The sequence below is a fragment of the Peromyscus maniculatus genome, chromosome 4 (assembly GCF_049852395.1).
Source record: "Peromyscus maniculatus bairdii isolate BWxNUB_F1_BW_parent chromosome 4, HU_Pman_BW_mat_3.1, whole genome shotgun sequence".
Taxonomy (NCBI): Eukaryota; Metazoa; Chordata; class Mammalia; order Rodentia; family Cricetidae; genus Peromyscus; species Peromyscus maniculatus.
The window spans coordinates 95284418-95428596 of NC_134855.1; positions in this window are offsets into that span (position 1 = coordinate 95284418).

Consider the following 144179-nt stretch of genomic DNA (forward strand, 5'->3'; position numbering starts at 1 on the left):
AATGTAACTTCTTGTCTTCACAGGGGGAACCCTTCAAATAGTGCTAATAAAATGAGTCCTAATGAGGCCTCTCAGACATCAAATGGGCAGAGTGAAAACACGCTTTGATGAGGTAAGTGTATGAGGATCAGAAACATCTCCCCTAACAAAAAAAGTGTTTCCTTCCAAAGCTGTGAAGACCGACAGTTAAATGCAAACCACACTTTACCAAAGTCAAGCTATCTGGAGCAAGACTTTGGCTCTAGGACAAGATTACTGAGTGCCTCACTTAGCATTCAGCCTGTGTGCCTTCTCTCACTACTTTGCAAATGGGTTCCAGCATGCCAAACTATGGACTCCACTTCTTCAATAGCTCAAGTTTAGGAAAGGTTATTCTAAAATCCCTGTTTTACTAAGAGAATGATGAGGATAACTTTTAATTCTTAAAATGTGGGAGAACACATGCCCATAAATGCTTCCATGGTAGTGAATATTACACACAGATAATTATACCTTTGAAACCCTTGATTTCAAGTGGGGAGATGTGAGTTTAACAAGGGTGAAGAAGATGTCATTCCAGTGTCAGAAGCAAATTCTAGCAATCAACCTTGCTGTTTGCAGCCATGGAAGGCAGATACAGAAGGTAGCAAATGTTGCAGCTCAGAAACTCAAGCTAAGCAACCATTTGACAGGATGGCTTGGCCCCTGAATCAGCAGGTATAGTCAACAGCCTTGGCAGTTCATTTTCCAAACTCAGAATCCATCACAAACGAAGATGAAGCAGACACTTTAGTGGCTAACGTCAAAAATCCCATTCTCCAGGAAGGCATTTAGTTATTATTAGCGTCTTTGATTAACAGCCGTATGGGAGCAGTAATCAGTTTCTACCTACTGGAGTCCATTCTGTTAAGTCCATTCCTTGGGAAGATCTGAAATTCCATTTTACTGTCTCAATGTGCTTATAGCCTGAGGTCTTTGAAGTATTTTTCAAGTGAAAAGGGACATTTCCCCTAGTCCACCCTAGGAAAGGCAGAAGCTGGAGACAAAGACACATTTGTACAGTAAGGTCTCTCAGCTTCTGCCTCGTGGCATTTGCTGTGGGGCCATGCCCTGCACTGCAGGGTCCCCCAGCTTCTGCACCATGACAGTTGCTGTGGGGCTGTCCTACACTGTATCTAACTTCATCTTTGGACTCTGTACCCATCTCTTGGAAAGCACAAGTGGCCAGTAGAGAAGCAGTGCTACTGTCCGTGGTTGGAGGGTAAGGTGTGGTGGGGGAAAGGCAGAGAACAACCTGTCAGGTGAGGTAGCAAAGGTGCCATAATCTACTGCAGCTCACTCATAGAATAGACCCGGTTTCCAGAGAGTATATTTTCATCTCTCACACAACCTACTTCTTACATTCTCTGTGTCTGTAATAACAAACATCCTTTGAGGCAGAGAAGTTGCTTTGCATTTCTATCAGCTAAAGTTTCATAGAGAAATAGAGTGACTAGGATATACTACATAGATACAGGCCAATGAATTGTCTCCCACATCCTTATAACTGGCTGGCAAAGCAAGTCTGGAAATCCATGAGGCTGGCTATAGAAAAGTCAGGCTGAGACTCTGGGGCCAGAATTGAAGCTATAGCCCAAACCCATACTTTCCCAAGGAGGAAACTGGGTTCTGCTTGTAAGATTCCAGCTGGATCAGGCTACCACACTTGCTAGGATGCTCTCACACTCCTCTGAATGATAACAGGAAGCTAATCACACCCAGAAACACCTACACAGTCACAGCTGGTTTGGTAGGGTAGTATCTTAGCCATTGAGGCTACTGTAGCAGAACACCATAGACTGTGTGGCTTATAGACACTGTAGACATAGTTCTCTAAATTTTTGATTCTGGAAAGTTCAAGATGAAGGCGCCAATAGATTAGGTGTCTGGTGAGGATTAACTTCCTCTAGCATCTGCAACAATAATCTTGTAGCTAGAAGTTTCTCTGGTCCTGCCTGGTCCTGCCTGCCCTGTAGTCAGGATGAATATTCCCCATCCACGACCATCAGCTACTTGGTCCCAAGTAAACACACAGAAGCTTATATTACTTACAAACTATATGGCCTATGGGTCAGGCTTCTTGCTAGCTAGCTCTTATAACTTTATCCATTTCTATTAATCTATATGTTGCCACGTGGCTATGGCATTACTGGTCTGTGGCATCTTGTTGCTCCTTGGGTGGCAGACTGGCATCTCCCCGGACTACACCTTCATTTGTCTTCAGTCCTAATGTACCATCCAACCTTATCCTGCCCTGCCATAGGCCAACACAGTTTCATTTATCAACCAATCATAGCAATACATATTCACAGAATATAGAAAGACATCTCACAGCATAATCTCATATGGTAGAAGGGCTGGGAGTCTCCTTAGAATCTCTTTTATAAAGATACAACTCCTGTTCATGAACTGAGCCGCAATGACCACTCACTCTCAAAGGCCCCACATCCTAAGATCATCACATTAAAGATTTTACCATGTATGAAGAAAGAGGGTCTTTTGTATGGGGATTATAGATTAGTCATGTTGGCACATAGAACTGACAACGACAGTTCTAGAAACTGTTCCTAAGGCTATGGTGTCTATCTAGCACATTCTTAGAGTCCTGCCATTTTGGTCTTATCTTAGGTCCTGATCAACTCATGAATATTTCTCTGGGCACCTACTGCATGAAGCTCTTGCCATGGACAGGCAGAAGACTGAATTCTATCATGAGTCGGTCCATGAACTTAATAGCATCTTTCAAGAGATTTGAGTGGACAGTTTCCACCAGATATACAAATAACTGACAATAACAAAAGAAAACGTGACTAACATCAGTTGCCGCTAGGGAAATGCAAATGAAAATCATGATTATTCATTTTCTCCTAGCAACGATCACCTATGGGGACGAAGTTATTGTCCCCGCGTTGTCCACTGCTGAGGTGCCCATGTTCCAATGGATAACCCAGGTGGCAGCCAGGTTTCAATAGCTAATTCAGGCAGACAAGGTTAAACTCAGCATGTCACAACTCAAAACCAAAATAAAAAGACATTATAGTTAGTGGGGCATGGAACTTGTTGGGAGCAGAGGCATGTTGATTGAGGGGGAATAGTGAGCATAGCCAAACTGTGTTATCCACAGGTATGAAATTGTCAAAGAACATATTAATAAAGATAACATTAACTAGCACACTCTACCAGGAGTATGATTACAGAAGAAACGACACTGGCTAACTAGTGAAAGTAGTGATGTGAAGAAATTATAACTGTTATTCAATTGATGTTCAAAATGTAAAATGGTGCTGCTGCTTTGAAATACAGTCAAGGTCTCCAAAAGATGAAGCACTAGAAGACCTTATCATCTAGCAATTCCACTCCTAGGTGTATAGCCAAGTAAGGTGAGAACACACATCTGGGAAATCTTATACAGATGTATTGTCTCCAATATCCAAAAGGCAGGAACAGCCCAAGCATCTATCATTCCCGAATATTTTAGAAAAATACAGTAAGCTCATACAATGGAATTTTCAGCCATCAAACTTAGGAAGTATTACTCCATTCTTCAGCATAAATACACCTTAAATGTATCACACATGCTAGTCAAAAGAGCAAGTCACAAAAGGCAAGTTGCTGGGTGATTCCATTGCATCAATAACAAGACAGGTAACTCCATAAGAGCACAAAGTAAATTATGGTTTCCAGGGACTGAAAGGGTTCTAAAAAATGGGGTGTGCCTGTTAGAAGGGATCGGGTTTCTAAGGTGATGAAAATGTTCAAAAACTGACTGTGGTAATGGTTGATAGGCTCCACAAATGTACTTAAACACAAGTGAGTCAAATGTATGATGTATGAACTGTACTTCAAAAAAAGCTGTTGTCAATTTTAAAAGAGTGTTTTGAGAAATCTGGAAGCAGAGATTTAAAAAGACTGTTGCTGTAACACTGTCAAACCTATGATTAACCCGTGACATCAACTGGCTTAGCCCCCATACTGGGAAGCAGGCATCAGAGGGAGAGATGAGGTAAGAGGCTCTTCATAGCCTGGTGTTCACCAGTCCCACCAGGGATGCCAGGAGGAAGAAACCCTCACCAGAGCAGACAGACCCATTCCAGGACCTCCTCTGTCCCGTGCTCCACTCTGGCGTCACTTGTGTAGTCTGCCACCTAAGGCAAACGGATGTGAGTGGGTTCATCCAAGAAAACACTCAAAAGCTTGCCTAGACAGAGTATGAGCTCAGAAACTGCTCTTTTACCTCAGTGGCTTAAGAATTTTGATTCATTTGGTAACAGTTTATCTTTGATGACGGACAATGAATGACTCAGTTTTGTGGCGTTTAGCACCTCCATTCTGGGAACTTACTCAAACACATTTTACTTATTCCACAGACAGCTATGGACTTCGGCCCAAGCTTCCTCCTTCCTTCTGGCTCCCATAATAGGGAATTTATTGTATGTTGATCCCTCAGGAGAAGTAAGGGGAGGTTGTCATGTTACCGGTATGTAAAGCTCCAGTCCTTTGAGTTTCTTCTGCCTTTTCTCATCTGAAGTACAGATATTTAACAGTCGGCTTTGGCTAGGGTTTTCAAGAATGGAAAACAGGCAGATGAAAATGAATGATCTGACTTGTATTCAAACTTGACTTTAGTAAAACCAAATGAGAAACCTAGTGAAGAGCAATAGGTATTTTTAAACAGGGGCTCGCCAGGCATGGGGCAGGCACTGCTTAGCATCTGGTTGTCAGTGGAGGTCCAGAACCTCACTCAGTGTTTGTCTCACTTCCAGGACATTATGGGCACACTCATTTTGGCATCAGTTAAATTGTTCAGACTGACTGTATTTATTTGTTCACCTCTAGGCCATTTATTCACCAGCACTTGGTGAAGACATCCTAGTCCTAACTATCCCAGCAAATGCCTTCCTCTTCACAAGGAATCTCTGACCTTCCACAGGTATGGATTCTATGCACTTTATACCAGGCCCCTTACATATATGACTCCTCCTAAGTTTGACCCATGATCTCCCACCTGATCTGATTAAGACCTGAGCCAAGCACCAACCAAGCCCTGCACTGCCCTGAGCCCTGGGTTCTGTAGGTGTTTAAAAAACAGCGACAGCACTTGGTGAAGACTGGAGTGCAGCTATGGGATCACTGTTCCCTCTCACTACCCTCCCAGGCATCTGCATGCAAATTGCCTTGTAAGCACTGCAGCCTAAATCATCTAAAACCTAATTCCAACTAACAAATCCTCTATCAAAAGATAGCAGAACCCTTTGGGTTTGCTCTGTAGGCTAAGCCAGAGTCAACTCATCTCCTATTCAAATTAGTGCAGTATTGATCAAACCAAAGGAAGCTTGAGCATAAAGTCACATATTCTAGTTACCCATTCATAAAGAAAAAATGCCACCAAGTTCTCCCTTTTTCTTTTCTTCAAGGCATGACTAGCTGTGAGGGCTCAAGAGAAGTAACAGTATTGCCTTTGCTCCTTCTTGACCCCATGTAGGCATGGTTCTTCCACATTCCTGTCTTCCTGTGCCATTCTCTCCCCTCTTTACTCTTAACTTCCCCTGTTCATCTCTGGCTTGCCCTCCATCCCAGTCCTAACTATCCCAGCAAATGCCTTGTATTTCTCCTACTTTGGTATCTACTTTAGTTCAAAAATACCATTAGTTACTTAATGTTTTATTGTTTTAATATGAGGTAAGAAATGGAGAATAAGCATAACTATACACATCATACTATGTGCATGTGTGGCTTGTGTGATATACAATATTTCAAGTTCTTAAAAACACAAGGGAAATAAAAAAAACCAAACTTATAATAAAGAATCAGAGAGAATCTTGAATTTGATCAGGAACTGGTTAAGACTGCTTATCTTATGTATTAAACAGATTCTGATGCCTGAGCTGCCAACTTTGGTGCTCACCAGGGTCAATTAGATTTTCTTGTATCTAGAGTAGCCAGACTATACTACAGCATCTACCCTAAGAGATTCCAAAAATTGTAAGAACCAACTCACCAAATATCATGAAGAAATACAAAGGTGCGGCCATCTTTATTTATTTTATTTTATTTTATTTCTAACCAAAAGAGCTTATGCACTAGGTGTGTTACAATATGATGACCTTGTCCAATATGATGGTGATTTAAAACCATGGAATTATGTCCAGGCTACTCCATGGGAAATCTTGCCCATAAAGAGTCTTATTCCTTAGGTCATTTGTTTAGCCTACTGTCAGTAAAACCTGAGCCAATGTGGAAAAAAAAATGTCTGAATGATCTGTGCCAGATTGATCTAAGTTTTTGGAGAACATTGAACTCTCTTTGAATTGTGAAGTCGAGTAACACTGATGGCATTTTCTAAGTATGGACTTGGCCTTAGAAGACCTAAGGGTGTCAAAGTGGGAAAACTTCAATAAAATTGTCTCTCTGCTGCTATTTCATGAGCAACTCTCATTTTACTTTAGAAAAATCATTCCCCAGACTGCCAAAAGCTGCTGGCAGATGGAGGTTCTATTAACTAGACGGTTGGTCTGCAGTTAAAGCTTGACCATGGCTGAGCCCGTGCTCTGTGGCTTCTGGGGGAGGATAGGCAGGTGGCTCACAAGTGTGGCACACTACTGGGGATGGGTCAAGAATAAGAAACCCTTGCATTTCACATAGGATGCTCAAAGACAGAAAGAGACTCCAAGCTAAGGATTATTAACAAAGTCTACAGAAAGAAAGCAAGTGATGAATGACTGGAATGTCTGCTGATGGTAAGTCAGGGAAACTCTTTGCACAGGTAACCAGGAGAGATGAGCTCTGGTGTTCTGAAGCTGAATTCACACAATATGTAATAAACCTGTGTCTACATATACTTGCTAGTAGACCTAGCTAATATTTTAGGGTACATTAGAAGAGCAAGAATTAAGCTTCTTTTCATTTATGTGCATACATGGAGAAGTTAGTTGTAAATATTTTTTTACTGTTTCCTTATTTGTAAAATACTCAGAATAGAGGCACACATTGCAAACAGCCCTCTGCAATTAACAAAAGGATTGCATAGCCATTAGAACCATATTTTAACACTTCAGGTTCACAAATTTCATCTTTCTATGTTTTTTGCTCTTGATTTTGATGTTTTTCTCTGGGAAACCATGTTCTTAAAGGCATTATGAAGATTCTTGTTCAGCTGTATATTATAAATGCTTAGATGCATAAGTGACAATATTTTTACATAGGCAAAGATCATCTGAACAGATAGACATTTGATACTTACTCAACCAAGTGGTGATGGGTATGTATTTTTTTATAAATATTTATGTTATTTTATACAACTCTTATTTGACTTTATCATGGCCTAATGGCCATTCTGAAAAGAGTAGATATCTTTGCATTGCAAAGATTCTTGTAGAGAATTATGCTATAACTAGTTTCAAAAGTATCCACTTAAAAATTCATCACATCCTCCACATGGACATATTTGTATACAATAACTAATAACTTGTGAGCTTTGTTGAAGAACAATAATGCATATCTGCAGATGGTGAAAAAATGAACGTTAAGACTATAAAAACTGAATGGACAAAATATCAATTCATGGTAAAGCAGATTGGGACAAATAGTGAGCCCAGGCATGGTAGCCTCCATGCATTATGCATTTGGGCAATTGAAAGTTTCAGAATTGTGAACTTCCTTTTTCACCAACTGATTTATAACAAAGTCATCCACCTGCCATTGGTCAATCAATTTATAACAGTGTTCTTTTCAATCATTGTATTTCTAGTCTCCCATATATCCTTTAGGTACCTTTCTGGGTTAGTGTATGTGTGAAAGAGATGAAGTATTGAGGAAAAAAAGCATCTAGTATTTCTTCTGGGACAACACAGAATTGAGACGGAAAACTCAAAGAGAATATTCTTCTAAATATAGACTATAGCACTCCTTGCTACATTACAGTTTAACACAATTTAATGTTATTTCTGGTGGCTAAATATAATTCCGTCTTTTTTTTTTTAAAGTCCAATATTGAAATACTGAGGTTTGTAGGCAAGAGAGATGGCTCGGTGGTGAAGAGCATGTGTTGCTCTTGCAAAGGAGTTTCAGTCTTCAGTACCCATGAAGTGGCTCACGATCATCTGTAACTCCAGTTCTGGAGGATCCAAAGCCCTCTTCTGGCTTCTATGGCATCAGGCATTCCTGTGGTGCGCAGGCATACATGCAAGCCAAACACTCATAAATATAAACTAAATTATTCTTTTTTAGAACGTTAAAAATACTACTATTTAAGATATTGGTTGTCCCTTAGTGCAAAAATAGTTGATGATAAATCCCATTTTATAAACCAACAAGACGATGGATTTGGTCATGGTGAGTGACAACAGGGGGTGAGGGAGAAATTATATCGATACTGATAAGAGTTGTTGGCTGCAGAAGCTCAAAACTTAATTGTTGATAACTCTGCATTCTTTAGTTAACACCATGCCACCAAGACAAGGAGTTAAGACAGCACTCTGATTTAAAAAAAAAATCACATGTAAATTCTTAAGGGGGTCATGGAGATACTTTGTAGGATTAGAAGGCTGCTGAAGAAAACTGTTTTTCTCTTCTAGTTGTCTCGAAAAATAAAGCAGTGATAAAAGGAAGCATGTGTGGCTCTTTGTGGAAGAAATGTAAAATTAGGTGCTGTTCTTTGCAACAACAACAAAAATGGTTCTACAAGATGCTGTGGAGGCAATGAATCAAGATTATCAATAGTAAAGAACTGATGTATCTACTTCAAATTAAAAAAAAAAAATTCCAGTATCCCATTGGATAGGAGTATAATATCAACATTTTCAAGATTTAAAAAGCTAAGAAAAGTCTTGTCTATCTTGAAAGATGGATGCCAAGATTTCTGCAGCATATTCATGTCTATTTGTTTAATACATGTCACATGGACAACCTTAAGACCCTTTAAGAGCCTCTTCCAGTGGCTCTACTCCCACAGCCCACACAGCACAGATATGAAAAGAACATACAGACAGAAACCCCCTAAGGAATCCCAAATGCGCGAAAGCGCTCTGCCTACCAGCACTCTACCTAGGACAGTCCAGATCCAGAGATACTTAAAAAGCAGTGACAACAATAATAACAACTTTACAATGCAATTTTGTATATAAAACGTGTTGTGCATCTATGATGTGCTAGGCAGGATGATGACTGATTTACACATATTAATTACATAAGATTCACTCTGAATTTAAATATTGGTGTTTTGTGATGTCATTTTGCATTTTGAGAGAATAGAGATTAAACAGGACTAAGATGTGTTTTCCTTTAGTAATAAGAAAAGCAGCCAGCTGAACCTGGAATGGGGCGGTTCCTAAATCAGGGACATGACCATCTGTGTCCATATATATATATATATATATATATATATATATATATATATATATATATATATACAGCAGCATGTCTGAGAGCTTTCAGGGCATTTAAATGGGTCGTATAATGAAAATATGACAGAAGAACAAAGCATAGCCTATCAGAAATATCTCCTCTAGGCTTTCTTTTCTTGTGTGTTACTTTATGCTCCATAAAGATGGTTATGAATTTGCTCTGATTATGAAAAGAAAAACATTCACAGGGAAGAACCAATAATGCCAATTTCAAATGGTTTTACTAATCTTTGTATTCCTTGCTTTCTAACTTTCATTTCTAACAATGGACCAACATTTAGTTCAGGTACATTCTCATCTAAGGGTCACACTCATGCCTGTTAAACAAAATGTATGGCTACAAATATGTGATAAATAGTGTTTTTTGTTGTAATTATCTTTGGCATGAGAACACTTTCATGAGAGTGTGTTCAGTAATAGCAGCACATAAATAAAATAATTTATTATAGATATAGTAGATTGAAGATGTTGGAAACAAGGCTCTAGTCTGGGTCTTTTTATATCTACCATCTGCTGATTGGTAGGAAGTCATAGTTCCTCTTTTAGTAGAAATAAACAGCTAACTTAGGTGCACTGCTCACATTGTAAGTGAAGTAATAGCGCTGAGGTGATCCAAAACCCAAGTTAAATGTTGGGCACCACCTATCATGTTCCTTTAAGGATATGAACCTAGGAATTTTTCTGACAGGATCAGCTGCTTTTAATTCACTGTTTGTGATGACTTCAGCAGAATTGTAAATTAGTCAGTTATTTTAGAAGAAGAAATGTGTTGATTTCATCTCTATTATCTTGAATTTATGAAACCACTTGTGATTTCATAGACAAATAATGACAGGGGATGCCTAAATGAGCAGGAAGTGAGTTCTCTCCTCTCATTGCTTGTAAGGAGTTATTGGGCATAATTTCTACTCTTCTCTCTCTCTCTCTCTCTCTCTCTCTCTCTCTCTCTCTCTCTCTCTCTCTCTCTCTGTGTGTGTGTGTGTGTGTGTGTGTGTGTGTGTGTGTGTGTGTGTGTGTGTGTAGGTAGGTAGGTCTAAGACTGCGGAAATTTGACATCTCCTTATGTTTCTCAATTATAGGCAGGTAGAAAATAACTGATAACCCAGAAACAGGAAAAAAGCCTGCTACCAGTAATTAAAATATCATTTTTAATTTATTCATCTACTTTATATCTACATACAGATATAATTAATTATTCATATATATACATATATAGTATAAATTTATTCTTTAAAATGGGGAGGAGAATGTGGCATCCTACCAGATTAGATAGGAAAGTAAGAGACAAGGAAAAATGTCTGAGCTAGAACCAATGTGGAAAGGCTTTGGGATATAAAGGAGAAACGATGGATCAGGTGAGCCTCAGTGCTCACTTAGAGGCTTGGCATTGCCTTCTGCAGTGATTCAGGGGAAGGCGAGTCTTTTCCCCCTGCTCATGGTGGGTTGGCTCCATGATCTTTTTCCTTGCTTGTGTCTTCATAGCCAGACATCCTCCTGCAAAAGAGAAAACATTTTTCTTTCTGTTAATTATTTTAGAAAGTCCTCCTTGGCCTAGCTCATCCACCTCAATATGATGACTTTAAAAAGTTAAAGGCTGGAACTATCATCTAAGCATTAACCTGGCAATGTTTCAAGTGACAAAAAATGGTTTCAATTGCTTGGAGAAGCTAATCAGATACTTAAGTGCATTCTGCTAATAGCCTCAGAGGAAACTGTGTTTACCTGGGCACCCTGAGGAGCCAGGAAGAAAGGATGGAGTGCTGTATGAATAAACGGGAATGGGGAAGGCTGTGAGAAGCAGAGAACATAGATCACAGAACACAGAACAAAGCTTTTCACAGTCTGAACATTCAAACCCAAATAATCAAATTATGGGTCATTGGTTCAGCTTTTGTTCAGGACTTAGAGGCAGGCCAACCTGAATTTATGAAACAGGACACTCATGGCTCTCTCCATGACAGATTTCCTTTTATTCTTCCCACTCAGTTGCCCTGAAGGTGTTAGACAACTACTATTTCCAAGCACACCAATGATCCACTGCTGACTTTGATAGTGGGAAGTGGAAAGTGAGAAATCTCTCTGGCCTCTTATCCATTTAAACTAGTTGGACCGCTAAAGGCAAGAGAAGGTTTTTAGTTTCATTACCAACCCCACTATATCCCTGTAGTTGAGGAGCAGAACAGAAAGGAAACCACACTGCTTCACAAATACACAAAGCTTGAGATAGACCAGAACTCTTACCACTTTCATAGGATCCTATTGAAGTAGAAACAAAAATGATTATTTGCTAAGCATGGAATCCAGGGCCCAGTTGTTCATACCAAGGTGGTAAAAGGTAGATTCACACTGGTCTCTTTTTCCTTTAAGACCTCCAGACCCTGGAAATTCTGAAAATATCTCTGTGAAAGTTCATTCAAGAAACACTTTAGAAGAACTTTATTCTCAAGAAGAAAGGAAAAACATGATCTTTTTAAAAATATTGTCAAAAAAAAAACTAAAGAAAACATTGACTATGAAGAGATGCCAATAAACTTGAAAACCATGAAAATTGCAGTGTTTGGGTTAGATTTCAGAGGGATGCAGGGGTTTGTGCCTGTGACCTGGGAGGCAGTATGGGGAACTGAGTAAGTATGAGACTTAAAATTCACATCTTGTCTCAGCTGTTTACTAGTCCTGATGATGGACATTTCATGACTACTCAGTGTCTTCTTTACCATGGGAGGAGCATTGTTGGGAGTATTCAATGTAAAAATGTAGTTTATCTCTCTCAGTGAATGTCTTATCTCTGAGTTGCATCACAGTTCAGCCTGAAATAGATGATGCTAGGTTGAAAGAAACCCTGATGTGCTCATTTGGATCACTTCCAGTGATGCTACAAGGCCCTAGCAGAAGCCCAGCCTATCCTTCTATCACTTCTAACATATTTCCAAACTCCAGCTCCTTCAGAAGAGGAATGGGAAAGGGTGCAACAACTGAGGTCACTTCCACTTAACAACATACCATTAAGTTTGACTAGACTGACTATGAGATGTGTCACCTTCTATATTGCAGCATGCTTCTGTTTTACATGACAAGCATCTTATGCCCCACCTCATCCAGCCCTTCTAGTCAGCAGAAGGGTTCCCCTGGGTCACCTGAGTGAGACAGTGCCTTCCTAGCATCATGATTAGGTAAGAAAACACGCCAGTGACAAAAAGGTCCGATGTCAAATACAGCTGAGTCTGCTGATGTAAATTTCTTGGCTTAACTTCTCTAAGACATTCATCTGTGAGCTGAAAATAACAATGAAACACATTGGACAGGGTGTGGTAAGGATTGAAGAGGGTAATACATTGCAGGTGTTTGGAATTTTGCCTGGCACATGGTGATTAGTCAAGGGACTCTGATGGTTATTAACATTATTCAGATCAAGGACTGTGGGACTGGAATTTCTGTGAAGTGAGAAGATATACATAAAAAAAAAATGCGACAGACCTTTTGTTTTCTAAAATTGGCTATGATGGTGTCAGCCAAAGAAAAATAAAACCAAACCTAACAAAACAAAACAAAAGCCCCCAAAAGCCAAAGGTTCATTATACATGATCTAAAAATGCAGCTGTATCATATAATAAGAACAGTAATATTCTCCAATTGTCAAGTTTTTAAGATTGCACAAGATGAGAAACAAAAAAGAAAACATGCCCAGATATTGCCACATTCTTGAATTTCGCTTTGGTTGAATTGGAACTCAATGGTATAAGATAATGAATATGACTTTTCTCCTAAAGAAAAATGAAGATGGAAAAAAAGTAAAGAAGCAAGTCAAGGGCTGGAGAGACAGCTCAGCGGTCGGTTAAGAACAACACAGGTTCCTCTTCCAGAGGACCCAGGGTCACATTCCCAGCACCCACACTGCAGCTCACAATTGTCTGGAACTCCAGTCCCAGGAGAACCAAAACCCTCTCCTGGCCTCCACAGACACAAATGTGGTACACAGACATACGTGCAGGCAAAACATCTATACACATAAAAAGTGAACAAGTGCCGGGCGTTGGTGGCGCACGCCTTTAATCCCAGCACTCGGGAGGCAGAGGCAGGCGGATCTCTGTGAGTTCGAGGTCAGCCTGGACTACCAAGTGAGTCCCAGGAAAGGCGCAAAGCTACACAGAGAAACCCTGTCTCGAAAAACCAAAAAAAAAAAAAAAAAAAAGTGAACAAGTAATAACTTTAAAAAGAAGTAAACCAGCATCACAAAGCAACTTAACTGCATTATAATAATCTATAGATGGTTTATCATAGGGTGTGACATTATATTTCAGTGCCTGATAAACTGTGTAATGTGAGGATGTCAGTGGAAGTCAAAGCAGTATTAACTGCTAGGTTAAGAATAGCTGGGCGGTGGTGGCGCAGCACCACCCAGCACCCAGGAAGCAGAGGCAGGCAGATCTCTGTGAGTTCGACACTAGCCTGGTCTACAGAATGAGTTCCAAGACAGGCACCAAAGCTACACATAGAAACCCTGTCTCTCAACAACACCGCCCCCCCCCAAAAAAAAAAGACAGAAAGGTCAACAGAACTTACCTGGCATACACATCTATATGATTATAGCAAACTAATCACCATGCTAAACTCATGGTGTTTTGAGGATGATTACTAACAAAAGGGCTCATTGCTCAAGAATCACAAAGCCGTCTGTGATCTTAGAAGAAACTGTGTAGTGATGGCATGGGTAACCGACAATGGCAAGCTTGGCAGTTACCAACATCTAATAATGAAGAGGTCCGGCTCTTAGTTCCCCTGTAAGAGTCAAGAAAGCCCACCATGCCATCTCCTGAGTGACACCCACAGAGTCAAGGCAGCCTCCCCAGCAAATGCCATAGATTGGTGAAGAGTCTGCAATGCATTCCTGAATAAGCTGCTGGGACTTTGAACAAAGCACCATGGTGTTCACTGAAGACTTTTCTGTTCCACGGGGCCTAAGAAATCCCTGTTAAAATATGTGTCCTTAAAGTCTGGAAAAGCCATGCCAGGAAGGTTTTAGACAATCTTCATCACAAGATAGAAGCTGGTAAACAAGTAATTCGAAAAATACTTCTGCTGAGTCTCTGCTTTTCATCTCTTAATACACATGGAAAGAACATATTGCTATGTTTAACGAAGTTGGTTGACAGATGTTCCACGCAGTAACCCTGGAATAGCTTGACAGCTAATGATAACAAAATGTTACACCATGTTATTCTCCTCTATCAAAAAGAAGGGTCCAAGAGAGAGACATACAATCTTCCCCTCTCTCATTTCCTCCCAAGGTTTCTATCCAGCAATGGTGAGTCACCACCCATCCCTGTCAGATCTTGGCATTGGCAGTGGCAGGCAGATGCAGTATATTTTTCCCTAGATGAAAAAGCCTCTGAGGACTAAATTTTACCAAAGCTATCTATCCAAATCCTGACATCAGTGGACAAGACTGGCAAGTATGTGCCCAAGTATCATCATACACTTTCATGAACATCTAACCCAGTGGTTCTCAACCTGTGGGTCATGATCCCTTTGGGGAGTCAAATGATCCTTTCACAGGAGTTGCCTAAGATCATCAGAAAACAGAGATATTTACATTGTGATTCATAACAATAGCAAAATTAAAGTTATGAAGTAGAAACAAAAATAATGTTATGGTTGGGGGTCACTACAGTATTAAAGAGTCACAGTGTTAGGAAGGTTGAGAACCACTGATCTAGTATTTAATGAAAATGCTGAGAAACGTATGCATAGAGAATACTCATTAGGTACATGTGCTCTTATTAATATAAGGTGTTGCCTCTCTTCCATGTGAGATGTTGTACCTGCAATAAACCAAGGAAAAATCAGATATTGTATTTCACAGTAAAAGAATATACAAACTCTAGCTTATTAGGTTGCATATTATACCTTCTTATATAGAGACACTCCACAGATTGCATAGACTCAGCCTTCATTTAAGGAAGGAACTTAGGTCCTGGCATAAACCATGAGTTATATATAGGAAGAATCAGTGAGATGAAAATCATAACAGATCTGGGCTATGGTGAAATCCCCGAAAGCAGGGGGCATAAAGAAGAAGCAGAAATTAAGACAGCAGGCAATGCTGAGCTCCCTGTCCCCCTGTCCCCCTGTCCCAGTTCTCAATAGATCAGATAGCTGATAGTAAAGATGAAATAAAATATAAAGATAATAAAACATGTGATAAAATTATGAAATAGAAAAATGTACCCACAGGACTTCTGGGGTAAGCTGAAAAGATCAGCACTAGGTTTCCATATGCTGCTAAGAAAAAAAAGTACATTTATATATAAAATGTGGTAGGAAGACTGAATTGTGTATCTTGGATTTTACTGCCTGATGTGCAGAAAACTTGTAAATAAGCAGAATTATTGATCATTTCTAAACTTAAAATGTGAACTGTCTCTGAAACCACTTTCAAAGAACATTTCTCCAGTGTTTATCCTTTGGGGCATTAGACCCAATATACAATGTATGTTCATCTGTGGGGCTTTGCATATTTTACAGAATTTAACTGATTTCCAGGCATCATAATACAACTTTTCATAAAGTGTTAACAAAGTAATTGATCCTAATAAACCTAAAGCCTTCCCCAACAGATTTTAGCCTGGAAGTAAGCTGGGAACATACTAAAATAATAAGCTATTAAGATTAAGATAAGCATATTCATATTCTGAGCTAATTCTGCCTTCTTTCAGTTCCACAGGCAGCAGATACAATACAATGGTACATTGTTGGAATAAGCGTAGCCAGCAAAGATGCTGTGGATGCACACATACTAATAACATGAATTGCTGGTATGGGGGAGAGTATAGTTCATTTAATTAAACAAAGAGACAACATTTAGAGTCTAATCGTTGCCAAAGCAAGATGAAAATGGAATACTCTTTATAGAGGAATGTCTTAACACTAAAAACAGAAATTTTTGCATTCTTGCCAGCCAATTTTAAAAATTGGTTTGGCATGATGTGCATGAAGTGAAAGATTGGTTAGCGTTAGTGGCACAAGACCATGTGGGCAATGAAGGCTCGCTATCATAAGAATTTAGGAAGACAGGCAGCTGCAAGCTACTGCCTCCACTAACAGCATCTCAACATGAGGAGATAGATCATTAGGTAGATGGACCAGCAGGAAAGTCACATCCAGTATACTCATTTAAAAATAATCATTTGAGACTGGTATAAATAGCTTCCCTTCTTCTCATGGTACAGTACATGCATTGTTCTTTCAATGAAATAAAGATGGGATGGTTATTGAAAACACGTGAATCTTTCACAATGTGGTTAGAGTAACATGTGGTTTCAATAACCAAGTAGTATTTGTTTAACATATAGTGACTTTATTATTAAATGTGGTATGATTATTCAATTTAAATGTCAAATATTGAAACCAACCTTGTTAAAGCTAATACCTACTTACTGTTAGATATTTAGCAAATGCTCTTTAATGTGGAATTATTACTTAACTACTTTAATCTTGGAAGTTTTCTTCTAATTTACCTTATTAGTCCACAATTACTGTGTGCTCACAACACTGGCCTTGTTTCAGTCTTTGCCTTCTTAGTTATCTATATATGAGTAACAAGAGGCCAAGAAATAGGAGATAACCAATTAGAAGTATCAGCACTTTTCTAATTCTTGCCCTAGTTTTTTGTACATCATTCTGCTTTTATCATGGGAGGATTACAAGGTTCCTGGATATCAGTGGCACTTTATTATCAAAACTAAAAAACATTTTATGTGCTTGTATTCAAGATTATGTAGGACCAATAAAGATAACTATTTCCTCCCTTATCTATAGGCTCTCCAATTGAAGTGCCTGAAAGGAAAGGCTGGAAGCCAGGACATGAATTCTCCTCTGTAGTTCGGATGGTGAAGAAGATGGTTCCTCCTCTTCTTCATGACATCTGTAAGGATAACAGAACTGAACCCAGATGTGTTGTAGAGAAAGTGTGACTGCCAAGTTCTGAACACTCAAGAGGAAGCTTGAGAGACCAAACGCCTGTTGTGTTCAACTAAAGGTTCCACAGACCTAGAAAGAGCCTCAGGTTCATGAGGGAATTTTTCACTGCAGATCCTTCAGGTCTGATTTCCTTAATGCTTGAAGAATCAGAACCTATTTCCCGAATTTTTTTCATGACCCTTGGAGAAAGTGTTAGACACTCCAGGAATGATCAAGTACCTCCATGCCCACCTTATTTCTAATACTATCACCTGATTTCATAAGCATCAACCTGTCAACTACTTAACCTTATCCATCTTACTTCACAGGTCATGCAAGGGGACAAAACTTTGAATGTGTGGTGAAGTAAGTTGTGAAATATTGTGAATAATAGTTGAGAAAGGGAAGAATAGTTTTCAGTAAGAGTAACACTTAATTCTTTTCTTATTATTGTTTATTTCTGAGATTGTATTTTAATTGCAATATTTCTCCATCTAAATCCTCTTACATATCAATCACTACTATCCTTCAAATCCATGGCCTCTTTTTCATCAACTGTTATCAGTTCATTCTTATTAAGGGCTTGCAGTGTCCCATTTGTTTTCATGAACATCACCACATTTAAGTCTTTAAGGGCCCTGAGAGTGGAGCATGGTAGACAGTTTAGATAACCCCTCACAGTCCCTTTACCAGAAAATGGGTGAGCCAGGACTTGAATACAAGTAACCTGGCTCCAATGTCAAACCTATACCCAATGAATGGACTGTGGAGTTTGATGGATAAGTTCAAGTAGTTGACAGGCTGATTCTTATGAAAGTCAGACTTTGTCTGATCCCTGATAGCCTTTTCTGGACTCATACTGTGAGCTCCAGGTGAAGTTTTGTCTCAACAGGAAGAGTTTTCTAATAGAGCAGTATGATAACTGAATAGATGGCCGGAGGGCCAATGGGCAGTATCCATGTGGGGCTAGGAATGTTGAAGGGACTGACAATTACTTTTCAAACTAAGGCACATTTCTACAGCATGGCAATGTTCTAGGAACACCAATAGGGATGGTGGAAAAGCCCTATCACTTATTCTGGCAAATTTAAGAGACAATTCTCAGAAGACAGTAAGAAAATATACTGGTTTTTTTTTTTTTCAGAATTTAAATCTTTTTCTGTCACATATTTGTGGGGAGGATGTCTTTTTTTTTTTCCTTTTTGCCAATTGCCAACCTTTGTTATGACTGTTAAAGACTTCATTCAAATGCAAAACACCAGGCTGACAGGTCTCACCAGTTAGGTAGTATATTGTCTTTACCCGGGTTACCAACGTAATTTTGTTTCTAATATGCTATGAAAGCAGAGGGCAGTTAAATAAAAACCAGACCTACTGACTGCTTGTCAAGAAAGCAGCTCATGCTGAGAGCAAAGACTCTGTTCCATGTGCTATGTTTATACACATCTTCTCCTGGGCTTCAGCTCAGAGATTGGTTTCTAAATGTGGCAAGTAGAGAAAAATTTTGCTGGCTGGCTGAGATCCAATCACTGAGTGTGAAACAGTGATTCCATGTTCATGGTGGTGGGTATTATTGTCCCCAACATCTTTCCCAACATGGGGAAGAATTACTCAAGATCTTCCTCTTTTTCCACACATAATGAACATTACTATTTTTGTTTTATTACAGAGGAAAGAATGTTTTTCTTACCATTAAGATTAACCTATAATAAGTTATTTATACAGCATGTAATTGATCTCATTTTCCCCAGCCTCATCTCAACTTTGTCCTCTGATTGTTAAGAACAGAGGTTCTTAACATTGAACTAGAGTGTTCACTATCCTTTAAGAGTCAAATTCACATATAATTCCCTTGTGTTGAGAACTTAAATTTCAGATTATAAGCACAATTAACTGTCTGAATAAAAAGCACAGCTCTAGAGCAGTGCATTGCTCACCAGCCCCCTGTACTCACCATCTATACCACCAATTAAAGAAAGCTAACCTCACAGAAAGAGAGGAGAGGAAAAGAGAAAAATCTCTGGCATAGATTTCTTTCTAAATCTCTCATTTGGTGCTACTGTTTTTGGTCAGCTTTTGAGTCACACAAATTTTGATGTCTTAGAAAATTTGGGGGATACAAAAGCTAAGAATAGAACTCTGAGGGTGCTTAAATTTTTTAATGATTAATCAAAATATGAGAATGATTATATTTAAGACCAGATATTTGGATGGGATGAGGATAATTGTTTTCACATTACTGCAGAGTGACTTGAATGAAAGGAGAAGGGAGAGTATTTGAGGGGGATAAAGGAATAGGAAAGATGATGATGAGAAGGGGAAGGCAATAGAGGAGAAAATATGAACAAAGCACAATATTTCCATTATGAAGTTGTCATAATGAAATTCATTATTTTATATGCTATCTGAAAATAAAAAGTAATTTAAAAGTTTAAGTCATTTGCTTTTATCCTGGAGGATACAATTAATCCAACTGGTAGAATCTACTGATAAATTGAAGATATAGTTTGGCTGGGTATAAAAATTTTTAAATAGCATTATAACAATTAGATAAATTCAAAGACACTCTCAACTACTTAAGAAGAAGGAACCTTTTATGCTACCCTGCCAGGAACAGTTTTCAGAGGGTATAATTTCATATTCAACATTTTGAAGATGGAATGTTCATGATAGATAAAGATTTGACTAAATGATAAGGGCTCCTCTTCCTTGTCAGTCTTTGAATGTATTTCTTCAGGAATATCACATGATAATTTAGTATTATTATCCAGAGAGGCTGTGAGTCATGAGCAGCCAGAAGCTAAGAATATCAGCAGTGAAAATGAGTTGAAAGAGGATCCCACAACTGCTCTCTGTAACTTCAGTCAGACAGTATTCTTTAGGGGTCCTACAGCTTCCAAATCATAGTCAATGAATCATTACAATGTACTGACAGCTTGCTATATGCCAAGCACTGTGTTAACAAAGAGATACACAACCAAGAGTTTTAACTTAAATGGTTCTTCAATCTCTATACTGAGTATCTATGCCAGTAAAGAGGATGTTTGGTGTGATGGTTAACATTCATTTCTTACTAACTGGACTGAGAATCGCTGTGGAAATAGCTTGTGCCTTTCCGAGAAATAGGGGTCTTAGACTGAAAAATAGAAAAAAAAAAAAAAGCTTAGCACGAACATTCTTCTTTCTCACTGATTTGGACACAACATAACCACCAGCACAAACTCACTGTGGCTATATGTTCCCCGCAGTGATGGACTGTGTTCCTTCTTCATTGGAGCCAAAATAAACAATTCCCTCCTTAAGCTGCTCTTCTCAGGCATTCTGCCTCAGCAATAAGAAAAGTAACCAAAGAAAGTAAGTATTTTACAAAATGTGCACAATGCTATGATCAACTGATTGGTTTTTGAAAGGAGTTAAGGGATACATCTTTGAGGAAATAACATTTCAGCTGGATGTGAAAGGATAATTAGTAGTATATCTGGCAAAAGACTACTGGAAACCTATTATAAAGAACAGGAAGAGTTAAGAGTTTATCTAAGGATACTGAGTCAAAATGGCTTAGAAATTCAGAACTGAGCAACAAGTGAGTATTACTATAGAATGGATTGGAATGGTATGGAGGAATGGTAGAGAAATGAGAAAGACCAGATTATACATAATCGTGTCTGGTTACAGGTTTTAAATTTCTATTCTAAATTCACTGGTCAGCTGCTAGAGATTTTGTTTGAGAAGGATATGGTGCATATGATATATTTATGCAAATGTATATGTATATATCTATATATGTACAAATGTCTGTATGTATATATTTGTATATATGTATGCCTGAGATCTCTGATGGTCACATGAAGACAGTACTGTAGAAAGTGCAAATAGATACAGGAAGTCCAACTAGATGAATATAGTATATATCGACATGAGACACGACCCAGGCTTGAAATAAAGTTGTCAGCAGAGAGTAGAGATTTGATATTTTAGAATAAAATAAGATTTGTTGATGGACTGTCTGAAGGTTGAACTTACAGTCTCTTCTGAGCTTCTCAAGAAGGCACTGATGAATAATGGTCTTTTACAGAAATGGCTGAAATGGGGGAAGACTAGAGCCCGAGCTATGTGAAGAAGAGTAAGTATTCGACTTCAGATGTGTTAGGTTTAAGACACAGAAGTAGAGACGGCAAGGCTGTGAGAGGGACTCATTGAGAAGCCCGAAGATTAAAGAGTCATCATTGGGACTGGAGAGATGGTTCACAGGTTAAGAGCACTGGCTGCTCTTCCAGAGGTCCTGAGTTCAGTTCCCACTAACCACAAGGTGGCTCACAACCATCTATAATAAGATCTGGTGCCCTCTTCTGGTGGGCAGGCAGACATGCAAACAGAACATTGTATACATAATAAATAAGTAAATCTTTAAAAGGAAAAAAAAAGTAGTCATCATTGTGGAGAGAATATTTATGACCAAACTTACAGATGGAGCCATCTAGGAAAAGGGGTGAAAGAACTGAGTTCCAGAACACCTGTCTTTTTGTTGAGCAATGGAGAGGAGACAGCTAAGAAACCTGGAATGAAGGCTGAGGGGATAAGAGAGAGCTAGGGAGCTACTTCCTTAGAAGCCAAAGCTGGGGTGGCTTTCAAATGGATCTAGAGGGCCACTGTCCAAGTCTCAACAGTTCATCTTGCTTTTTAAAAAGCAAAGAAAATTAAGATGGTTGTGTATCATGAGGATCACGGTAGTGCACTAGGAGTAGAAGTCGGACAGGGCTGAAATGAATGGGACTTAATTTTCTTTCAGTATGTGAACTTGTCTAATGGCCCTGGGTTTATGTTCTATCAAAACCCTAGCCACAGAATCTGAAGCCAAAGTGGGCATTTTGATCTGTTTTTATGGGTCATAAAAGAAGTAAGAGAATGGAACACGAAAGAAAAAACAAAGCTGAGGTGTTTTTAAGTGAGCTGGCCATTGCTTGCTGCTGAATACACTTGACTACTTGAATTTAATGAATTCTAGTAGAGAATGCATTATCCCATCTAAGAACAGAATGTCCAGGAGTCAGGAGAGAGGAAAGAAATTGCCCCGTTTCACTCTGTCAAAGTCGAAGTGAGCTTCAATGACAGCATCTCTGGAATCTGCAGTAAGTGATGAAGGAAAACAAAGCCCCTGCTTGGGGGCTATTTGGTCAGTATGCACAGAAGCAGTGTCTCCCTGCCATGCATGCCGCATGTGGGCGCGGCTCAAACATGTAGTAGAGCAGGGTAACCATGAGGACCTATCTGTTTTTGCATCTCTGGAAACAGCATGGCGATCACTCTTGCCAGACGCAAGAACTTATACAGACAAAGGAGGCAGGAGCCTACAAGCTATGGCCAGTAAGATCTGAATCCATGTCATCGTCTGTGGAACTGAATGTGGTCTCTCCTATATCAGCTCTGCCCTCTATGAACATTCACTGTGAAGAACTGCTCTTTCGCTAAAACACATATGTCCAGAAAAACATAACCAGGCAAGAGCTATGGATCACTCATGCCTGCCATGTGCCACTGGGACAGAAGGACTGCCTAGGGAATTATTCTCCTGTCTCCAGAACCTCAGAGATCTTAGAGACCTCTCCCCTGATCCCTGCCTCAGAAACTGTACTCCTTGATACTCTTTTGGAAGAAGTACCTTATCACAGTCCCAAACAAGGGATTTCCAGCCACAGCGGCCAGGATGGGAAGAATGGCAGTTAAAAGTTGATCACCCATGGTTTGCCACAATCTGCCTTTCAATTATATAAGAATCAACAGGAAATCTAAATTAGCATGCTTGGACCTAAATGAGCCACAAGCCTGCCTCTTACTGAATTAACCAGCTCAACAATTTCTTCTTGTAATAAATCATATTGAAATTTTGTTTTGTTGTTTGCTTGTTTGGAGGACAGGTTTTCATATAGGCTGGTGGAAAACACATTATGTAGCTGAAGATGGCCATAAACTCCTGATCCTCCTGTCCCTATCTCCCAAGTGTTGGGTCATAAACACAAACACTTTAAAAGCTCTCTCTATGATATCTAATACAAATCCATAAATTTCATATAGCACTTGCCTAGCAATGTAAAAGTATTAGAAGCAAATAGAAAATGGGCCTTAGCATTTAAATAATTTCCCCAGAATCACAGAATCAATAAGAGGCATTTTCATATATGTATATAATATACCTTGTTCAAATTCACCCCTCTATTGCTATTTTAACCCCTTCTGCCTTCCATTTTTTCTTTCACTTTCTACCCTGCTTGATTTCATGCCCTTTTTCTCCTCTAGATTCCACATCATAGAAACATATGATATTTTCTATTATTTTAAATAAAACAAAACAGTATTATTTCATTTAACACATGATCTGAAGTTTCATTCATTTTCCTGAAAATAACATAATCTCATTCTTCTTTATAGCTGAGTAAAAATGTCACAGCTGAGGTTTTATGATACCAAACAGGACTTATAAGAAAGGGAACATGCATTTGGGGAATAAAGTGTAAGACTGGAAATAAGAAAGATATCTAATAAAAGGTAGGGCCCTTCTTAGTAGACAGTGAACCAGATGACAATAGAAATGGGTAATAGTTATTGAATACTTACTGTCAACAAGATCTACTCTATAACCTTACATGTATTAACTAATTTAATTCTCATCTTAGTCATCAGATGAAGGATATAAGACACAAAAGGCTTAGGTAATCTGCTCAACATCACACAGCTCTTGAATAGCAAGTACAGTGTGACTTCAGGAACTCTGAAAAAGATATCCATGTGATAAGTAGCAAAGTGGAGGTTTATTAGGTTTCCAATCGTCCTTGTATTCCTAGGGTCAGGCACCTTAATAGTCAGTCGGCAAATGATGACTTGTCCTAAGGAAGTGAGCTGAATGAATGGAAAATGGGGATGAGAAATACTGAGATTATCGCATAAACTAAAATAGAAGGAGAAGCCAGAATAAGCAGAACTCTACCTTTAACTTTAGATAAGCCTCATGTTAAGTCCAAGAAGAAACCCAGGGGCATTGAATTGCTTTGTGGTACTATCAGGAGATAGGCAGAAGCTAAAGAATGGAGCATGGTCCCACAATTCCAACCTGAAGAGCACATTTGTGGTCCATGACTCCGTGGGCACCAGCCATCCATCATCTGGTGACTTGTTTTGGCTCTAAAAATACATACCCTTCCTAATAGATGGATATTTATTTCAGACTCATCACTCAAATGGATAACTACTGTGGCCACAACTTTCTCAAGAACTCTTGTCATGTTGAGACAAACCACAGGAATGACTGGACAACACCCTAAGAACTCAAACTCTGAGGTATACCAATAGCTGGGTGACCCTCAGCATGCCAGTCTGGCTACCTCTCCAAATCCCCTGCTTCTAATTCAACCACAAAGCAGCCAAGAACAGTGCTCCATCCATGCATCCATCCATCTATCCATCCATCCCCACAACCAAGGCCGTTCTGCTTCCCCTCATGACCCTCTTCTATTACAAATGTTTGGCTTTGGCCATTTCCTCTCCTTTTTTTGTCTCCTCCCACTCACTTCACAGAGGCTGTTGGATTTTCTATCTTGCATTTTCAGTAGAGAACATGTTCTCCAGTCAGAAGAGTGGAACTTGGGTAAAGGGTTTTGAATCCAATAAGTTCTCATCTGCTATATTACCATGTTAGTTCAGATGGCCACAGTCACTGGTGCCTCCAAGGCAACCTGCCATATTGATACAGTTAGCCTCCATACATCTCTGTTCCTGGGAGTGCCTTTTCTTTATTCTCCCTACACGTCAACAGCTCTCCAAAGACAAGGCATATAATCTAACTCCCAAATCCCACACAAGGGGAGGAAGTTTAGTACCCACCCACTCACATATTCCCAGTGAAGGTTTCCCAGACATGGTTTCCTTATAATTACTCTGGGACTGGACTTTCAAATCAATTATACACTTGGTTGGTGCCAACAACATTTGTTTTTTTGATATCATATTTTTAATAATTAGAAAGTATTTCTGTGGATCACAGAAAGCTTCAGGCTTGCCAAAAGTGAGCTCCATTGATGACTTAGTGCTCTGAATGATTCTACTGGGGCTTCCATTGTAAAAACAACCACTTCATTGACTAGAGTCAGTTTTCTCATAACTTAGCCTGCCATTTGCCCAGTATTCACTTAAATAAGTTTGCCTTTGAAAACTGGAATCTTCCATACTATTTATAGCTGAATCCAACATAACTAGAATAAAGCTTTTGTAGCCATTTTCACATCAAATGTTGGACAGAGTGGTACAGGATGAGCTCATTGCTGCTCAGCAGATGCTGTGATGGGCCATTGAAGAGGAGCAAGTGTGTGTTCCCCTTGACAGACAATGGTTATTCAGACTCAGGAAGTGAGCCTCGGTCTATTCCAGATGCTAAGGCTGAATCTGTGATGTCTATCAATGAACACATGTAATCAATGCATATGTAGCCAGGATGGGAGTCCCACAGGATTTATGCATAAGCTACATAGGCCATCATGTGTCTCCTTTCTGTATACATTCCCAGCTTTGACCTTAATCGTGGAATTCTATGCTGAGTATTCTCTATCCCTTTGCATAAATAAGTACCTTTAGAACACACTGGATAGTGTTCAGAACTGACACACTTCTACTAATGTTATTAAGAATAGTAATTGTAACCTAAAAAGGATTTTCAAAGGTCTGTGAATAGAATTCCAGGGAGTCACAACAGGGATAGGCATTGTAATTTTGTGATGTGAAAACTTCCTGTGTAGTCAGTCTCTGAGTTTCCTAAATGTAAAGTCAGTCTTGCTGAACCAAAATGATGAGCAAGTTCAAGAGTTACTTGAAAAAAGGGGTGGCGGGAATAGTTAGAAGTTGCTGTTTTGGGTTTTTAGTGGGACTGAGGAATAAATCTAAGGCCTGATACTTGCTACATAAGTATTCTACAATGGAACTACACCTATAGCCTTAGTTATTGGTCTTGAAAAGAACACACACACACACACACACACACACACACACACGCACACACGCACGCACGCACGCACGCACGCACGCGCGCGCACACACACACACACACACACACACACACACGCACGCGCACAAACTAGTTCTTTGAGAATTTTGTACACTGTGTTTTGATCATATTCATCTCCCAACAGCTTTTCCCAGATCTATCCATCTTCAATATCCACCCAACTATTCTTTTTTCAACTATCAAGACCAATTTGTGCTGCTCAAATATTCTTGGATGTGTGGTCTTCCACTGGAGTGTGGTCAGTGTAGCATGAACTAAATTTTGAGCAAAAACTGTCTCTCCCTCTCCTAGAAGCTAGTGATTGCAGATAGATTCACACCCCACTCTCATCTGCCTGCTGGCATTTGGTCTGGCTTGAGCTTGCATGGGTTGTGTCTGTATGGTTACAGCCACTCTAGCTATTGTTCTTTATTGGCAAAGAAGGGCATCTCATTATCCCTGTTCACTAAAAGATGCTTTTCCCTGAAGTGATTTCTGTTAGGCTCTGACAAAATTCTTTCTAGCCTGTAAAAATAAGGTACTAGCAACTAGATATTTGTCCTCTTGAGCAAATAGTAAATAAAGGATGGAGGTTAAGTTATTCTAGGAATGCATGCAAGTAATATTTAAGAAATTCTGAACTTATGCATTAGATTTGCTTAAAATATAATACTTTAATCAAGTATTATCTAATTTGCAATGAACTAAGAAATATATATCAGATGTTATTAAATCAGCTACTTAAGTTTCATGGTATTCCATAAAACAACTTTACAAGTGTGATTGCTTTTCTTGGTTGTCAACTTGACTGTATCTAGAATGAACTATAATCTAGAAATGGAAGGCACATTTGTGATCTATATCTTGAAGCAAGAGGACAACATGCCTTTGATGCAGATATTGAGACTGAATGGCACATGCCTTTACTCCAGACCTTGAGGCTGGCCACACCTTCTGCCGGAGACCTATATAGGACAGTGGAAGAAGGAAGGGTTCATTCTTCACGTGCTTGCTCTCGCCTTGTCAGCACATCCATTCTAGCTGAGACACCCAGACTTGTGGGACTGAGCAGCTACTAGATTCTTGGTCTTTCCATTCACAACTAGCCATTGTTGAACTGCAGCCTGTAAGTCATTCCAATAAATTCCCATATGTACGTACATATGTATGTATGTATGTATTATGTAGGTAGGTAGGTAGGTAGGTAGGTAGGTAGGTAGGTAGGTAGGTAGAGAGATTCATTCCATAAGTTCTGTGACTCTAGAGAACCCTGACTAAAACAACATGTATTAACTCGTTTAATGTCTGTGCCACAGAAATAATTACCTCAGATCAGTAAATGAAGGAACTGAAGTGCAGAGAAATTAAATCATTTGTTAAAGATCACAGGAAATACGTATTTGTTTTTATGTTTGTTTGTTTTTTGTTGTTGTTGTTGTTGTTCTTTTTTGCAGTGTTTAGACATGCCTGTGCCACGGTGCATGTGTAGAGGTAGAGGACAGATTGAAGGAGGGTCTTCTCCTCTTCCACATGAGGGTCCCAGACTCAGTTTACCAGGCTCAACAGCAGACACCTCTAACTGCTGAGCAAACTTGTCACCCCACAGAGAAGAACCTGAACCGTCTAAGTCTCACTCTAGAGCTGAGGTTTTAGTAGTTACAAAAGTAACACTATTTAAAAAAAGATGAAAGAACGAATTTATTTAAAAATATAATTAACCAAACTAGGAGACAAATTTAGATTTTCAATCAAGATTTATTTTCTTTCCCAAAACTAGAATACATAAACTATCTTACTTTACTGGAAGTCCTCAAAGAGTTCTCTGCAATAGAATTTTCTAAACTGTAGTGACAGTGCAGATTAACAGTGGATCTAAAATCACTTCACCACAGCAGGCAGTGACCAGAAAAGGGATTAGCTGCCCTGACTGAACCACTATAAAGGAGAATCACCCCCAGCTTACCCAGTCCTGGCTGTTAGATGAAGCCTTAAGACCCATCTCTTCTTTAGGTTTTCTGTTCTATCAGCCCTACACCTCAGACTGTGAACTCAGAATTTGAAAGCTGGTTAGCTCTGCTTCTGCAGATTGTGACCTTACCATGGCAATCTGATCTTGTTTGCCCTTCACTAATTCTAACCTACCCATCTATCCTTAACAGGCCATATCATCAGATCATAATCCTTAAGCCCCATCTCTTTGGATGCAGTGCTTTGGGGGAAATGTTCTTGATGATGAACCAAACTCTACTGCCTTTAACTTAGAACCAAGATACTCTGTTATTAACATTTTTAAAACTTGGGTGAGGTGTGCATTATCTTCAGTGTTAGGTGGGCAACCAAGAGGACTGGCAAATCTGGATTGTCTGAGGAACTTCTGGAGCCTCCCTGACCAATTCCCGTGGAAGACTCCTACATCTAGGACTGGAAATTCATTTAGTAGCCTATGGCAGCATAGCCAGCCATACAGGGTAACTCCTTTGGATGTCCTTTGGTATTTTTGTTTTCATTACAAGATAATAGATTTATATATAGCTAACTTACACCCTTCATTTTTCTTAATCCTTCCCTATTCCCACCCACCTGCCCAATCATTTATCCTCCTGCCTGCTTAACCCTTCCACTCCCACCCTCCTACCTACTTAACCCTTCTGCTGTGGGATGGTCTGTATGTCAAATTGCTCTGATTGGTCAATAAATAAAACATTGATTGGCCAGTGGCTAGGCAGGAAGTATAGGCAGGACTAACAGAGAGGAGAAAAGAAAGAACAGGAAGGTGGGAGGAGACACTGCCAGCCGCCGCCATGACAAGCAGCATGTGAAGATGCCAGTAAGCCATGAACCATATGGCAAGGTATAGATTTATGGAAATGGATTAATTTAAGCTATAAGAACAATTAGCAAGAAGCCTGCCACGGCCATACAGTTTGTAAGAAATATAAGTCTCTGTGTTTACTTGGTTGGGTTTGAGCAGCTGTGGGACTGGCGGGTGACAGAGATTTGTCCTGACTGTGGGCAAGGCAGGAAAACTCTAGCTACACCCTTCCACTCCCACCCTCCTGCCTGATTAACCCTTTCACTCTCAGTATTCTTCTCTCTACTTTCATTTTATCTGTCTTACTATCCCTCTCCCTTAAGGGAAGCTTCTTCCAATGTCTCTTTCCTAGCTGCCTGGTTTCCAAATGTAATTTAAATAAACAAAACTAAAAGCTTGATTCTAGGGTCTGTATATGAGACAGAATATACAGCATTTGCCTTTCTGGGCCTTGGTTACATCACTTAGTATAATTCTTCCTAGTGTTATCCATTTACTCATAAATTTAATACTTCTTTACAGATGAGTAATTCTGTCATGCATATGTACCATATTTTCACTATCCAGGCATCAGGTGAAGAATGCTCAGGCTGCTAGCTACTGGGAATAGAGCAACAGTCAGCATGGAGGTGCCAGTAAACCTCTCACAGGGTCTAGATTCCTTTACTTATATGCCCAGGAATAAAGCAGGGTCACATGGTAGTTTTAGTCCCCCCCCCTGCTTTTTTTTAGAAACATCTGGACTGTTTTCCAAGAGGACGCACTAGTTTGCACTCCCAATAGTGTCTATAAGATCTCCTTTCCCCACTCCCACGACAGCATTGTTATCATTTGTATTACTGATACAGCCATTCTGACTGGGGTGACATGGAACATAAAGTAGATTCTTAATCGGCATTTCCTGATGGCTAAACAAATGTCTAACTCTTAGAAGTGTTTTCTGGCCTTCTGTATGTCTTCTTTTAAAAACTGTTTACAGTTTCATTGCCCATTTGTAATTAAGTTGTTTTCTTGGTGTTTAGTTTTTAATTCTTTATATATTCTAGACACTAATCCCCTGTTGATCATATGCTGAAATAGTTTTCTACCATTCAATGGGCTGCCTATTGACTTAATTGACAGTTTCCTTTGCTGTACAGAAAAAAAAAGAGTCATGAGATCCCATTTGTATATTCTGTTCCTGGGGGGTTTTAATATCTTCTTTGATTGGGTGATCTAGTTCCTCTATCTTGTCTTCAAGTCCTTCTTCATGCTGAGCGTTTATCAGCTTTTATGAGTTTTTCACTGCCTGCTTCATTTAAGTTTAGTTTTTTTTTCTTCAGTATTTCCACCTGACTATTGAATCTAATTTTCATATCAAGGTGCCAGTCTCATTCTAGTTTGGAGATGAAGCATAAATATTCTATCAGTCATCATTATATCATATTGAATTACCAAAGTTAATGAAATAATTTGAAAACCATAAGCCTGAGGCATGTATGGTAGAAGAGTGCCTGCTTTTCTTGATTTCCAGTGACTCACTTGGAGAACTTTTGCTTTCTAGCATCACAGCTCTACTTCTTGTGGATTTTTCAGAGAAGAGATAAATATCCACGAACATAAGAGTTGTATTAAATCTTAAGATATCACTATCTCCCCTTCACAGTAGGCCTCTTAGCCAGGAGACTAGAAACCAAAAACAATGGCCAGATCCAGGGAGAGTAGGTGAGTATGAATTTTAGGGGGAGGTGAGGCTGCTGGACCATGGAGGATCAGGGAAGTTGATCTGATGGCTGTCATCTGCCCCGTGTTAACAGGAAACTGACAAACGCAACAAAAGGCCACAGTGATTGGGTCAAAGGATGCCCAAGCTGCCCTAACAACACACAAGCCACTGCAACAAGCAGGAGAGCTAGCCAAGTGTGAAGAAATCAAAATGAATGTCAAATAGATCAAGTTTTGGTTGTAACCATGAAGCTAGCCTTTGCACCAGAGAAAAGATTCTGCCAAGTGTCCTGGAAGAGCAGTTCCACATGAGCCGAAGAAGGGAGGAAACGGGAGCAGATAGCATGAGGGGTAACTTAATGATAGCCAAGTGATAACTTCTGTGTCGATCACTCACAGGTACTAGAAATGCTGTTTGTTGATGGCTCCTACTGAGTCCCAGCTCAGGAATTGACTTATAGCAAAGGGAACTACCTCTGTCATGGTCACACCCTTCCAGGGGTCCATAATGGTTCACCGATTGTTTGCCGAAGGGACACAAGGCCTGAACCCTGCTTTGCCTCCAGTTCAGAGATTCCTTAAAATTTCACAGAGTATTGCTCCCAGAGGCAGTGGCTAAGTCCCCTCTCTCCTGTTTGATAGACAGATTATTGCAATAAACTCTTACAGCCCTCCTTCCTTCATTCTTTCTCCATAAACATTTCATTCTACCCAGTGGCAAGTCTTATCCTCAAATGTAAGGCAGGTAATATCATTCTCATCTCTCTTTAAATACAAGGTCCTTACAAGGCTTATAGGCTCCACCCCATGGTCTCTTTGCCTACCTGCCTCCTTAGTCTCTCCCCTAGCTTAGGCCCTTGGACTTGCTCCTCTGCACAAAGATCTCTTCCCCCAATATGTTCACAGTCTTCAATCTCTCTCCATTCAGAGATGTGAACTACTGTCACTTTTCAGAGGGTCTGCTGTGCCCCCTTTTACAAAGATGTTTTCTGTTCTTACTTGTTCAATTTTCCTCCATAAACATTACCACACTTTAGGGGTCTGTTAGTGACTGATTATTAGAACAAGGGCTATATATAGGCGATGGGGGTAATTCAGATAGAGTATATGCTTTGTGTGTATAGTGCCCTGGGTTGGATCTCTGGTACATGTACACAAAAGATACAGTTATAGTAATAGGCATTCAACAAACAATGGCTGAATAAATGTGTGAAGCAATGGATAAAAAAAAAGAGTACATTGTGACTACAGATATGCAACGATTTTGTTTCTCCAAACAGAAGAGTAAGACAATTTGAAAACATTTTGGCAATGACCTGCCCTCAGACTTGGACTGAATCACACCTCCGAGTGACCTGTGGCAGTCTTGAATTTCTTGATGACTTCCATAGGGTGACAAACATTCCCAATGTCAGGCAAAGAAATTTGTGAAGGAAGGGATTCGATGTAGGGGTTTATTGATTGTGTTTGTTTGGGGCACTTGCTTTGTTTTATTTTTAACAGTAATATTCGTCATAGAGCTACACATGGCAGTCAAAAGTTCAAACACAAGCCATTTTTGCCAATGTATTCAGCAACCATAGCCATGAGGCAAATCACAGTGTAAGAAATGAGGCATAGGCCATCAGGCTGGTGTTGTACCACTCGGTCCTCAGACAAATTACCAGAAATGTATTAATTTCTGCATATCAATCAGAAGAAAATTGATGTAGGAAAACAAATACATAAAGACTCTTTGGAAGAGCTGGGGAGCAGGGGCTACTTTACCCTGAGACAACCTCAACTGACTACAATGCTGATCCCGGCAAAGAGCTGTTGGCTTTACAACCTCCATTGCTGCTTTCATAATCCCCACGGTTGCGTTGCTAGGCTTTGGTAGGCAAAGTCTGGTTCTAAAGATGCTCTTCACCTCTTTACTTGACATTTGAACTCCCAGTGTAGCAGGAGAAGACCTCCCTTGGGCTGTCTTAGTTTCACTGGTAGAATGCCAGTATTAGTCTGAGTTCTCAACAAGGTAGATAAACTCATGAACAGAGGAGATGAACTTGCCAACAAGATGCAAAGGCAAGCAGCCAAAGAGCAAAAGAATTTTCCAACAGCCCTCCCTATCACTCAGCCACCACTCAGAAAGTGCACATTTATGGTGGGCCTTTCACTCCAATTAACCTAATCTAGAAAATCCCCCATAAGTGTGCCCAGAGGCTTGCCTCTTATTTTATCATAGATCCAGCTAACTTGACAACCAAGATTAACCATGATGGTGTTCATTTCAATGGTACAAGCATGTCACATCCTGAGCCTACTTGAGCAATCATAATTTTTAAACTTTCATCGGCAAGCAGGTAAAATAATGAATAAAATGCATGTTGAATATAATAAACACTATCCATCCATTGTATAAACAGTGAAGAACCTAAAATGAACTATTTCTTTGATCTGCAAGAGTCTAGTTCCATGTAGGCATGGTTTTGGAGGGGAAATAAATGGGGTTCTATTAAAAATTAGTAGCATTCATTGTCCAATGCACTTAACATTTGTCATCCCTCTCGTTTATCTCAATAGCTCCATGAAGCCATGACCAAAGTCATTCCTATTTCCTAAATGAGGGAATAAATGCCTAGAAGATGTCAAGTGAATGTAGAGTTCATAGAGATACTGAAAAGAAAAGTTCTCTATTGAATCAAGCCTAAGTTATTAGTGGTGTCACTTGATCCCTGTTTATACTTCCTACTCTATCAACACAGGAAACTCTTCTCCATCTCTATATTCCCCTCCCCCATCTCATTTTCTCATTCTCACTTCCAATTTCACCTCCAACATATGGCCTCTGCTTACATATTTGGCATATCTACACATCACTCTACATGAGACCCAGTGTTAAAATTCATGCGTATCACATCTCATCATGCTAAAGAGGTTAGTTCATTTCCCAAAATAGCTGCATAGGAAGATCTGAACAACCCTCTGAGAAATGGCACAACTCTTCAGATGATGGGAGTGAGGTGGTGGGGAAATACCAATATCCCTAGTAGGAAAACTTAAAAGACATTTCAAAAGTCTCTTAGTCATGCATCAAGGAGTCTTGAGAAAGACCAGTCACTCTGGCTATTTTTGTTGCTGAGAAAATGTAAACACTTCTGTATTTGTTTTGTGGTTTCCTAGGTTATCTTTCCCAGAGGGCACTCAAGATTATGTGTGAGGGAGGAAGAAAGGGGAGCAGAGATGAGGCATAGGGACAAGGACAGCCTCTTCCTGCTGAGAACTCCTGGTCACATTGAGATGGTGGAATTCTTGTAGCGAATGTCATCCAATATAAGTTCTTTCAGGCAGCTCTACCTCAGACCTCAGATACCACCAAGTAGACAGTTCTGACTCTGTAGAAGAAGTGAATGATGCCTAGGTTTGATAATTCATCTCCTTTCACACTGACAATGGGTGACAAAATTAGAATCCCCACCCTAAAACCTAGATTCATCTTGGTGAATGGTGGATTCCTGTCTAGGAGTTCCAGGTTTCTTTTGTTGAAAATTATATCTCCTGTTATGAATTAGCCTTCAATTTAAAAGTAGTCTTGAATAAATTATCTTTATAGTCTTGAAACTTACTGAGAATAGAATTGGATATCAACCCTGAGATTCGATCAGTGTTAGAGTCCTGATTTCCTGGAGGAAGAACACTTCTCCTAGGGGATAAATGCAGCAGGAGGTTTAAATGGTAAGAAATGTCTGTCAGTCGACTCATCAGCAGGTAAGTAAAGGAATGAGCTCTGTACCATGACAAATGAACAGTGAAAGGGAAGGGACCTTCTACTGAGCATCTCTGGCCTCTCCTCTGCTCGTGTTGAAAGTGTTTGAACAAGCACAGCAGATGGGCATGGCACCAGGGTCTTAGTAATTCACTGGTGAAGGCAACCCACAAAGCATTATAGATAATGAGCAATAGTTAGGAAAATTGACTACACACAAGAAAGGACCATAGGAAAGAACGAGTGACGTTGGACTGTCATCAGCATAGAAATGATGCCTGAGTACAGAATTTAAGTGGTGCCTTTGAGAAACTGGCCACTGACATCAGAGTTTTTCTTTCTCCGTGAATTTTGGTCACAAAGGTTAAGAGGCGCTCTTGAATGAGAATTTCTAGAGCTGGATATTCGCGTCCTACGTTGTCTGTTTCAAATTCTAGACACAGTCTCTGCGCTTTCAGGTCACCTCAACGCCTTCACCCTAATGTGGTCCCCACTTAGCCCACATTTTAGATTCAAAGACCATTTTTAAGAACTTGAACAGTAGTCTTCTCTTGACTGTTAAGTCACAACCACGTGACAATGTGAAGCCAGACTTTCCCACACATATCTCTCCATGTGTATCCCAGAAGAAGAAAAAATGACTTACATTTTTTGAAACAAATAAATGAATGAATAGTGACCCGTTCTCTCATACCTCGCTAAGCATTCCATGCCTTGAGCCTCTGAGTTTGAAAACAAAGGGATGAACACATGGTGTAAAACTGAAGATGAGGAACAGTTAATTAGTCAATGCTGGGGAGAAAAGCCAGCAACAGTTAGAGCAGACGGCCATGAGCACAGAAGAGGGGCTGAATAAGCAGGGGAAACTAGGTGAAAGGTCACTGCGTACCGTTCTGATTTGTGTTTTGCAGGTAAAGGATTCAATATTTTAAGTGGGGCACGGCATGTCCTTGCTCTCTCTGAATCTAATCTTCCATGTTTACATCCGATCATGCTCTTCACTCACGATTCTCTTTTACCTCTCAGGTTCTTCCCCAAGACCCTAATTGTGGACCTGCACCAGTGTTCACTCTTCCTTCTTTCTCTCTCCTTTCCTCATGAGAAATTCCTTTTTCATAATCACCCTCTCACTTCCCTATGTATAACTCAAATGCTTATCACCTGCTTTCATCCTTCACCCAGTTTCCTCAGAACATGCCAGTAATCCCCTAGGAATGTGCGATCACTGTGATGAGTGGACTTGGGACTTGGCTAGGCTGGACCACATTCCTCCGACTTTCCTATTCAAGCAGCTTGCTGATGAGTGCAGGCTTGTCACTCTCTGGGGGAACTGAGGAAGGGCAGAATCATACACGCACACAGGCCTTCTCCCAGTTGCTCAATCAACAATAGGCTACATTATTCAACAAAAGGGATTTTCAGACATATTTGAAGGCCCAAATTAGTTGGCTGACTTTATTTGGACAGAGAGTACCTTGGTGTGTTTTCCTTTGTCGACAGGAAGCCATTTGTAGAGAATCAGAGATGTCAAGCAGACAGGTGAGCTTTCTCTTGTCTATGAAACTTCTCGGCCTCTGAGGGCTTCGCACCTCACCAGGAACCCCGGGGCTTCGGCCACATGATCTTCCTTTCCAGCCGCCTGTTTTGTGGGTTTGTGCCTCCACAGCTGTGGAAACTAATTCCAATTAGACCCCCGTATATGTACAATTCGTGTACATTCCTAACATTCATATGTGGGAATGAAAAAGTGTTGATATGGATAGAATTCCTAGGTGGATTGATAGAGGAGGGAGATGATAGCCTGAAGATCTTCAAACAGTTGCTGCTCTTCTGATTCTAATACAGAATGTTCCACAAACATATTCAATTTAATATCCAGAACAAAATTCTCTTACCCTTTTCCTCATTCTGAACCCAAACCCGGGTGGTAACAATAATTATAAATAATAATAATAGTAATTATACTCTCACAATACCCTGATCATAGCAGTTGTTTCTGTACCAGTGGACTTCCATAGTCTCCCAAACTGTGAGGTTTGTGGAGACATATCCCAATCAAAGCATTTGCTATTCAAATTCAAGTGACTCCTGTTGCTTGAATTTCTAAAGGTCTTATAATAAAAAAACAAAAAACAAAAACCCAGAGCCAGATATTGGGGTAAATGCTGAAAGATCAGAGAGACAAAGGAACAAGCCACTGCTACATTTCACCTCGCCAACTCCACAAATCCCGTTTGAATGCCTCTGAATCCGCAGCCCAAAGGCTTCAGTCAAAAAGCCTTTAGTTCCTCTCTTCTCACACCTTACATCCCTTTCTCCTCTCAGCCACATCACTTCCTTCTTAGTACTGGGATTACAGGTGTGTGTGCTTCCCAAGCAATGGCATGAGATCTCAAGTGCTGGGATTAAAGATGTGTGTCACCACTGCCTGGCTCTGTTTCTCTCCTACACCGAGTCAATCTCATGTAGTCCAGGGTGGCTTTGAACTCACAGAGATCCAAATGGATTTCTGCCTCCCGAGTGCTAGGATTAAAGGTGTGTGCCACCACTGCTTGGCATCTATGTTTAATCTAGTGGCTTGTTCTGTTCTCTGATCTTCAGGCAATTTTATTAGGGTACACAACATATCACCTCAGACTCCTTTTATTCAAATTCAAGTGACTTCTTTTCTGGTCAGTTTTCTCCATCAGCACAGAAATGTTGAGATGGCAGCTTGCCTTGAGAACAGCCAGCACAGGGTAAACTCCAGGACTGAGCCAGACTGACATGACCACTGCTCTGGTCTCTCAACAGTGATAAAGCAAATGCTTTGGGAATGCCAGTTCTACTGTGAGTCACCAAGTGCAGACAGGGTGATAGTGGAGTTCACATCAGAAAAATGTGCCCTCTGAGACATAGGAATTGGTCACCCCAGAACACTGGTTCTTTTTCACAGAAAAGGAAACCAAACAAGACACCCCTTTTCTCTGGTCTACTTAGTCTCCATCCACACACAGAGGCCTTTTCCTCTGATTCTCTGAGCTGGCTTGAAGAGGGACTGGATCCTAAGCAAAGCATTTGCTAGGACTCCAGAAAGATTCTCTTTCTTTTCCTGTAGAGGTCCATATATGGCTATGTCATCCAGCCTTAAAGAACTGTGGTTAAGGGCTTCCTGGAATGGTCAGAGGTCTGGTTACTCGTGAATGAAGCCTTCATCATCTCCTGGGGGCACTGCTCTTTTCTATATATAGGTTGTTTAACTTGGGCTACACTTATGCCCTTGGGAAGGAGAGCTACATACAGAGCATCAAGTTCTCCTGGATTGACCTCTAACATAGGAAACTTGGAAAGGAGAAACTTATTTTTATGATTCAATTTCACACATATATGTGCATACACTTTAGATTTATTTTTGTTCTCTAGCTTGTTTCATTCCTAACTTTTTCACTCAGTTTTTCCACATTGATTAAACAGCACATTGTACCAACCTCTATTTGTCTCCCCCTTCTGTATCACTCACACATGTAATATGGTCCATGTAAATGATGATATTTTAGATGCATTGAGTCAACTAGAATGTTATTTAAGTGGATTTTATGTCTTCTCTTTTTCTATGTTACTGCTGTGTCTTCATTTCTCATTATCCTTGGCTTATGTTTTTCTTCCCCCTGGGGTTCTTATTAAAAATGTTCTCAATATTTTCAATCATATTTCCTTTCATATATCTTCTCATTCAATGCCTCATCTCTCCTCTGTGAGACACACACACACACACACACACACACACACACACACACACACACACACTTTTAAGTCCTTTGGGGGCTGAATTTCTGATCCTACAGTTCAAATCATGAAAAATGAAAGAGCCATATATCACTGGGCATCCTGGATTCTGACATTGTGTGTTAACACCTGGAGAGAGCTGTGTGTCTTCTTGGGAGAACCAGTGTACTTAATATGTGGAAAGAGTGAACAATTTTGTAAATGACTTCTTTGTATCTGTCAAAATAGACCTTTTCCTTGAGGTCCCACAGGAAGAAAAGTATGATTAAATTTTAACTAATGGAATTGGCAAAAAGGTCTAACTTGGATGTCTCCCTCCATAATCTCCAAGGTCATGACCTTGGAGATTATGGAGGGAGACATCCAAGTTAGAAAAAGCCAAGACCCAAGATCTCTATTTATAATCTAAAAAAGAGCCTCTTACCCAAGGAAAGTTTTCTCATAGTAGAACCAGATACTTACAATGGGAGTAGTCCACCATGTTTTTTGAGGCAGAGTCTTTTACTGGCCTGGGACTTGATGAGCATACAAAGTTGACTACCCAGTGAGCCTCCAGGATATGCCTGTCATATACCTTTACAGAGCTGGGTGTTGGGAACCTGAATGTGAGTCCTCATGCTCTCATTATAAGCATTTTACCCACTGATCCATCTCTCTAGGCCTTCATCATTTTTTTACAATAAAAACTTTCAAAATGCCATACTTATGCATTGTTTACATGTGCAAAATGTCTAAGAATTAATTTAATGAATGAAAATATATAAACTTCCAAAAATTCTTCTGACTTTTTGAAACATAACAAATTATTGTTATCTATAGTTAGTCTGCTATATAATATAACTTCCTTCCCCTATTTAATAAAGAGTCATCAAAGAGATATTTTTACCTTTGTCTTGTTAACTCTTTGTAACCCCAAGTGCATTTAACCTGATAATACATTTTAATCAAAAGTAGTTACATTTCAAGTGCTTGATGGACACATAGGAGGGATGCTGCAGGATTCAATGGTATGGGTATAGATGTCTGCTCTTTCTGGAGCCAGTGAGACTTTCTTATAGGTTGTGGTTGCCTAAGGTTTGGAATTTTTTCCAGTGATCTTACTCTGTAGAGACTGATCATTAGTCACAGACTATTTATGAACTGAAAAGAAATAAAAGTTTCTCTAAGGACTTTAAGTTTCTTCTAAAAAATGAAACTTCATGCTCTAGGGCACAAGACTATAAAAGCAAAGGTCATTGAAACAGCCCATCTTCTCTGTCTTCATCATCACAACTCAGGTTGCCTTTTGCTTCTTATTCACATGGAGAATGAACTCTTCACTCATTAGCCTACTAGGGGTATGCTTTCACTATAGTTTCTATGAGGAAGTTGTAATATTAGTAAAGTGCAATTGGATAGTATCTGGTTTCAGATATTCTAGAAACCTACCTAACTGCCATCAAATAGACAATTTCTCTGTGTCTCAGTTTCCTTCACTCAAAGTTGAATCATAGAGATGATAATGAGTGCCAACGATGGGCCAGATGCAGTACCTGGTATACATAATAGACATATACATACTGTGGTGGCTTGAATGCCAGTGATTCTCATAGGCTCATATATTTGAATGTGTGGTCCACAGTTGGTGGAACAGTTTGGGAAGGATTAAGAGGTGTGCCCTTGTTGAAGGAGGTGTGTCACTGGGATGGGCTTTGAGGTTTCAAAATCGTATGCCATTTCCAGTTAGCTCTCTTAGCCTCATGCTTGTGTATCAAATGTAAGCTCTCATCTATTGCTCTGGCACCACGACTTTCTGCTTGCTCTCATACTTGCCACTGTGAGGACATGGACTCTAAACCTCTGGAATCCTGAGCCTGAATTAAATGCTTTCTTTTTATAAGTTGCCCTAGTCATGGTGCTTTGTCACAGCAATAGAAAAGTAGCTGAGGCACCAGTGAAAATGAAAAAAAGATGAGAGAAGTGATTGGCTTATATTTTCCATTCATATGATATTTTCTGGGGAAAACTGAAAAGCATTATTTCTTATAGCCCAACTTTGTTTTAAAATATATTTGCTTTGAAAATCTTCTAATTTTTTTCTTTGCATGAATAGGTAAAGAATCTTGGCCAAACCTCAGGCTGAATTTTTTTGAATACCCAGGTGTGTCTTCAATTCCATTAGGAATGTGAACTTTTCTTAAGAGGCTACATGCAGTAATGTCATAGGCACAACTTAGGAAATGGCCTTTTATTAACTCTGGTGTCCTTTTTGTCTTTAGTGATTTTTAGTATATTCTCCTGGAACTCTTTCTTTTTTAACTAAAATATAATTATATAATCTCCCCTTTCTTTTCTTCTTTCCAGTCCCTCACAGACCCACCCGCTCAACTGCATGACCTCTTTTTTTCTTTAATTTCTATTGTTATACATACACGTACACTCACACAAACACATGAATACACAAATACAATCTGCTCAGTCCATTTTCTGTTACTTATATGTGTATGATTTCAGGTCTGACCCCTTTGGTATTGAATAACCAGTTAGGGTAGTCATCCGGGGAAAGTCTATTTCTCCCACTCTCAGCTTTTCTTAGTTGTCTGCATTTCTTTGTCTAGGGGTAGGGCCTCAGGACAGTTTTCCAGCATTGGTGTGTCTTTTGGTGGTGTGGTTGTTCAGGTCGTATTTAGGTAGCCATGTTGATGAGACTCCATGGGTATAACTTCTCTGAAATTTCTAGCATATATGATCTCACAGCAGATTTCCTGTTCCTCTGCCTCTCACAATCTCTTAGCCCCCTCTTATACAATGTTCCCAAGCTTTAGGTATAGGAGCTGTGTTGTAGATGTATCCTTTGAGGCTGAGCACCCCACAATCAGTTGTTTTCTGCATTTTGACCAGTTGTAGTTTTCTGTAATGATCTCTGTCTTTTGCAGATAGAAGTCTCTTTAATGAAGGATGAGAGCTATACTGATCTGTAGGTGTAAAGATATGTATCTAGAATGTAGCTAGGAATTACATTGACTTAGAAAAATGGTAGTAGGTTCTCCTCTAATATCCATGACCTCAGTAGTCCCCAGCAGTTGGCTAGGTTTCCAGTACTAGAGATGGTTTACCTACTGTTGAGCAGGCCTTAAGTACAACTAGACAGCTGTTGGCTAACACAGAGATGTATGTACCACTATTGCACCCTTAGGGATATCTTGTCCTTTGGAACTCTTTAATAGGAGAAATGCTAGACAGGCAGTTCCAGATGAGAAGGTTATAACAGACTTATTTCATAGAACATACATATTTTGGGAATCAGTGGAGGATAAATTTAAAGATAATTAAAGTTGACAATTGAAAGATAACAATTAAAGAGAAACACTTTGTCAAGGAAAATCAAGGAACTCCAAGCTGAAACCTTTATTTTTCCTCCCATAATATCACAATGAATGATCATGTCTCTTCATTTGAAGAAGTTTATTCTTAAGATCCCATTCTTGGAGTTCACCAGTTCTAGTGACCAATGTCACTTAAATCATTGGAAAACTTTGACTCTCTAGATCAGCAGGATAAAGAATTATCCAATGTCTGAAGCTGAGAATATAATCAATCTGCTCAATATATTGACCACCATGGGTACAATGACCTGAAAAGATAAAGGGCAACATAAAATATGATGTCAATTGATTTGACTGTAGATTCACAGGAGAAAAACTATTCACCTTCAGAGACTAGGTAAGTATTAGTTGGATAATAATGTCAGCATAAAACATACAGCATTTATAAATTGTATGCAGGATAAAGCACTGTCGTCATTAAAGGTATTTAATATTAAGCCCTAAAAGTTAAATGTTACCTTACATTTTCAAGTTTCATTTCCAAGTTTGATCTCAATTTGCAGGGCTAAAATTTTTCTTTTTAATGGTTTTCATACGTTTTTGGCTTGTAGGTCCATTGGTTTTTAATAGGCAGATACTTCCAATTTAAACAACACCCTTTCAGAAATCATTGAGTGCATTTAATTGGCTTGAGAGTGCTTCCCTATGGGAATAGGAATGAATTTCTTGCATTTTTTTGCATAGTAAATGCTAGTATAATCTGACAGTTAGGTAGCCCTGATGAACCACAGCCCACTATAAAATCCTACTATTTGTTTCTTAGTAGTAAAGGGTTCCCTCTATTTTTTCTCAGTCAAAATCAGGTTATCATCTTAAAAACAAATCACAGTCCTGGATTTTTTTTAAATCTCAGAATCTATGTCTTTAAGGAGTTAAAATCATTTTTTAAGTTTATCTTTAAAAAATAACATGCTATTGTCCCAAGAATACAGATTTCCATGCATTAAAAGAGATAGCTTATAGAAAATAAGATTTAGTGTACTAACATGTTGCATGAAGACTTTTTATGGCCAGAAGCATTTAGAGTATGCTCATGTGTTTTCTCATAACAGAGCTCTACTAAAGACCTCATGCTGTCTTGACTCACAGCACCCCAATGTGTGCTGCTCACAATATATGCCCAGGAAAAGAAATTCTAGTCCATTGGTCTTGAGTATGAAAAATTACTGAGGCTCTAAAGCAATTTTGTGTCTATTCAGAAATAGAAATTAATCAGAAAACTTTCAATAATAATACATAATGGGAATAATTTATAAAATAAAAATCTAAACTTATATCCACAAAATAATCTTCTTGATATCACAGAACTCAGGACATTTGCACATATTCAATATATGTTGCACAGATTCATTTAACATGCACATATGTATGCACATATAGATACATTTCCTTAGCTCAGAAACAATCCTCATGAGCAAGTATTTCTAAGTTTCTGGCCATAAGAGTCTTTTAGGAACTTGAAATTAGTTTAGATTCCTGCCAAATCTACATAGGCATCCTCAAGGGTGACTAGCATGTGCTGTGTTCACTGGGTGATAGAACCACCACACAACAACTATTCTTTTCCTCCAGAGTCATCCCACTAGGTCAGAGTCCTTTCTGTGCCCAAGAGGATGCCAGTAACTGTGGGAAAAGCATCTCAGATTCTGCAACTCATATTACCAAAAGCTGAGCTTTTCAATATCCTTAAGAGATGGTAGCACAACAACAATCCTTGATTGGAATCTAATTTTTTTTTTGTTTTTGTTTTTTAAAGTTAGATTTATCCTCAGTCTGGTGATGCAAAAGTCAAGAGAAGAAAGAAGAGACTAAAGTTAATTTGTATTCAAGGTTATCTACTGTTTTTGGTGTGAACTTAGTATCTGGTTCCTTCTTGTAGGATGGACTCTTTCTGTTGGGCCTTCTTGTCAATTATACCAGGAGACAGCTGAAAAGCTCCCATCACTGGTCTCTCATCAGCCTTCTACCTAAGAAGACTACAGGTTAGTCTAAAACTTGGACCTTATTAACAATGGAGTTTGTCTTCTTTCCATAGTCTAGGTATAATGGACAAATAGGTCACCGCAATGTGTTATGCTGAGTGAAGAGACATTTTAATAAATTTAGACATTCCAAGAACCTCTTAGAGAATATATGATGTCTGGTTTTAGGCTTAAAGCCTGAATAGATTACATTTTTTGTTCTGATTTCAGTGATAACAAAATTTCCCCTCTAGATAAAGAGAAAAAAGAAAGAGAGAATTGAAAGAAGTTAAAATAGAGTTCCAGAGCCACAGGACCCCTGTTCCTGGAAATGAAAGGCATATAATGCCCTAGGAAGTTCTCACAAGTTACACTAGGGTAGTAAAGTGTACCCTTGCAGTGGTAAGAGTGCTGCTCTAACCCCTCAGTTAAACAATGTGCTACCTTGAGGCACAGGAGACCCTTGGATGCTGTGGTGAGAATGATGCTCATAAGATATGTAAAGTTTGGTGAGCAGGGCCTCTGAGTGATGGTAAAGGAGAGGCAACAGAAAATAGTTATTATTTTGCCTAACTTTGAAATAAATCTCAAGCCATCTCTTTGCTATAGAGCATAAAATTTTTTTCTAGTCCTAATATTTCCCCCAAGATTTGATTTAATCATTGATTCAATAGTTTGCAATGAACTTGCAGCCCTGGATGTTGTATCTGAGGAACTCAATAATTTTTATAGTTTTCTAAATTAAAAGAATTGTGTGGCCTCAATGAGACAATTGCTTCTACTTTTCTAGAGCTTCTGTTACTCAAAATTTTTTTTTTTTTTTTTTTTTATTTTTATTTTTCGAGACAGGGTTTCTCTGTGTAGCTTTGCGCCTTTCCTGGGATTCACTTGGTAGCCCAGGCTGGCCTCGAACTCACAGAGATCCGCCTGGCTCTGCCTCCCGAGTGCTGGGATTAAAGGCGTGCGCCACCACCGCCCGGCCTCTGTTACTCAAAATTTATTTTGAAATTTGGAAAACTAAAAAAAAAAAGACACATTGAAATGTAGGTAATTTAATTTTTACCAGAAAACTATCAACTACTTTCTTATATTCTTATGAGCAGAATCTCAGATGGATAGGTGAATCCATCAAATATGGCACCATCTGAATGGGCACGACTGAGATTTGTTCCATCTACATAGTTGAGGCAATGGGCAGACTGAAGTATGGCGCATGAACTTGGGCAGAACATTTGAAATCATCTCTGAAGCTCTGCAGAGAGACTTCTCAGAAGCAAAAGAATAAAGTGCTCAGAGCTGGGAAGGATCTCCTACCCTGTATATGCCCCCGAAGCCGTACTTTATTCAATTTCCAATAAGATTCTGGTTATTATTTTTGCCATCTTAAAAAAAATCACACAGATGATACATACTTATGGATACTCAAGTTTGCACTCATCTCCAGGACTGGTAGAATGAACAGAGTCTCGTCTCTCTAAAAGGCATTGTGTTAAAAGCAAATCTGTAAATACTTTGGAAACCATATGAAGATTCTTTGAACAGTAGGATCCAGCAAACTTTTGGGATATGGCCAAAATAATCAAAGATTATTTTGATAAATCAGAGAGCTATTTGCATGTTCATGTTCATTGCACAATAGCCAAAATATGCAAACAATTGGCATGCCTGCAATGACTTGGCATAAAATGTCGCTCTACAGGGTCAGGTTTTAAATGCTTGGTCCCCAGGTGGCAGTACTATTTGAGGAAGTTCTAGAAACTATAGGAGGTAGAATACAGCTGATAGAAGTAGGTAGATCCTGGATGTATCTTGTCTCTGGCCCCTTCCAGTTACTTTCCCTTCTTCCTGTTTGCAATGAGGTGAACAAGTCCTCTACCACATGTCCTTGCTGCCATAATGGCCCAGAATTGAAATGGAAATTTAATAAAGTATCATATCATTTAGAATCATATACAGTGCCAGGAATTCTTCATGTGATGCTTCATAATTATGCTTCTGGTAAATTATGTGATTTCAGATACCATGTCATGTGCTACTATTCATGCTTTTCATAATTAGCTTTCCTCAACTAATGCAATGCCCACTGATACAAGAACAATAGTCTAATATGCACTTGTTTATTACTAAACATTAGATTATTATTCAGCCCTTACAAAGAAATGAAATTCTGTCATTGGTGACAACATGAGGGGCATTGTATTTAGTGTGATAAACACGTTTAGTGTGCAAGAACACAAGTACTACACAATCTCACTTGTTTGAAAAATAAAAAAAAAAAACTGGGTTGAAAGAAGAATGGATAACATCATTTGCCATGGGCCCCATGCTGGAAGTGGAGGAAGATGTTGGTCCAAAGTTAGAAACTTTTCAGTAATGAGATGGGTAAGTTCTGAGAATCTGATGCTCATCATGGTAAATTGAGTTGATAATTTCATGCTTCAGCCTTTACATTTGCTAAGGAAAGATATCTTAACTTTTCTCACAGCAGAAAGAATAATTGTGCAAAGTAATAAAGTATTAATTTGATTTGGGTAATTGTTTTGTGATATAGATATATACACATATATATGGAATTATCACTTAGCATATTTTAAATGTATATAGCATACTCTTGTCAGATACACTTCAGTAAAGTTGAGCAAGAATAAAAAGGATGGGGAGGAGGAAGAGGTGAAGGAGGAGGTCAAAAAGCAGAAGACAAGAGAAGACCAGCCCTAGGAAGCAGATTATAGGGGAATCACTGTGCAAGCTAGCTTGGCCTCCAGACATGCTTCCCCTACCTGGTACCTGGATTGAGGTGTCAGAAAGGAGAGGGAGGGACCCCACAAGAAGGAACGCTCTGGTTTAGTTTTTGCAAGACTACTTTGGGTCTTACAATGTCACAAGAAATACAGTCTGAAGTGAATAGTCCATCTGTTGCTTCCTGTCAGCTGTCACCCAGGAATTAGGAATGAGTCTAAATTGACAAAGAGGTAGGAAATGTGTAAATATGTGAGAAGTATTCAGATTCAATACACAGGTTTCTAGGAGGAAACCTTGCAGGAGTCTGTATGAGGTGGGCTGGAAACATTTACTTGAAAATACAGAAAAGTGAAGAAGGACCTTCTGGATATACTGTTGTTTTCTTTACCCTCAAAAATCAAAGGAGTTGAAAAAATTCTTGTGCTTTCCTGAAAATCTGCTTCAAATCTAATAGAAGTGGATACTGATACTGTGAAGACACACAAGAGAGGTGTGATATGATTTGGGAAACTTTTTTTGTTTTTGCTTTTTTTTGTTGTTTTTTGTTATTGTTTTTTTGGGGTTTTTTTGTTGTTGTTGTTGTTTTTGAAACAGGGTCCCACTGTGTAGCCCTGGCTGGCCTGGAACTCACTTTGTAGACCAAGATGGCCTTGAGTTCGCAGAGATCCACCTGCCTCTATCTCTAGAAAGGAGTTAAAGACATATGTCACCATTCCAGGCCATTATTTTAATTAATTTTACTTCATGAACATGAGCATTTTTGCCACATGTATGCACATGCACTACATGAATGCAGTACCCACTGGGGGCCAGAACAGGACATTGAATTCTTTAGGATTGGAATTAAAGTCTTTAGCCATCATATCGGTACTGGGAATTGAACCTGGGTCCACTGGAAGAGCAGCCAGTGCTTTTAACCACTGAGCCTTTTCTCCAGCCCCTGATTTTGGATGCTTTCGGGCCCTTAAAAGGGGACAGAACCTCTCCCAGTGACCTACTCTGAATCTTGGTGCCTGCTGCTTTGGTTCTGGAAGAAACTGACATCAGTTTTTTTCAAGTTCTGGCAGATACAGCCTTCTGGAGCCTCCATGAAGAGCACATCCTACCAAGGCCTTGATTTTAGCTAGGAAGACGCGTTCTAGACTTCTGACTTGTCACCATGGCTACCGTCCACTTTAGTTGTCCCACCTGTCTTCAACAGCCCTGCCTCCCTCATACAGGCACACTCATGGCTTGTTGGGGACTCTAACCTCCAGAGCCTTATTTTCTCACATTCTCTTTCTGTGTCACGTCCCTTACGCCATGTGAGCTGAATTACTCCTGGTCACTGGGTTCTAGCCTGTGGATCTGTTTAGAAGGTCATCACCCCACATTCTAGTTTTATTTTTGCTGTTGTGATGAAATTCCGGGACCAAAAGCAACTTAGGGGAAGGAAGAGTTTATGTGGCTCATGATTATAGATAATGGCCCATTAGTGAGAGAAATCAAGGCAGGAACCTGAAGGTAGATCTGCTTTGCTATTCGGCACAGCATTGCCTCTGACAGAGGAACTCATTTCACACCAAAGTAAGGCAGGAACCGTGAGGAAATGCTGCTAGCTGGCTCTGCTAGCTGCCTCGTAGTTAGAGGGCATTCTTCTTCAGCCCAGGGTCTGTTGCCACCCATGGTGGACTGGGCCTTTTTACATCAATTAACCATTAAGACAATCTCCCACGGACATTCCTGAAGGCCAGTCTGACCTAGACACACTCTCAAAACTGAGACTCCTTTCTCAGGTGACTCCAGCTAACCAGGACAGTCTACTGCACACTAAAAAAGGGACCTTATTTTTTGCTGTTGTTGCTGTTTTGTTGTTTTGAGGAGCCATTTTGATAGGGGTGACTTTATGTTTCTTTGTTTCCTTCATGACTATAGTGTGAGATTTTTGCCATCTCACAGCTGGTGCTCTCTCTCTAGCTAATCCAGGTACACACGTGAACTTCAGATCCCTGCCTCCATTCTTTCTATCTCTTGTCCCTAACTACATCACTGGAGAAGATGCTCTCCTCTCATTCCCAGGGGAAGAGTTGTTAATGTCATCTCCAGAGATAAAATTAAAATTCTAAAAACTATCAAAAGCTGTAATGCTGACATCCTCTTCAGACCACCTAGCAAAAATATCAAAATTAACCAGTTTAATGATGAAATAAAGAGCCTCAGGTGACCAAAGGATTAAGGAGGAAGAGTGGGGCACAGGGAAATGGCATTGAGAGCCAGGCACACCCAAGACTGAAATGTTCTTTTTTTGAATTTTTTCCAAGGTCCAGACTGACTACCAATTAAAACTGCTATATTGGGGATTTTTTTTTTCATTACTATTTTCAGTTGTTTTCCTTTCTGGCACATGGTAGGATTATTGTTTCTAAATCTCTGGAGACAGAGGTTGATAAATAACTTTTTAATTTGTCAAACTTATTAACATCAGAATACATGACACGTGCCTTGAACAGCCATACTTGCAGACTCTGAGACCTTAGAACTGTCTGAAGCTGTTCCCTACCCTGGGGCCTTCACTACTCTGTGCCCCAAGTGTAATGATTGGAGAAGAGGCTTCAGTTGACCTGGGCCTGCCTACATCAATTAGTCATCAAGACAATCCCCCACTGACATTCTGGCAGGCCAATCTGAGCGGAGGCAATTGAGACCGCTGTTGACCATGGTGATCATGGGTATGATAATGAACTAAGTCTTTGCTGCCATGGCCACTGGCATTTAGAGCCTTGATGCTTTATGGTTAACATGGACACTTTCAGACAGTGGATGAATCTAAGGGGATTTTCTGGAGATAGTTGCAGATGGAGGGAAGCAGTTTAAAATGGAAGGGTTGGATCTAATCAGTGACAATAGATATTTTTCTCAAGCTTTCCTTAGAAACATTGCATTAAATAAAAATGAATGCTATTTTATAAATTTAACATTATAATGTACACAATGATATAAAATGCTTTTAAAATTATAAATCACTTTGCAAATATTAGTTAAAATATTTATTTGTTATCTATAGTTGCATCCAAAGTGACATCTTTTCTTATTTTTGTAACTATAACATTTACTTGACTCCCATAAAAGAAATATTTAATAACATATGGATGACTTACAATATCAGTGACAGCTTTCCTAAGTTATGTATTAAAATATACAAAGAGGGTCAAACTGCTATAAGAAGCACATTGAAAGTGCACATATGTTCAACAGCTCACCCTCATCTTGGAATGTGATGTTAAAGTTTTCTAACGTCTATGTCTACACAACTGAGACATACAACTTAAATGCTTCTCAGTTATTATCTTGCTATTTATATTACAGGGGGGAATAGCATGCCTATCATGCCATTACTACAGAATGGGGAGAATGGAACAGGATCACTGCTCCATTTGGAGCAAGACAAGGCTACCATGGTAAATGCTCACTGCCTCATGCCTTTATGCCTTTGCGCACAAGGATGGGTAAAAGCACACGCGTGCTCTAATTACTGTATTCATGCCAAGCTGTTACAATGGATAGACTCTTTACATGTGAACAAGTTTAATAATTCTTTTATCATCTTGGAATGTGCTATTATTAAATCTTCCCAGTCTGCATGCCTGCAAAATTGAGAAATCAAGAGCCTATTTTTTTTTTAGTAGAAAATCTCAGTCGTAAAGATTCTATTTTTAATGCCTTCAAAGAGGACTCACAAACTGGCCATATAAAGCTGCCAGTTAACCACTCAGAGAAGGTAGATCTTGTTCAGCACAGCTGCTCTGTTAGGAAGAACATCTGTGTCACAGACTCTGTAGCCGTCATCTACAGTTCTAGCAAGAATAAAGGCAAACCAAGCCTGCCTGACTTAGTCTTGAAGGCTCGTCCTCTATTCCTTCCTTCATCCTGGTCATCGCTTCCTTCCCTTTTCTATGGTCCTTTTTGGGAAGTTTTGTTTTGCACTGTTCCACAGCATCATGTGCAGTGAAGTTCACACACCCAGGTAACTGTCCAAATTGACATAGTGAATGCATTGCTACAAATAAATCTAGCCCAGAAGTCCTGTCTACAATGAGGATACAGAAGAAGTTTACCTACACACTTCATCCTTTACCTAGGTTGGACTTATGATTCCTGGGGATACTTTGTTTATCTATACTGTCCTTCATTCCCCAGATAATTTGAAATGCTAACTTGCTAAGCCTCTTTGGAGTCCAGGAAAGCATTTTGCCATTGTTTATGAAAAAGAAGCAGCATCTCTTGTTTCAATAGATGATCCTTCATCCTTAGTAAAGTTATAGCAAAGGTTTAGTATTTGAACTCATAACTCTTTTAAAGCCTTATAAAAGTATCCTTCTCCTAGGAAAATGATCTGTATCTCAGCTTGCATTTGATGAGGAATTTTTACAATGCAAGTCTCTGAGATAAGGAAAGGAAGCTTCCAGAGAGATCTGGGGTTTGGCAACTGCTGCAGAAGCGTGTCTTGTATGGTTATCAGGGGTCCTGGATCACCCAAGCTGTGCAAATTCATATTGCTTTCCTGTCGGTGTAGCTGCGAGAGGCTGTGGAAATGTTCCTGCCCACACAGTAAGACAACGTCCCACAGGCAGACTGTTCAGGTCAGGAAGTCATGAACTTAGCTGTGTGGCCTTTAACTGTGTCCCTAAACAGGATAAAGCAGTGTTTGAAGTCATAGATTGCATGAGATTTAGTTGCTTCTCAGAGATACATAAATCTAAGCATTTATTAAAATCTGCAATTATTGCCGTTAAGATGGACATGAATCCCTCATTTTGATAGCATCCTCTGTCATCCTTTCAGGTTTAGCTTTTCAACATCATTTTACGGTGACTTTTCCCTAAACTCTTACGTGGAGACAGTAACTTCATGGAGAATGCTCAGGCCACTCTTTCAAGGAATGAGTTTTTTCAGAGCTGAACTATTGGACCCTTGTCAGCACTAGGAAGAATTTATGAGTTGTTGTTATTGCCTTTTCTCTCTCACACACATGTAATCACATGAGAAGTGAAGTAAGTTCTTCTCAGGGTGGGGCAAGAGGCTCCTAAGGGCTTGTTTCCTTATGATTTCGTCTTCTGTTTATTTTTTGCAGTTCTAGGGTCAGCTCACAGGACTCTGGGGACCTTAGGATTGAAGCACAAGGTTTTAATTTCCTAGGAATCAAGTCAAATGCAAGTGAGTAATCTCATCTCTGAACAGCTCAGAGGGCACAGGTTGGGCCTGGAAGCTATTACATAGAAAGAAAAAAAAAATCAAGACCCAAAATGAAGAAGAAACTATTAGAAACTTGTAAAATGTCAAACACACAAACACACACACACACACACACACACACACACAAGGCATTCTTCTCATCCACTTTGCCCTCTCCTGCATAATGTCTTTTCTGTATTCTGATTCTGAATGTCTTTCTCTCCGCAGGAATCACATATGGCCTGACTTGTTTGCTATAGCAATCACAGTGACATTTAAGTCATTACCTGATGGATTTCAAACCCTTCAGATGCTTTGATCTATACTGAGTGGGTTCCAATATGATGGATTAAACCCACTGATACTCTTCAAAACATTCAATGAAGTGATGGGCACTTACAACTGATAACTATCAAACTGAACCATCTATCAGTTCTCTGTATGTACAAATAACCATCCGGGGAGAGGTTTTTCCAGTGGGAACAGATAAGAGATGTTGGTTAAGTTGTGTGAAGAAAGTCAGTGAAAGTTGAATAAAAATAAAGAGATGCTTCCCTATTAGGACATTTAGGGGAAAAGGCAAATTCCCCAAATAAGAAAAAAATGGGACAAAGCCAATCAAGTTCAGAGACAGTCCTGCAAAGACTGGTTGATCTGAGCTGATCCTGGAGCTGAGACTAAATGAGAATGCCAAACTCTCCTCAAAGGTCAGCTAGTGACTGAGATCAGCACTGGGTTATTAGGCCAGAGCTGTGGCCTTCCTAGGTGGGCTCTACTCCCTAAGGCTCACTGAGGTCCAGTGGAGCAATAACTGCTGGATCCAACCGGCCAGAGTAAGTCACGCTATCAAACTTCTGAGTACTTTATGATTGGAGAAGATTAAACATTAGATTAGTAGTTATTCTCTCATAATTTTATCTGTAGCCTCCCTGCAGAATTTACATGACTATAAGAATATTTGTAGGCATTTCTGGAGTACAAAACAATTTATACAAAGTGTAATGATCAAATAAGGCTAATTTGCATTTCGATCTCCTCGAACATGAATAATTTACATATGCTGGGGACTTGTGGACTCTTCTTTATCTGTTGAGTCAGAACACAGAATGCTGTGGACTACAGTTACACTGCTGGCTATACAACCCTGCAGCCCATCCCTCTGATCTGGTTTTGTTTCCTTCATCTGACCTCTCTCTGTCCTTCCTCCCAACTCCTGTCCTGGTCCCTAGTGACCGCCATTCCTTGCTCTTCTTTTACAAGACAGATTTTTTTTTAGTTTCCTCACATTGGTGAAATCATGTGTGTCTTACTTGGGGTTAATCTTGGTGTGATTGAAACTCCATGACCAAAAGCAAGTTGGGGAGAAAAGAGATTATTTTGCTTACACTCATATATCACTGTTCACCATTAAAAGAAGTCAGGACTGGAACTCAGACATGGCAGAAACCTGGAGGCGGGAACAGAATCAGAGGCCATGGAGGCAGGAACAGAATCAGAGGCCATGGAGGGGTGCTGCTTACTGGCTTGTTCCTCATGGCTTGCTCAGCCTGCTTTCTTATAGAATACAGGACTACCAGCCAGAGATGGCACTTCTCACAATGGGCTGTGTGTTCCCACATAAATCACTAATTAATAAAATGCCCCACAGGCTTGCCTACCGCCCAGTCTTACAAAGGCATTAGTTGAGGTTCCCTCCTCTCAGATGACTTCAGCTTGCATCAAGTTGACATAGCCAACATGATGTGGCATTTCTCTTTTAATGTCTGGCTTATTTAACCTACCGAAATCTCTTCCAATGCTGTCCACTTTGGTAGACTGGAACAGGTTTAAATGACCATACCACACTAAATAAGACAATCTGCAGATTCAATGCAATGCATATCGTAATGTCAATGTCATTCTCTACAGAAATAAAAGGACCATAAAATTCATATGAAACCACAAAATACTCAAAATAACTAAAGCAGTGCCGAGTGAAAAATACCAAGTTGGAGGCATTGTGGCAATTAAGATGTTAAATATTCCTCTTTGGATTAAGATCTTAGTGTAGCTGAAATTTGATGATTCTGTTCTAAGATAGACAAAGACAATTACCATAGCACAACAGACTTACATCTCATGAGTGAAATTATCACAACCTTTTCTCAATGTTTTTAAAAGTAATGTTTTAAAAGTACCAAATAAAATCATAGCTGAATACCAAATGTGAGTGATCAAAATTCAAATTAAAGTACATTTCCCTGAATCGCTCTATTGTAGTGGATAAAGGTGTGACTTGTATCTTAGTTAGGGTTTCTATTGCTATGATAAACACCATGACCAAAAGCAATTTAAGGAAGGAAGGGTTTATTTCATCCTAGAGCTTGTGGTCCATCATCCAGGGAAGACAGGGCAGGAACCTGGAAGTAAGAACTGAAGCAAAGGCCATAGAGGAATACTGCTTACTAGCTTGCTCCCCATGGCTCGTTCATCATGCTTTCTTACAGAACTCAGGACCACTAGCCTAGGGGTGGCACCTCCTAGAATGAGCTGGGCCCTATCGCATCAATCATCAGTCAAGAAAATGTAACAACAGCTTTGTGCATAAACCAATATCATGGGGGCATAGTTTCAACTGAAGCTCTATTTTCCCAAATAAATCTGCGTGCGTTAAGTTGACAAAAAATGATCAGCACAACCCACTTGCTCATATTATATCATAATGAGAAAAAACTCAGTTCAATGCACAGAATCAATGAAATACTGGCTGGTATCAAAGTGTGTGTGTGTGTGTGTGTGTGTGTGTGTGTGTGTGTGTGTGTGCGCGCACGCGCACGCACTCACACGCACGTGCACACACACACCTGTGTGCTATCTTACTTTGACAGCTTGAATGGGCCTTAGTGAGAGCACAGATAAATTAGATTTCATTGATATCTCTAGGTAGATTTAAAATACTCTGAATCAAAAATGCACTTAATATATCTAACTGTTAACTAGTGTAGGTTAGCCTAACCTACCTTAAAGGAGCTCAGGACACTTACATTTACCATCAGCTTTGTAAAACCATCACACAAAGTTTATTTTACAATAAAATGTTGACTATATCATGTACTTTATCGAGTTCTGTACTGAAAGTGGGAACCAGAGTGATTATATAGGCACAGTTTCACACCATTAAACTTCAGGACTTTGGATATTTATTCCAAAGAAATTGAAATACTTCACAAATCAGGTTGTTCCAACTCTCCCCCTCTGCCTCCTGCCAGTTGTTAAACATTATCCTATCTTGAGGCATGGAATTTTTCTTTCAGAAATATTAAGTAGAATTTTTAGAAATTAATCTCATTTACACAGCCATTTTATCAATGTATAGGTTCAACAAGAAACCGAGTTCTATCAACAATATTCCAGTCCAAAAATAAGCATGGAGCTAAACGACATTCTCTGGTAAGTGACCCCATTGACAACAAATGCCTACTCCTTTAGATTCCTCAGCCAGGAGAAGACTATTCTTAAACTCAACTTCTCATGGATCTGAGAACCCTAAGATCTCAGGCTGGTTCAAAGCTGGCAATTGGCAGAACTTCCCTTTAGACATCTGGCAGTCTCAAGTGGGCTATCACAGGCAAAAATGCTTATTTGGCCCATGCAAAGCTGCCCCACGCTTCCAGAGCAACAGAGAGCTACTGAACGGTCTCCCATGTGCACCCCCGTTTGTCAGTGTATCCAACCCTAGTACATCCAACATTGTTAGCAGAAGTTTTTCCCTACTGAGAGGGTAAGTGGACATCATTACACGATAGCTCTCAATAAGCAAAAGAAAACAGTAAAAGCCCTTTGGCAAAATGACAGAAGTGCATTCCAGTATTTGCCTGTGTTGTATTATAAGCTGGCGGAAAACAGACAACATGTTTCTGTTCCCTCAAAATAATGATAACAAAGAATCTTCTTTTACATAAAGACCAAGGTAATCTAGGTATTTGAAGTTATTAAGATAGCTTTCATTTTCCACAGATGATAAACCCTCTCCATAAACATCTATACCACAAATGCAAAATTAAAGCATAAAAATGATTTGAATGTGAATGATAACATCTGTTCTTATATATGTGAAAGCCTAATTTCACAAACGGGAAATAAAAAGAAAAGCATGTAAACAAAATGTCTAAGTTTCTGGAGCATAGCCATGAAATATTATTGAGATTAGACATGGGTGAAGCCGTGGTCATGCTGGTGATGAGAAACTGTGCCTGTCTAACCAGATGTGAATCATAACATCTCTATGGAGACAAGCAGGCAGACACCCAGTGCTATTTTCCTGTCCACAGTTACAAAATGAGAATCTCAATGCTGTATTGATTTTAACTTTGTTTGTATGTGTACTGTACATATGTACACATATATATGTTCTTGTGTGTGTGGGGACAGGAGCTCAACATCAGTGTCTTCCTCTATCACTCTCCACCTTGAATTTTGAAACTGAGTCTCTCTTTGAATATGGAGTGAACAGATTTGGCTGGAATGGCTAAGCAGTGAACTCGGCTTCTTTCTGTCTCAGCGCCCCCATTACTGGAGTCTCAATGAGTTCAGGCATCTTGTTGTCTCAACTGTCCCACTTCTCACCTTCCCCACTCCACCCCCCCCCCCAGTTACCGGGGTCTCAGTGAGCTCATGCATCTAGATGTCTCAGCCCCCCACCCACACCCTCCCTCACCTGGATCTCAGTGAGCTCTGGCATTTTGTTGTCTCAGAATGTACATTCAGAGCGGTTGTTGGCATGGGCCCTGAGGTTCTGAATGCAGGTCCTTGTGCTTGGGCAGAAGACACTTTTTCAAGTGAGCTATCTCCCTGCCCCTGATTCCAACTTTTTTAATTTTATTTTTAATTATAATATAATTATGATTCTCTATTACCTTTCCTCTCTCTAAATCTGCTCATATACACCTCCCTGCTCCCCTTCAAATTCGTGGTCTCTTTTTACATTGTTATTACATACATATATGTATATGCTTATACCTATAATATTGTGAAATATAACATGTTCCATCTATATAATCTACTTGTGTGTATTTTCAGGCCTGACTATCTGACACTGAATAACCAATTGGTGAGCTCTTCCCTAGGGTGAATATGATCAAAATACATGTATGAAACTGTCAAAGAACCAATTTTAAAAAGTATTAAAAAGGTGAAACATTGCATGCAGGGGTATGATGAAGTAGAAGAGTCTCACGTCATAGTCATGAAGGCATTAATAAGCACATTTTTTTTTTCTGAAACAGTTTGGTCATACCAAAGTAGAGCTTACCAGTGATCAATTCCTCTTTCCAATACTCTTCTATTAGAAATTGATCCTAGAGCTTGGTGGCCATAAGTTTGTGTGGTATGTGGTTGTCAGGGGACTGATGCACTGTCTTCTTTCTGCCTTTCATCAGCACGGTTTTTGTCTTAGACATATCATACTAGTCACTTTTCTATTGCCATGACCAAGGCAACTTATAGAAAGATGAGTTTATAGCCAGGCAATGGTGGCACACACCTTTAATCTCAGCACTCGGGAGGCAGAGCCAGGCCGATCTCTGTGAGTTCGAGGCCGGCCTGGTCTACAGAGAAAGTTCCAGGACAGGCACCAAAACTACACAGAGAAAGCCTGTCTCAAAAAACAAGACAAAAAACAAACAAACAAACAAAAAGAACCAATGACTTCAATTACTTACCAATGATTGGATTCACCAACTGAGGACTAAGCCTTCAACACATGAGCTGGGGTGGGAGTGCAGTTCATATCCAAACCATGTCAATGGCTACTTAACATTTCTATTCAGTTTAGTAATGAAAGTCCTAAGCTGAACAATTAAGCAAGGAAAAGAAAGAAAGCCATCCAAACAGTAAAGGAAAGAATGAAAATGTCTTACTTGCAGATGACCTGACTGTAATTACTTGTAGAAATTTCTAATCTTCAGCAAAAACCTGGTTTAAGTATAAACATGCTCAATAAAAATTCAGAATGCAAAACCATCACATAAAACCAGTATTATTTCTACATGCTAACAGTAAGCTATCCACAAAAAAATGAAATAATTCTATTTGTAGTAACATCACAAATAAAATAAAACATGTAAAAGTAAATTTAACCAAGGAGTTTTATATCTATAGTACACTGAAAATTACAAAATACTAGTGAACATAATTGAAGAAGATACAAATAAATGGAAGGGTATCTCATGTTCATGGATTTGAAAACCAAGGCTGTTAAAATGCCCATGCCACTCAGAATGATCTACAGATGGGCAATTGTTTTCACAGATGGTATTTTGAGAGCTACTTACTTAAGGGTTTTAGATCACTATATACTTATAATTTCAGCTTTAAACCCACCCAAGAGACATTTTCTAGTCATGGAATCATGAGGAAGTATTTGTTTCTTCAATTTATTTACTTTCTCAGTGCTATGGAAAGGCAGCTTTACCCAAAAGGCTATTGGCATATTTTTAGTAGTTTGCCTTTATATTGATGCCACATCAGGTACTATTGGAGAAATTATTTTGGCCACTCCACGTAGTTAAAAGGATATTTATTTAATGGCATAACTCACAAATTAAGTAATGGGTAGGTCGCAGGGTCTGGGGAAGGTGTATTGCAATCCAGCGGTGTTCTCCGGAGCTCTGCACAATCCACCTTTCACCGTCCCGCGTCCCGGCACCGAGAGAGCACCCAGAGAGAGCGCTGGCCCATCCAGCTCTCGGGTCCCCAGGCGCCTACCTTCGCCCCGCCTCATAGGCATGACAGTTGCCAGAGTCTCAATGGGGGTTGGAACTTCCAGATCCAAGCTGGAATGGCTACCCACTACAAGGTACCATGTCTATGTGAGGAAGCCTTCAATGGTGTCTTTTAATCAGGGCAATGCCAAGATTTTTCTTACTTCTAGAAGTTGACAGGCTATAAAAAATGAAGTTGTTCTGCAAATTTATTCATGACAAACAAGGATCTACTTACCTCTCTGGCTTTCCATTCATTTAGTTTTTGGTGTCTGAGAATTTCATAGTGCTGCTACCCCATTGACTAATTTAAATGAATAAACAAATATGTGTGTGTAACAAATGTTATATGTATTATACATATTAATATATTCATCATATTTACTTATTTCCAAAGACAGGGCCAGGCAAAGTATCTGGTCAGTTTGCTATATATAGACATCATTAATTAAGTTCTAAATTTTTATGGCTATGCTTTTCATCTATTTAACATAAATTTTGTTTCCAGTGAGTTCTTTTTCACAGAAATTCAGTTTCTCTTATTCCTCTTAGCTCCATCTCATACATTTTCAAATATTTATGATATTCTATGTTGAGTTCCCTTTGGCCCTTACATATGAATGAAGTTAATTCTTGGTGGACCATATGTTCTGGGTTTCTGCATAGACACATGGCAGTAGTTCTAGTTCATACAAAAATAGCTTCTTTTAGAAATCATGTTATGTCTTAAAATAAGTATTTTTAATCTCCAATGTGCATAAGGGACTGAGAGTCACTCCACAGAATTATTCATAGTTCAGCAAAATTTTTCTTCTCTCACTGCTATACTGACATGGTGCTTCCTGTGAATACACACTGTGTATAATCTTTGTTAGTCACGTCGTCATATACTTGTGTATTTCCTACCAAAGAAAATTGAGGACAGCCCCTGCTTTTGTCCCTTGCACCCCATTCCCACTGTGGGGGCTCAGTGTGGCTGTTTCCTCAGGGTGTGCCGCTGCTGTAGAACATACTTTACCAGTTTTTTTTCCCCTGACACTCACATCTCTCCACATCCTCCCATCTCTGTCTCTTATTGTAGCAGGAATCTTAAAAGTTCTTATTAATAAAATCAAACCCGAGGCCAGTTATTGGGGTCCATGCTGATAGATCAGAGAGACAGAATGAGCCACAGCTATCTCACCTTGCCGGATCCTCAGCTGGTCCTGTTTCCCCAGACTGGAAGCTTCTGCGTCCTCATCCCAATGGCTCTCAGCTGAACTGTGTTGCTTAAAAGCCTGAAGCTTAACCAGCCACATGCTTAACCAGCCAAAAGCCTCTAGTTTCTGGTCCTCATGCCTTATATATCTTTCTGTTTTGTACCACCACTCCCTGGGATTAAAGGCTGGCTTTCTGGGATTAAAGGTGTGTGTCACCATGCTTGGCTATTTCCAATGTGGCCTTGAACTCACAGAGATCCAGAGGGATTTCTATCTCTGGAATGCCAGGATTAAAGGTGTGTGCTATCACCGCCTACCTAGTGGCTTTTCTGTTCTCTGACCCCAGATAAGTTTATTAAGGTCCACAATATTTTGGGGAAAACAATACCCCCACATCTCCTCTCTTTTTGTCTAAAATTAAAAAAGCTTATAACTAATACAAGAAAAACTATCCAATAAGCATATACAATATATACAGCCAAAAATTGCATTAATGATGTCTAGTCCATTAACATTTGACAGATTCAGATAAAAACTCCATTATATATAATAACAATGTCCAGTCCAGTAACATCTGATAAACTCAGACCAAAACATTTTCATTACTTATCTTATTTAAAACAAGTAGTTCCTTTTTAAAAGTAGATTCCATAATCTCCCTTTTTATCTTATCATATCCATATTTTCTCTTTTTTCTTTTCATAATACATTCAGTAGTCTACCTTTTGTCATTTTTATATCTTCCCCTTTTTCTTCAGTGTAGATTCAATGATCTACCTATTTATCCTATTATTTCTTTATCTTTTTTCTCAGAGTAGATTCAATGATCTATCTCATATCTATATTCTCTTTTTCTTTTTGCTTTCTAGGGGTGAAGATATCTTTAAGGAACCTTGAAAAGAAAATTTTGGGGTTAATCATCAAGTCCTGTATCATTTGTCCAGTCTCTGCATAATAGGAAAGTTCAGGGCTTGTTTCAAGTCCTTGTTCGAGTAGTCTGTCAGGCTGTATCATCTCAGCTAGTCCTCTCGAAATTGTCCTGACCAGTTTGTAGTCCAAAGTCGATTTTCCGTGGTGTTAATCAGCTTAATGTCTTTATCATAGTCCATGTGGAATCATCGTTGTAGGATCCTGTCATCTTTTTGAAGATTTCAAAGTCACTGTTAGGCATGGTCATGGTTTCCTGCAGACTTTTTTTTTTTTTTTTTTTGCCTCCTCTGTGGTTTGGAGCAATCACAGTCTGATAAATGTCTGTCTCTCGGAACCATGAACATTCTTCCCTAGAACAGAAAATCTTCACAACAATTTCTCCCCACCATTTGTCTTGCCAAATTTTTCCAAACTGACCTTTGCTGATGCTTTCTTGTAACACGATGGTCTTGGCAATTCTTCTCTGAACCAGCAGCAGTAAACCCTTTGTCCCAGGTAGCAGCATCACCGCAGTCACCAACACGATGAGAAGGAGCTGGCAACGTGGAGCAGTAGCCACTGCTTCCATGGTCCCACCACTGTTTGTGGCTCAGTCCGGGCCAAAGCTTCTCCCAAGCCTCCTAGGCCGCCTCAAACTCAGGATCCTACTGCCTCTGTCTCCTTCAGCAAATCCAACCAGCGTGTGCCACCACAACCGGCTGAGTGTAGCTTGGGCCTGAGCTGGGGCTCACAAGGCCACAGGCAAACAGCTTTTTCATGAATTCGTAACACGAACGTTGGGCGCCAGATGTAGCAGGAATCTTAAAAGTTCTTATTAATAAAATCAAACCCGAGACGAGTTATTGGAGTCCATGCTGGTAGATCAGAGAGACAGAATAAGCCACAGCTATCTCACCTTGCCGGATCCTCAGCTGGTCCTGTTTCCCCAGACTGGAAGCTTCTGCGTCCTCATCCCAATGGCTCTCAGCTGAACTGTGTTGCTTAAAAGCCTGAAGCTTAACCAGCCACATGCTTAACCAGCCAAAAGCCTCTAGTTTCTGGTCCTCATGCCTTATATATCTTTCTGTTTTGTACCACCACTCCCTGGGATTAAAGGTGTGTGTCACCATGCTTGGCTATTTCCAATGTGGCCTTGAACTCACAGAGATCCAGAGGGATTTCTATCTCTGGAATGCCAGGATTAAAGGTGTGTGCTATCACCGCCTACCTAATGGCTTTTCTGTTCTCTGACCCCAGATAAGTTTATTAAGGTCCACAATATTTTGGGGAAAACAATACCCCCACATCTTATTACAACTTCCAGGCTCCTTTCCTTCCTGTTTTGTAGTTCTGAGACTTGTTCTCATCAAAAATAGAGTAATCACACCTGGGTTTTGTTTCCCTATTACAATTTTCTGACTTTTTTGTTATCCTAATATTTTAAGGTCACTGGCGTTACCATACTGTGCCATAGGAAGGCATAACTAATTCCTCCTATCCAATTTCCCTCCTGATAAGTATAAATTAAGAAGAAAGAAGCATTTAAAACCGTAAATTATTCTAAACTCTCTGGCTGTCTTTCTTCAGTCAGATAGATCACATAAAAACAGACATATATACAAGGTCATTTTTATTTTCACTACTATCATGACATTAATTGTGGAAGTGTGTATGCCCAAATATAAAAGAACAGTATTATAATTTTATCTTTTAGAGATCTTGAAAGAAGGTGGTAAATGATATTAGCAATCACCTTCAGTGGTGAGAAGATAACAGAGAAAGAAATATAAAATTCAATGGGAATCCTCAGAAGACTACAGCAAACCATTGTGTAGATTAATGACTTAATTTACTCCCTGGATGCTTATTCTGGTTGCATGGCCATTGTTTACATGTGAGTGACACATTGTAGGACATTCTGTCACCTAGACTGCTGCAGATACTGCCTTCTTGACTAATGTTGCCAGTTATTAATTATTTGCAGTAGCTTGATTTTCTGCTAATAATTTCAAAATTGCCTTGGCAAAAATTGGTAACAAGTAATGAAAACCAGAGACCGACATTCCGCAAACTACATAACAATGCATTTGAAAGTTAGTTTGGGTTATGGGAGATAAAAGCCTCAAGGAAAAAATAACCCTTTTATTATGGAAAACATTTGGAAAATATCTTTGAAATGTTGGTGACACGTAGTTCTTCATGAAGAAAATTAATCATGGTCCTGATGGAGCGAAAACACAAGGGAATTTTCAATGAAATGTTTTCTTTCTTCTTCACTGATGCAATATTTGAAATGGGAGCACAGGGCATGTTTTTAAGCAAAGTGGTTGTCAGCATGTGTGATTCTATTCAGTAAATCACCTGGAATCATCTAAACAAACAAATGTAGACACAAAATTAAAAGATATTCATCTAATGCCTATTTTCAATTGAACTATAATTCTTGTGTGTGAAGAATTAAATAATGTCTTTGAAATGTTTTTAAGCTTTCCTTCAAAGGACTCTAATGAGAATGAAATGCTGCTTAGGAACAATTAAAACGTGATCATACTTTGTGATCTAATTACTTCCTCATCAGCCACTTAAAATGCCCAAACTCATTGAGGAGTCACAGAAGAACTTAGAGATCTTTGGTTCCATACATGGAGCTCAGTGTGTTCTCTCTCTTTCCAAACAACCAGTCTTATTTCCAGAAGAAAAAAAAATGGTAAGAATTTTGGTTGAAGTTACAGGGACTCCAGGTTGGAGCTTGGAGCAAAGCCCACAGCCACTGTTTTCCTGCCCAGGGTCTATCTCCTTCTCACATTACCTGACTATTTTTAATGATAGAATGGAAGCATGGGGAAATTATCATGGTTACCACCAATGGAAAAATGCAACCTCCAGCTACGTGATGGGAATCAGTCAAGCAGAGGCAAAGGGTGAGCTCAATAATGGTTTCAATTCATGACAAAATGGCCTGATGGCATGCATGAATCCGCAATGAATTCAAGTGTATAAACATTTTACATTCTAGGTCCCCTATGGTCTTTGGGGCTGGTAGGTCTGTTAATCTCTAAGGGATTGAGTTCCAGAATTAGACATTTTGGCTCAGGGACTGGCTCGAAGGATAAAAGTCATGAAGCAGATTGAAACCAGCCTTGGGTACAGAGGAAGCAACAAAGAGGGCTTCAGGGCACATTTTTAAGAAGTTGAGCAAAATCCCCACTAGTCATTTAACTGGTGCCTAATATATCAAAATTTGTGAGGGTGCTCCAGAATGCCACATAAAAACAGCATAAATAGATTTCTTATCCCTCCCAGGAATGTTTTCATGACCCTGTCTCTGATGTTCATCAATGCATGGCAGAAAGTTTCATTGTAGGAAATGAGGTAAGTGAATATTCAAATGGCTACTTCAGTTATGACCATGCTTAACAACCAAGTTGCATAATTCAAATTTAAAAAAAATTTCCTTTAATCTTTCAGGTCAGTGTTCTTTTCTTTATGCCAGGAATGTATCTCTCTTAGGAAACAGGAGAAAAACAGGAGTTGCTCACCTCAAGGCTGACATCTTACTTCTTGCACATAACTGTTTCTGCCTTACTTTCCACACTCCCGCCACTTCCTCCCTATTTATCTTTCTCATTCACTGCACTAATTCATTCACAGGTGTTTATCAAATACTAAGGGACATCCAAGGTGCTGGGGATTCATCATGGTAAAAACAGACACTTTTGGCTTTAAGAAGGCTATGCATTGTGCTGTGTGGTTATCTGGTAGTACTGATGCACTTCAAGGACTCCTATGTTGCTGATTGTTTTCTATTCTTTTGACTCTGCTCTTTGGGAACCTTGACACTCAGCTCCCAAATAAACACACAGAGGCTTATTTTTTCTTATAAATGCCCAGCCTTAGCTTGGCTTGTTTCTAACTGGCTTTCTTACATTAAATTAATCCATGCTGTGGATGATTGATTGATAAATAAAACACTTATTGACCAGTAGCCAGGCAGGAAGTATAGGCAGGACTAGCAGAGAGGGGAATTGAGAGAACAGGAAGACAGAGAGAAGGAGATGCCAGCCTGCCGTCCAGGGAGCATCATGTAAAGGCAGCAGGTAAAGCCATGGAACACGTGGTGACATATAGAATAACAGAAATGGGCTGAGTATAAGAGTAAGAGCTAGACAATGGTAGGCCTGAGCTAATGGCTGAGCAGTATAAATAATATAAGCATCTGTATGTTTATTTTTATAAGTGGGCTATTGGACTGCTGGGGCTTGGCGGGACCTGGAGAGAAAAACTCTAGCTACAAATCCATCTACTTTCTGCCTCTGGACTTTTATTTTTCTCTATTTCTGTATACTTTTTCTTTATTTCTTATTCCATGGCTTGCCATGTAGCTGGGTGACTGGCCCCTTCTTTTCTCACTCCTTGACCTTCTCCTATTTATTCTCTCTTCCTGGCAGCCCCACCTATCATTTCCCATGCCTTGCTATTGGTCATTCAGCTCTTTATTAGACCAATCAGTTGTTTTAGACAGGCAAAGTAACTTCACAGAGTTAAACAAATGCAACATAAAAGAATGCAATGCATCTTTGCATTTTAAACAAATGTTCCACAACATAAAAAAAATGCAACACATCTTAAAATAATATAACACTGCTACAAACACTGATCCTGTTTACCTGGCTGCAAATTATGTTGAACCTCCACAGAGCCTGTATTTTCTTCTCTGCATAGAGGTGAATGGCATACATGATAGAAGAGGATAGCTCATCATCTCTACTCCTGAACATAGGAAACTCAGTCTCAAGGGAAAACAGTACGAACAAACCTGAGTGAACCACCCTGACCTACACAGGCTTTCTGTTTCTAGATCCAAGGTAAAGACAAGGGATATTATGATGACTGTGATTGGCATTAAGATAAAAAGATAGGGTGCCATAATATATAGACCCAGGGACAAAATATTATTCTATGGCCCAGAGTCTGCCTAAATAAGCTCAATGGGTCTCAATTTCCTCAATATGTATGGGCTTTTGTACCATTTATTTAGTGAATTCTATCATTTCATTCATTCAAGTATTTATTGAGCACTTAGTCTGCACTGAGCACTATTCTAGAATTTTAAGACAGAGCCCAAAAAAAAGAACAACTGCACTCTTGTGGAGCTTTCTTGAAAGAAATATTAGATGCTCTTTTAGAATTCACCCTGAGCCCTGAGAGCAAAAACTGAAACAAAAATGGCTTTGAAGTTTTGTCAAAGCAGCATCAGAGTTAGTGTGCGTCTGATATATGCCTCCAAAGTGCTCTATTTTGATTTCTGTGTAGACCAGTTTCAGTTAGTGATACTTTGTGTAATCCATAGAAAAAAACCCTCCAGTATTTCTCAGGGAAGATGCTATATGGATGCTGGTAGGGAAGAGAAAGTACCAATGTGTTACAGTGCTTCCTGTAACTCAGTGATGTTCAGTGGTGCAAACAAACTGAGAGAACAAGACAGGGAGGAAGGCTTTGTTTGGGGGGTATTGGGGTGGGATGAAAGTTATCCTAGAAGAGCAAGCAAGAGGTAGTCCTGCACCTGGGATATCCAATCATCATCTCTCCCAGGCCTGCCCTTTGCTGACTGCTCCAGTGTCTTTAGGTTTGTACTACTTCTACTTTCTAAGCAGGAGAAGCCATATTCTGCAACATTGCCTGTGAAAGTGCACAATTTATGTCTCTACTAGATCAGCCATGCCACTGAAAAGCACTTGGCACTCCATGTCTCACAGTGCTTTCTTGACCATTGTGTCTTACCAAAATTGAATGAGTCTGAAAATTTCATTGTTACACCAAAGCATGTGCGCACATTATTGCATGTGCCGCAGAACACATATGGAAGTCAGAGAACAAAATTAGATTCTGTATCTCACCTTCTACCTTGAATGAGTCAGGATCACTTCACTGCTTTCTGCTGTGTGTGTCAGGCCAGCTGGCCCATGAGTTTCCAGAGACTCTCCAGTGCCCACCTCCAGTACCTCCACTCTCCCCATAAGGACACCGTGATTACAGACATTTGTGCTAAGCATCTGGCTTTTACATAGATTCTCAGGATGCAGACTCAGGTGTTCATGCTTACACAGCAAGAACTTTTTATCTTTGGAGCCATCTCCTCAGCCCATGATCAGAATTGTTCTAGGATCTGCTCTGGCTCCAAAGTGCATGTTCAGGAATTGTCATCCTTCTTACAAGAGGAATTTCTTAGTGTGTTTCATGTTAAAAGCTCTCTGCAAACAGAGGTGTATAAAAATACGTTGCTGCTTTTTTCTAGAAATTAAGGGGTTTGTAGGTATTTATATATACTCAAAATGATCAATAATGATTTGTCACTGTTTAATTGTCTGTCCTCTTTATTGTGATGATGAAATGATACTGGAGACTCTGCTGACTCCATGGCTGTATGCTTTTGCAGTCGTTCATTCTCCCTATCCCCATCTCTTATTTTCTCATCCCAAGTCATATTATCTTTTCATTTCTGAGTAGTTAATTACTCCATGAAAAGATTTTATTTCTTTCTATTGTCACATCCTTAGAACCTAGAATTATGTCTACTATGTAACAAATATTTCATATTTCTTAATAGTCGAATGAATTTAGGTGGATTTTTTTGCCCCTTTAAGATAATGATATAATACCAATTATGCACCTAGCAGATATTAAGAGCAAAACACTCTTATAAGAATGCAAACTAATATATCCATTCAAAATAACTCTCAGAGTCTCTGGGAATACAAACTTCTCCAAGTTCAATGGCAGAAGTGGGATTTGAGCTCAGGCAGCCCACCTCTGATTTTAAAAAACTGCTCTTAACTGCTGGGCCATCTCTTCATAATAAAATAAAATAAACTCTGCTCTTTTGAACTCTCTAGGAGCAAGCAGACAGTAGATAAATATGTTCCCTTTCCATTTTAACTTTAGAATTATGTGTATCTTGTTATTAGGTGAATATTGACATGTATTCATTTATGCACTGAATATATGACCGTTAAGTTTATGGTTCAAAGTCCAGAAGGCAATTGTTTACAACAGAAGGAACTTTCCCCAAGTCCTGTTGCTCTGATTAGTCCTGCTCCCTAGGGGCAGCAGGTAGATTGCTTCACCTCTAACTCTAAATAGGTACATGCCCCACAGAACTATGAGCAGAATAATTATCTTTCTGTACCGTGGTCCTCTTGTCTGGAGGATGGGAAGAGTCAAAATTTCCTTCAAGCAGTTCTTAGGAAGACTAGTGTAAATCAAGGCATGTAAGATGTGTAGAAGTGTGTCTCTCACAATATGAGTGCCCAAAACCATTTATTGTTATTGGCTTTGTGTACCTTCCTAGATATTGTATATGAGCTTATGTCTACACATTCCTTTTATTTTCCATTTTTAAAAAATAAGTAGCACTCTGCTAGTGTGGTGGTTGTGGACACAAAAATCCCTGCATCCCAGTCACCTCTCCATCCTCAGTGCTCACTCCTCCTGTATTACAATCTTAAAACTTTGATCAAAATTAAGTTTGAGCATATTTTCATTTGCCCTTTCTGATGAAATCCTTTTCTTGAAAAAAATTAATGTTGATTTTCTGTCACTTTCCCCCCATTATTGTGATAGAGATTGTGGGGCAACAGCCAGTCTGGGGTCAGCATGTGCTCACCAAGCATTAATGAGAGGAGGCAATGATGCTTGACTGAGTATTCAAGCTCTTGTCTCCTGAAACTGGTTGGCATTCTGATCCAGATTGGGTGGTAGGGATCTGTCTGCGAGGTGGATTTGCAATGGCAAGCCTGCTGTTCTCACCTGCCTTTAATGCATATTGAGAACGGCTGTTTGCTATTAGGAATTGGGAGGGAGAGGCCCATCAAGTCATTTCCTAGTCTTAATCCGGTCCAGGTCCAGTGACACTGTTGCCCTTGGTACCATCATTTGAAAAACAAACAACAACAACAACAAAAGCTAGGCATGTAAGACTGAGCTGCCAGCCAAGGCTATAAGGGAAGAGTCCATCTTAATTATGATTGTGTCTTTATAGGGAGGGCAATTGATCCTAAAATGGGTCAAGGACATGCTTCAGGAAATGGGAGGTTCTTGACACTGGCTGTGCATCAAATCTCCTCCACGCTGCTTCCGATCACGGAGCAGGGAGGCAGGAGGAACACAGACTGCAGCTGCCAGCAGAGAGCACCACATGCATGGGAATGATATGACACACTGCCACCTTCAGGAGCAGGAATGGGTGCTGGGTGCTGGGTGCTGGTGCTGGTGGTGCGCTGGTTCTCTCTCACACCCTGTCTTCATCCCAGGGCGATGGAGGGAAAGTTCAAAACTGCTTTTTGTCTCTGTGCTAAAGTCAAGGAACTTAGTAGAATCATCAGAGATGGGGAGCATGAGCCATTGGCCTCTCCAACCCAGACTGTGTGGCTTTAGACCACAGTTCAGAGGGATTGTACTATCCACGGCCCTGTGTCAGTGACCTAGAAGTAACAGACCATCCCCAGACTCTGCTGCCCATCTTCTCAGTCCTCCAGTTTCTGTCCTCCCCAACTCGGCTTCATTAAACCTCCACAGCTCCGCACGTCACCATCTGGAAATCCCCCAGGAAGGACAGCTTCACCTTCAGGGACTGCTGCTTCGCTGGCTCTGTGCACAGAGCTTTCTTCGTGTGGAATGCGGACACGGCATTGCTCTCCTGGCTGCTGCTGTGGCCACACTGAACAGACGGGCTCTACAATCTCGGGGAATCGAAACTACACAGTTTCACTGCCGCGTTGTGTTGTCAGTTGGCTTTCAGCATTCCCTCGTCCCCACAAAAACCTCAACACGAATCCTTTGCACAGATGTTGTACAATGGGAGCTTTCATGACTGTGTTGGCACCTGTAACCCCGGGTTAACGGTGTCGTGGAGCAGGACAGTGCTTACCGAGCGGGGCTGAAGCTGAGAACCCCACCCCAGTTAGCAGGTGAGGAGGGGTAGAAAGCCTGGGTAAAGGGGGCGGTTAACTGAAGGACTCTCTTTGCTGCCTCCCTGGGTGCTCTGAGACTCAACTGCAATCTCACTGTTTGAAGCATGAAAGCAATTTATACCCAGCATTTAACCTGAACATACTCACTGACTCATAGGGAAAACAGACCATGAAGAGAAATGTATGGCCAGGTTCTTGGGAACCAGCCACAAAATCTAACCTTAATAAAAAAGACTGGCTCTGGAGCCAGGCTCTGAAATCTTCCCTCTGTCTTTATCACTGACTAGACAAAGAATCAGTACCAAAGTGGTACTGATTCCATGTGGGTTTTTTTTTCCCTCTGCCTCTCATTTGTGGCACAGGGGCTAAGACAGAAGCCACCGCTCATAAAGATTAAAGGATGAGATGTACCTGAACTATCTAGAGCCACGCCTGCCTCACATAAGACATTCAGTAGATGTCACCAACTGTCATCACCATCTTAGATATCATTCATCGGCATCATGAGGAATTTCCCCTCAACCAGAAGGACATGGGATTGGGTTCATAAACTGACAGGTGTCGAGGAAGCTGAACAGTGTGTACAGCAATGTGTATGCTGCAAGAACAGTCTGACCGGCTTTCTGGTCCACCACTGCTGCCACTACTAATGTAGTCAGTATTGGTATCTCAGGGTGGCGACGCCACGTCTTTCTAACCTGGAGTCAGGAAGTTGCCAAAGCCACATTGATCTGAGAACTCTGTATGGGATTGAGCCTGTGTTGTATGTTGTCCTTTCACTTTTCCATGAAGGGAAGCTGTGCTCTGTTACCTGTCAATGTTCATACAAAGGTGGATCATACCATCACAGGGCAACACAAACCCAAAAGCTTTAAACCTAACAAATGGTGTATAAAATGGTAGTAGTATAAAAGAGAGAGATTAGTTACTTTTCTCATTGCTGTGACCCAAGCCTGACATGAAACACACACACACACACACACACACACACACACACACACACACACAAGAAGAAGAATTCTTTCTGGTTTATGGACTGAGAGTTCAGTTCATCATGGTGAGGAACACATGATGTTGAGAGAGTAAGGCTTCTTGCCCGCATCTCCATGGACCAGGATGAAGAGAGAGACAACAGGAAGCAGAGCTGGGCTGTAGGCCTCAAGGCCCACCCACTAGGGTCCATTTTCCTGAGAAAGACTAAGCTTCCTCAATTTTCCAAAACTTCACAGAACAGAGCCACCAGCTGGGAACACGTGTTTAAGCATTTGAGGGGACACTCCACATGCAAATCACAGTAAGAAGTATGAGTCCAAGGCTAAAGCAGTCACTAATTGTGCCAAAGGGAGTCATGAGCTCTCTCTGGAGCCTTGCCTTCACGCTGGAGCTGCCTGGCTCAGTATGCAGACCCTTTCCATCCTGAGTTGCTCCATCTAGGATCTCAGGTTTCATCCCTGGTCCCTACTTCTCTCTACATTGCTGGAGCCAGTCCACCAGCCATCGAGTTTTCAAGTCCACTGTGTACTCAGTCTTAAACCCACATCCTTCACCTTCCTAATCCAAGCAACCAACATTACGCTGGAGGACTATTAAACCAATTACATCACTGGCCTCCCTCTATTGACCCTAAACTATCTCTAATCCATTTTACAGGAACCACCATGAGCTCTGAGAATCCATCATTTTTCCAGTTTTTAAAGTTTCATTAGGTTAAAAACTATATGGTCACATGCTTTTTTTTCTGTCTGCTTTGGGTTCTGCACACTCCAAATTCAAGGGCACTGTGCCCCTGCTGACTCATTGCACTCCAGCCCCATCCTCCAGCTGTTCCTTCCTGCCACAGAGCCCTCCCTATATTGAATGCCGCCCACTTCTGATTATCCCCGTCATTATTTGATGTGTCTTCCCCATGTGAACCTCTCCCTGCACTCCCCACACTCACAGTACTCGGGTTCAGGTCTCCTACATGAACAGTCACTGAGACTGTCCCACTGTCACTCCCAGGATGCTCGCTGACATGAAAACAGAGACCCATTATGACCTTTGCAGAATGTTCTAGCTCCTTCTCTGCTACTCTGATCAAACACCCTTACCAAAAGCAGTCTTGGGAAGGAGAGGACATATTTGGTGTATACTTTGAGGTCACAAGTCCATCATTTAAGGTAGTTAGAGTAGGAGTTCAAGCAGAACCTTGAAGTCAGAAGCCACTGCAGAGGAGCACTGCTTGCTGGCTTGCTTATGGGTTTATGCTTAGTGAGCTTTCTTATGCAACCCAGGACTATCTACCTAGGAATTATGCCATCCACAGTGGGCTGGGCCCTCCTAAATCAATTAATAATCAAGACAATCACCACAGATATGGCCAGAGGTTCTCTGATTGAGAGATTCCTTAATAGAGAAGACTTCAGTACTTACTCAGATGACTTAAAGCTAACTGGAACATGGAGTATCCCCTATTTGTTAAGTGAGTAAATGGATAAAACAAATTGTTTTTTTGTTTGTTTGTTTGTTTTTGTTGTTGTTCTTTGTGAATGGATGGGAAAATGTGTTGGGTATAAACAAAGAAGGGGAATAAAACCACTTCAGGAACAGAAATAGGGGACTCAAGACCCAACACGTGCTAGAGAAGGGTGTGTTTGAGGAAAATATATGAGTAGTGTATATAGGAAGGGATAGGAGATGCATGGGACGGGTCAGTAAAGGGTGACTGACCATCAGAAGGTGGGGAGCTTGAGAGCTTGTTGTAAAGAAACTACAACTCACATACCCCATGTCCTAGTCAGGGTTACTATTGCTATAATGAAACACCATGACTAAAATCAACTTGGGGAGGACAGGGTTTATTTCCCTTACAGTTCCACATAACACTTCTTCTCAAATGTGCTGGCAATAAGCTCAGGAAGCTTTTAAGTTTTATGATTTAGCTGGCTCAATCTAAAAAGCAATGTTTACAAATGCATGTTATTATCACAAGGCCAAAATACTGTATGAAAATAAAACTTCAATATGCAGCACACACACAAAGGAAAAAGAAAGAAAGAAAATAAAAAATGCAGCTCATGCCAAGGAATGGCGAGCTGCTTAGCTCTGTGGATCACGAGGAAGCCTCTGTCTGAGCAGAGATCAGTCATAATCTAAACTGTGGAGTGAGTGGAAAGGAAGTCTCCAGTCTGAAACATTCAGTAATTTAGCAACCATTTCTGCTTCTATAGGAAAGGCTTTTCATTTGCTAGGGAATTAAAGGAAATTAAGATTTGAATATGTCCAAAATGTTTAAATTTGTTTTTCAAGCACAGTTTTAACTATCAGAATTTTTAAATACCCCGTCTCCAATTATTCCCCAGAGACTGCTATTCACCGTCTAGCAAGCAAATATCATGTTACCAGCTAGAAAAAAAAAAGTTTGCATATAATCTAATTTGCAATAGAGTGCCTTTATTTTCATCTCAGTGCACATATTTTTTTCCTTTAGGTTGGTGATAATAGCTGTTGCAGAATTGAGTTTGCCCAATTCTTAAAGTAAAATAGTTCTCAAATGTTTTGATCTCGGGGTTCCTTCATACACTAAAAGATTATTGAGGAATTCAAATAGCTTTTGTTTGTGTGGGTTATGTCTGTAGATACTTACCATAACAATAACAAAAAGTTAAATTTAAAACATATCCATCCATTATTTTAGAATAAGAAAAGGCACATTATACACTAACCTAAGCAATGTATTTTGTGAAAATAGCTGTAGTTTCTAAACACAAAATATCTAATTAGAAAACATGTGGGTTCTCATTCCAGTTCTTGTATCTAACCTACTGTGGGATGTTGTTTGGTTGAAACATATAAAGAAAACACTGCCTCTTGCAGATTTATAGTTAGAAAAGAGAGAAGTGTTTTTAATGCCTTTTCAGATAGTCATACCACAGTTTTACACATTGGCAAGCAGGAGCTCTTGGATATTACTTGCAATATGGAAAATAAAACTGTATAAGCAAACTTTCCACACTCTATCGATAAAATTCATTGTTATCTCCTACCTTTTGCCTTAGCTTTTACCCTAAGGAAAGCAGGAACATCATACATCCCTCATCTGGAAAATACCCTTTCACTGAGGTAGGCAAGTCTTCTAATTCTTTTAAACATATGAATATATGGAAAGGAAGAGTATGTACATGGATGAGGTGCCTGCAGAGGCCAGAAGAGGGCGTCAGCTATGCTGGAGCTGGAGTTAACAGGAGGTTGGGAACAGCCGCCATTGGGGGCTGGGAACGCCAGTCCTCTGCAAGAGCAGCATGTGCTCTAACTGCCGGGGGGTGGGGTGGGGTGGAGGTGGGGGGGGCATCTCTCCAGGACACAGCTTCCAAACTGTGACAACCACATCAAAAAAGTCAGTTTATTAAAATTACAATAACATGGTCAGCAAACAGCTTAAAATACTGAGAAGTTGTTAAGCTCCAGGTGACAGATATTAACATTTTAAACTTTGCTTGAAAATTTAGATTCTACCATTGAGTTATTTTTCTGAAAGTGACAGACCTTGTTCATAATCAGAAAAAAAATACGTCAAACATTCAAATATAAATAACTATAATTAGTCATTTTTTCAGTAAAAATGAGTGGTGATTCATTTTTAAAATGTCTAGTGTGGTTTGCAGCTCAAGTGAAACCATACATTTTTTTAAACAACCATCATCCTTCAATATATAGAAGAATTGTTTTAGATTTATCATCTTGCTATAAAGAACAGTAAGAAAAAAAGGCTTATTCAAATATTAGAATTTAATAAAAATCATTGGTTCTTCCCATTTTATCAGGGTATCCTTGAGTGGTTGCAGCACGAATTTTACTATGAGTCTGTGAAGGTGAGGAGAAATAGTATTTAATGCCATAATTTGGTACCACTACCTCAATTTCTGCTCAGCATACACCTTGGCTATGTAATAGTTGGTAAAGATGCCAATAGAGACAAAAAGGAAAAATAATATGTGCTGTTGTGAAAAGAGTTTGGGACACATAAACAACTCAGAAGGATCCTGGGGCCCCCCAGGATCTGAGCATTGCAGGACCGCTGACTAACCTGAAATGGAATACCAGGATTCAATCCACACAGCCTAATCTAACTCATAACTTCATTGTTTTCAAAGTGATCCATCTTTGCTTGTTTCCATTCATTGAAGAGCAGTGTGCTGCCACTTGATGAAATGATCACAAGTAATGTTTTTCAAAGCATGTTGATTACTCAGTTTGCTCTGTTGCATCTGAAAAGACAGAAGTCATTTATAGCACATATTTGGTCATTGCCACCCAAATGGCATATTTAGTGACTCTCTTAGCAACAAAAGATAGTTAATGATAATGGAGAGACAATCTTGAAAGCAGGTTTTCAGAAGACTAACCCTGAGCTTATGGAGGTGAGATGGGTCTCCATTCATTAAAAAGTTGCTCTCCCAGCAGGATACTTTTTTTAAATCTCTGTGTATATTTCACAGTAGCTGTTGCTTCTAGTAGAATAGAGATGTCTGTATGGCTTCACCTTTATCAAATTGACAGACAAAAATGTCAGATCTAGGCTTTTCAAAGGAATTGCCCAGCCCATGCTGAAAGCTATGGTGAAGAGTCTACTGATTCATCCCAGGTATTTTTGAACTTGCCAACAAGCAGAGGCAAGAGTAAAGCATGCCAAAGGCCATTTGAGGATGGCTCTGCCCACAGGGCAAGTATACACCATGCAGGCTCTTGTTCCTCCAATTCATGTTGGAACATGGTCTTGACTCCCAGTTTCCCACATGGATGGGTTTCTCAGAGTTATGACCATTGTATGAGTACAAAAAGGGTTATCTGATTCACCCATCATTATGGAGAAAGCATGGAAGAAAACACAGTTTTCTATATCACTGGCACAAAGTCATAATGCCATCCTTTGGTCCTGTATCCTTATTTATTTATTTATTTTTTTTTGTTTTGTTTTTTCGAGACAGGGTTTCTTTGTGTAGCTTTGCGCCTTTCCTGGAACTCACTTTGTAGACCAGGCTGGCCTCGAACTCACAGAGATCCGCCTGCCTCTGCCTCCCGAGTGCTGGGATTAAAGGCGTGCGCCACCACCGCCCGGCTGGTCCTGTATCCTAACAACCAGTTACATGGTCCTGACACAAGACAGGCAATTGCTAGTCCTTAGTTAATTTCACCAAAGTTTTGCATGTTTAAGGTTGGAAATGTGCAGATGTGGATTCATGTTAGAACCCTGCATACTTTATCCATTTTGCAGTGTAGCTGTAACCTTCTGAGCTACTTACTATAATAGACATATTCCAGAGAGGCAAATTATTCCATCAAAGCACTGCTATCTGATTGTAGGACATATTGTAGATTCTCAAGCCTACAGAAAAGTCCCTTCGATTGTTCTGGCACAGACTTCATGGTCAGGCCTTGTCTGTGTCTGTGCTACATACTTCTCACTTCCCTGTATGTGCCACAGGCTTCAGATACATGGAGATGCTGCCATGTGCCTGTTGTAGTATCACATCTGCACAGGAACCAGGAAATGGACTTAATGGGCATTATCAGAGTCTCTAGATGTTAACAACCATCTCTTTGTTTTCTCCATCAGAGCTGGTTCTCTTCACTTCCAAAAATAAAAAGATCTCTTTCATCTCCTCCCACCTCACACATTTCACTAGTCTCTATTTGCCATCACATGACATAACAAATAATTGCAATTACTTCATTGATAACTATATTGATCCAAGTCTTTGTATATATTGGATGTCTCATTTTTCTTATTTCAATAGCATAATCAAAAAAGTTGTGAGTCCTGTTGTCTGGAGAGGTTATGGTGGCTAGAGAAATCAATGGGGCTGGCCTGTCTCTCAAGTTGTAGTTGAGTCTTGCCAAGCTGAGGTTGCTCAGTCATCAGAGCCCAGGTTCTCACTTCAGGCAAGCCTGGCCATCTCTTTTGTTTGGCTTCCCCTTAGTTGATCCCTCCCTGGCCAAGCTTGTTGGGTGGGCCTTGTTTGGCTTCAAAGAAACACTAAATCCAGGTCCATTGAGACAGCTTGTCCTAAGGAAGGAATTATGACTTTGATTTCCATTTTAAACCATGAAAGCTGACTGTTACAGATGGAAGAGACTCTTGAGATTTTTTTCCTAAGAAACAAACAACCATGAAAGACTGTATAAGTACTTGGAATACATTCTCTTTCTAGCTAGAAGAGCAAGAAGTAAATATAGCAAAATAGGACAGTGGAGGAAGGAGTTTTCTACACAAGGTGTCTACCATGGCTTTTCTAGTTGTAAGGGAAATGAATAATAAAATAATAATTAAAGAAACTAATCTATTTCCTATAGCTGGAGTTTTCCTGGTCCTGCCTGGCTCACAGTCAGAACAAATCTCTCACCTGCCAGTCGCCCAGTTTCTCAGACCCAACCAAGTAAACACACAGAGATTTATATTGTTTATAAACTGTATGGCCACAGCAGGCTTCTTGTTATCTAGTTCTTATATCTTAAATTAACCCATTTCTATTAGTCTGTAAGTTGCCACATGGCTTGTGGCTTACTGGTACCTTACATCTTGCTTGTCATGGAGGCGGCTGGTAGCATCTCTCTGCCTCAGCCTTCCACTTCCCAGAATTCTCCTCTCTCTTTGTCCTGCCTATACTTCCTGCCTGGCTACTGGCCAATCAGTGTTTTATTTATTAACTAATCAGAGCAACACATTTAACATACAGAACATCCCACAGCAATTTCCGCTGAATTTATCCCCACAACTCAAACACAAATATTATAGCAAAAAATAAGCAGTGCTCTGCTGCCTCTATTCTCACTCAAGTCTTATGGTTTTGTTAGTAATATCAGTAAACTCATTTTCTGCATAAGTTTATTTTTATTTTAAATGTAAGAACGTGGCTGATAAACACTTGTATTTTGCCCAAGCATTTCCATGTACCAATATATTGATCTTTACCTGAGAAGATAATGGGGAAACATTATTAATATATGAATGCAGGTACATGACATTTTTTATGTGGTAGCTCTAAAATAACTATTCTACCTAAGTCTCAAATTCTTCAGGTCACAGGAAGCTTATATGCACACAAAGCTAACATTTATTTGAATTGTTTTTTTTTTACTAAAGGTGCTACTTCTGCCTCCCCTGACCTACTTCTTGTATCATTGAACATGAATACAGCATCTATTTAGTGCTCTCCAAGAAAATTCCCTAGAGAAAATATGGTGGACATGGAGGGTATTCGACACCTTGCCTGACTCTCTTGCTGATGTACATCAGGTCTGCTTTCTGTTCTCATCCTAGCAGACTGAGTCATTTGTGCTATGACATATTGAAACAATGGTACCCACAGCTCTGGAATTTTCTAGAAGTCTCGTGCTGAGTAAAGAGAAAGGATGACATTTGTTGCCAGCCAGAGAAAGAATTCGCATGGTTCCGACACTTGCCACAGCACCTCACTGGAGATCCTAGAGCCTAGGCAATGACGGGTCAGTGTTGGGTGCAACCATACCTTTGACCAGCACTGCTCAGTTACACGTGTCTCTTGTTTTATATTTAAACCTAAACCTCATGTCAGACCCTGAAAATGGATGTCATTGTGTTCCTCTTCACAATGTGACCACATTGAATAGATCGCCTTCCTCTATTTTTCTCTGTTGCCTCTAGATGGCTGACTGTGATGGTTAGTTTTAATTGTTGACTTGACACTATCTAGAATTGCCTGGGAAGTGAGTCTCCATGAACAAGTATCTAGATCAAGTTAGCTTCTGGGACTATTTAGAGAGAGAGTATTTTCTGTTAATTGATGTAGGAGGATCCTACTCACTGTGGATGGCACTATTCCCTGGATTTGGGGTCCTAACTGAAGGGAAAAGAGCAAGTTAGCTGAGGATGTACCTATTAATCCACTGCTTGTCACTTGACTATAGATGCAATGTGACCAGTTAATTCACTGACACTCTTGCTGCTGTGACTTACCTCCTGAGACAGATTATAACCTGTAACTGTGAGCCGGTAAATCATTTCTCCTTGAAGCTGCTTTTCTTAGAATTTTGTTACAGCAATAGGAAAAGAAACAAAGATGTTTATCCTAGCTTGCTAGGACTGGAAGAGCAAGCTCCAACCCTAACAACTCCAGTAATGCCAGGATTTGACGTCCTAGAATAGATGGATGCAAATTTTCAGAACCAAGGGAGCAGCCCCAACATAGCAGGTCTCTGATAGAACACCACAGGGTAAATGCTTTCTCTAGAATTCTTTGAGTTTTTAGAATTAAGTCTGAAGGAACAGAGAGGATAATAAGGTATACACTTCAAAATGTCTTGAGAATGATCTAGAATAAAAATAAATCCACCCCCTTCTTCACCCAAGAGACAGAGACCTTACACTGTTCCTAGGACTTTAGTGCTCACTTGGAGAAATTACTGAAGATATTCGTGGCCCCTGGGGTTATGAAACCCTTGGACAAAATGATTCCAAGGGAATTTATGCCTTTGGGCAAGAGAGAAGGAATACCTCAGTGGCACAGGATCTGGCAGTTGAGAGTGATTGTATAAAAATGTCAAAGGACCTCCAAATATTGTATACATCAAAATGGACTATAGGCTTGTCATTACTTAGGCCAGTAGATTATTCAAGTCAAAACTTGACAATGCCAGAATCATATCAGGCCAAAAGGATCAAGCAAGTCAGTGAAATGCATCTGAACAGATAAAGCCAGGCAGTGCTCGAAGAAAATCAAATCACAGTGAAAATATTTTGTAAGTGTATTGTATATGATTTATTTTTTGTTGTTCTCTACTTACTGAAGCTTTTGGGATATGCTATTTGGTCTTAAGATGACTGCTTACCCCCTTTATAGTGACTCAGTGCAGAGCCCTGAAATGTGTAAACTGAATCTATCTTGTTATAAATATAAACCAGCTGCCTTAGTTTTCCTCAATAAACCTGATTTTCATTAAGTACAGCAATTCTGAGAGTGCATTTTCTAACAAATTTTGCTGATTGACCTCAACATTCTGTTTATAATGTATAACCATGCAGGGGGAAAATAGCATAAAAGCTGGGTAATTTCCTTAATTCACAAATTCTTTGTTATTTCCCATGGAGTGAGTGCCTCACATCTGGAAAAGCTCATGCAGTTAAGTACTATGGCCAAGGAAAGTCTGCCTTAAGGAATTTTAAATATATGCCCCCCCCCCTCTCTCTCTCTCTCTGTGTGTGTGTGTGTGTGTGTGTGTGTGTGTAGGACAGGACTCAGTGTGGCACTTCCTAGGTTTTGAAAGGACATCAGAGTGTACTGAACCCTCTGCCACCAAGCAGAACTGTACCAAAACAATTCCAGAAAGTTCAGTGTCAGAAAAGCTTAAGCAAAAAGCTCTATGCTGCCATTCATCTCTGGTCCTTGTGGGTTTTCCAGCTATGAAGGCTTTCTTTGTTCAGAACCTCTGTCCTTCCTGGTAAACCCCGCCCCAGCCTTGCCCCGACTTTTTTTTCCTCTGAGCACAGTGTTGGCAGGCCCAACAGGTACCTGCTGCTCCTCACATCCCTACAACGACACAGTGTTCACTGCTAAGGGAACTCATCCTGCCTCTTTGCAAGCAGGTCATAATTGAGAAGTCACAATAAATAAGTGAAATAATTGCTTTTCCTCAGTAACAGGAAGCCATAGCATGAAGTCAAATCAGTCAGGCAAGACTGGAATTGCTCTGCATTGGAGAAATGATTCTACTTTGTACCCAACTCCAGCCTTTCATGAGATCAGTAGCAAAGTCTGGCAGAGGGCAGAACTACTGTGTACTTGGTCTCAGGGGTTGTAATGTGTGGCAGAGCTTGCCATTTATTCCATCATGTTATTCCTGGCCTTATGCTATTAATCTTTGTGTTTATTTCCTAATTAATAATCACTACAATCTGTAAGTAGTTTGTGGGGGATGGTGCATGTGTATATGCCTGCAGGAGTCTTAAGAAGCCAAAGGTCAACCTCAGGTGTCATTCCATAGTTGCCATCATCTTGTTTGGGGGTTTGTTTTGTTTTGTTAAGACGGGGCCTCTCATTGGTCTGTAGTTCAGCAATTAGGCTAAACTGGCTGGCAAGCACTTCTACTGACTAAGCTACCTCTCAAGTACTGGAATTAGTTTGATTAATTGTTTGGCTGCTCAATCTTTATACTGAAATAGTCCAAAAAGACAAGAACTATAGATATGTAGTCATCTTTATACATGTATCAGATAATACTGAGTGATTTTGTATATAATCTACTATCATCTATCAACACACACACACACACACACACACACACACACACACACACACACACACACAGTCTATTTGTCTATCGATTATGGAGTTAGGGTGAAACATCATGCTAGGGAATTCCCAGAAATCCACCACAAGGATGACTCCAGCCTAGACTACTAGCAATAGTGGAGAGGGTGCCTGATCCTGTAATCAGATTAGTGAATACCCTAATTGTCATCATGGAGCCTTCATCCAGTAACTGATGGAAGCAGATGCAGAGATCCACAGCCAAGTACCAAGCTGAGCTTTGGGAATCCAGTCAAAGAGAGAGAAGAGGAATTATATGAGCAATGGGGGCCAAGATCGTGATAGGAAATCTACAGAGACAACTGAACCAAGCTCGTAGGAACTCATGAACTTTAGACCAACAGCTGTGGAACATACATGGGACTGGACTAGGCCCTCTGCATATGGGAGACAGTTGTGTAGCTTAATTTGTTTGAGGGTCCCCTAGCAGTGGGATCAAGATTTATCCCTGGTGCATGAGTTGGCTTTTTGGAGCCTATTACCTATGGGGGATGCCTTGCTCAGCCTAGATGCAGGGGGAGGGGCTTGGTCCAGCCTCATTTAAATGCACCAGGCTTTACTGACTTCCCATGGGAGCCCTTACCCTTTTGGAGGAGGAGATGGGGGGCTTGGAGGGAAGAAGACTGTAGGGGAGCAGGAGGAGAGATGAGTAGGGGATCTGTGGTTGGTATGTAAAATGAATAAAAACATTTCTTAAATTAAAAAATAAAATAAAACTTAAAAAAGACAAGAACTATATATATATATGTAATCATCTTTATACATGTATCAAATAGTACTGAATGAATATATATATATTTCTATTACCTCCTATCATCTATCAATCCATATAAATATAAATATATATATATATATATATATATATATATATATATATATGAATGTGTGTAGCCTATCAATCCATCTTTCCACCTAACTTTACCTGCACAATCATCTTTATATATGTATCAGATAGCATTTACTGATGATATATAATATATATGTCACCTCTCCATCTATTAAATATCTGTTATCTATTCATCCATGTATCTATTAATCATGAGTAGTCATCACAATACATGTATCAGACAGTATTTAATGACAATGTATCTATCACCTATCTATCCATCCATCTATAACCTAGCAAGCTGGCTAGCTTTTATCTATCTTCTTACCTGTCATTTAGCCATCCATCTACCTATCTATCTTCAAATCTATCTAGAATGAAAGAGTAAATGTAGAGACAAATACTATCCTCAGGACTTACCTCTCTTCAACTCCATTGCCTTAGAAATCTTTATCCCCTGCCCAATCAGCCATCTCTAGCAGGAACTCCCAAATCCCATTTGCCTGCACCGCCCTCATTAGTTGAGAACTTGGCACACAGTCCTTTGACCTTTGCTTGTACTCACCCCCAGAAGCAGTTACAGTTTGCTCCTGTGCTTAATTTTGAGCATATATGGATTTAAGTTTCTGTTTGCAAAGTCAAACCACAAACATTATGCTAATTGAGACATTATGGCGAAAGAATTTTCCTTTAGGGATGAGATTTTTTTTTTTTTATGTTTCTTGGGTATCATAGGATGATTGGTCAATCTTGTTATCCCAATCCTCTCTTTTCCTTTTGTACAAAATGAAGGAAAAAGAAGTCTGCTATGGGAGAGAAAAAAAAGGATTCTGAAGACATTTAGATTACTTTTTTAAAGTTGGAGGTGAGCTGAAAGCCACTTAATAGGATCCTTTCTAAGTAGATGGCATAGGGAAGAAAAACTAAAGTTAAAATAAAACCCACAGTTCAGAAAAGCAAACTGGAGCCTTGATATGGTAAAGAAAGATAGACAGTGATAGATTGGAGAGATAGCTTAGAAGTTAAAAGCACATGCTGCTCTTGCAAAGAACCACAGTCTAGTTCCTATCAACAATGGTAAGCAGTTCACAGTCTTCTGCAACTCCAGCTGCAAGGAAGCCATAACCATCTTCTGGCCTCTGTAAATACCTGCATACATGGCACACACATACACATAAATAAAAATAACATTTTTAAAAAGAAAGATACACATAAAAATAAACAAAATTTACATCTCAGAGAAGAATTGGTATCATGTTTAGGCATTGGTTTAGACAGAGTTTCTATATTATCATATCTTTATTTGAAAATCACAGCATACCTGGTGTAGTGGAAAGGAGATTGGCATATGGAAAGGCCTTGAAAAAACTTCCAATGAAAGAAAAAGAGCAGTCAATAAGAAGTTTGCCCTGCTGCAATTTATGTTTGACCTTGAGTAAAATAACTTCATCTTTCAGAGCCTCCAATTCCTAGTTTATAATATGAGCTTCTGTTCCTAACTCAGAATGTAGAATAAAACACAAATATCACAACATGTACTAAATCTTATATATGAATCAGAATTGAATGTAAAGCATAATTATAATAACATTTTATAAGGAAATTATTATGAAACCCATTCAACAAGTTTATATTTAATAAACATTTCTCCAAATATTGTTGCTTGCTATGACTTTGTCATTTTAATTTTGGAACATTTCATTATAAAAGCGAAAATAAGACCAATGTGTAAAACTGTTAAAATCCCTTTGCTCAGTCTCCATTTCACACCCTCAGGGATAAACCCAGCCCACAGTGCAATGTGCAGTCTGGCTGATCACATACAGCATATATAGCATACACACTTCATTTGTTATTATTAAAATGCAATTGCATCATACACATTGCCTTTTCACTAAACAATTATCTCTCAGATATCCTTCTGCCTCTGTATATGGATGTACTTCACTGATTTCAATGGCTTGATAGAATTTTATGAGGCCATTCATTATCTCACATATTCTATCTTCTAATGCCATGACCCCATGTGTGAGCATATGCATGTGCATGTGTGTGATATATTTGTATTGTACACACATGTGAGTATGACTATGTAGATGCCCATGTTCATGCATACCTATAAGGAGGCCAGAGCAGAACATCAGCTAGCTTTCTGTTGCTCTCTCTGCTTATTGCCTTGAGACAGGGCCACTCTCTGAACCAGAAGCTATTTCTGCTAGGTTGGCCAGCCAGAGAGCAATTGGGCTCTACTTGTCTCCACTGTCCCTCACTCCAGTGATGGGGCTGCAGCCCTCCCAGGTTGCAGTGTGCAGTCATCACTGGCTTTTCTAGGTGTCTACTGGGGACTGAGCCATATCCCCACCCCTTAATAGTATAATGCTTGTTGTTTTGTTATTTCATTTTGTGTGGTAGTGTAGGGTTTCAACCCAGATCTGCCAATTTCATATTCACTTTACTAAGTACCTACAGGTCACAGAATAAAGGATATATCCATGTAGTAGTGGCTTCAGAGAAGCTCCTGAGATCCTACACTCAGGTCTCATGGCAGTGCCTCCTTCCTAAACCTGCCCTAGATTAGTGTGTTGTTTTCCCAATTGCAACATAGGTACCTCGTCATCCAGGAAGAAGCTGTGTCATGTAATGGCCATTGACATGATACTATAAATAGGAAGATACCAGCAAATGAGTTTTAGGGGGTTCTGTGCAGTTTTAGCTCCTTATGTGAGTTTTGTTAAGCTCAATAAAGAAGGCAACATCTTCCAGGGCTGCAGAAACCCCATCAAATGTCATGAAGAGAGGCCAGAGAGACACTCAGGTCTTATGAGCACTTGTTGCTCTTGTAGAGGACTGAAATTTGGTTCTCAGAACCTGTAAGATTGTTCACAACTATCCATAACTCCAATTCCAAGGGATCCAACACCCTTTTCTGGCCTCTGGGAACACCAGGCATACACAAGGTATTCATACATACACATACATGCAAGCAAAATTCTAATGCAATAAAATTAATAAATATCAAAAACACAGATACAGGGATGCTGTAAAAGGCAATGTGTTAGAGCAATCAAGATGACAGAGCTAGTCAGCTTCTCTCCAAAGATCACTGTCATGAAAGCATGCTCCAGATTAAGAGGAGAAGGGAGATTCGTAAGGGACTAGCTGACTGCCTGAGTGATCTTGCCAGCTGTTTCTGGGGGCAGCGAAAGTTCTCCCTTTCCCTACATGCTGTGAGCCTGTCAGCTGACTCCAATTATTCTAGAAAAATTCTAAGTAAGGCTATAAACAAGCTAATTGTCCAGCTCTTGCTTGTTTGAAGGTGAGAAAGGCACACACTGACAGAAATCCAAGAGGACTCTTGTGGAAAGAATCCACAAAGTATGGACACTGGCCCTGGTTCTCCTTGCGTTTGCAGGCAACACCTTCCTAGGTGTGATCGTATTCCCAGAGCTGTGTCTTAATCTGCTTTCTGTTGCTGTAATCTATAAAGCCAAAACCAAAAGCAACCTCAGGGAGAAAAGGCTTTGTTTCTTACAGCTTGCTGTCTGTCATGAATGGAAATCAGGGCAGGAACACAATGCAGGAATAGAAACAGAGGCCATGGAGAAATGCTGCTTACTACCTTGTTCTCCATGGCGTGTGCAGCTTGCTTTCTTATATAACCCAGGACCACCTGCTCAGGGATAGGGGTGATATCACCAGAAGTAGATTGGACCCTACCACATCAATCACCAGCAAGAAAATGCCTCGCAGACTTTACAGGTCCATCTGATAGAGGTAATTCCTCGGGGGAGGTTCCCTCTTCTCAAATGACTAGCTTGTGTCAAGTTGATATAACAAAACAAAACAACTAACCAGAACAGGTTGCCAAGATCTGTAACCTAACCTGAAAGACTTAGACAGGATGAGCATGGGGGTTCTATCTCAGGTGAATGGTGCCTGCCTGGGACTGTCAGAGCCTGTCATCCTGGGTGGTCTGGCTTCCAGACTGCTTGACACAAGGGCTTTGCTTAACCATGTACTCCTGCCTGGCTTCTGCGATTGGCATGCTTTGACTGCCACTGGGTGCCAGGTCTACCAAGAGCTCTTGCTTCTTCAGTGCCCTGCAATGCCTTCCACATTCTCTGCAATTTGCATGGGCAGCCTCTCAATTTCCATGTGTTGTCTTAAGAACACATTCTCAGAAGCTAAGCAAGCATGGAACAGTTCTCTAGTACATGGTTTGTTCATGCAACTGTTTAATTCATTTAGCAATAAATGCTTAGTGGATGCTTACCATGAATGGAAAGGCATTCAGAAAAAAAATGGGTAAAGCAAGATGATATATTTGACTGACACACATATTTAGAGGAATTTGATTTAAGTCTCTGTGTTTGAGTCTCACCATCTCCAACTCCCATTCTGTAATGAATCTGGTAATTCTTACCAGTTGGCCATCTGGAGAACGTTCTTGATCTTCACTAGTTTCACAGTCCTAACCTCTAAAGACTGAGTGTCTCACAGCAGTGTCTGAGGTTTATAGTTCTGTCTATAGAAGTCTTTATAAAGTATAACACAATATGTAAAAGTTGTTTGTTAGGGCTATTAACAACTGTGTACCTAGTATTAGATATTACCCAAATATCCCACACTATATTTATAAAAAGTAGAAAGCTACTGAAGAGAATACTGTAGCTAGCTTTAATTGTTGACTTGATCCAACATCCTCAAGTCATCTGAAGGGAAAGCCTTCTATTAAGGAACTGCTGTGATCAGATTAGCTTGTGGGCATGTCTGTGGTGGATTATCTTAATTATTAATTGATGTAGGAGGACCCAGCCCACTGTGGGCAACACCATTCCTCAGGCAGGTAGTACTAAGCTACATAAAAATCCTGGCTAAGCATGACCCTGAAAGTGAGCCAGAGAGCAAGCCAGAAAGTAGCATTCCTCTATGATTTCTACTTCAAGCTCCTATTTTAATTTCTGTACCAACTTCCCTCATTGGTGGACCTGGAAGTATAAGGTGAAATCAACCCTTTCCTCTCCTACATTGCTTTTGGTCATTATTTCATCACAGCTACAGAAAGGAACACAGAATAGAGAGCTATCTCAGTTTCTGTACTATTGAATGCTTTTTGTTTGTTTGTTCTGTTTTGGTGGGCTTTTGTTTGCTTGTTTGTTTGGGGGTCACTTTTAATGTTTAAAATATCAAAACAAGTATATAACTAATGTCCCCATGGCTGACTTCTCTTCTAAGCTTTTTCCCTAGAAGGAAGATCTGTCAAAATCAGTGTAAGCTGGCTTGTAGCTTTCCTTCACCTTGTAGATTCCATCTCTGTAAGAAAGAACTACTAATAGGCCCATCTGGCTATGTTCAGTCAATAATGGGGAAACCTCGGTAGGTGTGGTAGCATACACCTGCAATACAGGTACTCAGAAATCCTAGAGTTAGCTGTAGAGCAACATGAACATAGTGAAACTCTTGTCTCAAAAACCTTAGGAAATGAATCCCACAATGCATATGCACTCAAAGTCATCTTCATGGCCAACAGCAACAATAAAAAAAAAACTGCTTAATGTCCCTTTAATATATTTTAGTCTTTAAAATAAACAGTTCATAATAACAATTTCTGGAAAGTTTCAAAGCAATTCCATGAAGTGGGCATGCTTCACTTCACAGAGGAAGGAAGGAAGATTTGAGGGAGGGGATAATTTATCCAAGGCCTCCACAAGCAGAGGGCAAGAATTCCAAAGCTGGATCACCTCTTGGTAAAGAGATGGAGACAAACATGGTTTCTCTGCTTTTTCCATTGGGAAGAGCAGCACCTTCGGAGTCAACTCAACAAAACAAACATGAACTTTGCAGAACAAACTGTCAGAGAAGTACTACTGCCACAATTTTTGAACCGTTCTCTCTAATCTTGCCCACTTTCCCTCTCAAGACTCCTGAATCCTTATTGAAATCAAATCTCCTCTGCCACTTTCACATAATACTTGACCAGTCTTCCCTCTGAGGACCTCAAAAACCATACATCCAAGTTGTACTTTTGGTCATTTATGACTCCATCATTAGGGATCAATATCCTCCACTGAAGCGTGCAAATAACACATCAGTCTTTGGCAACTAACTATAAAACGGGACTTTTCTACTTCCTGTATCAACTAAAGGTAAGAGAAATTTGTTTCTGAGAATGTAAATGCCAACTAACTGCAAACCAAAATGCTTTTAACATTATTTCATTCCCATCAAAATTCCCTTATATTAATTTAAAATACAGATATTGATTCACAGAAATCATGACAGGAAACTTCCTTGTGGCTATCTTAATAAGGACGTCATCTCAAAACACACATCATGAAAGAATTTAGTCATATAGGGAATATGGAACCATGACTCTATTGTACAAAGTTGCTATGCAGTCACTTACATGCTTGATACCATAGCCTTCCTAGGGTGACAGATGCAACACTGGCATTTTTACTTCTAATCGCACAATTTCCCCAGCAATAGTCAAATTTTCCCAAACATCTGCTTCTTTTTATCTCTTTATTTTTCTCAAATTCCTGCTGAGCTCATTGGATGACCTTGACATCATAGCCGAGCCCTAAATCAAAACATTTTACAGTCTACATATTTTTTTTTCCAGAGAAGATCCAGAGTTCTTATTGACCAAGCAATAACAGATTCCATTTCTGGGACTTTTTTATCTTTTTTCCACATTATAAATAACTGAAATTTTATGTTGACAAGAAAAGTTCTACTATAAATTTTTTAAAAAATATATTCTTTGCAGTTGTGGGGATTGAACTCACAATCTTGTGCCATGCTAGGCAAGCATTGTACCACAGAGCTATATCCCAGTTCATCTATAATACATTTTTTGAGGAAGCATGATTAAGACATTGCATAAGACTTCTGATTCCTTATATAGCTTGGTTTACTGGTCTCTCTCTTGACTATACACATAGGCAGAAAAATGATCACACTGAATTTCAAATGCAAACAAGGAGATCCTAAGTGACCTGAAGGGAACTGTCAAGTTTGAATACAGCCCCACACCTCTGAAGATAATGAGATCTGATTATATGAAAGAAAGGGAACAAAACTTAGGGGTCTCACAAGGGGCACACACATGGTTCCAACTGAAGAGTCTCACACTATTGGTCTTTCAGACTACAGCCCCCAAAGAAGCCAAATGATTTATATCCAAGGTCACATACATGGATTTCTGCCGAAGTAAACTTTCCTGTTTTCCTGGGCACTGTGTCTGAGAACTGAGAAACTGACTCATTCACTTCTAAGCCCTAGAGGGACACTGTTACACAATTTTCCACAGGTATTTTGGCAGCTTCGAGGGCATTTGAATCAGGGCTCATCTCTGTTTCTTTCTGAGGAAAGAATACATGTGTTTCAGCAGGGACATGAGACACAGTACACACTCTGCTGTCCCACAAAATGTCACAGCAATATGACAGCCTTTTTGTGACTGGAAACTCTACAAATGAGCATCAGGTAGCATTTGTTGAATACCTCTTAGGCATTAGAGTGCTCTGCCCATAAGGACTGTCTTCCTTACCTGACCTAACTCTATGACTAATTAGCCCATAGGCCTTGGACTTTACAAAGAACTGGGAGAAAGTTATCCTGCTTTTCTTATCTCCTAGAGTTATTGTGTAAGTTGAGTAAACTAGCACATGGGAAAAACTGCTAAAAATTGTTGTTGAAATATAATGTACACAGAGAAAATAGCTAATCATGGATGTGATGTTAGACATATGTCCACAAATAAATGTATAAAACTGATAGCATACAGTTGAAGAAATTAGACACTACCCCAGGATCTCCTATCATATCCCCTATGGATAAACACCATTCTGGGTTTTAACAATATAAAGAGGTTCCACATATGAAAGTGTCAAGGGTTTTATGCTCTTTCATATATGTTTTTTTTATTTTATAATATTTAAAATATATTTATGAATAATGTTTATGAATTTCCTCCATGTTGTTGTGTGCTTGGGGGATCTTCATTCTCATTGTCCTAAGAGTTACTCTGTAATTAATTAATTACACTGGATGAACAGATAGTATTTTCTCTACCATTCAACTGTTGAAAGACCTTGGGATACTTTCCAATTTGATCTATTCGCAATTACTCACTTCTGCTGAGCATATACTGGAAACCAAATTGCTGACTCTGCAGGCATCTGCACATTCAGCCAGAAAGATACTGCCCAATGGTCTTCCAAAATGGTGACTACAACCTGCTTGCCTAGCAAGAGTATCTAGTGAATATCTGTGTTTGATATATTTCACTATTACTATTTATTTTAGCTTAGTTGGGTAAAATATTCCTTAATAAACTTACCATAAGTTTGGAAGAGCATTCTTTCTCACCCCAGAGTTCACCACTGTCACACGCAATAGCATTGGAGTTCCATGATAGGTGATGAGTGTTGACATTTTACTCTTTGACTATATTATACAAGGCTTCTAGAGCTATGAAAATTAATTGAAGTTCATTTGGATATATCTATATTTATCCTACTATATAGAAAGAGAGAACTCGAATTTTGCCTAAATCTATGTGCAAATAGAATGTACATGTCTGAACCAAGGTATACACTCCTGTAACCCCAGCACTTGGAAAGTTGAGGCTGGAGGATTGTGAGTTTCAAACCAGCCTGAGTTACATAATGATACTGTCATATATATATATATATATATATATATATATATATATATATATATATGTGTGTGTGTGTGTGTGTGAGTGTGTGTATGTATATGTATATGTATGTATGTATAAAATATATTAATAGCCACCGACAGGACACCATGCCATTCAAGAAACACTCTCAAATGGCATGGTGTCCTGTCGGTGGCTACTAAGAAATACAATTTAAATAAGTAACCAATCTGACATTTCAAAGTTAAAACCTTTGGCCTTAAAAGCTTCTGCAATATGTGTTCTTTCAGGCTGGGGAGAGGGTAGAAATCTCTCAGTCTAATATCATACCTTACAGACGAGGACACTAAAGTCATGAGAAAGAAAGGCCATACTGGGTTACTAGAGTTGTTTAGTATGAGTATGTAAACCATAACTGAAGCCTTTAGAAACCTCCTTGAACTCCTTCCTATCTTCTCTTCCTCAAAGTGACCAAGGTTTTCTGCAGAGTTGAGGAAGAAGATGCTGCTGTATATGGAATGACCACAGAGGAGCCCTGCAAAGGCTGGAACAGAGGAGAGAAAGACTGAGGGGCTAAGTTAGTGATGAGAGAAGCACTGGCAGAGTATTCTGAGAGGCCCTGGGGAAATGGTGGAAGAAGCATCCTATCTAGTCAACTCCCATCCAGCTGTTGAGTGAGCACAGACCCATTATACAGAAATGTCACATGAGAACATTATCCACCACTCATCTCCAGTCACACAGTATCTCTGAAAACTTCCACTGAAGTCTTTTACTTCATCCCATGGGGTTACTGATACTCCAGTCCTCACCTGGCATATCCCCACACATCCTTCAGACCATTGCAACTTCTGACTCTAGTCTGTTTCAGTAACCACATCTTTCTTCTCTCATGCTGGCACATGGTTGGTTGTCAGTACATATGAATGAAGGACTACGCTATCCAGTGCTGTCCTCACAGAAGAATACAGATGAAAATCATTACCCTAGTCAACTCATGTAGATTCTTGGACTTTTGGTTGGGGTAGGAAAGATGAGGGAAGGAGTTGTTGATACTGATTTTAAGTAATTTTAAAACTTTCCCCAAGTCTGGATTTTAATACACACCTGGAAATGAGAGCCACTAGGATGGGGTAACTGTTACCTACTCTGGCTGCAAGTGAGAAAGTTTACTTATTAAAAGAAATGAATCTTAGACCATGGTGGTGCACACCTTTAACCCCAGCACTCAGGAGGCAGAGGCAGGCAAATCTCTGTGGTTCCAGGACAGCCTTGTCTACAGAGTGAGTACTAGAACAGCCAGAGCTATACAGAGAGACTTTGTCTCAAAGGAGAGAGAGAGAGAGAGAGAGAGAGAGAGAGAGAGAGAGAGAGAGAGAGAGAGAGAGAGAGAGAGAGAAGGAAGGAAGGAAGGAAGGAAGGAAGGAAGGAAGGAAGGAAGGAAGGAAGGAAGGAAGGAAGGAAGAAAAGATGAATGATAATTTATAAAATCAAAGGACAATTTAAACATTTTTTTCATTTTTAAACTGATCTGAGAATTGTATGACAGCTTCAAAAAAAAAACATGTTTAAAAACATAGTGAAAACAAGTGAGATTAAACCCCTTATCATTTCAAAGCCTAGAGACAGTTTGCTTCTGTTTTTGATTACCACTTCCTACCACGCTGACCCCTCACCAGTAAAAACAAATAAAGGGAGTGATGGAGCTAAAAGAAATAACTCACTTTGTACTGTGGTCAAAAGACCAGAGAGAAGAGACAGCACTGGGCTGTGGAGGAAAATGTAAAAGCAGGGATTAGATGACCTCAGTGCTGTGGCTTTGCACAGGAGACGAGGAATGCTGGAATGTAAATGGGAAGCTCCTGTCCTGGCATACAAGCTTCAATTCTGCAATTATTAAGTCCAAAAATGTAGCAAGGTATGGTGCTATCAAATATAGATTCACCCTAAATGAGACCAGGTAGAAACCCTCTATAATCATTTATTTCCCCTTCCTTAGTTCTGTTGTAAATGCTTGTTTTGGAAGCTTGACTTTAATCTCAACACAATTCATAATCCTACAGAACTTTTGGAATACAATGCAAATTTCAAGTTTGCTGTATGCCATCTTGTCAATGAGAAATCACAGCTGAGCACAGGAAATGGTGCCTGGCTGAACTGCACAATGTAAGAACACACAAAACTCTCACATGCCTCTACCTGAAACTCTGCCAGCTGTCACAGTCCTCAGTGGGTGATAGGTGACACTGGCACACATTCATTCTCAGAACCTCGTATGTAACTACAAATCATCTCATCCCACTACTTCATAGTAATTTATTGACTACAACTTCCACAAGCAAACTACCATCCTTTACATGGTAAAGGGAATATTTCATTGCACTATTTACAGATTACTTAACCATTCACTGCAAGTAACACTGTCCCACCATTTTGATGAGTTTCCTGTCTTATTTGTGTGTCACTTCCAGGTTTTGAATGTTATCCCTTGGTGATATTTTCCATGGGTTGCATTGTGGTAGGATGGACTAGTTGGCATACATACCCACCTTTGCACAGATCAATGATTTGTTTAGCCATGTTAAGGCCCAATATACTTTCAATCTTCTATATTTTGGTCAAGTTGCATCACAGTCTATTTTTGTAAAACAACTCAAGTAGTTCTATAAAACATATATAAAGATCCTTCCTATAGGGGGGAACATTGGGAGGAAATCTGAGATGGCCAACCCATGAATATGAACAAAGAATGCATCTTCCCTCCAACTAGAGCTCAGTAGGATGAATCTTTCTTTACTAGTAATTGATAAACTGTCATTGTATGCCCACAAACTAAGGCTGTAGGCATATTGGATTGAGGAATCAGCCTGTAGTTTTCAATGATTTTTTTAACTAAGCAACACCAAACAGGCCTACTATCTTACAGAAGACAAGCGTTAGAGGCAGAAAGAACTTAGCAATGACTGTAACACTTCTACCTACAGACTCAAGTTCTGCTCTGCTCATACAGTCATTTTCAGTAGGATATAGCTCACTTGTACCAACTGAAACATCAAGCAAGTACACCTATTGTCCTCAATACTTTCTGTTGCTGTAATGAAACACTGACCAGCTTGTGGAGGAAAGAGTTCATTTGGCCTACTACAGTCCATGATCAAGGGCAACTAAAGCAGGAACTTAAGGACAAGAACCCGAAGACAGGAACTGAAACAGAGACCATGGAGTCCACTATTTACTGGCGTACACCTCTTGGCTCGCTCAAGCTGCTTGTTTATATCACCCAGGACCCCCTGCCCTTGGCTGGGCCCTCTCAAATCAATCACTGATCAGAAAAATACCCCCCAATACAGACATTCCCACAGTTTAGTGTGGTTGAGGCAATCCCTCAATTGAGTTTCCTTCTTCTGGTGTGTCTCTAGCTCATGCCACGTTGATAATAACACAGAACTCCTGCTATTCCCTCCTTTCTTCATTTCCAAGAGGTATTCACAGTCATAGTTGATGGCCAAATAGCTTTCCTATCGTTAATATAATAATATAAACTTAATAATCTCCTCTATTACCACACTTTTATTTTCTATACTTAGGCTTCAAGAGATAACAATATTTTAAGACATTTTAGCTTTAATAGCAAATAATAAGTATCTTTTTTTACAAATTTTAAATAGAATTCCATATGCTAGAACATCTACATCATTTTTATAAAGAATTTAAATACAGAATACTGACTTTTTTATCTATGAATAGAGAGAGTATAGTTAACTTTTTAAGAGGTGAGAAGGAGATTCAGGATAATCAGGGGAAGAAGGGAGTAGGAAACATTTTTGGGGACTGGGGCATGCATCATGGTAGGTCTTCAAGAGACCAGTCCTAACAGCTGGGTCCATTTGATGGAAATGCCTAGGACTCTATCCACACAGAGGCAGAAGAAGGAACAACAAGGCCACAGGAAGAAAGGCTGGTCCCTTCCATTATCACCATCTTTAATTTCTTTGTTGAATTTGTGCTTCACAAATGACTAAAATGGCTAATGTCTATTAGTAGAGATTTTGTCTCAGGCTTTGAAATGCATTTTCCCCTTTACTCCAACCTCATCTTTTATACATCAAAAATTGAGGATGTGGAGATTGTACCAGCAATCACCATTAGTGAGTCTTCAAACTTTTGTTAACCAAAGGATGAACTGTCAATCTCTCCATTTTCCAAGATGCCCTGCTCTGGTAAGGAACAGGATTAAAATCTTACCTAATCCACTGGACTTTATCGGTACAGCTTACTCTGCTGCACAGCTAAACAGTTAGTAGAAAGAAGTAAAGAAATCAATGAGACTTGGTGCATTACCTTTGAGTGTTTGGGACACACTCCAGTGTACAGTCAGGAAGGCTTCACAGAAGGCCAGCATAATACACAGGAGAGTCCTCCTACTGGTCCTGATTGCATGCCTTGCTCACATGCTTCAAAGGCAGAACCAAGCATAATGCTAATCTGTTGGAAATGTGCTGCAGTGTTTTAAAAGAGAAGTGGAAATTTGGGTCTAAATGTTGAGTGCTAAATGTATTAGTCCACTCTGCTTAAAATACGCTCATACTGAGGACACTAGAATAAAAATGAGCTTTGAGCCACAGAGAGTTAATCTTGCCTTAAACTACTGGATAAAATTCTGAGAAAAATATGTGCAAAACAAAATTGAGATCATTCCTGAATAACCAAGTTAATCTTTTTAAGACACTGAAAGCAAACTTCCATGAATTGCATTCTCTCTCTCTCCTCTCTCCTCTCTCCTCTCTCCTCTCTCCTCTCTTCTCTCTCTCTCTCTCTCTCTCTCTCTCTCTCTCTCTCTCTCTCTCCCTCTCTCTCTCTGTACCAGTAACAAAAATTAATATGAAATAAAAACAGGCATTTAATGATAAAAAAAATCAATTCTAAACACACATAAAGTGCAGGAATATACTGATGATGATGATACTCAAATAAAGAATGCTCAGAAATTAAGCAAAGATCTATGCTTATCATCCCTCCATGTGTAATTTTATAATCTGCGTGCCAATGCCAATCAGTAGGGGAAAGGTGACTAAAATATCAGATAACCCAGTTAAGATTTCCAATCCTTGCCCAAGTCGAAAGAATGTTGTTTGCTAACTAAAGAACACTCAACCCCAGGAATCCAACTACCAACAGAAACAATACATAGAAGGAGAAAGGTCAAAATGCTGCCATGCTATTTGTTAATTGATAGCTCCTGGATCTCTTCACCAAAAAAAGCAGGCTTTTGTAGCTTTGGATTTTCTTAGAACAGAAATAAATCCACCCGGTGCTCAGCCTCTGTAATTCATATACACTGACTTAAAGCCTCTAATACCTTGAAGTCTTACGGGAAACACTTTCCTGTTCTCTTACTAAACAAAATTACATATGAAATTTTAGCTCTTTGCCATATAGTGTATCTTACTAACCTTATTGAGCCTTATTAACCATTACTGTCTGAGATGGGGGTGGGTGCAGCTTTGCTCCCCCAAAATAGGACTCTATCTTGGACTTCACTAGAGCCTCTAGAACACTTGGAAAAAGTTTTTGCAGGAGCTCTGGGAAGCTGAGTATCCATTTAGAAAATAGCTTGTGAAGACTCTTTCCCAGCTAGTACCCATGTGGGTACCCTCTGCCCTCCACTTGGCTTGTTTTCTTAGACCATGTGACATCTAACCCCTTATCTGAATGGAAAGGGGTGCTGGATGGATAACCAAAATGGTTATGGGAAGAAAACAGCAGGAGTCTTGGTTTAAAACTGATGAAATTCCCAAGTTCAAGTTCTATTGAGGAAAACTGTAGGAGACCTTAATTGTATGGACCACAGCTGCTCTATACCCATCCCTGAACCAACCCTAATCAAGAAAGTGCCCCCACCAACCAATAGGGATAGACATCAGTCTCTGACTGACAAAAAAAAATATTCTTTGTAAGTCAGAGCAATTATTTCCACTAAGAGATATTCTGTTAATGTCTAGAGACATTCACAGTTGTCACAGTTGGGGGAGCAGTACTATCATCTATCAAGTAGAGGAGAGGGGTACTACTAAAGCCCACATAATGTACAGGCATTCCTCCACAAGTAACTATGCAACCCCAAGTACCGGCAGGGCTGTAGGTCAGAGATCCTGGTGTAGACCTAATCCCAGGAGTGAGACATGGGAACCCATGTGCACACCAAGTCAAGCTTTTCTTCAGTCCTCTACTGTGTTGTCTTGGTGTGGTTTTAGCCTCCTGTGCCTGCTTCCAGGCTGTGGTTCCTCTCTAGTTGGTTGGGAACTTTTCCAGGAACATTATCCATTTGATGCTCTTCTGACCCATGACTTGTGCTGGACCTGGATCTTCAGGTGGGAACTTACTCATGAGGATCCACACAGTCACAATTGCAATCTCATTGTCGCTGTTCTAGCTGTGAGAACCTCCAGAGCCAACCTTTTCATACTTTCCAGAGCATGCTGAAGGAACAGAATTGGGAAAATGTGGACAGATTGGTTTATAAGTCTTATTAAATATTGTTTTATGGACAGTTGAATGACTGACCTTTTTATGGACCCTTCCTGCATCATGTCAAGTTGCCTAGAGTGAGCATTATTTCTTCCCACTCTACCACCAAAATCTGTGTCATATTTTCCAGATGACTTGAGGCAGAGCAGACATCATCCTCCCTTCTCTAGAGAGTAATTTCCAAGAGAGCTTTAGCCTCTTGATTTTGTTAGAGAGAGAGGACCAGACAATGATGGAAAAGCCAGTTGATATGATTCAGTCCACATCCATCTACACATTCAAGAATGAGTGTGGGGAGTTGTAAGCCATGCCAGTCCAGGGCTGGGAATAGCATCTCACAAGACCATGTCCACTTTACTGTAAAACAACACTGTCAGTGGTAATGATGGAATTTCAATGTCTTTGGCTCCAAACAGTGTCCTTACAATTGTAGCACTGCTTAAAAATACCACTTCTGTTAGATTCTGAGAACAATCTTCAAGGAAGATTCCCAAGGAATGAACACCTGAACATCCTAAGCTAGGATCACATCACATCCTAGGGTCACATCACCAAAATGATCTTTCCTTGATGTAGCAAAACAATGGTCTCAAGAAAGCTCTGCCACCAGCAATCCTTCCTGCAAAAGTAAGTGATCACAGATACAACTTAAAATACTGAAACTATTTTAAACATTCTGCAGATCTAATATGGTATCCTCATATACAAAATAGAATTTTCAGTTTGAAAATAATCTTGCAACAAATTTTCCATTTTTAAATAAATTAAAGTTTTATTGTAGTTCTCTTGAGAACTGTGGAGAGACAGCTCCCATTGACCACACGTGTTATGTAGCATTTTCAGCGGTGATGATGGGATTCTCTTAAGCTTTCCAAACCCTTGAACATCAACATCTTAGGTTTATGTTGGCAATAAAACAGCTTTCTGGGGTTTTAGTTGCTCCTGAGTTCAGTCCATGCAGAATCCATGTGAGCCAAGGAGTTACAGATACATCTGAGTGCCATAAATTACTCTCAGATATCACTAGAGGATATATATGGGCCATGGCACTAATGGAAAATCATGAACAGACTTTATAACTGCAGCTGACAATGAAAACACCATCAGTCTTGAAATGCACACCCAGTAAAGCAGAGTGCCATGTTTTTCTTTGTGAAGAAGACCCAGAGGAAGCCTGTGGGCTGCAAGCTCGTGACAGCTCCATCTTAACCAGTGCCAGAATCTTTGTATTTGATAGGCCCAATCTTTGCATCACTCACTCCAAACTTCAAGTGATACATTTCTGTATAAATTGGCTTTTACATTTTAGTTAGTTTCTTCACTGTGTAACTAAATGAATGTTGTCTAGGATATATATAAAAGTTTATATAACAATATTCCTAGCACATCTTAGAAATGAGTTTTAGGAGTGGGTTTTATTCCACTTTTTAACTGATAGCTCATACATCTACAAATCTTTCATTTAATGCAATGTCAACTCCAAGGGATCTTCCAGGTAATTGTGAGTTACATACTTATTAGTCATGTTAATAATAAAGTAATGCCTAAATTACTACTTCTTGCATTAATGGTTTATTCAGGCCAAAGATTAAAATAACCAACCTGTGAATGGAATCTTGCTGAGGATGCTGTGGATGTGCTGCTCTGATTGATTGATAAATAAAATGCCCATTGGCCAGTAGCCAAGCAGGAAGTATAGTGTAGGTGGGATAAGGAGAGAGGAGAATTCTGGGAGGTAGAAGGCTGAGTAGAGAGATGCTGCCAGCCACCATCATGAGAAGTATGATATAAGATACCGGTAAGCCACAAGCCACATGGCAACTTATAAATTAATAGAAATGGGTCAATTTAAGATATAAGAACTAGATAGCAAGAATCCTGAGCCATTAGGCCAAACAGTTTAAATAATATAAGTGTCTGTGTGTTTATTTGAGTCTGAGTGGCTGCAGGCCCAGGCGGGTCTGGAGATAACTCAAGCAACAGCATCTAGCAAATGGATTCAGTAGGTCAAGGAGCCCACAGGGATTGGGCATTGTGTTGTTGGAAGTCACAGGCATATTCCTGCCATGGTACTTGATTAAACAGAATAGTACATGTAACATATACCCAAGTTTAGAATTTACATGGCCATTCAAGGGGCAGCCTTTACCTTCATCAAGGGGCTAGCTAGATTTAGCCACTGCTGTTGTTTCCTCCCATGTGGAGGAATGGGAACTATCATGGTGCTTCTGGTCTCTCTCCATACCCCCTTTACTTTGCCTGTAAGCCGCCTCTCCTGAGGTCAGTTCTGTTGGCTGTGTATTTGCCTTATTCTCTTGTCTTATTTTTCAATTGAATTTGAACAAGGACAATGAAAGGGACTTGCTGTAGAATTACTGAACATTTGATACATTTGGGGAGAACATGGATAAATAAGGCAAATGCCTAGAGCGGGTTAGTAAACTCAACACTTTAAAGACTTTGAGGGGTTTTTTTGTACACATGGTACAGATGTTTTGACCTCAGTGGGTTGTAAAGTCTTTTTATTCGTTCATAAGGTTGCTTTTTATAATTTTGTAGTTTTTTTTTTAATTCTCTAGTTTGGGAAAGGCCATAACCTTTGGGTTCTCTGATAGTTCCACCCTGATGGATGGTTATGGCTTCCCCTACGGCTATTTATATATAGTGTTATTTTTAAATATGTGGAGGCTTTATGTTTGCTTGTTTTATGAACTGTGACAGCCTAAAACAAAACTTTATGACCCATGGCAAAGACACGAGTCTCAGAAAAACTGGAGGACCATTTGGCTCAAACAATATGGTAGCTGAGGGACTCTGAAAGCCTAGGACTCGGCCAAAGCACACGTGAGAATAACCTCACAATCTCCAACTATGTAAAGCCCAGAATAAGCCCGGGCTATAGAAGTCAGTTGATTTCTTGTGAAGACTTGGCCTCCAGCGGGTTAAGTAATGCCTTAAAGCACACTGCAAGTAGTTGACCATATGCTGGTGGGCCTCAGGGCCACACACTGAGTCAACAGTCAAGCTAAGACCAGGGAAGGCTGGCTTTCTCTGGAGTCCAAACTCTCAACCACCTGTACTAGTCTTCAGCAGCTGCTGTCACAAATTACCACAAACCCAGTAAATTTATTCTCCTACTGTTACTGAGACCAAAACTCCAAAATGACACCCACTGCTCTGAAATCAAGGTTTGGGCACATGCTTTCTGCTACCTCAAAGGGAAAAATCTACTTGTTTGCCTTGTCAGTTTCTAGCAGCCACCTGCATTCCTTGGTTTTTAGCCCCTCTGTCCATCCCCAAATAACAACATGACACTGTCAACTCTCTCTCTCTCTCTCTCTCTCTCTCTCTCTCTCTCTCTCTCTCTCTCATCTTCTAACTTTCCCTCAGAAGTCCCCTCATGATTATAGTGGGCTCCCTGAGAGAGAGAGAAGATGCTCCCATCTAAAAACATGTAATGGTGTCTGCAAGGTCTTTTTTGCCTTATACAATTAAGACTTGAGCATGTTAGCCAAAGACATTATTCTGTCTATTATGTTAGCACATGCCCAGCCTCTCCCTTAGGTGGACATTACATTTGGACATGTACACAGTCTTAGACACACACTCAGCCCCATGGTATGGGAATGGATTTTTTAAAATAATTGCCTTAGAACTTGTGGTTTGGCTTCTTTTCTAATGTGGTAGGTGTGGCTCAGCAGTTGGAAATACCAATCTTTAAAATTTGTAATTACTTGCATTCATAAGAAACTCTACATTGAACAATGTGTTTTCTGTAGCTCTCATGAACCACACTCATCCTAAGAAAAGCAAACTCAGGCTACAAGGGCTGAAAGAGGCGAGGTGTGGAAGATCCACAGGCTAGCAATCTGCAGCTTACTCAAGCAGAAGACTCTGAAGATTCAGGCCTTATCTTCTTTAGCTTTAAAACTGTTTCACTCTGTGCTTTAGTTTAATTTTGCTGCAGATTCTCTGAGAAGCTCTGTTGGACAATTGTAACAGGACAAAACTTGAGAAAGGACATGACATAAAAACCGTTTTTGGCTTTGGAGTTCATATAATTAATACATTGTTTTGACCCATTTCAAGGCTGCAGGGCAAAAGTCTCCTTCCTGAAGACAAAGGCCTGCCCAAACCAGCCCAGCTGGGGGAGTTGATCCAAGTCCAATAGATCAGTGTCTGTGGCTTCAGATAGAAAGCAGCCTGCAGCAAGCCATCGTGGAGAAGGTTCCATGCTGCTGGGCTCTGGGAGCATCCTCTCCCTACAGCCTATCCAATGGGCACCCAAAGTTGTGGGTGCCAGGAAATAAGCCCACTTTAGAATACCATGCTTGTTAGTTTAAAAGGTCATGGTCTGTGTTCCGTTAGATGTATTCTTTGTCTTTTGGTTGGATCCAAACTTGAACAGAAACCAAAGGTGTTAGTCATGTGGCTTTTGTAACATTCCCAATAATTGGAAAGAAGTAGCAGAATGGTTATTTTCTATGCTGTTACCTCAATGGTCCAACTGACCTCTTCGTCCAGTTACTCCTCGATGCTGCCTGTCTTACATGCAGGTATTTGAGTACATAGTCTTGAGCTTCAAGGAGAAGAATTTAATTATTTATTTTCCTAATATCAAGTTCTTTGGCAATCAGGAAATTTTCTGGGGAGCTTTTAGAAAGTTGCTTTCCAAAGCAACAGAATCCTTTAAGGTTGCAAAGTGAACCAATCAGATTGAAATACAGTTTCATAAAGGTTGAAAAGCAAGTCTTTGAGAAGTATTTTAACCTTCATTAGTCTATTAATTAGATCTAGGATAATTCAATAAGCCATAATTTATGTATGCCAATAAGCATAATATTTTATCTCCAGTTTTAGTACTAGAATGTGGCGGGGTGGGGGGGAGTCAAAGTTAACAATACAGCCATGGTGTGCTGCCCACATTTATATAAAAAGAAAATGTCAGTTAAAGGCTAAGGAAAGTGAATACATGTCTTCATACCCAAGCTCATGATGGGTCTCCATGGAAATGGAACCCCAGGTTAAGAACCTTGAACTTAGAGAAGCTGCCTACCATCTGCCATGAAAAATACCCAACATTTTGGCTTTCCTTCACACCATCTACTGGTCAAACCTTCTCATTCTAGTCCTTCATATCTGTCAGTCTCACGCACATCATTCCTCACTGCTAGACAACATTTATCCATGGCAATGCACTCAGATTTGCACAAAAGTAGTAGGTGTGCCCCCAAACCCAACCCTGCCACCAATTAGAAACATTAACTGGAAAATTTCCAACCTCTTACTTTCATAAAAAAAAAAAAAAATCCAGCATTGAACAATGTATTTCCTGGAGCTCTTGTATGGACCACCCTGGCCCATCATCATCCTAAGTGAGGCCTTCAGAATCTACTTATTCATTGAGCATTCTGTTGTACATGTTCTTGTCAGTTCTTTTTTCAGCCTATATGTATGTTTAAAAATGTGATGGTACTTCACTAGAAATGTACCTTAAGTGAAAGAAAAAATATCCCATGACTTGTTTATCTTTAGATCTCAGTTTGGGCCACATAGAAGAACTTCAACAAGTATCTGTGCAATGAATAAACTATGCACCATTCAAATGATAACTTCAATTTTCATGAAGGAAACACATATTGCAGAGTATAAAAGCTACATGAGAAACAACAGCCCATTCTTGATGAATTTGGCTTTGTATTTCAGAGCATCCATTTCCTTATTATTAGAAAATAAAAAGACTTCTTTAAAATCCGGCCCAGTTAATAGAAAAGGGACAGTTACTTCATTGCTCTTTACTTACAGAAGACACAGTGGGCATGTCCATCAGTACTGTCAATAGATAGACATCCTACATCTGATATCTATTCCACAGTGGCTCTGCATAGCCACCTCCTGTTATGGTGTTCCCATGCTGTGAAGAGCATATTTTCTCAGTGACTCATGTTAACCTTTGGTCATATCTTATTACTCAGTAGCTCAAAAATTATTTTTTCCTGAAACAGATGAGTTGTTTTTCAAACATAAAAATAAAATCCGTTTTTGAGGATGTATGGATAGCTCCAATGCTTTTCAGTGCTAGTAAAACACAATTGTAATATTGCAATACATTTTTTAAACTTCAGATTGAAATTCATGAAAAAGCTATTAATTTTAAAGTTAAATTTAAAGGTATGAAATGCCAGAATGTACTGCATGTATGATGAAGTAGTATTTATTGAAATTCTTTTTTCCTCCTCCTCCTCTCCCTCCTCCTCTCCCTTCTCATCCTCCCCATCCTCCTCCTCCCCCATCTCTCGCTTTGCATTTTACTGAGATGAGTATAAAATGTATCTCTTACTGTGCATAGTGATCAAAATACTCTGTAAACCAATCATGACCATTATATTGAATTTGTAATTTTTGGGGAAAAAAATCTATTGTTTTGTGGAGAACACAGACTATAGGACACTTAAGCAGAATCATAATAGGTACCAGTCTAATCCACATAGAAAGGTCTTCATATTTCTGTTTGACATTCTTGTCTTATATTTTTATGAACCAAATGTGGAGATGGAATTATTCAGTTCAAATAGTCAAGAGTTCTTCTCAGGCCTAGCGAGATTGGTTTAGCGGGTAAAGGCTTATGCAACTTGAACCTAATGACCTGAGTTCAATCCCTGGAACCCATTTGGTAGAAAGTGAGAACAGCTCCCAAAAGTTGTCCACTGACTCCCTATGGCCTAAGTCTCACCCCCCAATACTCGCAAGGTGACACTCAATAATAAGTATTTTTTTAATTATTTTAAAATAAAAAGTCATAAAAATAGAAGCACTGGCAATTAGCACATTAAGAGTCCTTGTCACCAAAAAGATGCTGTTTTAATGTTTGTGCTTCATGACATATTTTTAGTTAACTAGACTTGGATATGGTCTTCCTAGCCCTGTACAGAATATGTCTAAACATGAACTGGTAATTTCTATAACACAGAGATGATATAGCAATTAAATGGTATAATGTGTAAACTATCAGCCTCATGTTTGGACCATTAAAAAAGCTACATGCTCGCCGGGCGGTGGTGGCGCACGCCTTTAATCCCAGCACTCGGGAGGCAGAGGCAGGCGGATCTCTGTGAATTCGAGGCCAGCCTGGGCTACCAAGTGAGCTCCAGGAAAGGCGCAAAGCTACACAGAGAAACCCTGTCTCGAAAAACCAAAAAAAAAAAAAAAAAGCTACATGCTGAGACCAGATTTCCACGTCCTAAGTTTCCTTTTCATGAGTACTTAATAGGATGGCCAAAAACAAAGGAACATAAACTTATTTTGAATATTAAACTATTCTTTGTTCATCAAATGTAATCAGACAAGCTAAAATACACTACTACAAAGATATTCAAATGTTGCATTTAATGTCTCAGTTAGGGTTTCTACTGCTGTGATAAAACACCATGACCAAAAGCAACTTGGGCGAGAGTTTATTTCAGCATGTTCCTGTAACAATTCTATTAAGAAGGGAAGTCAGAGAAGGAATTCAAGGCAGAGCCTTGAGGCAGGAACTAAAGCAGAGGAGGCCGTGGAGGGGTACTTCTTACTGGTTTGCTCTCATTGCTTATTCAGCCTGCTCTTAAAACTCCCAGGACCATTAGCCCAAGAGTGGCACCACCCACAGTGAGTTGGGACCTCCTACATCAATTATCAATCAAGAAAATGCACTATAGGCCAATCTGATTAGGGGCACTTTCTCAGTTGATGTTCCCTCTTCCAAAATGACTTTACCTTGTGTCAAGTTGACACCACAGCAGTCACAACTATAGTTTATTTGTATTGTACTATTTTATATTACACAGTTTACACAAGTAAGTACTTACTTATATTACACATATAATTTTTATACTGTTTATTTGTTTGGGACAAGATGTCATCATGTAGCCCTGTCTGACCTAGAACTTGTTACATAGACCAGGATAGCATCAAACATGGGAAGATGTTCCTGCCTTTGCCTTCTTAGTGCTGGAATTGCAAGTATGTGATACCACACCCAGCAATTTTTGGCCATTAGAGAAATACACATCTGAAATATTAAATATTGTGCTTGAGTTTATGTATGACTATGAAAATTACAATTTAAATCTGATGTACTTGGGCTAATTAGAGACTGGGACACAAATTACTGTAACATGCCGCATAGCGCATAACATGTTTGCCAATGATGGACCGCGTGTTCAACAGTGTGTACCATAGAGCCTAAAGATGAGAAGTAAGCTATATCATAGGTATTCTATGATGTCCACATGATGATTAAACTGTCTGGGTATTCATTTATCAGAATGTATCTGAGGCCTTAAATGAACATTATTCTCATACTGTACCTCAAGTCTTTATTCTGAAATATATTTTTTTTTTCCCAAGACAGGGTTTCTCTGTGTAGCTTTGTGCCTTTCCTGTATCTCACTCTGTAGACCAGGCTGGCCTCGAACTCACAAAGATCTGCCTGCCTCTGTCTCCCAAGTGCTGGGATTAAAGGCGTGCACCACCACCGCCCGGCCACTGAAATATCTTTTTAAGTATTCATAAATTTAACCTGAATTTTCAATGTATTTTCTACAAGAACAATGTCACAAAGTAGTTACATACACATTCTGATACTAAGGATTTCAACATGGAATTTAACAACACTCTTATGGACCCATCTGTACAAGTTGCCTGAGTTGAAGTTAAACCGATCATCAAACAACCAATTGCTTTCTTATTAAATTTTACTCATTTCCTGAGTTAAAATCCCATATTATAGCCTGTTCTTTGCATCCAAGGCCTGGCTGTGAATGATGTAATTCATGTCCTTACTGAGCCTCTCCTTTACAATCCTAATGTAGATTCTTCCACTAATAAACATTTGTGTAAAGCACCTGTCCCTTTGCCGTGATGACAGACGAAAGTGGTTTATGGCTTTGAGTGTGTTCAAAGTTCCCATGTGGATAAAAGATGAGCAACAGAGAAAGAAAGATCTGGAGTCCTCCCACAGTCTGACAGCTGCATGCTAGGCTACTGTATCTAGTACCACACTAGCCCACTGTGCCCAGCACCATGCTAAGCCACTGTGCCCACAAGAAGTTGGAGGTCATGGTAAGAATCCATGTCAAGTCTGATGGCCAGCATTAGCTTCCCAGATGTTAAATGCCATCCATAAATTCTGGAAGCTAGGCTCCGCCTATAGAATATATATGGGTGGTCATCCTCAGATTCTAATGAAAACTTCATTGAATCAGTCACCTGCGTTCGGACCATTCTGGCCCGAGTTGCCTGCCATCTTAGAACAGAGGAGGAATCGGCACTCAGACTATTCTCACAGAGAGTAGGAAGCTTACCCCCTCCTTGAACTCAGACACCATCTCTTGCACCACTCCTTGACAAGCAGCAGGCTGTGGAAACAGAGCAGTGTTTTTCCGGAGATAAACAGGCCTAATGGATATTCCATGATGGAAAGCTGCCAGGTTAGAGTCTGCCAGCTTCCATCCCAAAGAACTTACAGAAAGGTTGTCTGGCTTTTCCTCACTTCACCCCAAGGCATCATATTACTCAAGAAGCAATAAATGTACCTCTTCCTTGTTTTCCTGTACTCCCTAAGCTCCTTATTGGGAATCTGGGAGATAGAGGTCAGCAGCTGCCACAGCCTCAGATCCCAAGCAGCTGAGCCCTTTTGGATCGTATGCTAAGATTCAGTCAGGAACACTGACCCAGCATGCTAGACTCAGGGGGAAATGGATGAGACTGACAAGCCTCTCTCCTTTTCATATTAGTTGAGAATAGAAGTAACTATAGCCAAGAAGCATGAAGCCTATCAAAATCAGTGATGACACACTTGGGTCCAGTGTTGCCGAAGGATGAGCATACAGCGAGTTGAAATGAATTCATTCTCCTAGAATGAGGTATGTACACAAACCACCACACTTTACACAGTCAGGAGTTAATGGAAGACCTTCTGTGGTTTTACTTAAGGAAGGAAAAAAAACTTAGCTCTAATTATCTAAATAAACCAGGCCTCTGATAAGAAAATTGAAATTCTAAGTGCTCAAAACCACACTATGAATAGAGACAATAACGATATATAGCATAATTATGATGAATCTCCTAAAAGAGTCTCCCCTCGCCTGTAAACCCTGTGATATACAAATTGTATAGCTTCGAGTGAAACTGACCTAAAGTAGAAGGGAGAGCTAAAAATGGGCAAAACTTCCAATCGGTTTTATTTGTGTGGCCATCAGTAGCCTTAATCAGGTGCTCAATGTACAAGTGAATGCCTTGGCTGACAAGAACTGGCATGGGTCAGCATGTGGTTAAGTGTGTCAAATGCTTCTTTTTTCAGGGTGAATAGACTGAAAGCAAGTTTGTTTTCTCCAACTCTTTGCAAGCCATAAACAATTAGGATGCAAGTTTTAACACGCGGTCTGCATTTAGCCTCTGGGGAAAATTTTGCCTTGATTTGTTTTGTTTGTTTTTATATCTTCCTCGGAATCTTACCGGGAAATGGTATGATTTGCATGCACTGCAGTTACTTCAGTTGGAGTAGTAAGCATAATAACTTATTTCCAAACCCTGTGCCCAATGCCCTAGGGCTTGACCTGCTGGCTTTTGAAAGGTTACATTGCCCTGAACAATTGGATATGGCACAAACGTTGGCGCCATGATCCATGTGGCAGGGAGAACAGGCTTTATGTCTCAGGCAATGATATTACCTGCCATTCCATTGGGTTGTGGAGTGTATTACTCTGTGATGATATTTCTATACACTGGGTGTATATGGATAAATGTTATTCTTTCTATTTGTGTGTGTGAGGTGTATTTCTGGATCAGATTAGCATCTGAATTGGTGGATGGGTATAATCTAATTCACTGATGGAAATAATGGGATAAAAAGGAGAGAGAGAAGTTACTCTATCTCTGAGTGCTGGATAAGTGTCTTCATCTACTCCCTAACCAGACACCACTGGACACTTGGTTCTTAGGCTTTCAGACTTGAGATGAAAGCACACACTTGGCTTTCTGAGCACCCAGCATAGAGAGAGCAGATCATGATAATTCTCGCCTTCCATAATCACACAAGCCAGTTTCAACTCATAGAGTTACCATAAGGGATTGTGCACACACATCTCATTGGTTTTGTTTCTCTGGAGGACTCTGACTGGTACAGAAAGCGATCATAGGAAGTGGCATACTTCTGTAACGAATATCTGAAAATTGGGCAAGAAAATGTCAAATAGGTACTGAGTAAATGCTATAAGATTTTTAAAATGTATACTGGTGAAGGGGTCTGTTTTAGTTAGGGTTTCTATTGCTGTGAGGAGACACCCTGACCATGGCAAGTCTTATAAAAGAAAACATTTGATTGAGGTGGATTACAGTTTCAGAGGTTTTGTCCATTTTTACCATGGTGGGACATGGCCACATGCAGGCAGACTTCGTGCTAGAGAAGGAACTGAGAGTTCTACATCTTGATCTGGAGGCAACAGGAAGTGAACTGTTCTCCACACTGAGCATAGCTTGAACATAGGAAACCTCAAAGCCCACCCCCACAGTGACACACTTCCTCCAACAAAGCCACACATCGTATCAATTCCACTCTCTTTTGGGGCCATTTTTTTCAAACCACAAGTACTATTGAATGGGATCCTAGCGAGGGCTCAGAAGAAAAGAGGAAAGCTGTATAGAAAGCTTTCATTTTCTTAGAGAATACATAAATAATATGTAGAGGCTACAGGTAGGGATATAGACATTAGCACATTTCTAATGAAGCCTCTGATGGAAATGAGAAACATGCTGTTGGGAAACAGAGAAAGGGGAACCTTGTTATAAAGTGGCAAAAAAAAATGCCTGTATTATATTTGTCCTCTCATATTTTCTGGGAAATAATTTAAAAGTGGTTAAATTAGATACTTAGCTGGATAAATTTCCAAAGGAAAGCGTTGAAGGGTCTTGATTCTTCTGGGCTGCTTAGAAGTGAAGAAGTAATTAACCAAACAGAACTAGAACATCACAGATTTGAGGAGTCAGCCTGTCCATATTGTGAAAAGTGTGAAAGGATGTTTGGAACAGAATAGAAGACTCAAGGCAAGCTGACTCACCACTTGATAAGACAATTGGTCCAGACATGAGCTATAGACCATAATCACCCTTCTCAGCAGAGGCCAGAACAGATGTGGGATTTTTACCAGTAGAAACTTTGCCATATGGACCTAAAGCAAACAGCACAGGATGAAGGAAGTCTGGGAACACTCCATTTCACATACAAAAAAAAAAAAGAGTGAGTAACAATGGAGAAGGCAATTCAGGGGCTGCCAGATCCGTTGTTCTCACCACAGGCTAAGGGAGCAGGGCTACTTTCTCCACACAGTTTCAAAGCTACCCATGCCGAATGTGACACATACCATATTGGCTCTTGCTAAAGTTAGGCACATAGCCCTGTGCAAGGGAAAGGAAGCATAAATCTCTGAGAAGTACTAACTGTCTGTGACTCAGCTACTCTATGCAAGAAAACAAGACTGAGTTTGGGGAGTGTAAGTATGTTAAGAAACAATAGAAATGCCTTAGGAGTTTGGGATACTCCAGCACTGCTCTCTAGTACCCTTCCATTTCTTTCACTCACTATTTATTCATTTCTTCCCTAAGTCACTCATTCACTTGTGTGGACATGTACTAAGTACCTGCTGGATAGGATTTTTGCTAGGTGGCAGCATGAAAGATATGATTAAAACTCAGCTCAATCATGAAGAAGTTCACAGTCTAACATGCAAATAAATGTGTAAATATTACTATAGCAAAAATCAGTGAGAGACAAGAAAAAACGGAAATGTGTATTTTCAATTAGTATCTTTATTAATTCTTTGAGAATGTCATATATTTTGATTATATCCACTCCCTTCCCCAATTGGACATGAAGAAATGTTTATTTTTATAAATATATATATATATATATATATATATATATATATATATATATATATATCTTCTCCTATGCATTATCTAATACTCTACCATAGCACATGCTGCATAGTGTGCTAAGAATAAAATTGTTAAATTCTCTCTTAATACAATGGGTACATTTACAAAGACAGTATCAGAGGTGATCGCTAAAGGATGATTACACGTGTTCCACCAAACTGGTCATTGCTACAGAATCTAGTAGTTGATTGCAAGCCGATCACATAGGTGGCTTTGAATGGTAATTCCTCTACTTGCTAGCCCTTTATTAGTTACTGACAACACCTCTATATGTTGTCTTTAATGTTATCATTAGTAAAATAACAACAATGGCAATGGAAAGTGATCTACACTGAGAACGGACTCTGGGTGGGATTCCACACAACAAAGAAATCTTCTACCAAACAAATCTATGCATTTGCAATCCCTGTTGCCTATTCCTTTTCCTTAAAACTAATTGCAAGGGTAAAGTGCTATGCCAGTGTCCAAGAGACAAAAGCGTATGTCCTGTAATACCTGCTTTAAGAAAAGTGACTGCATTGGCCACTAGGTTTATTGGCCTTGGTATCTGATCCCTGACGGTACTAACTCTTTAGTTCTGGATGCACCTATATCAAGGAGGCGGTAAGCCAACATAATAACCAACATTAATACACAGGTTTTACTACAGATGCACCGTGAAAAGGAAATCACTCAGGAGTCTTGAGGAATTCATGAGTTAAATATGGTAATGGTTATAGTTTTTCTTCCTCATATGAGGTAATGTTTTCCTAGGGATATTTAGCAATATTTAACCATCAATCTGGTATCATATTTAAAAAGCACCTGTGTCCTTACTAATCTGACATGGTGTCATAATCACATTAGCAAGGCACTAAAACAGCATACAATGTGAGAGAAGAGAAAAATGAAGAAATCCCTGCTTTATATGACCATTTAGCAGGACGGTTGTTAGCCCAGCTTTGCTTATATTTCAATTGAAATCACAATTGCAAAATAAAAATACATTATCCTAGACTGGAATCATTAGGAGCAAGAATATAAATTCCTTCTGAAAACAAAGAACTTTACTCAGAAAATAGATATTGTTTAATGAGGTAATAAGAATAATTCCTATGAAGAGGACAAGTTAATATGTGAGAACCTGGAGTTCTCTCACCCCCGGGAGTAACATCTGTTTTGAGTCAAACAATATCTCACATACCCATAAAACCCTTTGTGATTGGAAGGGGAAGATGATGTTGCTAACTGTAATGGACACAGGAATTACACAGCTTGGAGAGACCAAGGGACTATAGGAGAAGCTCAAAATATACATTAAGGCAGCTATCATTTTCCCCTTTTAATAAGTTAATTGTATCTAAGCCTTTTCACTTAGATACCTGATTAGTAACTTCACTCTCTGGTTCATTTTTGAGGTCTTTACAGCTTAAACTCTGGCTATCAGGCTTGATGGCTAACACCTTCACCTACCAAGTCTTCACACAGCTCTTCTTTACTAATTTGCAATGGATCTTTGTACATATCTACTCTAAGCAGGCATCACTAAGCCTTAAAGACATTAAGTGCTTGTTAAAGTCAGTATCTTCATTAAGGAGAATATATGAATGTAAATACTGTCTATATTTGCACAAAACCATCAATTGTATAATTAATAACCTAATTGGAAGGTAGCACAGTTGAATCAGCAGTTTTTGCCTACTCTAGTACCTTTGTTGTAGGTTCTGAATCTTAACTCCCCATTTTAACATACACATTCATCAGTAAGAGGGAATGACACGTGGCGTGGATGAAGTGAGCCCCGCTCTGACATCTTTGCAATAAGTTAACGGCTAGCACCAGGAAGCTTCCACACCATGATGAGGCCTTAGGTTCAAACGCACAGCTGACCTGGGAGATGCCACGAAGGTGTAAATAACAAAGGAGAGAGATGGCTCAGTGGGTCAGGGCGCCTGCCTTGCCCCCAAGCCTGACAATCCGTGTTCAGTGTCTGGGACCCATGTGGTAAAAAAAGAGAACTGGCTTCCACAAGTCTTCCTGTCACACACACACACACACACACACACACACACACACACACACACACAGACACACACACGTCACTTTTTAAAAAAGGAATGAACAACAGAAGAGGTAGTATATGGCCAAAATGAAAGAACGTCACTTCTTCCATAAGAATACACCTTCTTGCTTTCTAGCTGCACACAGGTAACATTCCCAACTGAATGAGAGCCCATGCAAATGCCCAGAGTAAAACATATGTTCAAGAGAAAGAAATGTAGAAGGTAGCTGCTAGTGACCAGAAGTTTAGATCGTAGCAGAGCCAAGAGACTTGTCAAGGTCTGTGTCGTGAGCTGGATGTGAGGAATGCAGTTGACAAGTGGCACAATTTCTTAAGAGACAGAAATGGTTTTATTCTATGTAGCTACACAAAGAGAAACATGTGTAGGAACAGTGTCCCTGGCAGGTGACTCATTGGTCCTGTCAGCCCTGTGAGATTGGCTGGCCCCTGGAGAAGAGCCTTTCAGATAGATCAGAAGGACTCTCTCAGATAACCTCTCCCTACTTTCTGGATGAGCTTTCCAAAACTTGTGTGGGCATTTCTAGGACTAAAGCCAAAAACTTGCAGCTAGCAAGTGAGCCCTAGTCAGACTCCACCCTAGTCTCAGAGTTCAGTTCACTTTCCTATGTTAAATGGGTTTTTTGTTTTATTTTGTTTTTTACCAGAGAGTTTCCAGTTATTAAAATTGGATGAGCCCTAAATACATGTACATAGATGCAACATTAGATACACTCAATAGGTTTGTCCACTTGGTATTAGCTAACTTAATAGGGGCCATAGCCTGGAGAAAACTGATTCTTCCTCCTTTGGCAACCATTGACTTGTTGTAGCTCTTTATTTAGGGATACAACCTGTAAACCATCCCCCATCCCTACGGCAAGTCAATTGGACTGCTGTACATTGACATAGGTCTTATTTAGGCAACCATAATGTTAAGATTTTATGTGTGCAGCTTCTCTGCCAAGTCTAGAAGACACAATCTAATACTAAATGTAAGAAGATTGTTTAAAAACAATAAAAATGAACAACTATCCAATAGAAATGAGGATTGAAAAATGACAGTGAATTGTACTGCGGGCCAAAAATGGCTAACAACACACGGACATGTGCTTATCCACATGTGGTCTGTAGAGTTAGGGGGCTGCCATGCCTTGAGTACAATTGTCCCTCCAGAATTATATTAAACCTAATCTCTAAGGTGGTGACATTACAGGGCAGGGTTTTGGAATGCTTGATCACAAAAGCTCCACACTCAAAATATAAGATTCATGCTCAAGAGACAAGCCTTAGGCAAGCTGCTTGCCCCATTTGGCCTTTGGCATTGTCTACCATTCAAGTTCACCTGTCCAATGCCATCTGTAAAGAGCAAGCCTTCTCAAGACACCAAACATGCCAATGTCTCCCTCACAGACTTCTCAGCCTGTAGAACTACCACAGGCAAATTTTTATCATTTATAAATTATCTAATCTGCAGAATTTTATTATGATAGCATAAATAGATTCCAATAGCAAAAATAATTAGGAAATACACACTAGTTGACAAGTGTAAAGTTATTGATTGGGAATGATAATATACATAAACATATTCAATATAAAATATATAATAATATTATATTGAGACTCATACATAAAAAAATAAGAATTTTCATACCTCAGCATCAGTGATATTTTGTCACAACTTTAAATTGTGCATAAATATGCATATGCAAAATTCTCAAAAACTAAATTAAAATCTTTAAAACTGTACATTACCCAGTAGTCCTACAAAAATAAAGAACGTGTATGAAAATAAGCATACAAAATTGATTATGGTGCCTGTTTGTTTATAAACGAAAAGAAGAGAATAAATGACAGCAATAGAAGGAAAGCAAACTTAGGTGGTCATCGTCAGGGCTGGGTTGAATGAACCTCAGTAACTGACAGAAGATCATCGGCCAAAGAGCGGGGAAAACCCCAGCAGGAAGCACAGACCTCCAACCAAAACCCACCAACAGTGAGAAACTTCCCTGAAAGTTTCCTATAACATGATCCTACTTGTGCCAAGCATTCTGGAATGATGTGAATTTATAGAAAACACAGTAAGACCTGGGAACAGTCTTCCAAATGCCAGTAACACTATCCTGAGGGAAAATGGGAGGGGGCACTTTTATATTTTTCTTTTACTACTTACAGTTCTCTAGTTTTGATTTTCCATGAATCATTACATTGTTTTCTTTAAAAAAAATTTAAATCCCTGGATATTAGAAAATTGGACCAAATTTTGTGTTTTTGTGTGATAGATGTGGTGTGACAGTCAATTCTCCCCCAGCACTCAGCTCAAGGACTGGCAGAGAGCAGTCATCCAGCAATTCTCTCTCTCTCTCTCTCTCTCTCTCTCTCTCTCTCTCTCTCTCTCTCTCTCTCTGGATAAAAGAGATAAGAAAAATGAGGACTGACATCTGAGGCAGGCAACTGTGAATTTCTTTTCTTACTGTTCTATAGCTTCTTTACTCTTTTTAATGTTAAGAAAAGCCAGTTCTCAAATTAAAAACTTACTTATCCACATGATTTAAAGAAAAATGTAACTCTTCAATTCCAGCCTTGGTGTCGTGGTGTGTGTGTGTGTGTGTGTGTGTGTGTGTGTGTGTGTGTGTGTGTGTGTGTGTGTCTCCTGGGTCTCCTCTGTCCTGAATCCATGTAAGTGCAGACTCAAACTCTCTGGGAAACAGGACCTAAATAAACAGAAGTCCTTAGGAGATCTCTACAGAAGCAATTCAAGAGACAGAGGGAGTCGAAGAAAACCGGTTCTGTTTCCATAACAGAAGTGCACAGAGCCTGGAAAGGACACATGGCCAGTGACATGCTGAGCCTGTCCAGGAGCTACTATTCTTTGAAGGAGGCAATTGTAATCCTGTAGATGGAAATCAACATAATATAGGGTGGTCCTGACTTCAGTGTTTGCCTAGATCAGGAAATAGCAAACTGATTGTGACATCAACTCCAGATGAAGCCAGTGAGTCACCTGTTTGTCTTGGTCAGGCACATGCCAGCAGTGATGAACTCTCTTGCCCCCCTTCTCTTCAGGGCACTAGACATGATCTTTCCTCACCTGTAAACAGAATCAGGATGTGTCCTGAAGTTCAGCCAAGTGTCTGGCCTTGAGTAAGACACATAGATGGTGGGAGCTGGGAGGACCGTGGAAAGGAGCGAAGGCAGCGACATCTGCTTGCTGCCAGCAGGTTATACAAGGTGCTGGTGTTCCTGTGCAGCTCAGGAGAAAAGAAACAGGCACACCGTGATAGCATTGACCGTTCCCACTGTAAGCAGCCTCAGAAATGCAATTCAGACTTATGCCAAGTAAGAGAAGGGGAGGAAATGTAAAAGGAATAGACCTAAGCGCAACAAAACACCTCACAGATGTTGGTGCTACAAAACAAAGAGAGGGAGGAAGAAAATGCTTAGGAACACTCATGAGGAGGACTCAGACACACATCCTAGTAGAAATTCAAAGTGTCTCTTTGTGTCTCAGCCTTTGTATCCACAAGTTAGGCATCAATGTATTTACACATATATTGAAAATAGAAACTCTCTTAAGCATGATTTTTTTTCCAGGCAAGACACTTAGTAAAAAGGAAACATGGATAATTATAATAACAGACATTGTGGTTCTATTTTGATTTTCTAAAACAAAAAAAAAATCATGCTTCTAAAAGTAGGAAACTAATTGTCATCTTGAACAACAGTTTCAGGAGAAAGGACAGAGAAGCCATGTGGACAAATGCCAGGGACTTTGGCCAGCGGCAAGGTGATGCCCCATTTCTGTCAGAGAATAAAACATTTGTACTATCCAAGGAGAGCCAAAGACTCAATTAAGAAAAAGGAACCTTTGCCATTAGTCACTGATCTGAAACCTTTTTCTGACTTGGTCAAAATGACCAAGCAGTGAAGTCATGAGCACCAAGTGATCTTTACTTCAGCTGTATGATAGGCAGAGTGAGGATTGTGACTTAGGGGACAGCCCACCTCATAGTTTATGCACTACTTATCCACTTAGCATCATGAGATTGCTTCCTGCCACAGTTTAAAACAAAATGGCTGGGAGAGCTGTCATGGGTAAGGCCTGGAAGCCTGGAAACGCTGAGCAATAGAAAGCCTAGAATTGGTATTTTATGACCTAGGCCTATGTGGCTCTATGGGACTAACCAAGGAAATTACCAATAGCTACATTGAATGCACAGATTAAGCGTTAAAATCTAGGCTCAGATTCCTCATGCTTCCCAGTATGCATGAAACTGGAAAACACTCTTGTTTTTCTCTCTCAATTTCCCCCCTTTGCTCCAGTGAATCCAAGAGCAGCCTCTATGTTTCAGTGCCTTGGGAAAAGATGGGAATGACGCCGGGCGGTGGTGGCGCACGCCTTTAATCCCAGCACTTGGGAGGCAGAGGCAGGCGGATCTCTGTGAGTTCGAGGCCAGCCTGGGCTACCAAGTGAGTTCCAGGAAAGGCGCAAAGCTACATAGAGAAACCCTGTCTCGAAAAACCAAAAAAAAAAAAAAAAAAAAAAAAAAGATGGGAATGAGCAGAAATAAAGGGAAAAAGTGAAACTTCCTGAATTACTTCTTTCAAAACTCACTAAGGGAGAGGCAGTTCAAATAAATACCATAGAAAAGCAGAGGAACGGAGAGGTTCCACCACTAAAGAAGTGTAGGGATGCCCTGTAAAATTCAATCTGTGGTGCCAAGGCCTGATTTCTGTCTGTGTTCCAGACACAGCCACCTGTTTTCCCTAGGGGGTGTGAGTCAATGGCTAGTGGAACTTCCTGGCTTAACAAACATTGCAGTGTGACAAAGAATGGCACGGAGAAACCCAGCCCCTGGACCTGAAGGAGCACACTGATAGGAATAGAAAACGCTGGTCAGGAGACGTGCACCCTGTTTCTTTATGCTCAGTGCCTTGAGGCAGATATTCCAGCATATTGACATCAACTCATTCATAGGTGGCAAAGACTCACTCTTCCGACCTTGATCAAACTCTAGTTAGGCTCTGGAACCCTCTACTCAACCACACCTCAAACCCACCCCTGTAAAAATTACAGACCCTGGACCTTAGAGGGGATGAAATGAATGACTTATTTAGAGCTGGGTACTCAGTTACTTATCCTCAGTGTCTTGTGCAGCCATGAGTCTCTATATGCACCACTGTTCACTGCAAAGAAAGGATTCTCTGATTAAGGTTGAGTATAACTTTCTATGGTTATAAATACAAAAGGTTTAGATGGCAGCTTGATGCTATGTCAAGTTACTAAGCTTTAGGATTCAGTTCTTCCCTTAGGTTCTCCTCTGGTGTGTGTGTGTGTGTGTGTGTGTGTGTGTGTGTGTGTGTGTGTGTTTACCAGGTTTATAGTGCAACGACACTGTTAGACACAAATATTCCCTGCAGAGTGGGTCTCAAATCTAATAGGAGAATAGTTGGTTACACCCATAACAATCCAGCCACTATTGCACAAACAAGCACATTTTCCTCTCTGGCAAATTGGTATTATAGATCTTAGGAGTCACCGCTGGGTAAGACCATTGATTTCTTTTATGTGAAGTCTCTCCCTAAGGAGACTTCACAACACCATTAGAGACTACTGAAATAAAGCCAGGAGGGAGAAAGTTTCCAACTTAGTTCCAGCTTCATTTATTGATACAACCACAGTGAGTGATGTCTTCACCAATAGAGTCTTAGCATCTCACTCTTGTGGGTAACCAAGATGAATAGCAAGAGTCTGTATTGTTTTGGGTACCTCTAGGATCTCAGTTGGCAAGGAGGTACCCTACTTCTGTCACTGAGGTTTTTAACAAACAACAAAATTAAACCATAAAACTATAGATTCTCAGTGTCAGCATCCCCAACACACACACACACACACACACACACACACACACACACACACACACACACACACACACGCACGCACACACCTTAAATACTACCACAATTTCTAATAATTCAAAGCTGTGTTCTCGGCATGATAGTGCAGTTTACCTCATTAAATTTCTATCTACAGAAGCTCGAAGCTGTCAAGAGAATTTCCTGTGTTCTCCAGAAAACACCTAAAGATGGGACCCCTATTTCCTAATATCATTTGGGGGACAGAAGCTTGATGTCTTTAGATGCTGCTAGTTAGCAAAGTCAAGGGGACGAAACACATTGGCAATCCCCACTCCTGATTCTCACCCCTTTTATTTTGGCTCCCTCTGCTCCTCACTTCTTCCTTCCAAGTCCCCATTACCTCTGCATAAAGTTCAGCTCAGTCCACACCACTCTGTCTCCTCCATCACAATATTTTTCCCATTACTGGTAAAATGTTTGCTACTTGAGTATCTAGCTTATCTTACCTCTGACAGAGGTGTTCTAGGAATGACTAAGGTGAAGTGGATTACCTCACTGACTCAGGCAGATGAAAAGAATTAGACTAGAAATTGAGTTGGTTTTCATCAAATAAGTGCATGTTTTATTTTTTGCCCTGGTTAGTTCTGTGGACTGAGATGCACACCCCAGCCCTAACTGATATAATGAGAAAATGGATGATAGTTTTACTATTTAGCTAGTGTAAATATTCTAAAGAGAACAATTTAATGGGAAACAATTATAGTATCCAAATCAAACAAAAGTCTATGATTTCTTCTCTCCAAGGCATACCATTGCTCTTAAGTCAGGCTGGTGAACAACAGCATGAGTCCCTCATGTATAATGGCAGAGAACTCAAAGATCCATTAAATGAATACACACACCACACGCATGCTCTCTTTGGAGAAAACTCCATACTGATTAGTGGGATCCATCCCATTAGTCAGAGCCCAGGACTGGGGTAAGAGACATTCATGGTGTTCAGGGCTTTCTTTCTAAGGGGAATACTATATACTGATAGTGTCAGATTGAATTCCAGTGGACTTTCAAGTCATGTGAAGACTGCTATATCATATAATTAAATAAGTACCATATGATATCTTAGAAACTATCTTGTACAGTTAGAATAGATGCTTGAGACAATTCTTTAAAATACAATCAGGACTCTCCCTCTTCAGAGAAAGCCTTCAGATTTCAAGAGCAAGAATAAAGTTTACTCTACCCACCAATGTAATCTTGTTAAGGTCTGTGTTCAACCAGCCCAATCGATAGGAGGACATCTTAGAACTTAAAGCCTATGTGGCTTCATAATTCAGTTTGGCTTTGGCCGGGCTGTGGTGGCGCATGCCTTTAATCCCAGCACTCAGGGCAGAGCCAGGCGGATCTCTGTGAGTTCAAGGCCAGCCTGGTCTATAGAGCGAAATCCAGGACAGGTACCAAGACTACACAGAGAAACCTTGTCTTGAAAAAAAAAAGAAGTTTGACTTTGAAAAAAATAAGTTGAGGATTAACCCATCCCTTAAAATTCCAGCTTTTACAATACACTCATTTCAACTTTCCTAAATAATCAAATTTAGTGTCTTTACAAAAAAAGTCTCCTTCCCTGGACAATAGAAGAATTGAATGGCTCTGAGGTAAATAACAAGCAGGATCATTAATTATTCCTTTTTATTATAATATTTTAATTTTTAAAAATTCTTTGAAAATTGTATGCATGTATATAAGGTATATTGATTACACACACACACATATATCCCTCCATTTCACCTTCAAATTCCCTCTGGAACCCACTATCACATCTCCCTTTTAACTTCCTGATTTCCTTTTAAATTTTTACTATTAGTTTTTTAACTCATTGAGTCCAATTAGTGTTGTCCATATGTGCACAGCCATGGGGTCATCCACTGGTCCACACAGAGCCTACCAGTGGGTGCACTCACATAGAAAAGTGACTTTCCCTCCCCTAGAAGTGACCAGCTGCCAATAGCTCCTCAGCTGGGATTAGGACCCCAGGAGCCCCTCCCAGACCCAGGCTGGGATTTTTGACTCACTTGATCTTGTTTAGGTAATCACAGCTACTGTGAGTTCATCTGTATAACAGTTATATCACGTCCAAAGGAGAGCATTTCATAGCACTCCTCCACACTCTCTGACTCTTACATTCTTATTATTCTTCTGTCCACCATGTTTCCTGAGCCTTGGAGGCCATGAGATTGATACAGATATCTCTTCTATGGTGGAGCATTCACAGTCACTTACTCACAGAACTTTGAACAATTATGACTTTCTGTGTTAACTACTGCCACCTGCCATAGAAAGCTTCTCCACCAAGGTTAGGAGCAACACAAATCTATGGATATAAACATACATACACACACACACACACACACACACACACACACACACACACACACTCACACTTATACTTACACACATACATTAACACATACATACACAATCATACACATTCAAATGCACACACACATATGTGTACACACACTCACACTTTCTCACATACACACACACACACACACACACTCACACTTATACTTACACACATACATTAACACATACATACACACAATCATACACATTCAAATGCACACACACATATATGTACACACACTCACACTTTCACACACACACACACACACACACACACACACACACACACACACACACAAACTCAAAAAGGGAGGAGGAGCCTGAGCCCTGTTGTGGAGAAAACCATTTTTGTGGAAGATGCATTTTTTTTGTTCTGCATTAATTTCATTTCCAGTTTTTCAACTCTTCTGGATTCTGTGGTCATGTTGCTCCCAAAATGCACTCGAAACTCAGATAATTACACTAGGAAAAATAATTTACTTCAAAGCATGTTGAAATAGTGCATATAAACAACAGGTCACAATGGCTCAGAGCATGCTATCTTTCCATGGTGCGCACAGGCAGAGCAGAACATTTGCTTATGTGCTATATAATTCTGATTTATTCCATGTGATACTCTGATTAGAAGCTGTTGTGATGAATATGTCTTTGTCTGAAACAATCATGCTGAAGTAACAATTTTATCCTGTTCTATTTCACAAGTTTTGGAATAAAAGTCATCATGCCATACAGAGTTGTTTGAAGGTGACATCACTTTCTAAGAGTCATTATAGCCAACAATTAACTGAACCCACGTGGGAAGGTGTGCAGGACAACAGTCACTGCAAGACAGCGGCCTTGCAGCAGCAAGTCCTCACACTAGATCTCACCTGGTTTGACTTCCAACCAAGCCAGAACTGAGGCAAAGAGCACATCTGAACCACCTCATATCTGGGTCTCCGTCTTTTCCAGCCTCGATATGCTGTGAGAGGCGGGTTCTAGCTCTTCACATGTTTCTTTACTGGAGCATAGCACTCTGTAGGGCCAAAGCTGAGAAAGTCCTTGGATTCCAAGACAATGATGGTGTGAGATAGGATGAGAAAAGAAAGGCATAAGCTCTTTATAGGAAAAATAAAAACTGAGTTCCTCACAAACAGACAAAGTCCAGCATGGAGTAAAGATTCACTCATCCTCAGGTTCCCTCCCCCAGCAGATTCTTCCATGGATTCCACCTAGAGGAAAGACTGTAATCTCTTGGTACTTCAGCCTGACACCATTTCATCTCTCTACCTTGAATGACCAACATCCTTAGTGATGATCCCTGGACCTTCTCTAGCCTTAACACACTTCTGTTCCTCAAGAGAAAGGGCATACCAGGAGCTGTGGTGTGTTCTGCACAGAACTCTACAGTAGCATCATTCCTCTTCCCTTGAGGAGGAATTCTTGCCTCAGGAGGCAGGAAGTAGATTATTGAACATGTTATATATGTGCATATTATCCTAATTAGCTCACAAACTTCATCTCATTGAAACAACAGCACACCCTTGAGGTTTTAGCCCAACCCCTAACTATATAAATAAAAGCAGAAGTTCTAGAAGAGTTACTTATTCATGGTGCTAAAGCCTGTGAGAAATTCACCTCACTTCTGATAAAGTCAATTCTATACAGCAGGGGCCCCCTTACAGATTCACAAGAGATGGATTCTACCCCTAGATGTACTACTGGGTTGTGAAAGATTCTTCCCACACAACTGAAAACCTGGCACACTCAGACCTGAGGTACAGAACATTCAGCTGTGATGGCCAAAGTGAGGTAAGCCACAGTCTTCCACAGTGGACCATGTTTATCCTTAACTTTTTTTCAACATAATAGCATCGATTTAGCCTAGGCACTTAACCTTGTTGGTGTTTTTACAACAGGTTCTATGTGGTTATTCGTAATATACACATGAATAATATCCTTCCTTAATTTTTCTACATTCCTTAGGAAACCACACATTCTATTATTACATTAGTCATCCATTTTTCGTGGTTGATAAGGCCATGAACAATGTGTTCTGAGGAAGCAGAAACACCTGTGGTGCCGTTTTCCCAAATGTCTCTACATGTTCACACACAGAGACTTCAGGAAGGGATACCGCAAGATCACAGGCAAGTGCTTTATTCTTTCTGAAGAACTGGATAATATTTATTCTGAGAAAGTACATAATATTACCTTTTTAAATTTTTCCAGAGTCCAGCTTCTTGTCAAAATAGGTAAATATAAATTTAAAATACATTGAACATGTGCACACAACATGTTGTTGGGGGAAATGTACCAAAGTAGAAGTAAAACATTTGTGGAGGCCCCAGTGCTCCAGATTATCACACAAGTTTTGATGTGTTTTCAGGGACTGGGTGACCCCCAGCAGAACAGGGTAGGGGTGTGTTTGGCTATTGATAAATCCCAAACATTTCACTTTCACAGTCCCTTTCTTCAATCTCTTTTTAATTGTATAGTGGATAGGCAAGAGGTAGCCATTCTGAGGCTAAAATTCCTGTTGCATGGGCCAGCAGTGAGAGAACATGGTTCATTAACAACTGTTAATCAGATCCCAAGATGAGGAGACGCTTTGAGAGAGTGGAACATGGATGAGGTGGCAGAGACTAAATAATGGGTGACAGAAGTCTCACCAGGTTCCAAAGATGGCACCTGAGCTGCTGCCACAAACTCCATATTTTCGGACACTCTATTTAATTTCTTTATTTTAACTTTGTTTTTTAGTCATTAATCTTTTATTGTAACAAATATGTTTAAAACATTCTTCCTTGCTGTGGATGATTGATTGATAAATAAAACACTGATTGGCCAGTAGCCAGGCAAGTATAGGCAGGACTAGCAGAGAGGAGAATTGGGAGAACAGGAAGGCAGAGTGGGAGGAGACGCTAGCCTGCCATCCAGGGAGCAGCATGTAAAGGCAGCAGGTAAAGCTACAGAACACATGGTGACATATAGATTAACAGAAATGGGTTAATTTAAGACAGAAAAACAAGATAACAAGAAGCCTGCCACGGCCATACAGTTTGTAAGCAATATAAGTCTCTGTGTATTTACTTGGTTTGCTCTGAGCAACTGCGGGACTGGAGGGTGAGAGAGATTTGTCCTGACTGTGAGCCAGGCAGGACTGGAGAAAACTTCAGCTACACTTTCTTGTTTGGTTGATTTTGTTTTTTGAAAAAGGGTTTTTCTGTGCAAGCTCTGTCTATCCTGGGACTCACTTTGTAGACCAGGCTGGCCTGGAACTCATAGAGATTCTCCTGCCTCTGCCTCCTGAGTGCTGGGATTAAACGCATGTGCCATCACTGCCTAGCTTAAAATGTTCTTAAATGTACAGTTCTGGGTCATTCACATTGTTTGACTTTTATCACCATCTGCCCCAGGACTTTTCATCTTCTCTCACTGAAGCCCTGAACTCAGTAAATATTCACTGTTCACTCCCCTCTGTGCTGAGCTCCCAGCTAGCACCACTCCACTTCCTGCAAGTACAGAGCCCCTTCCTGAGGACTTTGTGCAAATTAGGCAATGCTCGTAAAAGAACCAGAAATGCACAAAGGCCTGTCAGGAAGTAGCATTTCTTGCTAAAGCTGCTGTTATTGTTATTAGCTTAGGAAACTTTTTAAAGGAACAATACATATGCAACCTAGTGTGTAAACTCTTAAGAAAACCACTGACATCCTGAAATAGTAAAGTATCATTGGGCATTTTTAACACATTAATTAATAGACTTGAGTCTAAAAGCTTCTCTAGATAGTGAGACTATTGGATGACCATTCACAAAGTTAAATAACCTCATAAAACTCTACTGCCTATAAGGTAAAAGAAAATAAAGCATCTGAAAGAATTAAAGAGTTAAATTCACTTTCACTTCTTTTTGAGTAGAGGCATTTCTGCTGATAAAAGTCAAGTGGGAATGTAGAAGACTGCTCAAGGCTGCCTGTTCCTTTGACTTGGGAAGCACCTGAATGGATAGAAATTCCTATTTCTAGCCAAAAAAAAAAAACCATGTTGGCAACTATAAGTGCTCCAAATAACATAAGTTCAACATGAGACACAAGCTGGACCCAGCCATATTGAGATGAGACTCAGGCAAGACCCTTGTCTCCTCAGAAGGATGTCTGCCCCGGGAATGAGAAACTGCTTAAGAAAATATTAGCAAGGTCCCTGGTCTTCAATGGGCTCCTTGTGACCATGGAGACCAATGAGCTCCTAATCACATTGATTTGGGGGATGAAATAAAGGAGAAAACAGAACAACAAATGTAAAGAGGAGCCGCTCAGGGAAGACATCTCAAAGACTCGATTAAAGCCTGCAGAGCCATCCTTTCTCCCTGTGAAAGGGTATATTTATGTGACCATTAACTCTCATTTCCCCATTCTCTATGTAGTTAGGTGGTATCTCAGTTCATTGAGGCTATTATAACAGAATTCCATGACTGGATAGTTTACACAATACTGCTCCCCCCCCCCCCCCCGCCACTGTTCCAGAAGCTAGGTGGCCTAAGAGCAAAGCTAGAAGATGAGTCTGGCAAAAAACCTTTCTCTTGGTTCACAGAAGGGAAAACAGTTGGCATTTATTGAATTAGCACTGTCATGCATTATGTCAAATAATTTTGATGGCGATTGTATTAATACAATCATTAATACAATCATAAGTCATGAGAGAAGCCAGAGAGGTAAGGAACCTGTTCAATCTGTCAGTAAACCTGGGACTACCTGCCACAAAGCATGTGCACATTACTTTATATCTTAGAGCTCCTTCCTTATGGCTTCCCTGAGTGGCACATGTGGGGGCATTTCTGTTTGTCCTGAGTGAGACATCGCCCTACTAAATATATGACCTCACCCTGTGTGCACTAAGTGTGGACTGCCAAGGCTACTGGAACAGAGGGGGTAGGGGCAGTGGTATTTCCTTCATGTCACTGAAGCCTGCTCAGCCGGGCTTCACAGAGAGAAGGAAAACATCCTGATTTCTGCAACAGTCAATGATGGCACAAGGCAAACATTTGGGTTGGCACCTGTCAAACAATGACTCATGCTATCAGACAGCAGAAATAATTGCTTTCATAATCAGTTGGAGAGTGGGGGCATGGTGAGAGCGGTTGGTATAGCTTGGTTATGTTTCCCCTTATACCCACAAGAATCTGTTGGTCTATTGCTCAGCCTATCCAAATCATCTGGTACCCCATAAATCCTAAGAGTCAATCACTGGCTCAAAGAGCGGGATCCACTAAATAGAGTTGGTTTTTCCCCTAGTCTTTCATTCCACCTGTTCTAACAGATACACTCACTGCAAAAGTAGAAGATTCCTAAGGACACAAAGAGACGTAGAGCCTCTCATGCATCTACAGGGCATGCAGACACTTACTAGAAAATAATTCAGCTTCTCTATTTTCATATAATTGTCTTTCAACAAGATCTTAGTAAGTATTGACCCCTTTTCTGTCTGAAAATGCTTGGGGCTCGCAAAGACAAATCTCTCTAGCCTTTAATGTGACCCCTTCATCTTCCCAGTTTAACTGGATCTACCTAAGAGCAGAGGAATGTGTAAGCTCCTTCAGCCAACTTTCTGTGGCCATTTTGAAACAAAAGTATCAAAGTTCTGAGGACCCATGCCTTTTCCACCACGAGCCAATTCATGTGATAATGTATCTGCTATTCTTCTTGGCCCCTAACTAGTTAAGAAAGCTTTATTATATGCCTCCTCAAGGATAATGCTAGGCTTATATTCATTCCTGGTGGATTTGTAACATCAAATTAGAACAAATTCTGGAGCTTGTCATGGTCCTGGTGTATACCTATAATTCCAGCACTTACAGGTTGAGGCAGGAAGATTGTCTAAGCTTCAGAGAGTCTGAAGGCAACATGGACTACTTAACACAACCTTAGCTTTAAAACATGGGGAAGCCGTGGTGGGAGAGATGGTTCAGCAGTAAAAATCCCTTTCTGTTTTTTCTAAGGTCCTGAGTTAGGTTCCCAGAACCCAGGTCAGGCAGCTCACAACCTCCTGTAACTCCAGCTCCAGGAAATCTGATGCTCTCTTCTGGCCTCCACAGATACACTGCACATGGGTGCCATATACGCACACATGCACGTGCACATTAATGCTTTTAAGTCAATTTTTAAAAAGCAACACCAAAACAAAACAAAAGGTACTTCAAAAAAGGAGATAATGGTGATTTTTAAAAAGTAATGTCTCCCGACCCAAGTCTGCTTTGTCTATTCACTGTACAGCAGGAATTAAGTCAACTAACAAGGTGTTGGGGCAAAAAAGATGGCTTTATTAGAAAAATCTAGTTACTGAGTATATAGAGAACAGTTATTCATACCTATTTTCCCCAAAAGCTACTTTAGGAATGGCTCGTGTAGGTGGAGGATGGGCGGGCACCTTCTCACGGTGGGTAAGGTTTGCGGGCAGGTTGTTCACCTAAGCCTAACTCTGCACAGTCACAGACACGTTTTCAGTTCTTCAACCCCCAAGACAAGCAGCGATTGTTCTTGTCTGCTGGTTAGTTTGCCTCCCTTCAGTTCCCAGGACATTCACACTACGCAAGCCAGAGCAGGCCACCTGAACAGTGAAGACAAACAAGGTTTGGGAGAACATAAATGTGGAGTCCTTAATACCTGGCTTCAGTTAGACATTGATTTAGAAGAAATGTTCATTTATCCTAGTGTGCTGGTTTAATAAAATGAACAGAAATGGCTACTACTCCTGATTTTGTAATGAGGAATTGAAGAAATATCAGTAATGACGATTGCAGTGTTGGTTTGGCCTTTTCAGGGTTGTGGATTCTGGGCTCTATCATTATTGCTTTCAGGGCATACCAAAGTCTGGCTCAGGTCTCTGTGTTATACACAATGACTGGTGCTGCCCTCCATTAAACTACCTCAGATTTAACCCTTTTCAGACTCTAGATGAGTAATAATGATGAGCCTTCCTGAACCCCCTGTCACTGAGGTTCTCTTTACTCCCAGGGGAACCTTTGGAAAAAGGACATTGACAAGAATGTCTTGCCCTTCTGTGAGATGTAGTAAGACTTGGAATCTAAGAGAAAATGGAATCCCAGCTGCCACCTCCATCTCCATCATAGTGGACTTTAGATACCCACTCTTCATGCACAACACCAGGAAAATTCATTTTATCCAACTCTCTAAAGAGAAATTAATCTTACCCTCCTCATCTAAGTCTAAATGATCCTCCTCTACAATAGCCTGCATATGTTTCTATATCTTGTGTGACCTCTTGTCACATACACATACACACACACACACACACACACACACACACACACACACACACACAGAGAGAGAGAGAGAGAGAGAGAGAGAGAGAGAGAGAGAGAGAGAGAGAGAGCAGGGCTTCATCACTTTGATGATACTGTGTTCTTCTATTATTTGCAAAGTCAGTTAAATTTCATAATTTTTTTACCCAATTTAAATACTTTAAAAACATTGTGCCAGGGTTGGGGATTTAGCTCAGTGGTAGAGCACTTGCCTAGCACGCACAAGGCCCTGCATTCGGTCCTCAGCTCTGGAAAACAAAATTGTGCCTTTAGTTGATGGGTCTTCCCAGCTCATTGCTGTTAGAAGATTTACTTTCTTCATACATTTTTTTCATGCGGCCCCACCATCTTCAAGCAATAGTGGATTGAATTTTTTCTAAACTGGTTAGTGGTGTATTTGAATTTCTCTGTTTCATTACATCTGTATTTTCTAATTTATTAGCATATGTTCATCGTACAAAAGGATGGTTTTATAACTACATTCTCACTTGAGCATGAATCCTTCTTACATTGCAGATCTCTTTCGGTTTGTGTACTGCTCCCATCCAGAGAAAATGCTGTGGTTTTAAAGAGCTCACATGATTGGTTCCATGTACCTGGATCTCCCTGTCATCACACTCTCTTGGCTGTAACAGTAGGGGCAATGTATCTTGAAAGTCACCTTCAAATTCTGTCAACCACAGTCATTGCTGTGATACTATCAACCAAATATGTCTATATTATGTCACCCTTTTGACTACAACCCATCTATGATTTTCTGCAAAAGATGCTTAGAATAATTTTAAATGCTTCCTGTGGTCCTGAAGCAATTAGAGAATTATAGATTCAAGTAGAGTCACTCTGTGGTCTTGACTTCAGAGGAAGGGTATGCTAACCAAACAAGCAAACCAGCCTTCCCTACCAAGCAAGTAATGACAGAGGTGGCCCTCATTTCAGAGGCAGAATGAGATGCCAGGGACTGCATTAGAATACTTCACTGCCCGCTAAAGGAAGGTCATGGCCACCACATTGGAAATTCAGCCATCCTGCTGTTAACACACAATGTCTGTCATGTCTGAAAAGCCTGGAGTTTGTTAGCTGAACATGATTAAGATGCTTTCTTCACCACCATGACTTTCAGTTCCAGCTACTTCTATGCATTGCCTATTTATTGTTACCGACAAGCAGCAACCATAATAGCTGTAATGATAACTAAACGTTTTAGAACATGTTTCACATAACAAATGGCAAATCAACCCCAGGTAATTTGATTGGACTCTTGCATGATATTGTTGAAAAAGGAAAAAAGGAGATGGGAGAATTTAACCCCAAGGGTTTATACACCAAATGAGAAGAGGGAGGGTCAAGAGCACCAAGGAAGAAAAGGACGCTTCCTCCCATTATTACCATGATGGAAATGTTGGTCTCTTCCACTAAGTCCTTCGAAGGAAGCTAACCTACACTCTCATTTAGTTCTTCCCTACCAACAAAGCCTGATTTTAAGGAGATGCAAATATCCACCATCCTTCTCTGACCCCTATACCTTGTATGCATCTATGCCATCTTGTACGTACTGAACTACCATATTGAACCCATTAACACTTACAATGATTATGTGTTACACTTTTTAAATTAAGGAGATAGAAACATTTACCTTGACTTAATAATTACACATTGTATACATATACAAAATTATCACACTGTACTCTATACATGTATACAATTAAAATAATAATTGGGGTTATGTGGGTAAAGTGTACACTGTGCAAGCATGAGGACCTAAGTATGGATCCCCAAATATCTATGTAAAAACCTGGACAAAGTGGCACATGCTTGTAATCTTAGGAATTTGCGGAGGCAGGGTGGAGAGACAGGCAGAGATTCTAGGTGCTCACTACACAGACAGTCTAGCTGAAATGATTAACTGGAGGTGAGTCTGAGAGCCCATCTCCATAAAATAAAGAGGAAAGCAATAGAGGGAGCCACCTAATGATGACCTCTGGCCTCTGCATACATACACACAGACACAGTCCCAGACACACAGACACCACACACACACACACACACACACACCACAAATACATACATATTAGATTTAAATAAATATAAACAAAAATAATAATAATTAATTTTAAAGGCTTCACTAGCATTTCAATAATGAAATTTGAAAGGAAAATGTTTTAAAGCCTTTGTAACTATGTTGGGATGAATATAATTTATGATGTGCCATAAAAACTGTACTACAAATTATAAATTTAAAAACCAAGTTACTAAACTATATGCCCCAAATATTCCATTAATTGCATATTTTAATATTTTATATATTAAAAGATATCCAGTGCATGCTGTGTTGGTTATCTTTGGGAATCAGATTGCAAATTGTTTTAGTTTCCTTCCTTAAGATTTCTCAGTAATTTCTGAATTTTTGTCCTTTGTGATCAAATCTGAAAGAAATACCTTTTTTTTAATTAAGAAATTTTTTCCATTCATCCTACACACCAATCAAAGCTCCCCCTCTTCCCTCTCCCCGGACCCCTCAGCCCCCCCCTCCCAACACTCCCCCCAACTCCTCCCTACAAGAAGGCACCAGCTTGGACTACTAGAAACATCACTTTTGAGAGAAAAGGCAAGTGTACTGAGCTTAAATTGCAAGCTGGAGCTTTCAGCAGGACATAGCTGAGTCTTTGCCATGGACAGAAAATCACTTCCTTCCTTCCTGAAGCATTCACATGCTGCAGTGAGTTCTTCCTAGCTGAGGTGACACATTGGAAGGGCCAGTCCTACCCCCCCCCATTCCCCTGCTCTGAACCTTGCACCGATGGAATGTCAGTCAAACCAGCTGAGAATCAAAAAACCAAGTCACAAAACAGGCTCTGTGTACCATTCACGAGTTTGTGTCATTTGCTGATCAGTAGCAGTGCTTACAAATCTGCTCTCCAATCTCTTCCTGAGCTCCATTGATGAGAAGGCATCTTCAGCAAGCCAATGTCTTTGAAAGGGGGAACGGTGGGATCCTCCAAATATTTCAGGTTAGATTTTAGTTTTCCTCCCTAGAGTAGAAGTCCTTCCCCAGAATCTGCCCTGTTGGATTAGAACTCAAGGTTGGAAGCCACAGGCCAAGAATCATAGACAGCAAAGACAAGGACACCCTTCATATTCAGCAGCCCCTACACTGTCCTTGTCTCCTTTAACTCCCCTTAAACTTTTCTGGTTTTGTCTGAAACCCTTAGGAAGAGTTTCTTTGAACCAAGCTGGTCCCAGACTCACTTGCCTATTTCCTCTGTTTTCCACCAGATTGATAAACAGTGTTCAAATGGAGACTGCCTGTGAGCTGGGAAGCTGCGTGCAGACAGAGCTCATGGCAGGGCAGACTGCCAGCTCCCTGCTCTCTGCTCACATTCTGGGCTCGACTGTTGGAGGAGCCACTTGACAAAATGCAGTGTGTTCTCATGGCCCTGTGACCTCATAGCCCTGTCTCCTTTTCCTCCCTGCCCTCAAGGGAGTTCTGGTAGCCCTCAGATACCTTAAATTCTCAGGTCAATACACTTTTGAATCATCTTTCAAACGGGTCAGAAGATGGTTCAGGGCCCAGCCACTTGATTTTTTCTCTAAGGATAGCCAAGTTTTATTTGGGACCATTTTCAAGTCTCTATCCCCATGATCTTGTCTGTAGATGGTGACTGTTGAGGAAAAGAGCTCTGAAAAATGAAGGCACACACTAAGGAAGGTGTGAGCCATAAACAAGGCTAGCCTAACCAAGCCTCTGAGCCTTAGAGCCTAAGCTGTTTAACTTGGTAGCGCCAGACTGGAGAACAAGAGGAACACTGCAGTGCTCCAAATTCAAAGGGAGCAGATAAGAACTGGACCAACTCCTGGGAGACGGCTCAGTTAATAAGAGTGCTTGTCATTCAAGCATGAGACTAGAGTTCAATCCCCAGCAAGTGGGTGAGAAGCCTAGTGTGCTGTTGTAAGTCTGTAATTCCAATGCTGGAATTATAATTATAGCCAACCTAGCCCTAATGGATAAGCTCTGGGACCCTGTGTCAAAATAAGAGTCTATGTTCCTGGGTGTTATCTGGCCTTTACATATGTATGCATATGCATAAGCGCATACTCACATGTTGAAGGAAAATGCTTAACAAGCTTGGAGAGAGCACACCCACAGCAGCATACAAAAGTCACAAATAGAACTTTTGAAGTTGTGTATGGATTAAATGTGAGGATTTACCTCCCAAGGCTAGAGGCTCTATCCCCAAGATGGCACTATCAGGAGGTGACAGGCCTTTGGGAGGTGGGACTTCCTGGAAGGTTCTTAGTCTTTGGAGCCACACCCTAAAGGGTGATCCAATGCCATTATTAGAATCCAGAGCAATAGGAACATCCAGTCTTGGACTGGAACCTAAAGTACCTTGAGCTAAACGGTACTCTTCGAAAGTTAATTATTTCAGGTATTCTGTTACAGTAATGCAAAGCTGATTACTAATACTTCCTTCCCCCAGAACATCATGATTTCTGAAGAACATAGTCAGCTTCCTCACTCTATCCAATGTGGTTAAACATAAGGTGAATATGTAGAGATGATGGAGAGAACAAATGTCAAATAACTTAGATATTTCAATTACTGCATTAGATGTGGTATTCTGAAAAACATGTCTGTAGCCATGTAAGACTGTGATTCTTATCTCTATTTTCTTTCCAATGTTAATAAAATTGGAGCTTATGGATCAAAAAAACTAATCCATAGTCCCAGAACTGGTAGTATAGCAGTAGGCTTGAAAAACCTGTGGTGTGACTGGAATCCAGGAGGGGAGTCATGCCCTCCCTTACACCAGATTCCCTGTCTGTTGAAATTCAAGTCTCTGAGATTCTCCATGGACATCCTCTAATCCATTTTCTTCGGACCAACTCTGTTTTCTCCAGTTCATGGTTCACCAAGTCCCCTCTCCCTTTCTCTGCCACCTTCCTTTCTCTTATTTCTTCTTTCTCTTCCTTAAGCACAAATCTAATCACTTCCCCCTGCTCAAAGCCCTTCAGTGACTTCCCACCGACCCAAGATGAAGACCATGTCTCAAGGGCGGATCTGCTCACACCTCATTCCATCTCCACTCTCCCCTCACTGTCTGGACCCCAACCAGTGGATTCCTTGTTTCTCTCACACACATACTGTTCCTCTCAGGCTTTTCCTCTCACCATCATTTCATGCTCTCTCCTTCAGCAATTCTCAAGCTTTTTAGGTTCAGGATCCCATTACATTTTTTTAAATTATTAAGAATCTTAAAAAGTATATGGGTTATATCTGTCAATATTTACATGTTATAGGTTGAAATGGAAATTTCAAAGTATTTTATTCACTTAAAAATAAAAACATCGTCTAAGGCCAGGCCTCGTGGTCATTAGGAGATGGCCAAAATGAACTCAATGATACTTTTGGAGATTTTTCTGTCTCATAATGCTTTATCTTCCCTCCCCGTCTTTTTTCTTGCCCTCTGGGTATTTTACTTACACATTATGGTTTTCTATATTGTGTTTTTAGGGGATTTCTGTGCATGTTAATGTGTGTGTCTCCAAGTCTATATGTTTCTCTTTGTTCTTCTGATTCTTTTGTTCTTTTCAGGTTTGTTTGGTTTTATCTTATTTTACTATTTTTTCCTTTTTCTTTATTTCTTTTCCTTTCTAGATCCCTGTTTTCTAATGAGAGAGAGAGAGAGAGAGTAGAATAGATATGAATTTGGGTAAGAAGGAAAAATCTGGAAGGAGTGAGGGAAGGGGCAACCCTAATCAGACTACATTGTGTGAAAAAAAATCTATTTTCAACAAAAAAAATAAAAATGACAGAGTTGGGCCAGTGATGTGGCTCAGCTGGGAAAAGTGCTTGCTGCATAAGCCTGATGACCTGAGTTCAGTTCTTAGAACCCCATACAAAAGGCAGATGCAGTGGCATGCATCTGTAATCCCATCACTCCTGTGATGAGACGGAAGGTGGAAATCCAGGCTTGCCTAGAAATCAGTGTGCCTGGAGAAGGCAGCACAGCCCAAACAGCCAGAGACACTCGGTCTCAGTAGGTGGGAGGAGAGAACCAGCTCCTGAAAGGTGTCCACTCCCTCCACATGCAGACTGGGGCATGTGCACAGGTACACATGTGCACTTGTGCGCACACACACTCAGATAATGATCATAATAAATCTAAATTTTAAAAGTAAAAGGCACCTGGTTACACTTACTATAAGCAGTGTATTTTATAAAAAGTAGCCACATTTTCCAAAGCTAAACCTGCATTAGTGAGTGAGTCAAATGGCACTGTCCCCATTTGTCCTGATCTCCAGTTCAGGCTCACTGGAAGGCAATGTCACTCATGTCACTTCTTCAGCTCTCTCCTGCAGCCTCTGTGAACCCCCATGTCTACACACACTGGCATAACGATGGAAAAGGCAAACAATCTCCTGATAGCACTTCGAAAAAGTTTTGACTCCTGGACTTCCTGAAAGTCTCAGCCCCAGACCTCCAGGGATCCTGAGAACACCTATTCAATTTTTAGGTTTTGTCTTAAAGTCCAAATGTGCCAATAGATCTTCTCTTCTTTGAAGAATAGGTGGAATGGCTAGTTACATAAAAGATCTTACAATGTCACATCATGCTTTGTGAAAATACTTATCATATCCATAATCAAATCAATTTGTTTAGAATGGGGACCCTGTCATGCTCAGCATATATGGCAGGAACTCCGAAAAGCTTTATGGAAAGAAGAATGAGGACAGGAGGGAGAGGAAAAGTGGTCATCAGACTCTACATCAGGCTATTGCAGCCCTGGATCCTTTGGAAAGATGAGAGAGAGGCAGGTAACAGACAGCTGTAAAGAACCCAAAGAGGGACAACAGAGATCATGGTTGGGAGCCCAGATGCTGACCTTCTGCATCCTTGTTCAGCAGCATTGGTTGAGACCTATTCCTTGGCCGGGGCTCTCTTAAGACCAGAGGTTACAAAGGTAAACAAAATGAAGAAGCCCCAGCCTTAAGAAGCTGGCAAACCACCCTGCCAAAAGCAATGTACAGATTCAACCTAATCCCCACCAAAATTCTAGCACAATGCTTTGTAGACCTTGAAATGATAAAACTCATTTTTATATAGAAAAAAAACCCTGGATACCTAATGCTGAATAATAAAAGAACTTCCTGAGGTAGTGTCATCCCTGATTTCAAACTGTACTACAGAGCTGTAGTAACAAAAACCACATGGTATTGACATAAAAATGGACACACTGATCAGCGAAATTGAATTTAAAACCCAGACATAAATTCACACACATATGAACACCTGATTTTTGATAAAAAAAAAAAAGCCATAAATACACAATGGAAAAAGAAAACATCTTCAACAAATGGTGCTGATCTAACTGGATGTCTTTGTTTAAAAGAACGCAAATAAATCCATATTTATCACCCTGCACAAAACTCAGGTCCAAGTGGATCAAAAAGACTTCAACATAAAACCAGATCCATTGAGCCTGATAGAAGAGAAAGTGGGGGATAATCTTGAATACATCAGCACAGGAGACAACTTCCTGCAGGCACTAAGATCAAAAACTGTCAATTGGACAAAACAGCAGCCTACAGATGGGAAAAGATTTTCACCAACTCCACATCTGACAGAGGGCTAATATCCAAAATACATAAAGAACTCAAGAAATCAGGTGTCAACAAACCAAATAATCCAATTAAAAAGTGGGGTACAGATCTTAACAGAGAATTCTCTATAGAGGAATCACAAATGGCCAAGAAGCACTTGAAGCAATGTTCAAAATGACTCTGAGATTTTATCCAACACCTGTCAGAATGGCTAAGATCAAAAACACTAGTGACAGCTTATGCTGGAGAGGATGTGGAGCAAGGGGAATACTCTTCCATTGCTGCTGAGAGTGTAAACTTGTAAGCCACTTTGGAAATCAATATGGAAGTTTCTCAGAAAATTGGGAGTCCATATACCTCAAGACCCAGGTATACCACTCCTAGGCATATACCCAAAAGACTTTCCATCCTACCAAAGGACACTTGCTCAACTATGTTTATAGTGGCTTTATTCATAATACCCAGAAACTGGAAACAACTTAGATGTCTTTCAAGCAAAGAATTAATAAAGAAAATGTGGTGAAAAAAAATTTACACAATGGAGTATTACTCATTTTCTAGGAAAAAAAAGTACCACACCATGAAATTTGCAGGCAAATGGATGAAACTAGAAAAAATTATTCTGAGTGAGGCAACTCAGACCCAGAAAGACAAACACTATATGTACTCTCCTATAAATGGATATTAACTGTGAAGGAAAGCATCATGCTACAAGCCACAGACCCAGAGAGGCTAAGTAACAAGGAGGGCTTTAGGGAGAATGCATGGATCTCCCAGGGAAGGGGAAATAGAAGAGATTTTGCAGGTGGACTGGGGGCAGGTGGGAATGAGAACAGGAGAGATCAGAATTTTGGAGGTGGAATTGGGAGGAGTAGAGAGAGGAGAGGTAGTGGTGAGGTGCATTGTATGAGAGAAGAATAAATAAAAGGGGAAAAGGAATGATGAAGACAATAAATTAAGGCACTCTGGTTCAGTGTGCAAAATCAACAAATTGAAACAGGGTGCAACATTATTTTTTTTCTTTATTCTTTCTTTCTTTCTTTGATTTGTTGTTTGTTTGTTTGTTTGTTTGTTTTTGAGACAAGGTTTCTCTATGTAGCCTTCGCTGTCCTGGAGCTTTCTCTGTAGACCAGGTTGGCTTCAAACTCACAGAGATCCACCTCCCTCTGCTTCCCTGGTGCTGGGATTAAAGGCATGAGACACCACCACCTGGCTTCAACATTATTCTTATCCATTAGGAAATCAATTGATTTGATCATTTAATGTGCCCTAAAATAGAAAAAAATATTACTTTATTAATATGGACAATTTATATGCATATTGTTGGTATGTAAGTAATTAATGTAAATTTACTTAATTTAAAAATAAAATTTAAAAGCATATAATTTTTAAAAAGCAGCAGAAGCAGCTGGCATACAGTCTAAACGCAGCCCCAAGTCCTACCCTTCACAGCAGGTGGCCTTAGACTAATTATTTAGCTTCCAAATGTTTCATTTCTTCTTCTGAAAATTATGAATAAGCTTTGAAAGATTTTTGGCAATAGTTAAATGACAGAGTGTCTGCAAAGTGCCTAAGAAGTGTTGAGTAAATGGCACTCTTGCTAGTAATCCGTATTCCAAAGGGGACTTCTTCTGTGGAAAGCGGTCTACATACCACAGTACAGTCATTCACAGGATACCACCTGGGTAGATGAAAATGAGGTCTGTTTGGGGTATGCATAGGACTCACCAGGGCTATTGTATTGTCCTATAAAGAAGTAGACCACTGCTACACGTAGGGTGCCTCAAGAAGGCTGCCTAGAACTGGCCCTAAGAATTCTGCTAAGAGTATGAGGTCATTTTATGAAAGACACTTTGTAGCTTGGTCACCTACTCTGTGTATTTCTCATGTATCTCTGGGTGACAGAGTTTCCCCCACCCCAGAGTTTCTGAATTCGTGTGACTCTTCTGAGAAACAGAGACCCTACCTTCAAACCAGGATTTCCAGGCTAGAAAAGAATAGACTTGGATCTTTGATAAGTTTTTCTTATCGCCCTCGGTATCTACCTTTGGCAGTTTATCATTAGGACTGTATTAGGGGGTTGGTAGGGAAAAGAGAAAAAAGGGAACAGACGTCAGCTAATTGTGCCAAGAGTCACCAGCCTGCTAAAAATGTTTGGAATCAGAGCATGCAATGCAAACAAGGTTTGGGAATTACTTGTGTGGGTTTTGTTTCCTCAGACTAACCCATTGCTCCTTAGAAGGAAATAGTTAGAATCTGTTCTCTGGAACGTAACTCTTATATAAGTCATGTGGGTTGGAAAAGGGATTTGACTCCATGGCTACCCTCCCTGGTTTTCTCGACTGCCCCTCCAGTAACATATAGGGCTTCTGAGTACACCGAGAGCCACAGGATGATGCATGGGAATGAAATCCATTACTGGCAAGCAGAGTGACAGGAGACCCCTGAGGACTGTGCCTGCAAGGAATCTACAGTGCCTGTGGCCAACTCTGAGCCCTAGTTTAATCTTAAAGGCATCATCTGGGATAATCCTTTCAAATCTGTTCCCCTGCTTAAGAAGCACTGGGCATGACAGCAAGTTCCCTCTCAGGGCCCTTGACATCAGCCAGTCAGAGTCAGCTTTCAGCAAACATAGACATCACATCAAACCTTCCAACAGATGTCCCCTTCACAGAAGTTGGAGCAGAACCAACACTGTGGAGAAGTCTAACCAGGAAACAGTCCAGCCAAGCTTTCCCAGTGGATAGGCATGGCTCTGTCACAGAAAACCCACTCTAGGAGTTTACAGAGTGTATGAGCAAGTCCCCTCCCACGCAGCAGGCCCCACGCTGCCCAAAGTGAGATACAGGGCATTGTGTACTCATTGAAGTGTTGGTCAGCTTCACCACTCTCAATAACAAGTTTTAGTAGCCAGCATAAGAGGATTTCGAAGCAGGGAGTTAGCGTCCAGCCCCATATCTGTCTGTGGCCCATAACTCTTGTCTGGAGAGATGGTATAGAAGTTTCTTATTCCTGTTCTGACTTCCCCCTCCTCCTGGCATCAGTGTCTTGCAGGAAAACTAATATCTGAGGGGTGCCAAGTGTTAACTAAGAGCATTCCACATGCATTCCAGGCCACCAAGAGGTTCAGGGTCACTGAGTCAGACTTTGAATTTGAACAGTTGATGACTTTTACAGGGGCCTGGGTGAACAAAATGAAACCCAGGAGATTCATAAAGGTGGGAAACAAGGCTTTTTGTTTTAAATTATTTAACATATTTTGCTTTGATGGCTCTGAAGACAAAGAGTTGCAGGCCCTCTGGTAGGGTGAAATAAAGCTAGTGAGCTTGATTTTGTGACTCTCACTAGATAAGGGACTTGCTTAATCTAGATAAGGGACTTGCTTAATACTTATCAGGCATCAAGCAAAAAACACAGTTTACTAGCAGGATATTTTTCTTGTTGTTTCTATTGTAAGGGCAGGCAATTGATACTCTTTAGAAAATAAAACCATCAGCCCAATATTGCCTGCTTTTAAATTAATGTGTGTGTTTGCTTGTCTGTGTGTGTGTGTGTGTGTGTGTGTGTGTGTGTGTGTGTGTGTGTGTAGTGTGCATACGTGGAGTACGTATGAATGCATCTGGTGAATCATACAATATATGTATATGGTGTATATACGTGTGATATATGTGTGGTGTGAGTGTGTGTGTGTGTATGTGTGTTTGTAGTATGTGTGTGCATATGTATATGTGTGGCGTGTATGTATGTGTATGGTGTATATGTATATGAATATGTGTGGTATGTATATAAATGTGTATGTGTAAATGTGTGGTGTGTATGTATGCATATGATATATATATATAGTGTATATAGGTGTGTATGTGCATATATGTGTGTATTTATATATCCATGTATGCATAGATGTATACAGGGGGGTATGCACTCTTGTGGTGACTAGAGTATGACCATCAGGTGTTTCCCTCAGTTGCTCACCACATTACTATTACTCTTTTTCTGAGAAAAGTATATTCACTGGACCTGGAACCCATCACTAACTGGCTAGCTAGTGAGCTCTGGGGATTTCCTATTTCTACAGTCCTGGGTTGGATTTACCTAGGCATGGAGTCATGTTGGGCTTTTACACAGGTGCTGAGTGTACAAACTCGGGTCCTCACACTTGCACAGGAAGCACTTACCCATCAAGCCATCGTTCCAACCCCTCGCTTTGGTTTTTATTCCAGCCACAGTCTAGAACTCACTGAAAGCACCCTCTGTGCCAGGTACTATGTCCTCACTGAGAATCTTAAAATTGGCGAGCCTTGGGGATAGAAGATACTTTGACACTGAGGAACAATTGTACCACTAGTGAGGATGCTATCGTCACCAGAGCACTTAGGAAAGGTCCATGCAAGACTTTCCAAAGATGTGGCTAGCCGTGATAGTAAAGGATGTTAGAACAAAGGGGACACATTTTTAAAAAACCTATATGCTGCTGAAGGGTAAACTTAAAACCTTGTATTTTTCTGAATTGTACTCACTCTTTAATCTCTGGCCAACATTATTTCCCTACCCCAACCCCAGATGAGCATCATTTGTATAGATCTATGAGTAGAACAGAATGTTGAACAAGACGAGTCACCTCTAAGTCCCGTCCTGTTGCAGTTGGGGTTACCTCACTCCTTGCCTATCTGAGGTACTTTAGCTCAGCACCACCCCAAGAGAGAACTGAAACATAACCGAGCTGGTGTTTCCCGTGTCCTTATATTCAGTGGTGCTATTCATGCAATGCCTTGGTGCTTCCTGGAATCAGTGAAAGCCACAAACCGGATCCACAAATTAGATTCACGAGTGGCTGATTTGAGAAAGGCGGTGCAAGAGAAATGTCCAAATCCCTATGTTAAGAACTTCACGTATATTTGGTCATCCAAACTTTGAGTACAAATTAACTATCACCATTCCACTCTTGATTTTCATTGATTTTTTTCACATTCAATATTTAAGTTAGGTCATATGTTATTTGCTTATTTTACTTGACATAATGTCCTCAAGATTTATCTGCATTATTGGCTATGACAGAAGTCCCAATTTTTATATTAAATGCTACTCTATTACATGTGTATATTGCATTCACCACATACCATGTTAATGCTTTGATCTTGGCTATCATGAAAGATCACTGTATAAATGTGGCCATGCAGACAACCTCCTCATACTTGTTTCTATCCAGTTCCCTTGGGTAAATACGCAGAAGTGGGTAGTGGGTGGGGGAGGAAAAATGGATATGGAAGTTGATTCATTGTTCAATGAGTAGAAATTTAGTTATTGACCATCAGGTGTTTCCCTCAGTTGCTCACCACATTACTATTACTCTTTTTGTCTAGTTAGAAAGAATGAGTTCTGATGTTTTATTGCAAAATGTTGCTAATAGTCAATAACAGTAATACGCTATATATTTTAAAATAGCTAAAAACAGGATTTAAATGTTCCCACCCTCCAATAAATGATAAATATTTGAGGTTACAGATATAGTGATTACCCTGCCTCCATATGTAGCATATACATGTTTGAGACATCACACTGTGTCCCCAAAATATATACAATTATTTCTAAGAAAACTTCAAAAACATATTTCTCAGTTAACTGGTGAAACATAGATTCAATGCAAGCAAGGTGTTGAGGCAGCAAAAGTTGGATCAAGTGCTCTTTCAAATATGCTCTGCCCCATTCCAGTCAAGACTTTGTGCCTTTTCCTACCCGATTCTACTCAAACCTCTAGCTCCCTTCACCAGTTCTCAAGTCAAGGACAAACCATGTAATAAGTGATGATACCTAATCCAGAAGTGCCATTGAATTATGAGTAAACAAAAATATGACATGTTTGTTGTATTTGTCAGAGTTTGTATCACATAACAAAATTTCTCCACATAATTAACTACAGAGAAAATGATTTATTGTTTTAACTCAAGTCTCAAAGGGTTCACCCACGCTTGTATGGCCCTGTGCATGTGGGCAAAACATCATGACTGTGAGACTATGTAGAAGAAGAGGTTCTTCATCTCAGAGAGGAGGAGCCAAGAGACAACCTCCAGAGTGACAGTGAAGCATCGCCTCCAGCTAAGCCTTACCTCGTAAAGCTTCCATCACCTCCCAAAATAGGGCCACCAGCTTGGTACCAAGCACTCAACATATGAGCCAACTGAGAACAGTTCATATTCAAACCGTAACAGACATGAAGCTAAATACTTTTTTTGAATTGGGATACAAAATAGAACTGACCTCTTTCCATATTCTATGGAGTAAATTATGTCTCTCTCCAAGTGTATGATAAAGCTTAATGTGGCTCTAATTGAAGACAGGTCTTTTAGGAGCTATTAATAATTAAATAAGGTGAATATACAAGTCCTAATCAAGCAGGATGAGTGACTTTACAAAAAGACTGTAAGAGCCCACTGAATAGGTACTCATCTTGGAACCAGAGCCCAGCCATACTGGCTTCTTGTTCTTGGATTTGTAGCCTCAAGAACCATGAGAAAATTGATGTCGTTTAATCCGCAGAGTCTATGGAATGTTGCTATAGAACTCAAACAGATTAATACACTATATAATACAGACCTTACCTTACAGGATTCAAAGGGGTTTATTGCAGTATGTAGTGGGTAAAATTGGTTTTCCTAGGGACTGGTTTGCTAAATCCAGTGCTAAATCCTCTAAACACTGTGCTACAAAGCCTACTTTTCCATGGTGATGCCATAGCCTGTTATACCAACAGGTTCTGAAAATGAAGATTAAGCAAACTCAAGAAGTCATAGTCAAATACTGGACATGAGCCTGACCTCTGTGGCTGGGAAGGAACACCACCTGCCACTAACACATCATGATAAGCCTGCTTGTTCCTTCCCCTGGGGATATCCACAGATGTCCCACAGCAGGCATGCTGCTTCCTTGCACAGTTTGCACAGACATGTCTCTGAAAGTTCTCACTGAGTCACCTTTTCTGCTCCAAGTAAGTTGAAATAAGTGCCCAGAGAAATGAACTCAGAAAGGGGGACCAATGTCAGTGAGTTTCCTCTGAGGTCCTTGAATATGCTTTGCAGGGAGTGGAGAAATAGAAAAACACTGGAGATAACATGTCTCTCAACCCTTTCATAATTGTTGAATTTGTTCATTTGTTTTGTGTGTATAGTTCTTGAATCATACACACACACACACACACACACACACACACACACACACACACACACAAATAGTATGTGTTTTATTCCCCCAAACAGTGATTATTAGGCTAAGATTTGAAAGGCAAGACCACATGATACCAATTTACATCTATTAGAACTTAAAACAGACTGCTTACTTCACAGTGCTAGACTATGTCTTTAACCTACCCTGTACTCGCAGCATTATTCCCTAGAATTCTTAGTAACTGATATTTTTTTCCTTCAGAAAGCCAATGAACTATGCTCACAATACTTCCCTTACACTGTCGCTTTTCTATTGCTCTTCTAGGATACCATGACCAAGACAACTTATAAAAGGAAGAGTTTGTTGGGGCTTACCGTTTCAGAGGGCTAGAGTCCATAATCATCACAGTGAGGAGCAGGGCAGCAGGCAAGCAGAAATAGTGCTGAAGCAATAGCTGAGGGCTTACATCTGATTGAAAAGCATGAGGTAGAGGGAGGGGCAGAGAAAGCTAACTGGGAATGGGGTGGGCTTTTTGTTGTTGTTGTTGTTTTTGTTCTTTTGAGACAGGGTTTCTCTGTGTAGCTTTGCACCTTTCCTGGAACTCACTTGGTAGCCCAGGCTGGCCTCGAACTCACAGAGATCTGCCTGGCTCTGCCTCCCGAGTGCTGGGATTAAAGGTGTGTACTACCACCGCCTGGCTGGGGGTGGGCTTTTTAAACCTCCAAGTCTACCACCGGACCACACCTCCTAGTCCTCCCCAAACAGTTCTACCAACTGCAGACAAAACATTCAAATACATGAGCCTATAGGGGCCATTCTCATTCAAATCACCATATAGACACTATTTACATTTTCAATATGTCATTTATCTGTGGTTAATCCACAATTCAGAGACCTTTGTCTTTCAGTCATCACATATAAGAATATCATCTTCTACAAACACTGAGTTTCAAATGCTCCACAGGACACCATTGGGATAATTTAGCAGATAAAAGCCGAGCCACCAAGCCGAACAACCTGAGTTCAATCCCAAGGACCCAGAGAGTGGAAGAAGAAAACCAACTTCCGCAAGCTGTCACCTAACCTCCATCTGCACATTGTGGCACCCATGCAACCCCCCAAACACACAAAAATAAATAAATATGTTTAATAAAATAATTTCTGATGTTCTACATGTCCAGAACTAATTTTGAAAAGTAACATAGGTTAGTAAAAGTCATGTAAAGCTAACAAAGGCAGGACTCCATATAACCTCACACAAACATGGAAATACACTTACAAAGAACCCAGTACACCAAGTGTAATTGGGGGAAGTTGACTTTTTCCAAGGAACTGGATAGGGGGAACCAGTACATGGGCCAATACTCAACGGCAGCACCTGAGTAGATAGGAACTCTGAGAGAGAAGTAAATTCAGTTGCCCTGAGAGTACCAAAAGGAAAGCCAGTGGATTTGCTTCGAGATTATTAAAAAAAAAAAAAAAAAAAAAAGGCTTTGTGAGGGAGGAAAACTAGATAATTCCCCAAATGTAAGGTTTCTCAATAAGCTTCCTCCAGAGACAGATTTCAAAAATAGCAATGCCGAGAACAATGACTGGGTGCCCGTGCCCAGCTGAAACATGTACAATGCCACTCTTGCACCTAAGCTCAGGGAATATTGGGGGGGAAGAGGTGGAAAGGTTGTAAGAGCAGAAGTCTTCTGTGCTGTGAGATGATGTCCTCTAGCTCTAAGAGGGAAGCTACACCCATGAAATCTCAACAACATGGCTGTCTAAACAATACCTGCACTATGAGAATACCAGCAGATGCTCCATTGTAGGTGGGGCAATCTCATGGGGCCACACCCCTACATAAACAGCTATAAGAAATAAATGACTGTGGAGAGAATCTTTTCCAAGGATGAGCTCCCTAGCTGGTTATCCGATATCAAGTGGTAAGCCCTAGAAACAGAAATATACACATTCAGACAACACTAAGC